The sequence below is a fragment of the Cyprinodon tularosa genome, unplaced genomic scaffold (assembly GCF_016077235.1).
Source record: "Cyprinodon tularosa strain WSP-4 unplaced genomic scaffold, ASM1607723v1 ctg904, whole genome shotgun sequence".
Lineage (NCBI taxonomy): Eukaryota > Metazoa > Chordata > Actinopteri > Cyprinodontiformes > Cyprinodontidae > Cyprinodon > Cyprinodon tularosa.
Window position 1 is genome coordinate 2,718 of NW_024039679.1, and position 144,179 is coordinate 146,896.

Consider the following 144,179-nt stretch of genomic DNA (forward strand, 5'->3'; position numbering starts at 1 on the left):
GATTAATGAAAAATGGGTAAATGAAAAATAGATAAAAGAAAATGGGTAAGTAAAAAAGGGATATATGAGAAATTAGCTACGTTTACATGGACACAACTAATCGGATTGAAGGCCTGATCAGATCAAAAATGTTTCAAACAAACATGTCAGACTGAAGATTCTAATCCGATTCGGTCCGATCGGATCTAAATTTAATTCCGAAAGAGAGAGGTGGTTTTTGCCGATCGCCATTCCGATTGGCGTCCATGTAAACACCCATTCGGATCTTAAGAGTAAAATAATCTTCACTGCGCATGTGTGCGACGTCAGCGTGACGTTTTTCCGCCTTGTCAACAACAGGAAACCACCGGTCGCTCTCGCTCTCGCTGTGAACAACATGGCGGGGGGAGTCTAGGAACGCCGACTTATACACTCAAGTTCATTTAAAGCTGCAGGAAGCAGGAATTTATCCTCCTCCTCTTCCTCTTTTCTCTCTCCACAGCCCACTCGCTCTCCCACGCTGGTTCAATCGCTCATTCTCTACATTTTGTCTCGTACATTTCGCTGCCAACCGCTTTTTTCCTCCTCTCTCCTTTTTTCTTTCCGCTCGCTCCGAGCGCATCGTTTGTCAGGCCTCCCAAAAACCAGACGCAGACAGAACTGCCAAGTTTGGCAGGAAGTTCTGCGCATGCTTAAAAGATTTAATCTGATCCAACGCTTGGTACATTTATACACACGTCATGATCGGATCATTTCATTTAGTGTCCATGTAAACGGAGATTTTGAATTTCCGATCAACCAAGGTTTGGATCAGATCGGGGAAATTTTGCGCATGTAAACGTAGCTAGTGATTAATGAAACTGGGAAATAGAAAATCGGGTTAATGGAAAAAGGAAATTGAAAAAGGATTAAATTAAAAATTAGATTAATGAAAAATGGGTAAAGGGATAAATGACAAATAGATAAATGAAAAAGAGAAATTGGGAAATTGATAATATGAAAAATAAATAAATAAAAAATTGGTTTAATGAAAAAGCTAAATTATTTATTTAACAAATTTTTTATTTATTTCACCCATTTATTTATTTATTTAATTTTGGCTGAAACGGCTCTCCATAGAGTAGAACATGATGGAATAACGGAAAATCAAGGGACCAATGTAAAAAAAAAACGGCGTTTTCCTTTAAGAATCCCTTTAAGCCTGGTTTCTCATTGGCTATAATCTAGTTTCCTGAATGCCACATCCTGAATGCCACACTTTAGAGGCAGGAAATTGGAGGGGATTCTGCTGAGAATTGGAGGGAAGTAAGCTGCCAGTGCTTCCAACCATGGCTAACTGCTAACGCTGCTAACACTACATCCATACAGTGTGTTGCTTAAAATCTCCTCACGTTGTTGCTCTGCCATGTGCATGTTTATAAAACTGCTCCAAGTGTTTTTGGGTGTTTGAGAGCAAAGGATGCTATCATGTAAAGTGCTACAGTATGCTAATATCTCTACATCCACACAAAAGTCTAATTATTTTGCCTCAGTATAAAAAAAAGAGTTAAGAATAACTCTGGTTCCATTTTTGCACTACATTGCAATCAGTACTTGTAATTAATTTGTACAACATTTCACTGTAAATTCTTTAACCCCCACTTTCCTCGATGGGCCCCTGGCTGGTCCTCTACAATTCCTATTTAAACATCAATCTTTGTACTATAATATTGTTTCTGTCATATTTATGGACATTAAGGTCTAAAGAGAAGCATCATCTCGTGGTCAGTCCCTGTAATTCGGTGAAAGGGTGAAGTCAGAGTTTAAAATATGCATGCCCAGGGCAAGGCCAGTGGCTGGAAGTTTGAGGGGATATTGCTGGGAGCTGCAGGGCAGAGGGCTGCCATTTGTCTGGCGTTTCACTGGGAAGGGCCATTTTGAAAGGCTGCTACTGTAGATTTAGGCTAAACTCTGTGACCCTTTCTAAATGTTCCGCTGAAAAAAGAGAAGCTTTCTGCTTAATTTTTAATCAAATCTACAAAACAAATCCGTTTAAAAAATATTTTCCCTTTTTCTTTGTGACGGTGTGATTTGTTCCTATTTTTGAGTCTGTTCTCTCCAGGTCCATGGCAACCCTTATAATTGCCCAGAAACCAACGAAGCACTGCACTGGTGCAGAGAAAGATTCTTCTTCCCATCGTTGTCCTAGAAAATGTCTCACAGCTTCTTCGTGATTCTGTTTGAAGCCGAGGCTTGACAGCTTCATTTGTGAAGCGTCTCAATTAAGTAGAATATTCCTGCTGACGTATCTCGACTCCCAGACTGTCTCACTAGAACATGAAAGCCCAGGCTTAAGGAAGATATCACACACCTCGGCAGAAAGAAGCCCACACACACATGCATGCACTCAGATGCAAACACTAAAAATAGAGGCAGATATCCCACTAACGTTGGTTAATGCTCCTCACCCCAGACAGTCTGATTTGCATATCTTTAATGTGCTTTTTTCTCCTTTCTGCTACCCCTCTCTGAGTTTCTCCTTTTTCTCAGTCTTGTGTGAAACTGTCTACTTTCTCATTGGAATTCTCAGGAGGGCTTGCAGAGCATACTGGGAGGGAGCTTTTTGTGTTTGAAAAGCAGGGGGAAAAAAGCAGACTAAAAAGATTTGAACAATTGTGGTAATTAGAGATTTTGGATGGGCGACAACCTCAGCACCACCCACTCCACCTTCCGCTCCCACTTTCTGTGCCTCTCAGGTCTTTCAGGGCACTGTAATGGTCTCCATCTGGCCAGCAAGGCGGGGGGAGAAAGGTATTGAGTCTCTGGGTGGCATAGCGTAGCCATCTGGGCTTAGCCACTCCTACATTTCTAGGGCTATCTCTCAACTTTCCCAACGGACACTGGGACTGGGTGCAACCTATGAGAATATCAGTAAGAACAAAAGGAGCCGGCCTGCTTGTTCCATTAAACATAAAAATACCAATCATTGTGTTCTGCAAGGCCCAGTCAGTTCTTTTTGCCAATTAGATGTTTTGATATGTATTTTTTTTATTGGGTTTTATAGCAATTTACCACCTAAAAGTAGAAAAGTGCTGCGAATGGTCTGTGGCAGCCCTGTCGGTCAATGCCAAGTAGTAGTGATGTTATGAGATGAGAAGGCGTGTGTCGAGTCGTGGAGGAGGCGTTTCTGCGAAGAACGTATCCAGGGTTGCTTCATTTGAGGGAGGGGCCAAAATCGATGACGTCGAAAGCCTCACTACCACCATGCCACGTGACCCAGGGTTGGGCAATGACAGAAGCAGACATAGAAAAAGAAGCATAGATACAAAAGGCAACTGTCAACCAGCTCCACAGGCGGCCCCGTCCAGGAAACACACAGCCAGGCAGACGAGCTCCGAGCCAGCTCCCATGTCAGAGGATGAAGAGAGCATATCCAGTTAGTCACAGTCAGAGAAACAGGACTACACTGGAATACTGGAACCTCACTTAATAACCCATATTTTCCATATGGGTTATTAAGTGACAAAATATGGAAAATTTGAAGGAACAGAAATACATTTGAAATGTTTTTTTCCCAGTCAGGTGTCTTACTCCTGCGTTGGGTTTGACTTTATCATGAGTTTTACCCATAGTGGATGGATGGTGTACTACATTATTTTCATTGCTGTGTCATCGATTCACATTACTGAATACAACAGGACATGGATGGGCGTTCTGATTTTAAGATTTATCTATTTGACGTCATTATTGGTCTTAAACCCTGAGCTGAGTTCAGGTATGGGATTCTACAGAACGCCTCTTCATCTAGTTTCTGTTTTTGCCGTCGGTCTCTCTCTCCCTGTCTGTCGCCTTTGACTTCTCTCCATCTCTCAGCAGTCATCCAAGTTATACAGCCAGTCAGTCAGTGGGGGGGACGTTAGGCGCGCAGCCAGGTACCCTGGGCGCCAGTTGGGCAGTCCATCAGCAGCATTAAAGGCATGTTATCCACCCGAGTGTATCCGTCAGGCTTAGAGCTCTGATTCCCCGCCCAGGCCGCCCATAATCATTCAGGAAGCGTTTGTAAAGAGCAGAGATTCTCTCTTCTCCTATCAGCAGCACACCAGGGCAGCCACCTTGCTATTTCTGTGCTCCATGAACAGACATTAATAAATGAGGATGATGATGGAAGAAAAACACACTGTTATCTGCAGCCAAGCTGCCTTGTTGGTGAGGCCACTGTCTCTGAAGAGACTAGTGGAAGAAAGCAGGCTGGTGTTCGTCTCCTCTCAGTTTTATCTGGAGGTTTACTAAGATCATGGCCTACTTCTCTGGTGTAAAATAGATAAAAGAGGCTTTTTTTCTTGGCTATACTTAGCCCTATACTGTACTCTGGGCTTTTTTCTTTGCAACTAAAAATAGTGCTGCAACTGCTACCTGATTAGATCCGGTCTAAAATTATAGCGTTGTCAGAATCATCCAACATCATCAAAAGCATCACTTTCAGGGCAAATCTGAGGCGAAAGCTACTGCATCACAATAAAAATCGACATTTTGCAGTTCCTCAGCAGCCAGATCATCAGTTTAAACGCTGCAGCTGAATATCTGAAGCTTTTTAAATGATTTTTTCCACCTTACCTTCATGTTTTACGCCACCTTCACACAGCAGCCTAAAGTGACCCCAATCCGATTTTTTTCCCCCCCGTATGCGACCTGGATCTGATCTTTTCATACGGTGGCCCTGAAGTGCAAACTGCAACTACAAATCTAAAAGCGCAACTACATTAAGGAAAACACAACTACATTAACCTACCGGAAAAGGTAGGTACCAGTGGGAAACATGAGACATTGCTGATTGGACGACGGCGCCGTTTGACCCTTGAACCTGATGTTGCGTCGTCTGAACAGTCCAGCTTCTTTTAAGTGTGTCTTCAGTGTTCGCAAACTAACTGAAATTTCGTGATTAGTCTCGAGCATATCCAGTATCACCTCGTACGTATGTCCTGATTCAAAATATTCCTGGATAACGGCAGCTATGTTTGGGGCGCTGACAATATCCATGTTTTCAAAAGCCGCAGCAGGCAGAATGACTTCCGGTTCAAGGGTCAAACGGCGCCGTCGTCCAATCAGCGATGTCTCATGTTTCCCACTGGTACCTACCTTTTCCGGTAGGTTAATGTAATTGTGTTTTCCTTAATGTAGTTGCGCTTTTAGATTTGTAGTTGCAGTTTGCAACAAATTTCATGATAGTCTGGACAACACATATCCGATTTTTTCCAGGCAGCTTGGCTCTGTGGTCCTGAATCTGATACGAATTTGATCTTTTCAAATGCGACCTGTTTCTGAACGGCCAGGTCGCATTCATCCGACCTGAACGCCATTAATACTCAACATAAGTCACTATTCTGCGTCTTGCTACGCAAAAGCAGGAAGAAAAACAACAACTATAGCAGATGATGATGCGGAGCGCACTCTTTTTTTAACAATCTTGAAAAGATTCAGTTTTTAAGGTTGGTAAAGATTGCTGGATGTGCTCCAGCGCTACCATCCATGTTTACTTCTGTAAACACAGAGCCTGCTGGCTTGTATACTTACATTATATGAATTAAGTTCACACAAGAGATCACGTACAGGTTGCATATATTTAGAATTGTGAACAGAAACGGAAAAAAAAAATCAGATTTTACAAAAAAAAAATTGGAATTGGAGCTTAAGGCCTGCAGTATGAATGTAGCTCAACTCAATCTGAAAAGATTGAGTTGTTAGGTTGATCTACAATCCATGGCCCCTCACTTTTGATGCCATTGCGTCCTCTATATATATTGCGTCCTAATATATATATATATATATATATATATATATATATATATATATATATATATATATATATATATATATATATATTAGGGTTTGGTCTTAAAGAGGTTACGCTGAGAAAATATAGCTAAGAAAATATGAGTAAATTCAAAACTAAAATCTCACTGCCTTTATAAAGGAACCATCACGGAGGACAGCAATCTGCACCAGTTATATTATAATACTAAGAGGTGGGTGGTAAAGAAAACAAAACAAACTATAACGGCCACAGTTTTTGCCACATGGGCTGAGGACCAGTGAAGATACTCAGTCATCAAAAAAAAAGTTACAAAACAATCCACTGGACTTTATTTCCAAGTTTGAAGATGTTTCGCTTCCCATCCAGGAAGCTTCTTCAATCAGGTGGATTGAGAGGGGCGAGAAGGAAGCCAACTATGTTAAGCGAGAAAAAAACAACCTTAAACAGAGGGGGTGGACTCCGCTATCATCGCAGCTCCAACCCCTTTACAGGAGAACAGAAGACCTCGCCTATTCAGCCAGACCAACAATTCCCTCTATTGACCCCCCTTTCAGAGACATAGACAGGTATGGGGCATTGCAGGCTAACAAAGAAGCCAAACGACCCCCATTCCAAAGGGGGGGACCCGTTCATCCGTTTCTATTTGCATGTTTTCTAAACTAAAACCAGGCTTTGTTGGGCTGCTGGATAAAACCTGGAACTAAACGCTAGCATTCGCCAACTAGTGTAAGGGCGAGAACACATTTCTTTTTACAGAAATACTTGAGGTAAGCGCAAAAAACGACTGTTGTTCTGGGCCCTAGCAAAGCTGTCAGCTGCCCTGCATGGCTGTTAACTTTTCACACATCCTTTCTGTTTGTGTATTCTTGTCGATACCTATATGCTTTAATTGACCTATTGGTTCCTGATCAAACACATCAGCTCCCCTTGGTGGAGCAAGGATCATTTATTTTCATTTCAGTTACTATTCAGTAATTTGAGGAAATACATCCTTTAGATTTATGGTTGGGATTCAGTCAACTGGATCCAAATATCCAAACACATTATTTTATAGTGTAATCATTCCAGTTTTAAACTAGATATCACCGTTTACAGTCTGTCTTATTGATTCCTGAGGTCATGTTTGTAGCAGTCGGTTCACCGTGTGTTTGCCGATTTAGTTTGGTGGTCCGACTCTCTGATTTAGTCTCTGTGGTGATAACAGGCATTAGAAAAGAGCAGGCCCTGTTTGCTCCTTGACTTACAGGAGGTTTTATGGTTCCATCAAGGCTGAGGCTTCTTTCCGGATTGTTAAATCTGTTGACGCAGTAAATTGACGATTCGAGCACCGCACAATCACTGAAGGTCAAGTTCAACAACCACCCAGGCTCACTGAAAAGGCACTTCTGGGAAAAGAAAGATTTTAAAATCATGATTACTTACAGCAGCACAATCTCACACTTAAGATTGTAGTTTCAGTTTTACTTAAAACACAAAGTGTTACTTTCCTACACCAGCGGTGTCCATGCCTGAACACCCAGCCTTCTCCTAAACACTGGCAGCTACAGATAGAGGAAGCTTTTTTTCTGTTCATGTATGCAGAGTCACTCTGGATGTTCAGAGTCCTGGTTACTTCTTTGGTCAGACTTAGCTTTATTGATTAATTGATCGATTGACTTTATTAATCTCACAGTAGAGAAATGTACTCGTTACATCAGTTAAAATAGTCAAAAAAGGTGAATGTGCCAAAGGAAGAAAAAGGTGCATGTGATATTTACGGTGTATACAGTACAACCACACAGTGGCAGCTGGTGGAGTTTACTCCAGGAGGGGCTATAAATTCAAAATAGATGTATACCAAAAACCAATTCAACGTATGCTAAGTTATCACACCAGTATATTTATACGAATGCCAACAACAAAAAATATTATAGAAATACTTTGTTAAAAAAAACAACATAATTTTATGTGCAGGGTTTGCTTGTTGTCCACAAATCTTGCTCTTCTGAGGCTTTGTGAAGGTAAATCTGTGTTCAATTTTATTATATATATATATATATATATATATATATATATATATATATATATATATATATATATATATATATATATATATATATATATATATATATTAACTATTTATTTTCTGAGAATGTGTTTATTTAAGAGCAACTATGCAAATGAACAAAGATCTAGAAAAAGTAGACTATATCTATATTCTATTATTTTCCATGTGAATCCTAAATTATTCATTCTTCTTTGCCTTTTCTAAAAAGTGCTTTAAATCAGTCCTAGCTGTCTTTATCCAGGCTGGGTCTGATCCTGATGTTTGAAAAAGGAGGCAGGGAAAGCAGGATAAAGCCTTAGCCTGGCTGCATGCAGTTAGCCTGGCTGCATGCAGTTAGCCTCACTGCATGCAGTTAGCCTCGCTGCAGGCAGTTAGCCTCGCTGCAGGCAGTTAGCCTCGCTGCATGCAGTTAGCCTCGCTGCAGGCAGTTAGCCTCGCTGCATGCAGTTAGCCTCGCTGCAGACAGTTAGCCTCACTGCATGCAGTTAGCCTCGCTGCATGCAGTTAGTCTCGCTGCATGCAGTTAGCCTCGCTGCAGACAGTTAGCCTCACTGCATGCAGTTAGCCTCGCTGCATGCAGTTAGCCTCGCTACATGCAGTTAGCCTTGCTGCATGCAGTTAGCCTCGCTGCAGACAGTTAGCCTCACTGCCTGCAGTTAGCCTCGCTGCAGACAGTTAGCCTCACTGCATGCAGTTAGCCTCGCTGCATGCAGTTAGCCTCGCTGCAGACAGTTAGCCTCACTGCACGCAGTTAGCCTCGCTACATGCAGTTAGCCTCGCTGCATGCAGTTAGCCTCGCTGCATGCAGTTAGCCTCGCTACATGCAGTTAGCCTAGCCTTCGAGCTAAACCAGGTAAAAGAATGTTTCTTGCACCATTTCTCTCTCTCCAATGCTGCACCCAGAGCTCTGCTATCCTCATGTATTGCAGAGGAGCTGCTGCTAATGGACAACTTTTAACCAGAGTCAATATGCAAAGATTTTTGTGCCCAAGGGCAAAAATACGTCCCCAATCTGACAAAAAATGGAATAACGCTTTACTAGTTATTAAAGATTAAGTATTTATCTTATATATATAAAAATATATATATGAATATATTTAGAAATATTTTAAATGCTGATTTAAAATTAAATTATAAAAAATATATATTTTTTAATGTCTTAATCAGGATCATTGGGTGTGTGGGGCGGCACCCTAGCGCCCTCTATTGGACAGCCGCCACTGCGTCCATATATGATAGCTTTTTTACATTTTTATAGTAGGTTATTGCACAGGGTGTTGACATGGGTATTTATATAGATGGATATTTCTATATAAAGTTATTGCACTAGGTGTCAAATAAAGAGAACCAGTTATTGCACAGGGTATCAAATATAAACTGCTCATTATACATTGCAGAAGTTATGAGATTACAAACTATTCTGTTGTCTTTTAGCCATAAGCTATGAATCATTATCTTGATAAGAAAAATAACAACAGCAGCCTTTTCTTTCTGTCAGAATTCACCGGGTTTTTCATACAATGGTGTATCAGGATAGGCTCTACAATGCTTAGCATGTAGCAAGAAGGCCTTGGTTCCTGGTCTTCCTGCATGCACTTTGCATCTCCTCTCCAGGTGTGTTAGGATTCTCTCTGAATGCTCAGACCAGTTTCATGTCAGCTAGTGGAACGTCACCCTTAGAAACAAGGGTTTGTGTGTTTTTGGTTGTGTCTGCATGTTACCCTATGATGGACCTGTGACATGGTAGATTCTGGACGGTTTCCCACTAATGACAGATATTTACCACCTTCCCAATAACTATGCAAGAGTCATACACACTGCAGAGAGATTGGAGGAATGTATATCAGGATAATATGGACTCTGAAGGCTTTTTTCACTCATGAAATAACACCACATTAATTTCACTATATTTTAGTTCAATTTATAATTTCTTTTGCACCAATATACAATATGTCCTCCTCAAGGCACTTTATAGAGACAATTCAACCAGATCATAAAGTCAGATTGATTTTCTATCTTAGGAAAACCAGCTGATTGTAAAGAGTCATTGACTTTGCACGTCACACTCTTCCTGGATGTGGTGACACAAGATATTTTGCTTCTATTGTGATGTTTACTCTATGGGATTCCCTCACACCAAGCATGTATGTAGCTACAGTGGAGAGGAAAAACTCCCTTTGAACGGGAAGGAACCTCGAGCACAACCAGGACCAGGCTCAGTTTGATTGGTCTTCTAGGGAGGCATACTGGGGTTCAAGGAGACATAAGGAAACATGCAAGAGAAACGCAGAAGCACTGATCTATAAACAGTTTCTTTGTTAGAAACGGTAACAATCAACTAGCCCCACAGGGGCTTCTGTCTAGCAAATTAAGTCTAGTCTAGAGTTAAAGTATAGGAGAGAAACAGGACTACACTGGAAAACAGACCAATCTCCAACATCGAGAAACAAAGGTGTTGATGGCAGCAGCACAGCTGATATTTCTCTCCAGGATGGAGTCACATAATATGCACTTAAAACAGGAAAATGCAATCATTTTTTCTTATTTTAAATGTAAACTGTTTTGTTCCATTGGCAAGATGTCTCTTTTACCTTACTCAATCCAAGAACAAATGCACTTATTTCTAGAAAAAATTACTTATCTAGATTTCGAATTCTTCCAGTTCAAAAAGGAAAGTTTTAAGCCTAGCCTTAAAAGTAGACAGGGTGTCTGCCTCACGGACTAAAACTGGTAGTTGGTTCCACAGGAGAGGAGCCTGATAACTAAAAGATCTGAAGCCAATGAAGAAAAGCTAGGATAGGAGGGATATGATCTCCCTTTTTTTTTATATATACATTTTATGTTGTTTCTAATAATGTTGATTGTGTAAAGTCTAAAACTCTAAAGCAGAAACTTTCTACAGTAAAAAGAAATCAAGCATAATTTGCATTTCATGCAGGTATTGTGAGTCGATGAAGATTTCGTTTATCTGAAAATAGTAAAACTATTCCGCCTGAGTAGTTTTTGCAACATAAAAATACAAATCTCATAATTGACATATAAAAAAATGGACAAATATTGATGTCATGATAACAAAACATTCCTCTTTATTTATGTTCACAGTAAATAGCCATGAGGAATTCGGCTCCTGATGAAGGACATGTAAGCAGCACAGTCCAGGTACGGTAACCTTTCTTCTTCATGGGTTGTGTTTGTGAAGCTTCAATAGAATAGATGGCCTTTGCTTTTATTTTTTATTTTGTCTAAAAACACCGTTTGTTTTGCGTAGTTTTACCGGAACTAAAAAGAAACCCATCAGTCAAGCACTATTGAATGTTTCACAGCCTTAATGTTAAAATACTCTTCAAAAGTAAAAAACTGAACAACCATGTTTGAAATCCAGGCCCACCTTTGGTGTTATTCTGTAAATCAGCAGCACTTTTAAAGCTAAAGATGTGTTCACAGGATCTTTTAGCTCAGCACGTTCAATTTTATGGCTTTTTATGTCTTCCATAAAAAAACAAGAAAACTGAAAAATCATGAAGCTCGGTTTGGTAAGAGGCATAAAAAAATGAAACGGTAGCAACTGAAGAACATTTTTAAAATGGACCGAACGAATCAGTCTCTGTGATGTACGCAGGGGCGGATTTAGGAAATTTGGGGCCCTAAGCAAAGACAGGTAGGGGTCCCTTTGAAATGAGAAGACAACACATCAAACAGCCCCATTATAGAGATAGAGAAATGTTAATAGAATAGACATCCATTATCTGTTCTAGGTTGTGTCCCTCTCTTCTTGTCCCTTTTCTTCTTGTTTTCCTCTCTATGTTTTGTACTCAGCTGACTTTTCATGCTGTCTCTAAAGGAATGAAAGATTTTTTCCAAGCACTAAGCTCACTTAGCTGATTGCTCCTTCCTGTGTTTCCAAAAAGGCCAAAGTAAATAACCCAGTCCTTCTTTTCACTGTAGACAAGCCATGATCTGCTTATCTGTTCTCCATTTTTCATTTGGATGAAATAATAGCTGCATGAATCATGACAGCAGACAAGATAGAGGAGAGCAGGAGGCGGGGTTACCAATCTACTCGCTCTGGAGAGCAGAGTTCGCTGCTTTTAGACGTTGTCTCCAAAGTCTCCAGTAGCAGAAAAAAGTCTCTAGATTTGGCGCTAGGAGCTTTTTAGAAATCAAAGTGCTAGAGGGGTCTGAAAAGTGGCTAAATATAGCGACTAAAGCGCTAAGTTGGCAACACTGCTCTTTGCATGGTTTGTTTTCAAATGGTTTGCTGCTGTCTGTTTGGACCTTTCTGAACATGTGCAGCAAATGGACTGATCCAATATGGTGGACACTGAAGGGGGGGGCTGAGACACACTTAATATTATCAGCGTTCTGATGGCATTTTAGAAAAAGGATTTTTATCAAAAACATAATTAATGTGCACAAATAAGGAATATTTGTATTAATCATACATGTAAAAAGAGTTTTATGGTTTCCCCCAGGAACTTGTGGCCCTAGGCAACTGCCCAGTATTGCCTAATAGTAAATCCCCCCGCTGTATTTAATTGATATTCCTGGTGTGTGATCTTACCCTAAAGTGACATTTAACACTAAATATGAGAAACTTGAGATGTTTGGTTTGGAAGTGCTGATGTTGAGGATATCATCATCTGAGGATGTGGTTCTGATGGCAGCTAAGTGAAGCTGCTGTCTACCTTAGTGCAGGTTTGTGCAGCAATAGCTTCAGTTAGTCATGCTTGAAGCAGCAATGAATCGACATCTCAGACTGTTTATAAAAACTCTGCTGATGATAATGTTTTCTAATGCTAAGAAATATGATCTCTCGGAGTGGCGTTTAAGCTTTTATTACCACGTTTACAATTTAAAACCAAACAACCTCTCCAGACGCATGGCCCAACACAGAAGAGCCACCTCCTAGGGACAAGACTCTGCTGTACCTCTACACCTTATGGACAGAGCACATTCTTTGGAGGACCAGAATGTTCTCATTTTGGACAAAGAAGACAGGTGGTTTGAGAGGGGCGTGAAGGAAGCCATCTATGTTTAGAGTGGGGGGGGCTCAGGTTTCAGCTTCAAAAACCTAAAATGCAGCGATAGAGTTGATTCCTTCCTGCTATCATGGCAGCCCCAACCCCTTTAGAGGAGAACAGAAGACCTCGTCTATTCAACCAGGCCAACTTTTCCCTTTAACGACCCCCCTTTCAGAGACATAGACAGGTATGGGGCATTGCAGGCTAACAAAGAAGCCAAACGACCCCCATTCCAAAGGGGTGGACCCGTTCATCCGTTTCTATTTGCATGTTTTCTAAACTAAAACCAGGCTTTGTTGGGCTGCTGGATAAAACCTGGAACTAAACGCTATTTCTGACATTTTGGATTGAAAAAGCTTCCTGGATGGAAGAGAAACGTCTTCAGACTTGGAAACAAAATCTAGTGGATTGTTTTCTACATTTTTTTTGGAATGCCAGTATTTACAGTGAGTCCATTAAAAATAAATGATATTCTCTGAACCGGCTAAAAGCATCATAAATTCAATAATTAGCCGTCCAAATGTTTATTTATTCGTTTCTCCTCTTTAGTTTATGTTATGTTTTTTCTATTTCTGTTGGCCTCCCAGCACATCCATTTACAGCTGCAGGGAGGCTCCCTCCCAGACGACAGCAAAACACACATGATCTGAACATAGAAATAAACAGATTTTAATGTCTTACTAAATATCTTCTTTTATATCCAGGGAAGAAGCTTTTTATCACCGATGAAAGATTTCTGGTTTGTTTAGTTTTTTTTTAACCAGAAAATTGCAACAAACCGAGATGAACATCTCATTTATTTAAATCAGCTTCATCACATTGTCACATTTCTGAAATGTTGATATGTCCAAGCTGGGGGTAAAAACTCTAAGATATCCTAAACCTGAGTTTATTACAGAAGAGCCTCTCTGACATAGATCCCTTCCTTTATGAAAAAGTCTGCCTGTTTTTCCATCTCCAATAATTCAGTTTTTAAGTTCATGACAAGTGAGACTCTGAATGTTCTCTTTGTGCCTGTATGGGTTCCTTCTGGGTACTCCAGCTTCCTCCCACAGTCCAGAAACATGACTTTTTAACCCCTTTCCCGCTGGCCAAAAACCAGTTTAAAACCGGGAACAATGGGCTTTTAGTGGCAGTCGGAACAGCTCACTGACGAGTGTCTACCCAGGTCAAACGACTCAGCAAACAACCCACATTAAAATCTCCTTGCTCTGACTGGCATGCTGTGGGAATACCTGAGTCAGGTTGTCCTACTAAATTACGTGATACCCTTGAACGCAACGTACAGACGTCAACTCACCACGCCAAACAACTCTGTTTACATTCGATAAACCATTCAGCTGAGAGGGATTCAGGCAGATAATAGAGAAACAATAAAGCACACTGATTACGCCTTGGCTTCCTAACATGTTGCTCTGCATTGTTTACGTCCCTGATTTCTGTCGTACTGTGACATCACCAACCCAGCGTTGTTTGAAAAACATGCGTTAATCTGCTATTTTCAGATGGAAAAAGGCTTTATTGTTTCAATTCACTGCAAACAGAGAAAGTATTGGATTTAATTCATTCCCGTCCAGTTTATTCCTATAGCGCCGATTCACAGCATGTCATCATTCAATCAGATCATCCAGTCAGAATGAAGTTTCATATTTTCCTTTCTAAAGGAAAACCAGCTGATTGCATCCAGTCATTGCAGGACGCGCTCCTCCTGGATGCTGCAGCACCGGTCTGTTTGTGTCATAAAGTATGACCTGATTTTTCCTCTTCTCTGATTGGAGGGAGAGAACTTTGCAAAAAGAATAAAAACTTTATCATCTAATTTAAAAAATTTAGTTTATTTATATAGCTCCAATTCACACCATATGCCATCTTAAGGCACTTTCCAGTTCAACCAGATCATCCAGTCACATTGATTCAAAGTTTTCTATCTAAGGAAAACCAGCTGATTGCATCGACTCATTGACTCTTCAGCAATCCCTCACCCTAAGCATGCTTGTAGCGACAGTGGAGAGGAAAAACTCCCTTTGAACAGGAAGAAACCTCCAGCAGAACCAGGCTCAGTGTGAGCGGCCATCTGCCGAGGCCCACTGGGGTTCAAGGAGACAGAAGCAGACATAGAAAAAGAAGCATAGATACAAAAGGCAACTGTCAACCAGCTCCACAGGCGGCCCCGTCCAGGAAACACACAGCCAGGCAGACGAGCTCCGAGCCAGCTCCCATGTCAGAGGATGAAGAGAGCACATCCAGTTAGTCACAGTCAGAGAAACAGGACTACACTGGAAAACAGGCCAAGCTCCAACATCTAGAAACAAAGGTGTTGATGGCAGCAGCACAGCTGATATTTCTCTCCAGGATGGAGTCACAGCCAAACAGGAACAGACCAGATGAAGCTACTATGAGGAAAAGCAGAGAGAGCAGAACGTTAGAGATTGAACTAACAGATTCTGCAGAGTGGGAGAATAGAGATAGAATGAAGCAGAATGATGAAAAAGGGGTCCCTATGTCCTCCAGCAGTCTAAGCCTATAGCAGCAGAACCATAGAGATAGCTCAGGATAACCTATAGCAGCACATTTTCAGAAAAAAGCTCAGATAATCTTATTATTTTTTAAATTGCTGGCGCTCCACTGTGCAGCATGGCTAAATATTTAGGTAAAAGCTTGAAATTATTCAGTATTCTGATAAATAGAACCAAAAAAAATTATTTCTGCATCCTTGAGTAGGAGAATTGAGATATGATGAACAATGGGTCCCTATGTCCTCCCAATTAAAGTCTTTATAAGGCATATTAAAACATTTTATCAGCAAACAAATCCTTTATTTATCCTTTATTTTCATTGAAATACATCAATAAATTAGGGGTGTCCCAATGCAATTATTAGATTTATAATATGATCTGATACCATATCAGCACAAAACATACAAAATATCACAGATTTTGTTAGTAAAAGCCTCAATCTGGTGATATTAGTAAAACTGATATGAACCGATGGGTGACATTAACTTTAAATAGATGGTGGCAGTGTTTGTTGATTGAGAAAATGTGTCATCATTAAAACAGCTCTCTATGCTATGAACGTAGTGCCGCATCCAGAAGCTGTAATACTGAGGAGATATAGTGTTGAATATTTTCAGTGCTTTATAGCAGCAGAGTTTTGAGGTTTATACTTGGCCTTTATCTTGCAGTCTTTTTCAGACTTGGAGCTCAGCATCGGGTGATTTGTAATATTCATGCATTGGGACCCGTCTCAGGGAAACAAAGTCCCTGTTCCAGGAGGTCTGAGTGACGCTCTGCACTGTGGATTGACCAATCAAAACGACTGTCAAAACAACTTTAGAAGAAGTAAAGGTTTCTTAATCCCGACTTTTTTAAAAATTGTATTTGCCCACAAAGTTTGGAGGTTTTTCTGAATGCTTTTCTTAAGCTGCTGACTGTACTCCCTGGCCTTGAAAGAAAGCCCGGCTCCCTCTGCCTGTAATGTCTTTGTGCTCTTCTCTGGGTCAATGCTTGCCTCTCTGCTGGCTCTGTGGAATTTGTGTTGGTATTGTATTTCATGATGAATGCCAGTGCCATTGAATGCGACTAGAGGGCTTTTTTTTCTCCAACTCTCCACTCGGTTTGTAGTGTGCTCAGCGTTTGGAGCGCAGACACGGAGGAGACGACATTCATTCCTGTAATTTCGGTGCAAAGCAGAAGAGATTTCCCCCTGTTTTCTTTATTTTACCCCTCCGCAGGAGCAGCACCCAGACCCTGGTCTAACAAATGCACGATGGGCACCGGTGTGGCTGCAGAGAATGCATGATGGGGGGGGGGGGGGGGATGGGGAGTGGCAGAAATATCGACTGGCAGAGTAACGGTTGGCAGGCGGCCAGCTCGGCCGCTCGGAGCTGCTGTCCTTCACTGATAAATGGAAATAGCAGGACGAGACAAAAACAGGAGGAGAGGAAGACGGGAAGGACAGAAGGAGGTCACACGTTTACGTCCAGAATTCCCAGATGCTGTAAAAAAAAAAAATCAAGATTCCCGAATCAGCAAATTAGCTAATGGATGAAAAGAGAATGACTAAAGTAATCCTTAAATACATCCTTCAGGGTTTAGAGATAAATGAGCCTTTATTATCTAACAAAAAATCTGAACGACAGTAAAGGTCAGAAAACGTTTAAATACCGAAAGATTAGTCTGTTTAATATCTACTGAGTTTATTGATAATATGTATTTAATTAAGCTACAAAACTAACTAAAAGATTAAACTGTAATGCTTTCAAAATTGTAAAAATATTATTCCCTGAATTTAAAACCTGAAATCTCCTTCCTACTCCAGGCTAATATCCTCTGAAAATAATTATTAAGAAATATAGATTTCCATTTAAGGAAAAGATTCTATGTAGTTTTTTTAACCGAGACTTTGTGAAATCTAATATAATACTATATATGGTTATTTATCAATTTGTATATTAATTTATCTCACTCTAAGACTTATGGTTTATGTAATTAATACAGGTTTATCTTTTATATATCCTATAGGAATTTTAATAATAAGCAATTTCCTGATTGAAATCCTTTGATCTGCAGATGAAATGATTAGAATAACCAGCCGAGTAACTAAAGGTAATTAAACTCGTTTAAACTTGTTTTTTTTTTTTTTACTATAGCACAGCCTCCATGTTTGGATCTGTTGTTGTTAAAAGCTTTTATCAGGTCGAACCCTTCACTGCAAGAACAGGAGAGACATTTTCTAAAGTGAAGCTAAAGATAAGCAATCAGGGGCGTGAGGTTAGGAACAAATGTTAATCTGCAGAACGGCTGAAAATAACAAAGCATTTAAGGTCAGGGGTAAAACATACGGGAGGGTGTAATATCATCTCATTGTTTTCCTTAAAAGCAGCCGTGCAGCGTCGTGCATGTCTGCAGTGGAGCGGTCTGCAGCTATTAGATTTAAAAGTTGGATGATGAAAGGTTTCTGCTCGGCTCATGGAGAGAGCTGCAGATCTCTAAGCAGTGGCTGGACTGGGCAGGGAGGCCGCCGGCGTCCAGCTCCCAGTCTCCCTCGTTCCTCCCGTCCGTCATCACAGAGCGCTCAACGAATTTAGGCCGAGCGGTTTAACCGTTCGGTCGTTCAGATCCGCTGGTTCTGTTCTGCTAACAGCAGGAAAGAGTTTTAATTTAATTAGATTCGGTTTCTAATTCAGCTAAAGAACAAAGGAGTCTCTGCTCTTTAAACATTGAAATGTTTAAATAAAAGGTTATTTCTCATTAGATTATAGCTAAATTATGGTTTTCAACTTTAACCACTTTACAGATTCAAACAATTTTAAACAGCTTTATAAGATTAGACTACTAATAACAAAGGAATTCATTATTATTGTTTGTTTTCGCTCCGTTTAAAGAGGATTTTCATCTTTATCTCAGCAGCCAGTGGCTCTGCCAGTAGCCTCCTTGCTAACCAGCTCGTTAGCATAGTTAGGAGAAAATCCAAGCAAAGCTGTTTTCATTCTTTACTGGTTTCACCAAAGCTTCAGTAAACTGTAAAATAAATCCTTAAACTTAAATAAAGGGTGTTTATATTTTGCTGTTGGAATTTACAAATAATAATGTTCAATAACTGAAACATAATATAATGTCTCATAATGTTAATCTTTAATAATTACAGTGGAAATTAAGCAGCTTCTATTCATTTCTAAGGCTGCAATTTTTCTGGGTGAATCACTAAATTCAAGTAAAAATAAAATTATTTAGGCTTTTTTAGGGAGAGGGCTTTGTGTCGATGCTAATGCTAACGTAGCTGGCTAACAAAGTTAGCTTATTGGCAAAGAAAAGCATTTATGTTCTGTGGCTAACAGGGTTAGCATGCTAGCTTGGTGGAATAGTTTAATTTTAACATTATTATTTGTTTTTGTTTTGTTTGTTTTTTAACATGGAGGACATTACAAGCTATTAAATAAAAGTCTATAAATGTGATTAGCTCACGCAGCAGCTTTTCATTTACATTAATAAGATAGAAACTAACCAGTGTTTCCTTTAAAGTTTGAAGCACAAAAACTGTAAAGTCTAACTAAATTATTTTAATGATTCAAATAAATAATCTGAATATATTTCTTATATTCAGATTAGAGTTTCTTATAATAGATGTACTTGCCTGAAATTCAGATAAGTACAGATATTTTGAAATGAGTTGATCAAGATGGGGTTTTCTTATAAGTGCCAAAATCTGGCAGATTATCATTTCTATTTCAAGAGAATTTGACTCACTTTTAGTTAAATTTTCTGCACTATATATTGAATAAAATGGTTTGAAAGATTTTTTTTGGTATAGTAATAACATTTAAAAATTGATGGGAGTTTGGGCTAACCTGTGTATTTTCGTTTAATCTACATAATCTCTAACTGGAAATATTAGATTAGAAATAATGAAAATATCAATTAATTTCCTGTTAAGTATTTTTTCTGGGGTTTTTTTTTTGAGTGTTTGCGTTATTTTCTAGCAGCCCTGCTGTGGAAATGCAGACCTCTGTGTACATGATGTTAAGTCTTTTATTGACAGCATTTCTTTGAATATTTGAAAATGCAAAAGCTGAAGCTTTATAAGTTAGGAAAGATGTAAAGCTTGAGAAGTGAAAAGCGTGACCCGTAAAAGGATTTTATCCACTCTGGAACAAGTCAGAGTTCAAATCTGCCTGCAGTTTGTTTTGATCATCTCTCCATTATTAATGTTTTTTTTTTATTCTGTAAAACGAGGGGAACTGGCTGGTTTACGCTTCCAAAGCTTTGAATTTGCGTTTCAGCCAGCGAACCAAACTGTGACCCCAGCCGCTCTTTCTTCTCAGCTCTGTGTGACTCAAATTGCAGTTTTTCACCTCCAGACCTCCTGAAAGCAGCAGAGGTGCTGTGGACAGCAGTCTATACAAAGCTGCTCTCAGATGCAAGCTTTTTTTTATATATTTATTTCTAAATTCAGGGTAAGTCATCAGCTAAAGCTCAGCTGATGGAGAAACTCCTTCATGCTGCAAACAAGGCATTTTTTTTTATTTATTTGTGTGTTTTCCTTCCTTGGAGCAGACAAGAAAAAGATCATCCTGTTTACCTGCTCAAATACTTTTTTATTTATTTCTAGATGAGTTTTGCAGTGCAGGACCTTTAATCAGCATGCATGTTTCCTGCTCGAGTTCAGACTTAATCATATTATCTCTTTAAGAAGATATATATATATATATTTTGTCCAAAATGGTAGAACGTAAATGAAATATTTTACCTTTTAATAAAACAGTTAGCACCATCCTCATTGTTCTGATGCTGCAGCGCTCTCTGTGTTTACGGAGCGTCTGTGGGGCTGCCAGCTCGGAAGCACAGCAGGCATAGATTTAGCTCCTATTTTGCTTTCACTGAGCTTATCGGCAAGTGGCACAAAGCGAGGCATTGCTGCACCGAAGTCCAATCGGCTTCAAACACGCATCCTCCACTTCCTGCTCTTTATCGACCTGTGACATCTGATTGGACCTTGTGGAGCCCCAGATGCCCCCTTTCTCTCTGCAGGCCCCTTCCTTAAAACGGCCGCTGGTGTGCATCCACATCATCTACGCTAATATTTGATCAGTTTCTTTCCGTTTCTGGTGACAAATGAGACAAAATCCTGTTAGTGAGGGGGGGGTGGTATAAAGTAGAAGCAGAGAGCGAGCGTTATGAAGATGTGTTGGTCTGACAGACAGCCTGCGGACAATCAGCGCCAGCTGTGCCCCATTCAAACAGGCACTGATGCTAGTAAGGCCGAGCAGGGTCACACGAGGACACGAGTGCTGCTGGGAGGGCGGGTTGGCAGGGAGAGCGAAGGGATGGAGAGAGGAGGAGGAAAGATGAGGAAAAGGGATGTGAAGGATGGAGGGGGGGGCAGTGCCACGATGTAGGAGACAAAAGAAAAGCAAACAAAAGCCTCAAAGCAGCCTGATGAATTTCCTTCATAGATGAGATTTTAAGTCTGTGATCAATGTTCCTGCAGCCAAAAAATTTGAAAATTTGAAGCTCCTACTTCTACAAGATATCATCCTTTTAAGTGAAAGAGATCTCTATTCTGTAAAATGATGCATTATATTTCAGTTACTAAAATGATCTTTAACATTTATCATCTGAGCTTGAAAGGAAGCGTCATCTTTGGACGTAAACATGCTGTTTTTGTCGTTCTGCTCTTTGCAGAAACGCTGGAAATGTCCCCGCCTGACATTGGCTGCTTCATTTGTCAGGCTGGGGTTTCATGCTGCTCTGGGCTCCACTCACTGCTCGCTGCATCACCCTGGACAGCGAGATGGCTGCGTCCCTTCAGCTTTCATGCCATTGCTCTTTTTTATGACAGCAAATATTTCCAAACAACCAGTTTGTTTCCTGTCAGTGAGGGAAATCACAGCAGCCTTATTTTACCCAGCAACAGGTCCCTCAGGCAGACAGAAGCGTAGAACCAGAGGCAGGGGTGGATTTAGGGAATTTGGGGCCCAAGGCAAAGACAGGAACATAAAAGAGACCCATTCTACAGATAGAGAAATGTTAATAGAATAGACATCCATTATCTGTTCTAGGTTGTGTCCCTCTCTTCTTGTCCTTTTTCTTCTTGTTTTCCTCTCTATGTTTTGTACTCAGCTGACTTTTCATGCTGTCTCTAAAGGAATGAAAGATTTTTTCCAAGCACTAAGCTCACTTAGCTGATTGCTCCTTCCTGTGTTTCCAAAAAGGCCAAAGTAAATAACCCAGTCCTTCTTTTCACTGTAGACAAGCCATGATCTGCTTCTCTGTTCTCCATTTTTCATTTGGATGAAATAATAGCTGCATGAATCATGACAGCAGACAAGATAGAGGAGAGCAGGAGGCGGGGTTACCAATCTACTCGCTCTGGAGAGCAGAGTTCGCTGCTTTTAGATGTTGTCTCCAAAGTCTCCAGTAGCAGAAAAAAGTCTCTAGATTTGGCGCTAGGAGCTTTTTAGAAATCAAAGTGCTAGAGGGGTCTGAAAAGTGGCTAAATATAGCGACTAAAGCGCTAAGTTGGCAACACTGCTCTTTGCATGGTTTGTTTTCAAATGGTTTGCTGCTGTCTGTTTGGACCTTTCTGAACATGTGCAGCAAATGGACTGATCCAATATGGTGGACACTGAAGGGGGGGGCTGAGACACACTTAATATTATCAGCGTTCTGATGGAATATTAGCAAAAGGATTTTTATCAAAAACATAATTACTGTGCAGAAATAAGGAATAGTTGTATTAACCATACATGTAAGCAAGGTTTTATGGGCCCCCAGGAACTTGGGGTCCTAGGCAAGTGCCTAGTAAAATACCTAAATTGCATAGACCTGCATAACTGTACTGGTAACTTAAAGTTATTTAAACCTTGGAGCACCTTAAAATCAGGAAGAGACACAATAAAAAGTCAATTTACCAGGTTAAAGTGTCTCTGTCTCACAGGGACCAGAACCAAATGGGGGCCACTGCAGCTGAAACTGTTGGCTGTGTTTGGACCTTCATGATCTGACTCTCTCGTTGTTTGAGATAAAATTACACAGGGGCTCCTTTTAAGGGCATTTTTGTAATAACATATGAAGCAAACGCACTGCAAAAACTTTATGAAAATGAGTAAAAATTGTCTTAAATTAAGTGTATTTTCACTTAATGGAGGGAGCGGCGGCCTTGAGATTAAACTGGAAAAACGATCTAGAAATAAGTAAAAAATTATGAAATTAGTTGTATTTACCTTTAACTTGAGTAGATAAATGAGATGATTTGCAAATGGAATAAGTATGTTTCTTAAAATAAGATAATTAAATATAATGCACTTGAAATAAGACCATGAAATTGTGTTTTCTTTAAAAGGAAATTGTCTTGTTCTATTGGGAATGTCTCTTTTACCTCCCCAATTCAAGAAAAAATGCTCTTATTTTAACTAAAAATGACATTTTATTTATTTATTTTTTCCAGTGCACTGCAAAAACTGTCCATCCATCCATCCATCCATCCATCCATCCATCCATCCATCCATCCATCCATCCATCCATCCATCCATCCATCCATCCATCCATCCATCCATCCATCCATCCATTTTCAAACATGCTTAATCCTGAGTGGGGTAGTGAGGGGTGCTGGTGTCTATCTCCAGCTGTCAGGGGCGAGAGGCGGGGTCCACCCTGGACAGGTCGCCAGTCCATCGCAGGGCAACAAAAATAAGATAATTAGATATAATGCACTTGAAATAAGAAAATGCAGCACAATGAAATAAAACGATCCATAAATAAATAAAAATATCTTAAATTAAGTGTATTTAACCTTAATTTGAGCAGGTAAATAAAATTATCTGGCAATGCAATTAGTGTTTTTACTTTTAAAATAAGATAATTAGATGAAATGCACTTGAAATGTGACTTATTTTTCTTATTTCAAGTATAACTGGTGTTATTCCATTGGCCAAGTGTCTCACTTACCACCTCAACTCAAGACAAAATGCACTTTTTTTCAAAAAAAAAAAAAATTGCGAAAATTGGATTTCTATTTTTTCCAGTGTAGCCAATTCAGTGAGATCATCCAGACAGATAAGGTCTGCTAAGCAAACCCAGCTGAGCAGGTAGAGACAGTCAACAATTGTCTGCATAGAGTCAAGCATTCATCCAGTGTCGGTGGAGAGGAAAACTTTCTTTTAACCAATCAGAAAAAAACCAAAGGTCCCATCGCTATGTTTACATGGACATAAGTCATGAGAGTATTCAGCTTATCGGACAAAAAATGTACCGTTTAAACATGTCAGCCGGAATGTTCTGATTTTGACAGAATAAAAATTGAAAAACATAAATTTGCAATCAGACTGAAAGGGTTGATTTATGCCAGCTGACATCTGATCGGCATGGAAACACCTGCTGGATGAGGGTCTGAATGAGGCGAGCAGATGTGAGCTGTGGAACCCAGCTTAGAGTGGCTCAAGGCAAACCTCTGTGTTTATTTGACTGATTTAAGTTTATTTAAAGGGTGCAAACCTTTTTTTTATTCATTTCAATCAAATTGGGTAATTTTTGCTAACCTGACAACAGCCAGATGCATGTCTCGCTCCGCCTAGCTCCACTCACATACATCTGGGAACCCGCCTTTACTGAAGGCTGGGCCTTATCAAAACTCCTTGCATATGATTGGATAAGCCACTTGTCTGTCATCTTTATTGACGTGCTATTTCAACCACTCACACCGAAGCTAACCCGTGACGCTGTGAGAGGAGGAGCCATTTGGTAGATCAAGCTCTTGCCAAATCCGGTCGGGAGAAGGGCGAAAACATCGTTTCCACCAACAAAAGCCTTCAAAGCCGTTCTCTGATGTTCTTTTAATGAAACAATATCAGATAGATTGGACAACACAGAAGAAATAGCAGCATCAATGCTAACGCTTGCTTCCTCAATGCGAGTCGCCATTGTTGTTGGAATCTCAGGGTCGCTTCTCCACTCCAGGACACACCCGCCCTGCGTCCTGATTGGACAGACCATAAATTTGGTTGGGGAAATCACTTTCAATGAGCGGGTTCCCAGATGTATGTGAGTGGAGGCATGTCTGAAGACATAAAAACCTGGATGACTCTTAACTTTCTGCTTCTGAATGCAGACAAAACAGAAGTTATAGTGTTTGGACCAGAGTCTCTGAAAAAGAAGCTGATTAGCCAGTCACTTCATTTGGATGGGATTAAACTGATTTCAGATAATAAAGTAAAAAATCTTGGTGTTATTTTTGATCAGGACCTGTCATTTAAATCCCAGATCAAAGAGGTTTCTAGAATTTCCTTCTTTCATCTGAGGAACATTGCAAAAATTAGAAATCTCCTGTCCAGGGGTGATGCTGAGAAACTAGTCCATGCATTTGTTACTTCAAGGCTGGACTATTGTAATTCTTTACTATCAGGAAGTCCACAAACTGTAGTTAAAAGCCTTCAGCTGATCCAAAATGCTGCAGCCAGAGTTCTGATGAAAATGAAAAAGAGAGATCATATCTCTCCTATCCTGGCTTCTCTTCATTGGCTTCCTGTTAAATCCAGAATCGAATTTAAAATCCTCCTTCTCACATATAAAGCCTTAAATGGCCAAGCTCCATCTTATATCAGAGATCTGATTGTTCCTTATGTTCCTAACAGAGCTCTTCGCTCTCAATCTGCAGGTTTACTAGTGGTTCCTAGAATTTCTAAAAGTAGAATGGGAGGCAGATCTTTTAGTTCTCAGGCTCCTCTCCTGTGGAACCAACTACCAGTTTTAGTCCGTGAGGCAGACACCCTGTCTACTTTTAAGGCTAGGCTTAAAACTTTCCTTTTTGATAAAGCTTCTAGTTAGAGTGGCTCAGGTTATCCTGAGCTATCTCTATAGTTCTGCTGCTATAGGCTTAGACTGCTGGAGGACATAGGGACCCCTTTTTCATCATTCTGCTTCATTCTATCTCTATTCTCCCACTCTGCAGAATCTGTTAGTTCAACCTCTAACCTTCTGCTCTCTCTGCTTTTCCTCAGAGTAGCTTTGCCTCGTCTGTTCCTGTTTGGCTGTGACTCCATCCTGGAAAGAAACATCAGCTGTGCTGCTGCCATCAACACCCTTGTTTATAGATGTTGGAGATCGGCCTGTTTTCCAGTGTAGTCCTGTTTCTCTGGCCGTGACTGAGTGGATGTGCTCTCTTCGTCCTCTGGCATGGGAGCTGGCTCGGAGCTCGTCTGCCTGGCTGTGTGTTTCCTGGACGAGGCCGCCTTTTACAGCTGCTTTTTCTATGTCTACTTCTGTCTCCTTGAACCCCAGTGGGCCTCAGCAGATGGCCGCTCACACTGAGCCTGGTTCTGCTGGAGGTTTCTTCCTGTTCAAAGGGAGTTTTTCCTCTCCACTGTCGCTACAAGCATGCTTAGTGTGAGGCATTGTATTTGAGTCAATGAGTCGATGCAATCAACTGGTTTTCCTTAGATAGAAGACTTTCTATCAATTTGACTGTATGATCTGGTTGAACTGTAAAGTGCCTTGAGATGACATGTGTTGTGAATTTGGCGCTATATAAATAAACTGAATTGAATTGAATTGGAGCTGGGCGGAGCGAGACATGCATCTGGCTGTTGTCAGGTTAAATTTTTGCTTGTTAACAGAGCTTATGAGCTACTCTCAGTGTCGGCTGACCTTCACTTAGTGTTCGGATTGACTGTCTGATGCTCTGGCAGCTGTCTGAAACACTATTTTCCGCTCAGATTATACAACCTCCTGCTGTTCTAATTATAGGGTAACAGTGGCGTTGGATGTAGGAGTTTGCCCTGAAATCAAAGGATTGACGGTTCAAGCCCCGACTCCGACTTTCAGTGTCGTTGTGTCCTTGGGCAAGACACTTCACTGCATTGCCTACTGATGGTGGTCAGAGGGCCCGGTGGCGCCAGTGTACGGCAGCCCCGCTTCTGTCAGTGAGCCCCAGGGCAGCTAAGTCTTTTAATTTGTTGTTACTATATCATTAAATCATAACAAATTTGTTTTTATAAAATTGATAAACAATTTTAAGATGATGTAGAAATATAGCTGAACAATAAAGTGACTTCAGTCAGGAGCTCCTGCAGAACTGCTGAAAGACAGACCACTACAGGTTCGTCGTCAGCCTCCAGAACTTCTTAAAGGAAAAGTTTGGACATATTTAGAATTGAAACTTTCGAAAGTTCTTTAAATCTGAAATGATTCCATCCTGTTCAATAAATGATCAGTGTTTTTAATTCAGAGTAATTTTCATGTGAATGTGCTTTACTGGAGGCATCCATGTTTGTCAAAGAACACTACTGCCACCTACTGGTTAGTGACATTGTCACGGTGCGGTATCGGCTGTTGATCAAGTCCCAGTGCTGTATCTGGTGTTTGTCACAACGCGCTATTATCCAAGTCATCTTGAAAACATTCTTCTTCCAAATGTTGGCTACATATTACGGGTTTTTTCTCTGGTCAGAAGTTCGATGGCAAATCCTCCCTCTTCAAGTTGGCGATCCAACGACCAACCCGTCCGTGGAGGATCAGGAATCAGAAAGGTGGAATAACTCTTTATTTCCCTTTTACCCGATGTATTCCAGCATCCAGCTGCCATGCACGTGGGCATTGTCAGTTTCACTATAGCTCTGGTGAATTTCAATGGTGAAGTACTCTGGAAATCTTCCATAATTGTTGTTGATTGCAGATGTGTCTAGTAGTTCCCATTGATTTAGCTTGTAAAGCGGGGAGAATGGCGCTAGGCTTACCGCACCGTGACGTCACTGCTGGAAGATGGCAGGAGGGGGGGGTTACTATATTTGGTCAAAAATGGCCGCTCCCAGACTCTGTGATGGAGATGAAAATGATTGCTTTTATTTTTTTACTGATTAACGCTAAATTCATCAAATCACCGCAAACGTATTAGTTTTAGGTATAAATAATGATCCATTGGTTATTCCAGGCTGAGCGGACTTTTCCTTTAAAGGAGCACTTATAATATAAAACAGTTCACAAATGAATTGATTTGGACTAAATTTACATAGATTTGCTTATTCTAACTAGATCAAATCCCTAACCCTAGATCTGATAATAAAGTCCGTAATACTCACTTATAAACAGGTGAATAACAGAATAAATAATACTGAAAAAAATGTAGAGACTTGCTGTTGGTTACTTACTGAAGACCTACTTAGTGGTTGGGAACTGGAATTTCCCTCATATTCAAAGTGTAACCAAAACCCAATCAGATTAGGATGTTCTCATCAGGCTGCGATCATCTGGGATGGATTTTTATCAACCGACCGATCGGTTCTGCTTTCTATCTGATCGTTCCATCATGTCTGCCTGCAGCTTTAGTTTCAATCCGCTTAGATTTGCCTTGATGGAGTTCAAGAGAAAGATTCCCAAAACCAGAGCTACATAATGAGATCACTGATGAACCTTAAATCCTTCACTGGAAAATATTGTGAGAGTAGAAAACCAGCCGAAGCAAACAGATGCTGATTAGCTGCATTTGCAGTCTTTTCTTCCCTTGGAATCCTGAGGTTAAAGGATATGTTGGTGAGCATGCAGTGTAAGAATGTTAAGCAGCTTGACATCCCGATGAAGATTAGGAGAACAATCGATAGGTTTATTCAGGAGGGAATCTCAACAGAAACTTTTAGGACCCCCCCTTCCCATATCCTCAACCTCCATATTGTCTTCTTCTCCAAGTTAGCGCTGCCTGAAAGGCCCCAGACTCTAAAGACAAGATTAAACAGGGACAAAGAGAGAAAGATTGGCTCTTCATATGATTTACTTTCCTTTCTTTTTTAATTGTGTTTAAATATGTTTTAAAGTAAAATGATTCCTAAGTGAATTGGATGGAACTGAATTCAGCTCTGCTTCCTCTGATATCAAGTTCAACCAACGGGACACGTGTGCGACTTGAACTCAGGACGAAATGCATTTGGTTGACCACTGATGATTTTTAGTTCAGCGGCTGCTTCTTCCGAAGGCCAGATTCGTCGGCCGTCGAAGTCAGAGTGCGGCATGAGGCCTGATCGGATTGGAAGACTCCTCGTTATGCGCCGAAAAATGCATCCTCATTTTTGCCCGTTTTGAAGGACGGGTCCGCTGTATCCTATGTAGACTTGGGTATCCCATGATTCATTGCGAGTCCAAGCAAGCCGGATGCTCAGTGCTCAGAGGAGAAAGGGAACAGTGGAAAATATTGGAATATTGGAAGTGCAATAGTGGAATATAATCCAAGTATGTGAATAGTTGAATAAAACAGTGAAAATAGTTTTTTTAAGAAGAAGAATCAACTTTTATTGTCATTCCACTGTCGCAAGTACAGAGCAACAGAATTAACTCTCAGCATTTAGCCCATCCCTTTGGGGAGCAGTGAGCTGCCATGGTGCGGTGTCCGGGGAGCAGTGTGGGGTTAAGGGTCTGTGGGAGTGAGGTTCGAACTCAGAACCTCAGGATTCCAAGCTCTGTGCCCTGACCACTAGGCTACCTCTCCCAAAAAGCAGGCATTAGCGTGAAGACCCTCCTATGCTAGGATATGAACCCAGGCTTCCTGTTTGCCACACGGTCGACTTACCACTTGAGCTAGCCATCCGCTTATTTGTGAGTTAGAAAAACCAATAATCAGCAAATATTCTACAACACGCTGACTCGTGTTTAGACATGATTTGTAAGCTAAGGACAGAAAATCCCTCCTTTTTCTTCCCTTTTAGGAGCTATTTTATCTACCGTATTTTAGCGACTATAAGGCGCATATAAACGTTTTTTTTTCCTCAAAATGTGCGGCGCGCCCTATAGTGCGGTGCGCCCTATGTGTGTTGTTACTGCGGACGTTGTTGAGACCGCCATGAGAACGTTAAAGGGGGAAGTGTGGGCATGGATTGTGTACAAAAGAACAGGAATGTGCTTTATGCAGAACTCCTCATCTCCTCATTGAGGAGATGATGAAAGAGTGGCTGAGGGAGGAGAATGTAAGGAGACCAGGTGTTTTTTTTTTCCACGCATCACCATCGCTGTTAATCTGTGACTCCATGCGTGCCCATCTCACAGCCGATGTGAAAAACATGGTGAAACAAATGAACGCTGTGCTTGCTGTTATTCTGGGAGGACAAAGGAACTTCAACCGCTCGACATCGGTGTGAACCGGCCGTTCAAAGTAATGCTACGTTCACACCAAACGCAGCAGGCGCAGCAGAAGCAGCGAATTTACATGCAAAGTCAATGGTTGACGCGTGTCGAGGCGCAGCAAAATGTCCCGCAGCGTGTTTTGAGCAGCAGGGGCAGCGCGTCGGGAGCGTTTAAGCATCTGGCGCCAACGCGCTGCTGCAGCTCGAGATGAAGAAATTGAACTTTTGTTGCTCGATGCGCTGCGTCAACCAATCAGAGACGCTGATCTGGGAGCTGGCCGTGAGACAGACACATCGCTGATGACACAGAGCGCTGTGATCGCTCCTCTGAAACAGTTTATTGACGCATAAATTAACTCAAAATGCTGAAACCTGCCAACAGAATGTGTTCGCTTTTATTATCCTGCTGCCTGCAGTTTGGATTATTTTGATGAAAAACACCTACCAGCCGCAGCGGTGAACCGCGGGGAGGCGACCCGACCAGAGGCAGCTGTTGAATTAAGTTTTCAGGTGGATTTTCCCACTTAAAAAATTATTAAAACTACTTTATTCCCACTGATCACAGCAAATATAGCTGCAAGGCAGAGAAAGGATAGAGTAGCTCCGCCCAACGCGCGTCAGACACACTTTTACACCGCGTAGCCAGAGCAGCAAAGCTGCTTCAGCCGCGCGTCAGAATTAACTGGTACAATCTAAACTGCAGGCACCAGGATAATAAAAGCGAACATATTCTGCCGGCAGATTTCTGCATTTTAAGTTAATTTATGCGTCAATAAACTGTTTCAGAGGAGCGATCACAGCGCCCTGTGTCATCAGCGATGTGTCTGTCTCACGGCCAGCTCCCAGGTTTGATTAATACTTTGTAATAAATACATGAATAAAGCACAAACATACTCAGTTTTGCTCCTGCTCTCTTTTTAAATACGCAGTAGAGGTATTTAAAGGTAGTAGAGGATACGTACCGGTATATAAAACCCGCGCCCTATAGTCCGGTGCGCCTTATGTGTGTGTTAAATACAGTAATGGCACACATAACTGAGACTGCACCTTTTAGTACGGTGCGCCTTATGGTCGGGAAAATATGGTAAATGCTATGTTTATTGACGCACAATGGCAGACCAAAAGGAAATGAAAGGAATTCCTCTTTAAAGGGCAGCTAGGTGTCGGTTAACGGTCGCAGGGACGAGGGAGATTTTTTAGAAAAGGCAGAGTGATTAAAAAGTGGACAATGAAGAGGAGGACGAGTGAAAGAAAAGAGACTTTGCAAGGAAAAGGGGGAAGTACGTCCAACGGGGAAGGCCTGAGAAGTGTCTGGGAAGTTCTTGGAACCGAGGTGCATTGTGGGAGAGCAGACAGTATGTCTGGGGGTCTGAGGTGTGGATTATTGTCAGCGATTGGAGGAGGGCTGCCGCAGTTGTGTGTGAGCAGAATATGAGATGCAGGAGAGCAGAGGAGAGAGAGAAACATGGAAAACATGGTCTCTCCATGTTCTAACACCAAACTTTGGCAAAAGTGTAAAACATCCTATATGTGGCCTCATCATCCAGGCGGTAGGATTTCACTCAAATGAAGCAGGTAACTCTAAAAACCATTGAACCTATTTAAAGCAGCTGAGGCCCGCCCTCAGAAAGCCTCCACGTCGTAATAAAGTCCCAAGGCAGCAGAAATGAGGGTTCATCAGGGCCATCTGAGCACAACTCATAACCCCAAAATGGTTCTGTTCAACTTTCATTCCTCCATGGAAAGCAATCTGAAGGGATTACAAGGACTGCTGCGAACGCATGTCTTCATCCTGACTCCGGCTCCACAGCAGAATTTCATTACAGGAAGATTACTCCGGCTCTGTTTGGAGTTCCTTTTCTCACTGGGAAACTTTTTGGGTGATATCTGTTTGCTAGACATTTTAGACCCTAATGTCAAAGACTAAGATTGATCTTCTAAGAAATATACATCTGAGCAAATCCTTGCTACCAACAGTGAAAGTCATGCGCAGCCTTTATTAGACATCACAGAGCAGCAATAATGTTCTCCAGATTCAATCAGTGTTTCAAAAGCTACTGAAGTCAGATTATTTCGCCCATATGCCACCTGGTTCTGATCTTTTCGTGAACAACACTGATCCAGTTTTTTCCAATGCGATCCAGGCCACTATGCTATGTGGTCCGGAATCCGATACGAATCCGAGCTTTTCAAATGGGACCTGTGTCTGAACGGCCAGGTCACATTCATCCGACCTGAACGTCATTAGTACTCAACAAAGGAAACTATTCTGCGTCTTGCCACGCAGAAACATCATGATTTTTCTAAGGCTCGGACCCCATATGCAGCAAAGCCAAACAGAGAGACACAGTATAAAAGTTCAACGGATTTTATTGAAGAGTATATGAGTTCTGTGCCGGAAACTGGAAGACGAGGGGAAGACAGATTAGATTCAGGCTCAGTGGGAAATTGGAGTTGTTAATCTTGAAGGAAAGTATTTGTTGCCACTCACGTTTCCAGAGAAGAAGAGACACGTAGACTCCAGTGTGTGTGTTGGTCTTCCAGAGTTTGTTTGATTCGGTGGAGGGCGGAACAGGGTTTACCCAGAACTCGGACGGAGTGGAATGATGCAGCCGCTGGTTGCAACTCAGTTTTCCTGTGGTTCTTGAACGGGTCGTAGTGAAGATGACTTCCTTACTCAGAGAGTGATCTCAGCGTGCTCAAAGGTGGCTGGATCCAAACCTCCTGTTTGGAATCCGTCGCTCAGTGTAAGACTCAGTTGATCCCACTTGGGAGAAGGCGGTCCGGAAAGGTCCAGTTTGCAGGAAGGCTTCCTGCCGAAAGGCAAAGAACAAACAAAGTTGAGACTCAGGGAGAAACAAGCGCTCAGTTAAACTCAGTGTGATCTCAGTTTGGCTAGAGGACAAAAAACTCAAAATGCAAAAACTCAAATTAGACTCAGCATAAACAAGGCTTGGCTAGAGTTCCCCAAACTGGCAAACACTCTGGCGTCGAAGTAGTGGCAACCAGCAGCTTAAGAACAGTCCGGTGATGAGGCAACAGCTTGCAGGTGTGTGAGGAGGCGCCTCCTGGTGGTGGAAGGGAGAAACACAAAAGACAAGACAAACAGACGAACACAAAGACTGGGATCCTGACAAACGTGAAGAAAAACAACAACCATCACAGACAATGATGCAGAGAGCAGTCTTTATTTTTAAACACTTTGCATTGTTGATGCACTGACCGAGGTTGGGAAAGAAATGATTGATCGCTTGATGCACTTCAGCGCTACCATCCATGTTTTCTTCCGTAAACACAGAGCATGCTCGCTTGTGACATCATTGGATCCTCTACTGCGCAAGCGGGACACGTGAATTGTATGAATGCCGTTCACAAAGGAGATCACATACAAGTCGCATATATTTGGAAATGTGAACAAGCAAGCCGTAGAATCGGATTTGAGTCTTAAAGCCTACAGTGTGAACGCAGCCTAAGGCTGAAATGTGTCACTGAGTAACGTTGTGAGAGCTGAGATAAATCTACTGGGGCATCCCAGACAAGGTCAATAGACAACTCAATAATCTTACATACTGGACAAATTACGTCATCTTGGGTTTGCACAGCCGTGCGGGCACACGGGGATCCGTGCGTCCTTATGGCGTATACCCACTTATTATCGGCTTTGTGTATACACACTTCTAAATCCCCAATGATCCGCACTATTAAGCAGAATCTCACAGGCAAATTTCCCATGTTTTCCTAGGTTAGTGAAGCCATCACCTGCGCTACTATGCTTCTGATCAGCTATTACTCACTGCCTTTACTGATTACATTGGTTAACTGTAGTCATGACGACCAGGGAGCCAATCAGATCCAGGTCATACTGAGGTTAATATTGCTCACATATTACATAACATTTACAAGTTTACTTTAAATGATTTGCCTTTAGGATTAGCAAAGAATGTATTATATGATCTTAGCCTAACATCGATGCCCCCCCCATCCCCTTCGTCCTTAGAGATGTCGGTGTATCTTTGGATGATCATCAACTACGCAAAGGGGGGGGGGGCATTTCCTTATTAATTATGTTAATAACATGTCAGGGCTGACATGTTATTGTCACTTTTGATGTCATGGAAATGCATTTTTATGTTAAATATCATACTGTTACATATTGTTTTATTAAATAATTTGAATGATAAATTCCAATCCTCACACCATATATATATATATATAGTCTTTATTTCAATTTATGAACTTTTCCAGAAACACTATATCTGATATCCATGCAGGCTGCCTGTATGACTAGTCATGCTATGTTCAGACCGCACACAGCAGAAGCAGCAGAAAAGGTTCTGCTGCTTCACTTCTATGCTTGTCCATATTAAGGTCAGACGTCCAGTAAAGTGTTTCTAGATGCTTCTGCTGCTCCTGTGTTCAACGCCAGAGAGCAGCTTTGCTATATTAGCTGTGGTCAGCGGATAAAAAGTAGTTAGAATCTATGTGGAAGTGAGAAAGTCCTCCTGAAAACATGGTCTGTGCAGTCAGTTCATCCAGATTACCATCCTGCCTTCAAAGATGATTTCTCTGTGGGAGCCGCTCAGACCCCCACATACCAGCGCTGCGCTGTCACTGGGAATCCCCAGCAGCAGCTGCCTCAGGCCCGGGAGCCTCTTGGGGGTTTTCCCCTCCTGTTGGTTGCGGCTGGAAGTAGATGTTAGCGTTTTTCAGGTCTGTGCTACAAACTGCAGGCAGCAGGATAATAATGCGAACATATTCTGCCGGCAGGTTTCAACATTTGAAGTTAATTTAGGCGTTAATAAACTGTTTCAGAGGAGTGATCATAGCGCTCTGCATCAGCAGTGCTGCGTCTGACTCCCTGCCAGCTCCCAGATCAGCTTCTCTGATTGGTTGATGTGGCGCGTCAAGCAGCTAAAGTTCAGTTTTTCCAACTCCAGCAGCTGCTGCTTCTGAAGCGCTTCATCTCCTCAGATGCCCTGAAGCTCATGATGCGCTGCGACGGCTGCTCTATACGCCTTCTGCTGTGCCTTGATGTCCATCAACCAATGACTTTGCATGTAAACCAGCTGCTTCTGCTGTTTCTGCAGTGTGCGGTCTGAACGTAGCATAATAACATCAAACTGCTCCTGATTAAGTTCTGTTCATTCTAATAGCGGCCAAGCTAACTATTGCCGATCTGTTAAAGAGACAGTTTACTAAAGGAACTACTGAGTTGCTAAGTTAGAGAAAAGGTGTCATCCATGTGGAGGGAGTCAGGAATAAGGAATAGTTCACTCAGCATCCATAATGATCTCTCTCTAGTCTGTGGTCCAGCATTTAGTTAATTCATCCTACCTACTTAATATCAAATAGCAGCAATTACACTCACCGGCCACTTTATTAGGTACCCCATGCTAGTAACGGGTAGGACCCCCTTTTGCCTTCAGAATATGGAAGTAAATATGTGCCATCAGAATTTGAATAAAAAATACCTCTGAAATTTGAATGTTGTATATTTGTGCTTACTTTTTCAGTATTAAAATAAATTCAGAATATATTTTTAACCTAAAAAAAATTCAATGTCATTATTTGTACATAAAAAAAAAATTCAGTGTAATTTTTTTTACATGGTTGCAATTTTCAGTTATTAAAAAAATTCACATTCCTGTTTCAAAGTGATCAAATTTTCAATATACATATTTTTCACAGTTTAAAATTTCAGTGTTAAAAAATTCAGCATATAAAAAATTCAACTTTTCAAAATTCAAATGCAATATTTTCGTTGTCCTCCAATTCAACTTGCTCAAATTCACTGTCTCAAATTCAGCGTCTAAAAATTCGCTGTAAAAATGGCCAAGGTTACTTCAGGTCACAGACATTAGCAATGGATGTCCGATTCCAACATCCACCTAATCACGTGACACAACCGTGATATTGAAGAAGTACCAGTATCACCCAGGCTGGCGACCATGGAGGCGAACTCAAACCCAACGGTGAGTTTAATGCTTTCATATTTCTGTAGTATATTTTATTTTGCACATGAAGTTTGATACATTATCTTAAAGCCTGATTTAAAACACTGGTTTGGGCCGTTGTTAATCTTACACCGTGTAGTGCCGGCATATTACTTCTCGCTACCTCCGAGCTACCCCCCCACCCCCCCGACCCAATTTCCCCCGTTTTATTTCAAAAAGAAATACCATTTCAGGAGATGCTACCGCTAATGTAGTAAGCTAATATGGCTGCCTTGTGTGCTTCAAAGAGGGGCTGTGAACAGTTCTGACCCCACTCTGATCAGCTACTGTATTGTTAGCTCGGAGGTAGCGAGAATTAATATGCCTTTGAAATAGGAATGTGAATTTTTTTAATAACTGAAAATTGCAACCATGTAAAAAAAATTACACTGATTTTTTTTTTTATGTACAAATAATGACATTGAATTTTTTTTAGGTTAAAAATATATTCTGAATTTATTTTAATACTGAAAAAGTAAGCACAAATATACAACATTCAAATTTCAGAGGTATTTTTTATTCAAATTCTGATGGCACATATTTACTTCCATAGATTTGTCGGCTACACATCCATGATGCGAATCTCCCGTTCCACCACATCCCAAAGATGCTCTATTGGATTGAGATCTGGTGACTGTGGAGGCCATTTGAGTACAGTGAACTCATTGTCATGTTCAAGAAACCAGTCTGAGATGATTCCAGCTTTATGACATGGCGCATTATCCTGCTGAAAGTAGCCATCAGAAGTTGGGTACATTGTGGTCATAAAGGGATGGACATGGTCAGCAACAATACTCAGGTAGGCTGTGGCGTTGCAACGATGCTCAATTGGTACCAAGGGGCCCAAAGAGTGCCAAGAAAATATTCCCCACACCATGACACCACCACCACCAGCCTGAACCGTTGATACAAGGCAGGATGGATCCATGCTTTCATGTTGTAGACGCCAAATTCTGACCCTACCATCCGAATGTCGCAGCAGAAATCCAGACTCATCAGACCAGGCGACGTTTTTCCAATCTTCTATTGTCCAAAATCGATGAGCTTGTGCAAATTGTAGCCTCAGTTTCCTGTTCTTAGCTGAAAGGAGTGGCACCCGGTGTGGTCTTCTGCTGCTGTAGCCCATCTGCCTCAAAGTTGGACGTACTGTGCGTTCAGAGATGCTCTTCTGCCCACCTTGGTTGTAACGGGTGGTTATTTGAGTCACTGTTGCCCTTCTATCAGCTCCAACCAGTCTGGCCATTCTCCTCTGACCTCTGGCATCAACAAGGCATTTCCACCCACAGAACTGCCGCTCACTGGATGTTTTTTCTTTTTCGGACCATTCTCTGTAAACCCTAGAGATGGTTGTGCGTGAAAATCCCAGTAGATCAGCAGTTTCTGAAATACTCAGACCAGCCCTTCTGGCACCAACAATCATGCCACGTTCAAAGTCACTCAAATCACCTTTCTTCCCCATACTGATGCTCGCTTTGAACTGCAGGAGATTGTCTTGACCATGTCTACATGCCTAAATGCACTGAGTTGCCGCCATGTGATTGGCTGCTTAGAAATTAAGTGTGAACGAGCAGTTGGACAGGTGTACCTAATAAAGTGGCCGGTGAGTGTATATGATATTAAGGAAATAATACAAAAGAATTGTTGGGTAAATAACATAGAGCAGTCTGACGCCATTGTTTCTGGGCTGCATTAGACAAAAGTCAGAGTATCCCCACTTCTCCAGGGCCCACTACACTACGGAGTATGAATGCTGCGGCTAAAGCCAACATTTTCAAAACTTATTTGCTCAGATGACACCAATTTTCTTTGTAAAATAAAGGCTTGCGTGTCAAATACTTTGGTTTTCAAGGATTACATTGATAAGAGTCAGCTGAGGAGGCTCGGACATCTTTTTCGGATGCCTTCCTCTGAGGTGTTCCAGGGACGTTCCACCAGAAGGAGCCTCTGGGGACGACCCAGGACACGTTGTAGGGACTATGTGTCTCTGGGAGGCTTCCCCCAGTAGAGCTGGAGGAGGAGGTCCCAGGCTAAACAGGAAGTCTGGGAGTCTCTGCTGCTCCTGTGACCCAGTCCTTAAATAAAACCAAAGATCATCACTGTTTAAGAAATAAAGAAAGAAATGAAAATACCTGTTTTGATGGCAGAAGTAGCAGAAGACGCAACTTTCCTCTAATTCTGTCCAGCCTTGTTTAGTCTGATGGCCATGCATATCAGATTTTCACCTCTATGTGAAGATTACTTCTCATTAGTGAGCTGTGGATCATTAGTGTACCAACAGTGAATAGATGGAGCTGAAAATCCCACTTTTTCTGCATAATTACTTCATATTTATCTTATCAGGGTTTAACAGCACTATAGCAAAGCAGCAGTTAAAATGTAAAACATTGACGCTAGACAACACTTTTATAAGTCTGCCCACGGTTCGTTTTCTCACACAGTTCAATGCAGCTGGTGAAAGTCGGACCATGAAATCTGGGTTTTAAAGGAAAAGTCCGCTAATATTGAGAATTCAAACGTCTGAAAGTAAATAAATGATCAGTGTTTTTAATTCAGAGTAATTTTCATGTGAATGTGCTTTACTGGAGGCATCCATGTTTGTCAAAGAACACTACTGCCACCTACTGGTTAGTGACGTCACGGTGCGGTATCGGCTGTTGATCAAGTCCCAGTGCTGTATCTGGTGTTTGTCACAACGCGCTATTATCCAAGTCATCTTGAAAACATTCTTCTTCCAAATGTTGGCTACATATTACGGGTTTTTTCTCTGGCCAGAAGTTCGATGGCGAATCCTCCCTCTTCAAGTTGGCGATCCAACGACCAACCCGTCCGTGGAGGATCAGGAATCAGAAAGGTGGAATAACTCTTTTTTTCACTTTTACCCGATGTATTCCAGCATCCAGCTGCCATGCACGTGGGCATTGTCAGTTTCACTATAGCTCTGGTGAATTTCAATGGTGAAGTCCTCTGGAAATCTTCAATAATTGTTGTTGATTGCAGATGTGTCTAGTAGTTCCCATTGATTTAGCTTGGAAAGCGGGGAGAATGGCGCTAGGCTTACCGCACCGTGACGTCACTGCTGGAAGATGGCAGGAGGGAGGGGCTACTGTATTTGGGCAAAAATGGCCGCTCCCAGACTCGGTGATCACAACGATTAATGCTAAATTAATTAAATAACCGCAAACATATTAGTTTTAGGTATAAATAATGATCCATTGGTTATTCCTGGCTGACTGGACTTCTTTAATACCCATAATTCCTGCCGTATGTCAGTATCGGGTGTTTCTCTCTTTAGCCAACCAGTCAACCAAGAGAAAAGGTCACGAATAAGTTATACACTGGAAAATAAGTCAAAAATGTCTTAAATTCAGTGTATTTATCCTTATTTTGAGTAGGTAAATGAGATAATTTGCCAATTGAATAAGTATTTTTACATATAATTAGATAATATGCACTTGAAATATGCACTTGATACCAACTGCAGCGCATTGTGCGCTCCGCTGAGAAGGTGATCGGCTGTAAGCTGCCATCACTCCAGGACCTGTATGTCTCCAGGACCAGGAGGCGTGCAGGTCGCATCACAGCCAACCCTTCTCACCCTGGACACAGTCTGTTTGTACCTCTCCCCTCAGGGAGGAGGCTACGGTCCATACGGACCAGAACCTCCCGCCATAAAAACAGCTTCTTCCCCTCTGCCATAAGACTCACATAACTATATGTCAGACTCCAGAACCTGCCCATGCCATTTACACTGCTCTATTGCACACTGCTCTATTTGCACTACCTTGTGCATTTTACTTTTTATACTTTTTATATATAAATTTTTTATTTATCCATATTTTTATCCTAAGTGTATATATTAGTATATTTTTTGCATGCCTTATACCCCAGTGTTTTTAGAGATTTTTATAATTTTATTTACCTATTTCATATTATATGTTTCATGTTGCACGATTGAACCATAAAAAATAGCTAGTTGTGAACTCCTTCACTAACAATGGCAATAAACCCGATGCTGATTCTGATTCTGATTGAAATAAGACAATGCAATTGTGTTCTTATTTTAATTGTAAATCATCTTGTTCCATTGGCAAAGTGTCTCTTTTACCTCCTAGATCCAAGAACAAACGACTTATCAAGATTTCGATTTTTTCCAGTGTAATGATGTATTTGATCCTTGCAGCCATTGTTAGCGGTCTCGTTTCACTGAGGCTCTACGTCCAACACCTTCCTCTGACAGAAGTTAATGTTGATAAACCCGTTGTCCCTCTGTGGTATATGTGAACCTGTGAAGACGTCTCTCCGTCCTCTGAATGCTGTATTGATCCACTTGGGATGCAGTCATGCTCTATAAAGGAGCGGACGTTATGTGTTGTCATATCTATTTGGAGAACCGGTCTCCCCGACTCGAACCCCCCAGACCTGGGCTGGGCGACGGCCGTGTTGCTCCAGCTTCAAACAGTCAGAACTAGGGATGCACGATATTGGGATTTTGGGCGATATCTGATATGCCGATATTTTAAAACTCATGTAGCCGATAACCGATACCGATGTTAAAGCTGGACAAAAATAAGTAGTCATTGAAAATAGCAGTTTTGTTATCCATTTCTGACACTTTGAAAAATAATATACTCAAATATATTTTCATATGCTGATATCAAATTGATTTTTAAAAACGCGGTATCGATCTATTTTACTTTCAAAATCTCGTGAAATTTCATCGTTCTGTTACAAACTCTCGTGATATTTTGCAAATTCTTGTGAGATTTTGTTAGTAAAATAGATCGATACCGCGTCAATATATCAACATATAAAAATATGGCAACATTTGGGGGATTTCGTAGCATAACGATGACATATAGCAATATTTCATTAGTAAGAGAGATTGATATGGTGTTTTTAAATGGCAATATATCAGCATATGAAGATATTGGGATATTTTAATGGATCAATATTTTTTCCCTCGTCTTTAGAAGTTTTTAAGTCTGTAAAAAAGAAGTTTTTGAGGAAGAAGAAGAAGTAGTATTTTTAATTTTTTTTTTAGACTTTAGAAACTCAGAAGCTGATCAAATATCGGGTTAAATATCGGTGGGGTGGCCGATGTCCGATATTCAGTTTTAAGGCCGATACCGATAGGGGGCCGATTATATCGTGCATCCCTAGTCAGAACGGGAAAAACCAACACATCGCAGGTAGAGGAGATGTTTTTCCATGTTCCTGTCAGATCTGGAGACTCTCCCAGCCGTGAATGGCAGGCATACGGAGAACTGGTCTGCATTGGTGCCTTTGCAAACCGGAGCCAAGTCCCAGAATGACTCCTATTCTATTCGCAGCTGAGGCTAACTAAAGATTGCTATTTGTTTTGGTGCAGGGAAGCTTTCCAAGAAATGTGTGCAAGTGAGTCTGTGCACACACTTTTGTTTGGGCTTCAGCGAGTGTGTAAGTGCAAATCGGTCAGTGCGCTTCTGGCTGTGTGAGATGGGGGGGGGGGGGGGGGGGGTGAGGTGCATTTTGGGAGGAGAAGCACTCAGAGTTGTAGCTATACCTGGACTCTACTGTCCCTCTTGTGTTGGAGTGGGGAGGAGGAGGAGGCTTGAAGAGGAGGGGAAGGAAAAGGGGAGAGGTTCAGGGGTGACAGGAGGACGGCTTCATGGCTGCGTTTCCCTCTCGCCGAATCTCCACACTCCCTTTTCTTGTCTGTGTTTTGCCTTGTTCTGCTGAGCGAGGGAGAGACTAAGAGACATGGAGAGTTTTACAGTTCAATACTGAAAAGAGAGAAAATCCAAGCCAGTTTTTCACTTTTTTCCTCCTTTGGGCTGGGATCTTGGCTGTGTTACAAACAGATGTTGCTTGTCACTGCCTCGCAGTGCAGCGAAGCAGCTCGTACAATTAACGGGCAGAAAGATTACTGCACTTCTTTTTTTCTTTTTTGGCTAGTAGTTATAATTTTTGGCACGCGGTCAAATTGTGAGAAAAAAATAGTGAATTTAGGTGTTTTTTTTTTTCCTCCCCTCCTTCTCTGCCCCGGTAGATTCTGTCCTTCCTCTCTTTGCTCTCATTCTTTCCTCACCCTCTGCTGTTTTCGGGGTGATTTTGCAGATTTTTGTCTTTTTTTAAAGGAGAAAAACAATGTTTTTGATGAGCCGCGTCGGACGTGACAGCCTCTACCTTCTGCTCCAGCAGCGTAGGCCTCCCAGAGTAAAGTTATTGGAAGCTAAACGTAAAGGCGCTTTGGTAAGTTCAGATCCTACTGTCGTGCTTCGAAGCTTCGCTTTTCGTGGCGTTTTGTTGCTCCTGAATGCGGCGTGGTGCTTCGTTCCCGTCATGTTTGCTGTACATTAGCCGAGGGGCCTGCAGAGTAAATACTACCTGTTGGCCGGCCGGCTCTCTGTTTACACTGTGTGATATTATGGAGTGGTAATGACATGCCACTTCCTCACCTCCACTGCCCCCCCTTCTTACACATGCTGGCTCTGTTGCTGGGTAGAGCGCGAGCGGCGCTGCTGCGTTTGGCCGGGGACGCCGCTCAGAGCTGAACAATGCAGGTGGCGGCCTTTGGTGGGTCTTGATTCTGTCGGTGGAGTCTCCCCCTCACGCACGTACAGACTCGCTAACATACGCAGCGGTGGCGGGGAGGGCCGCTGGGGCGCTGCAGACCCCATCCAACTCTTTGTTCACCCCATCTCAAGGTGTCTTTTAGTTCTCTGGCAAAGACCCACTGACATACTTTAGGGAACCTGGCAACAGCTTCAAAGTCAGACGTCTCATTTAAATTCAGGCAGATGGAAAACGGAGAGAGAAAAGTGCAGAAGGCGTCTGTGAGTTGAAATCGGACCACATACTTTCTTTTTTCATCAGAGTTTTAAGGGCTTTACCCTCCTGGGTGCACAGCACTGATACAACTCTGTTTGGCTGAAGCAGAGAAGGCTGGAGGAGATGACATCTTTATATTCCATAAAGAAAAAGGAGAATTAATGCAAAGAAAAGGCTTTTATTTAAAATAAATATATATATCTTCATGTTTGCAAGTTAAGATTCTGGTTGTAAAATAAAAAAAAAAGTATTTTAGATTAATTTTTGAAAAGGTTAGTATTTAAATCCACTTCATAATTTTCTTCATATTTTTTCCTCTAAGATCTGGAAAAAACAACACGTCTGGAAAGGAGTTGTCATCATTTTTGGACATTTAGCAGCAGTGAATTTTCCCAGCAAGCCTTGAACACATCCACAGGTTTTAGGTGCTGCATTGTTTTATAAAAGTGTTTTAATTTTCAAATATCTTTGGGGCGTTTTCTTTTCCTTCGTCTCCGCAGGCCTCTCGGTTTGCTACTGGAATTTTTCCCATCATCCGCTCACTTCTAAACCGCTGGTTTTTGGTGCAGGGAAGGAAAGTGCAGTGACAGCTTCAGCAACATTGGTCCTCTGTTGCTCTCTAAAGCTGGGACTTCGAAAAAAGTTGCTATTTATACAATTTTAATTTCGGTTCAACGTGGAGAAAAGAGCTTCTAAGATTTACTTTGATTCAGAATCTGTCTGCTGGAATTATTGCTCATTTTTATCAGTGGTTGTTGTTGAAGTTTAAGCAGCTTTAAGCAGGAACACATCTTTTGCTTTACTCACACACACAGAGGAGCACAGGTCATCCGTCCTGCTGCTGGACTCAGGACGTCCTCTGCTCGCAGCCCCGAACCCGTAGATCCGAACTTGTGTTAACTGACACCACAAGCTTGTATCTACAGGTCCGAGTCTGTGCAGCTCCAACGTCTCGGAGCGACATCAGCCGAGCGCAGCTGGCTCAGTCACGAGCTGCTAACTTTGTTAACCGTTTCTTCCCAGAACCTCTAAAGCAGCCGACAGTTAGAGTCCTGGTTGCAGACAATGAGCCCAGTTGTTGTTTTATAACAAAGCCGTTCCCGGCCGTTATTGTCTCTCTGCATTATTTGCATTTTCCTCTAAACAAGGGATGGAGCAGCAACCTTAAAGCTACATGTCTCAGACGGAAATTAAGCCAGAATATATAGGCAGCGTATGCATGCATCTTGACTGTGTAGATGAATCTAAAGCTTTTTATATTAAAATAAACGATTAACTGAATCATTTTTAAAATGTACCCACAGTACTGGAGTTGAGGGGGGATGGCATCCCCTTCTTAAATGACCACCCCCTGTGACATTTTAATAATAATAATAATACCTTTAATTTATGCTGCACTTTCCATCAAAAGATCTCAATGTACAGGTAAAAATTGAAAAGCATGAAAAAGCCATTTTTAGAGAGAAAAAACCTAAAGGGGACCAAAAGCTTTGCTAAAAAGAAATGTTTTAAGGCCTTTTTTAAAACGCTCAGTGGATTGAGGAGCCCTCAAGGTGTCAGGAGGGCATTCCACAGATGTGGGGCAGCATCAAAAAATGCCCTCTCTCCCATTGTCCTGAGTCTGGTTCTGGGAAGGTGGAGGAGGTTCCAATGAGTGGAGCAAAGGGAGCGGGTTGTGTTCTGTTTTATTACTGAATGTGTGAAATGTCGACTATATATTAAAAGTAATGGCAATAATATTGCCCTTTCATCATTTTGTGGGCTGTGGGCTTACGAGCAGCCTGAGCAAAATAAATCAAATGAAAGAAGTTTCCTACCATGACTATGAAGCAGTGATAGCCATGCTAGTACGGGGACTGACTGCAGTTCTACTGGAAGGTGCTTTGGTCAAGGTCAATGACCGACGTACCTGACACGGAACAACCAGTGATTCCTGGTGGAGTTTTCTCCAGGGAGAAACCAATTCAACGTAGACTAAGTTATCACACCAGTATATTAATATGAATGCCAACAACAAAAAACATTATGAAAATACTTTACTTAAAAAAAAAAAAAACAATTTCAGGATCAGAATCAGAAATACTTTACTAATCCCAGAGGGAAATTACTTTTGTTACACGCTCAAGTTACAGTTTTATATAATATATACACACATCCAACTATACAATATAATAAAGATAAAAAATAAGAATAAAAAGAGATAAAATGTACAAGTTTACTTTTTGTCCATAAATCTTGCCCTTCTGAGGCTGTGAAGGTAAATCTGTGTTTTTCATGGTTCAATATTTTGTCACAAACCTAAAAAAAATGATTAACCAGTTTAATAATGGAGAAGCTGTTAGTCAGCTTTATATGTTTTAGATATATAAAAACCAATTATTTTCTGAGAATGTGTTTATTTAGGAGGAACTATGCAAATTAACACACATCTATAAAAAGTAGATTATATTCTATTATTTTCCATGTGAATCCCAGGTTTTTCTAAAAAGTGCTTTAAATCAGTCCTAGCTGTCTTTATCCATCCTGGAGCTGATCCTGACCTTTGAAAAAGGAGGCAGTGAAAGCAGGATAAAGCCTTAGCCTCGCTGCATGCAGTTAGCCTCGCTGCAGGCAGTTAGCCTGGCTACATGTAGTTAGCCTCGCTGCATGCAGTTAGCCTCGCTGCATGCAGTTAGCCTCGCTGCATGCAGTTAGCCTCGCTACATGCAGTTAGCCTCGCTGCATGCAGTTAGCCTCGCTGCATGCAGTTAGCCTCGCTGCAGGCAGTTAGCCTCGCTGCATGCAGTTAGCCTCGCTGCAGGCAGTTAGCCTCGCTACATGCAGTTAGCCTCGCTGCATGCAGTTAGCCTCGCTGCATGCAGTTAGCCTAGCCTTGGAGCTAAACCAGGTCCTGGAAAAGGGACGCACCACACCTGAGCTCTCCTCTACCTTTGTATTGCAGAGGAGCTGCTGCGCATGGACAACTTTTAACCAGAGTCTATGGGCGCCCTAAGGCGGAAATATGTCACCAATCTGACGTAAAATCTGACATAAAATGAAATGACGCTTTACTAGTGATTAAATATCTATCTTGCACATCTAAAAATATATATACATATATTTTGATATATGTATACGCGCAAATGAGCTGATGGTACGGATCGTGCTTCCGGTACGGATCGGGTAATGACAAGGTGAAACATTTAGCCTAAAAATGACCGCTCCTCATGTCCGACCGTTGACAGGATGAGTGAGAAATAATGTTGATTATTGAAGAAAGGGATCGTCACGTTTTGGCATCGATGTGTGGCTCTGAAGCAGCTCTGCATCGGATGGCTCCTGATCCTGAAGATAAGTTAAAATGGTGGAGGATGGATGCGGCGGTGCGTTAGATGTCAGGGGGCAGCCAGCCGTCCATCCGCCCTCTAACCAAATACGTTTCTGATGGAAGGGAGAACCTTTAGACCTTTTCAGCAAAGCTCCAACAAACATTTAGATGATTCTAAAAACTGGAATGGAGATTGGATTTAGCTGTACGGACTAAAAGATGCAGGACGCTGGTCCTTCATGAAGCATTGAGTCAGTTAGCGTAACCTGCTGCTGCTTCATTCGCATTTTTTTTATTCTTAAGAAATCTAAATTAGTTTGTTTGGAAATATTTTCTGTCAGGAAAAAAAAAAAACAGAGACGATGGCAGGAAAACAAAGATGATGTCACAGTAGATCCCATCATGTTACGTTATTCTGTGTGTCGCTTTTAATGCGGTCCCACTCTAAAGGATAGTGATGGAGGAGAGCAGAACTGTTCTGGGATGTTGCTCCTTCAGTTTGATGGAGTTATTTATTTTTTCCCATTTACAGATATTTTTTACCAGACTTTAGGTCTTGCTATCAGCATAACTTTCTCTGCCAGCCTTTTTTTTTAGAGATCAGCTTTTTTTTTATCTTCTTTTAGTCCTTGCAGTATTTAGGAGCTGTCAAAAGACAATATGTTTGTTTCAATTATCATCTGATCAAATTCTGTTTGTCAAATGCTAATTATTGAGTCTTTAGGAGAAAGTTGTTTTTCTTTGCTATAAAACTTTCCTCCAACTGAGTGCAGGCGGGCTGCCACAGCAGATAATCCAGATTATCATTAAAAACAAATCTGTTTGTTATACTAACTCTATAATAAAGCCAAATGTTAACAGCGTCTCATGTTTTGTTGTTTATTAAATGCTGTGTTTGTTTATTCTACAATTACTTAACAAATCTGACGACCAAGTTTAAAAAGGAATCGTATAAAAAACATTACTAAAATTGATGAAACTCAACAACATTGAAATAAAAATGTTGCTTTTCTGTATAAAGGAGCTATAATGCTGAGAAACCAAGATGCTTTTAACTGAAGTTATCAGAGCAGGACGTCCTCACAGGTTTACGATCAAACAGAAATATTAATCTGGTTTATGTTTCAGAACCAGAAGTGTCAACTAACAAAGTACAAATACTTTGTTCCCTTACTTAAATGGAAATGTTGGCTATCTAAACTTTACTGGAATAATTATTTTTTAAACAAGTTTTCCTTCTACTCCTTAACTTTTCAAAATAGACTCGTTAGTAATGTTTAATGTAAGCTCATTTTCATTCTGGCCTTTTGGTATAAAAAAAAAAAACTAAAACAATTAGTTTCATCATGACTATTAATCTCTTTGTGGTTCACTGAAAAAAATAATGCAAATGCTTTTGGCATTTACTTAATCATATTTAGTTATTTTAACACAATTGTTTTTAATGTTAGCAGTGTTGGACATAAACCAATTGTGTTAAAGTAACAAAATATGATTCCTCTGATGCGATCTACCTGCTCACACTGTAAAAACCCCGTCGGACTCAGCTCCACATTGGGATGGCGCTACTCAGACTCGTCTATCCGGAAGCCAAACCAGTAGAAGAGGAATCTGAAGCTCACTAGAGTGAAACACGCTGCCTTGGTAATGGCAGAAATAAATAAATGCTCGATAAATAAATAAGCATAATTCAATTCAATTCAGTTTATTTATATAGCGCCAAATTCACAACACATGTCATCTCAAGGCACTTTACAGTTCAACCAGATCATACAGTCAAATTGATACAAAGTTTTCTATCTAAGGAAAACCAGTTGATTGCATTGACTCATTGACTCAAATACAATCCCCCACACTAAGCATGCTTGTAGCGACAGTGGAGAGGAAAAACTCCCTTTTAACAGGAAGAAACCTCCAGCAGAACCAGGCTCAGTGTGAGCGGCCATCTGCCGAGGCCGACTGGGGTTCAAGGAGACAGAAGCAGAGATACAAAAAGCAGCTGTAAAAGGCGGCCCTGTCCAGGAAAAACGCAGCCAGGCAGACGAGCTCCAAGGCAGCTCCCATGCCAGAGGACGAAGAGAGCACATCCACTCAGTCACAGTCAGAGAAACAGGACCACACTGGAAAACAGGCCGATCTCCAACATCTATTAACAAGGGTGTTGATAGAAGCAGCACAGCTGATGTTTTTTTCCAGGATGACGTCACAGCCAAACAGGAACAGACGAGGCAAAGCTACTCTGAGGAAAAGCAGAGAGAGCAGAAGGTTAGAGATTGAACTAACAGATTCTGCAGAATAGGAGAACAGAGAGAGAATGAAGCAGAATGATGAAATGGGGGTCCCTATGTCCTCCAAAAGTCTAAGCCTATAGCAGCATAACTATAGAGATAGCTCAGGATAAGCTGAGCCACCCTAACTATAAGCTTTATCAAAAAGGAAAGTTTTAAGCCTAGCCTTAAAAGTAGACAGGGTGTCTGCCTCACGGACTAAAACTGGTAGTTGGTTCCACAGGAGAGGAGCCTGATAACTAAAAGATCTGCCTCCCATTCTACTTTTAGAAATTCTAGGAACCACTAGTAAACCTGCAGATTGAGAGCGAAGTGCTCTGTTAGGAACATAAGGAACAATCAGATCTCTGATATAAGATGGAGCTTGGCCATTTAAGGCTTTATATGTGAGAAGGAGGATTTTAAATTCTATTCTTGATTTAACAGGAAGCCAATGAAGAGAAGCCAGGATAGGAGAGATATGATCTCTCTTTTTCATTTTCATTAGAACTCTGGCTGCAGCATTTTGGATCAGCTGAAGGCTTTTAACTACAGTTTGTGGACTTCCTGATAGTAAAGAATTACAATAGTCCAGCCTTGAAGTAACAAATGCATGGACTAGTTTCTCAGCATCACCCCTGGACAGGATATTTCTAATTTTTGCAATGTTCCTCAGATGAAAGAAGGAAATTCTAGAAACCTCTTTGATATGGGATTTAAATGACAGGTCCTGATCAAAAATAACACCAAGATTTTTTACTTTATTATCTGAAATCAGTTTAATCCCATCCAAATGAAGTGACTGGCTAATCAGTTTCTTTTTCAGAGACTCTGGTCCAAAGACTATAACTTCTGTTTTGTCTGCATTCAGGAGCAGAAAGTTAAGAGTCATCCAGGTTTTTATGTCTTCAAGACATGCCTGTAATCTATGTAATGGGTTAGCTTCATCTGGATTTATAGACAGATATAGCTGGGTATCATCAGCATAACAGTGGAAATTTATCCCATGCTGTCTAATAATTCTACCAATTGGGAGCATGTATAAAGTAAAGAGAATTGGTCCTAGCACTGATCCCTGTGGTACTCCACAGGTAACCTTTGAGCGTGTTGAAGATCTATCATTAACATGAACAAACTGAATTCGATCAGATAGATAAGATTTAAACCAGTCTAGTGCTGTTCCTTTAATTCCAACAAAATATTCAAGTCTTTCTAAAAGAATATTATGGTCAACTGTATCAAATGCAGCACTAAGATCCAACAGGACGAGCACAGATACAAGTCCATTATCTGAGGCCATGAGAATATCATTAGTGACTTTCACCAGAGCTGTTTCAGTGCTATGATGAGCTTTAAAGCCAGACTGAAACTCTTCAAAAAGTTCATTATGGTGGAAGTGATCGCAAACTTGTTTGGCAACTACTTTCTCAAGAATTTTGGATAAGAAAGGAAGATTGGATATAGGTCTATAATTGACCAAGTCATCTGGGTCAAGAGACGGTTTCTTAAGCAGAGGTTTAATTACAGCAATCTTAAAAGCTTTAGGTACATATCCCTGTAACAGAGATAGATTAATCACATCTAAAATGGAGGAGGAGATCAAAGGGAATACCTCCTTAAATAACCTGATTGGAACTGGATCTAACATACAAGTTGAAGGCTTAGATGAAGACAATAATTTTGCTAATTCAGAGAGTTCAACTGGATCAAAGCAGTCTAAACCCGGTTCAGATTCCATGACTACCTCAGGTACAATCGCGGATAGAGGAGTGCTTATGATCTTATTTTTAATAAGATCAATCTTATTTATAAAGAATCCCATAAAATCATTGCTGCTAAGAGCAGGTGGAATGGACGGTTCAACAGAGCTATGGCTCTGGGTGAGTTTGGCAACTGTATTAAAAAGAAATCTAGGATTATTCTTATTCTCCTCTATTAATGAGGAGAAGTATGCTGCTCTTGCTTTACAAAGGGTCCTCTTATACAGCAGTAAACCATTTTTCCAGACTAGGAAGGACTTTCGCAGGCCTGTGGAGCGATATTTTCTCTCCAGTTTCCTAGCATTTTGCTTCAAAGTACGCAGCTCTGCATTAAACCAAGGAGCAAGCTTTCTATTTTTAACGGTTTTCATTTTCAAAGGAGCTGCGTTGTCTAAGGCAATACGCAGAGAACTAGCAACCCCATCAACAAAATCATCAACCTGTGAAGGGGAATAAGCTAAGCTTTTGCACTCTGCAGCACTGCTCAGTGACACAGAGCAGAGAGAAAGTGAAGCAGATTCTTTAAAATTTATAACTGCACTATCTGATAAAGATCTACTAAAATTGAACCTTCTTTTGGGGGAGGAGAACTCTGTTAAAGTAATCCTGAAGGTTATTAGAAAGTGGTCAGAGAGGACAGGGTTGTGAGGAAATACTGTTATTTCTTCACATTCTATGCCGTATGTCAGCACAAGATCCAAAGTATGAAGATGAGAATGCGTGGGACTATTCACATTTTGAACAAAGCCAATAGTGTCTAAGATAGCATTAAAGGCTGCTCTTAAGCTATCGCCTTCAATGTCAGCATGGATGTTAAAATCTCCCACTATGATGACCCTGTCAGTATTTAATACCAAATCAGAAAGGAACTCTGAAAACTCATCTAAAAATTCAGAGTAAGGACCTGGTGGACGATACAAAGTTACAAAAAGAAGAGGTTTTCTTGCCTTGAAATTTGGATCAGGGAAATTAAGGGTTAAATGTTCAAAAGAGTTGTAGGTATTAATTGTTTTGGGAGTAATCAGTAAGTCAGACTCGAAGATTGTTGCTACTCCTCCTCCTCGCCCAGAACTTCTGGGGATGTGAAAATTTAAATAGCTTGAAGGAGTTGCCTCATTTATGCTCACATAATCCTCTTGCTGCAGCCAGGTTTCTGTAAGGCAAAACAAGTCAATGTGATTATCACAAATCAAGTCATTAACTAGTAGACTTTTAGAGGAAAGCGATCTTATGTTAAACAGACCGCATTTAATTGTTTTAACTTTTTCCCCAATTGGAGTTATTTTGATTTTAATTAGATTATCATGATTTACTCCTTTGGGAATCTTTGCTAATTTATTAGATTTTGGTCGTGGGCAAGACACTGTCTGGATGGAGTAAAGAGTGGGTAACAGTAGAGAAGCTGCAGAGATGTGTGTTAAACTACAACTCTGCTTCCTGGTCTGCACCCTGGGTGGTCAGGGTTTTGGAGGACTAATAAATGTGGCCAGATTCCTAGAAAGAAGAGCTGCACCATCCAAAGTGGGATGGATGCCGTCTCTCCGAATCAGACCAGGCTTTCCCCAAAAGGATTGCCAATTATTAATGTAGCCCACGTTGTTTTCAGGGCACCACCTAGACAACCAGCGGTTGAATGACGACATGCGGCTAAACATGTCATCACTGGTCAGATCAGGGAGGGGACCAGAGAAAATTACGGAGTCCGACATTTTTTTGGCAAACTTACACACCGAAGCAACACTAATTTTAGTGACCTCCGATCGGCGTAACCGGGTGTCATTACCACCAGCGTGAATAACAATCTTACTGTATTTAACCTTATCCTTAGCCAGTAGTTTCAGGTAGGATTTGATGTCGCCCGTTCTGGCCCCCGGCAAACATTTGACTATGGTCCCTGGTGTCTCTAATGCCACGTTTCTGACTATGGAGCTGCCAATCACCAGAGTGGGCTTCTCAGTGGGTGTGTCACTGAGTGGGGAAAACCGGTTAGAAACGTGAACGGGTTGGTGGTGACCAGCTTTCTGCGTACAGTTACCCAATCGCCTGGCTGCTCAGGCACTTTTGGAGGACAGCTACGTGGGGGGCCTACTTCAACAGCCTGAAGCCTGGATTCTAACTCTGACACCCTCGCCTCCAAAGCTACAAAAATACTACACTTATTACACATCCCATTATCACTAAAGGAGGCAGAGGAATAACTGAACATCTGACACAGAGAGCAGGAGAGAGGAGAGGAAGAAGGAAGAGTTGGAAAAGAGTCAAGGGAGGGAGAGAGAGAAGCCATAGCAATGCTAAGCTAGCGCTAGCCTAGGCTAGCTACTTCTTGCTATCAGAAATAAAACCGTGTGAAACTGACAAGTGCTCAGTAGAAAAGTGCAGCAGAAGGTGCTATGTTTTAAAGTAGTCAGTTAGAGTTACTTAGATACAGAGATATCACAGAGAAAATAACTTAACTTCAGATGGAGATCCTCTGAACAGCTGCACACTCAGTTGCACACTCAGTTAATCCAAACAGGAAGTGAACAGGTCCCCATAACATAACATACATAATTTCCACCAAAATACAATAAACAAATAAATGTAAGTAGAAATTAAATTATACAGTGAGACATAAATGTATATAACTCTTTTAATTAGCTTCTTTATTTATTTGCTTTTGTAATCTTTACCTTATTTATTTTTTTGTCCTTTATTATCTTCAACTTTATTTTTTAATAACTAACATTTTTAAGTATTTATTTTTGTGCATGTTATAATATTTTTGTCTGTTTTATTCCTCCTTTGTATTTTTTTATCCTAGTTATTTCTTCGCCGCTATTTATTTATTGAGCGTTTATTTACTTCTGTATTTATTTTTATATATGGCAGAGTCAGTCCTCCATAAACAACAGGAGGAAAGTCGACCCGATCAGAAAATGTTTGCACGACTGGAGAATGGGCCCGAAAAGGGCAAAAAATCGTACAGTGTACGCCCGGCTGAATGCTGCATTCACACACAAGGTGTTTGGGGCGTCAAAAACACAGAAATCTGGACGCTGGATCAAACTGTGGTTAAATTGTTTTTCAGCTTTGGCGTTCTGGTTGTTTATCTGCTCTGTTCTGTAGCATCTAGCTAGAGAGCAGTTTGGCTTTATTTACTTTATGAGCTAAAAAATAGTTTTAAAAGGTTTTTAAGCGACAAACTCAACCTCCAAACATCCTCTGTTCATCAATTCATCAGGATTATAATCCTGTGGGGGATTTCCTGCTAACGTTCATAGCGGCTGGAAGTGAATAGAAAGAGTTTTTAAGGTTTGTAATAAACTACAAGTACAAGAATATACAATCCAATATTTTTCACTGGCAGGTTTTCACATTTCTAGTTAAAGGTTTAGGGGAGGATTTTCCTGACTTTTTGCTTTCAATAAAAAAAATGCACATGCAAAACCCTGTACCTGTTCCCATGAGGGAACATGTATTAAACGCCTATTAAACGTGTGCGAGAGCATCCATAAGCCCATATCTCCTCGATTTACTAGCAGTTTTGTAAAATGGCTTTCTCCAAATAGCCAAACTTTAACTGAATAGAAACTTTGCCAATGAGACATGAGTGGGGAGCCCGACCTGTGCTTTCTGGGTACGCCATCGAGTGAAAGAATCTCCCAAAAACTCTCTGGTCTTGTTTCTCTCTTCTAAGGCCTTTCTTTTCTTCTAAAGACACTTTTTCTCTTGCGACCCATTTTCAAATGGCCATTTTTAAAGAACCGCGGTGAGAAAGGTGAGCTTCAATGACTGTCTGAAACCGTATCTCACCACAGGGATACGCGGAATACGGGACGAGCACGTCGGACGGCCTTACGTAAACATATCACCAGAATGATTGACAGTTAGGAGGACCACTTATTGAGATGATCCACCTAGAAAAAGAACATCCTCCAATTTACCTTTAATGTGGGTAATTATAAACTGTTTCTCCATAGTTCATAAAAAAATGTTTTAGTGCAGCAATAATGTTTAGAGGTGCTCTCTGTTCCTTCTACAAAATTCATTCTTCCAGCTTTTTTAACCCTTGGAGTTTAACTCCTTAATATTTATTTATTTTTCATATGCAGAATGTCTGCAGTAGCGATGAGAGTGTCTGTCTCCTGGATCAGCTTCTCTGATTGGTTGATGCTCCAGCGTCCAGCAGCAAAAGTTCAATTTTCTGAGTCGAACGCACTGATGCTCTGCAGCCAGAACACTCGGATGCGCCGCTGGACCTTTCAACACCGTCCCCAATAGACTTTGAATGTAAAGTTTAGATTCTTTAGCTACGTTCACACAGCAGCCCGAAGTGACCTAAATCCTATTTTTTGCCCTCATGCGACCTGTATCTAATATTTTCATGGCAGTCTGAACAACACAGATCTGATTTTTTTCCAAAGCGACCCAGGCCACTTGGCTCTGTGGTCCTGAATCCAATACGAATACAATCTATTGAAATGTGACCTGTCTCTGAACAGCCAGGTCGCATGAATCCAATGTGAACGCCATTAATACTCAACAAAGGTCACTATTCTGTGTCTTGCTACGCAGAAGCAGCAAGAAAAACAACAATCATGCCACACAATGATGCGGAGAGGTTTGCTGGTCCTTGGCTGGTCCCCTAAAATTCCTTTTTAAACATCAATCTTTGTACTAAGATATTGTTTCTGTCATGATTTGTGGACATTTGTGGATCTAAATAGAAGTGTAATCTCCCTGTAATTCAGTGAAAGGGTGGATTCAGAGTATATAAATATGCCCAGGAGAAGGAGGGTGGATGGGGGTCATTCCAGTGGCTGGAAGTTGGAGGGGATTCTGCTGGGAGTTGCAGGGAAGCAGGTTGCCAATGGCTGCTACTGTAACAAAATTATTAAAGAAAGCAATAAATAATGAGTCACAGATATTCATATTGATTTATGAAACACTGAGTTAGAACTCATACGACTCCTGTGTTTTTTCAATATTAAAATAAATAATTTTCTCTTCTTTTTAAAAAAAACTTACATTTCCAACTGATTTTATATTTAGAATAAAATAAAGGGGCTCACTGATAACTGCAAAGAAGCAGATTTACTGTATGTTGCTAAAAGTAAACACTTTGTTGGTGAAATTAAAATGATTGCAATCATTGTTTAAATGCGCATTGTTCAGTTTCTCAGTGTTTTGGTATTAAAGCTCGGCGGCTCAGTGGTGAGTCTGCTTTCCACAAATGAGGTCAGACTGAAAGGCGAAGATGATGAAGAAGTTATGCTAGTCCAAAATCACATTTTGACTTAATTCATGTCTTTTCTGACTAAAACAGCGTTAATAAAATGGTCAACATACAGACTGGAAATTCTGTGTTGTTTCTTAGATGCCTTTCGTCGCTAATTAGCGACATACCTACATGTTTACTAATTATAGCTGCAATGTTGTAATTAATGGCCTCTATTGAATCTTAAACCTGATGTGAATTTGGTTATTATGGGACTTAGAGGAGGAGATTGGTATTGATTGTCACTCTCATCCTACTGGACAATCATTTTTTGGACTGGAAAGCTTAAAACCAGTAACTTTATTTCGTTTTCTAATCTTTACAATGCGCTGTGCTGGCTCAGACATGACGAGCGTGACAATTAACGTGAAGGCCAATGATCTGAAACTGGAATAGAACATGGTCACTGATGATGATTGAGGCTGGAGGACGAGCAGGATCAACCCAATCATTCAGAGGAGGGATGCCCTCACTAAGGCTACGTTCATACAGCAGCCTGAAGTGACCCAAATCCCATATTTCTGCCTGTATGCGACCTGGATCTGATCATTTCATGGCTGTCTGAACAACAGATCCGATTTTTTCCAATGCGATCCAGGCCACCCAGCTCGCATTCATCCGACCTATGTCGGGTATTACATACCCGACACTATTCTACGTCTTGCTAAGCAGTAGCTGCAAGAGAAACAGTAACCATGATGGATGATGACGCAGAGAGCAGTATTTATGTTTAACCATGTTGAAATGATTGCGTTTTTACAGTAGGTAAAGATCGCTAAATGCGCTCCGACACTACCATCCATCCTATACACAGAGCACGCTCGCTATATGTGATGTCATTGCGTCCTCTACTGCGCATGCGGGAAACTTGGGTTGTGTGAATGCAGTTCACACAGGAGGTCTGCGTTGCATATATTTGGAAATGTGAACGACAAGACGCTGCATGGAAATCCCTTAAGGTGTGTTTCCACCAAACCAAAATGGTCATTTGTACGTTCTCTCTCTGTAAAGGTCTGATAAGGAGTGGATCACCGCTCAGCGATGTGAAAGAATTATGCACATTTTTGGGTTAATGACTGGTCCCCAAAAATTCCTTTTTAAGAATTCAATCTTTGTACTAAGTTATTCTTTCTGTCATGATTTGTGGACATTAAGATCTAAAGAGAAGCGCCATCTCCTGGTCTGATCCTGTAATTCAGTGAAAGGGTGGAGTTGGAGTGAAAAAATATGCAAGAGGGGTCAGAAGGGCCAGTGGCTGGAAGTGGGAGGGGATTTTGCTGGGAGTTGCAGGGAAGTGAGCTGCTATTCGGCTGCCGTTTGACTGGGAAGGGCCATTTTGAACGGCTGCTACTGTAGAAGCATCTGTAAAACCAATTTATATTGGGTTGAGCAGACAACAGGAACCGATGGACCGTTTGCACCGACTGTCTGCAAAATAGAAACCAAAAATCCAGTGGTGGCAGGCAGTAACATAGAAAGATCTAAGGGTGTGCAAAATAATCGCCATGACGATGCATCGCGATTCTAATTTTTGTGATCTACTGCATCGATTCTTGAAGGCAAGAATCGATTATAAAAAATACAAAAAAATGAACAAATAAAATCCATTAATGGTTGGCGCACATCAGCCAAATCAAGTGGAATACAACTTCCAGTCCAGCAGATGTCGCCACAGATGTGTTGACGCCTGCTGCTGTGACACATTGAACAATCGAATCTGATAAATATGTTTTTCTGATCTGTGTTCTACGGGCTAAATCTTGCTGAGAGATGATGCCGTGATTGATCATCCCTTCTTAGGACTGAAGGGGGAGCTATTAGCCACGATGTCTCATTCCTGCTGTGTCTGCCTGAATGGAAGCATTGTGTCTGAGCTTCTTTCATTCTTTCAAACTGTTTTCAGTGTGCAGGCCGCAACACTGCTTTGTTTCACAAGCATTTCCGGCAGCGGGAAACTGCGACGAGTCGTATGAAATAAAAAATGGAGGACACTGAGAATATTCGCCCTGCAGCTCCATCACATTTCAAGTCAGATGCTTGGATGCATTTTGGATTTAAAAACAAAGAAGGTAAAAATGAAATTGATATGATGCACGTCATTTGCAAAAGGACCACTGAGGCCATGTAAACGGCACTGATTATCCTTATTTTGTTATTTTAAGTTTGATGAATCCTAAGATCTTTTTGTCAGTGTGTCCACGCCAGTAATAGTAATATTTGTGTCCAGTATTTGTTTCCATGGCAACACCTCCAAAAGTCGTTTCAATAAACACAGCTATGCATGAATTCAGTTGCTTTCAGTTATGTATCAATTGAAGACACGATCCAGATCATTTATTGCCAGTCAGCCACTGGTAAAGGCTGTATCTTTTTCTTACAGTGTTCAGTGAAAATATCGTAACGCATCGCAATATTTCAAGTATCATGATGCATCGTGATAGAATCGCATCGTGACTCCTTTGCCAATACCCACCCCTAGCAAGATCCGTGCTGTTCGCGGTCGGCGTGAACACAGATCTAGAATGATTAGGAATCGATAACAATCGGTTCTGCACCAAAATCTTAAACAGACCAGAATGTTTGCAACCATTTCCATACAAACCCACTGCTGTGAGGGCTGACAAAGAATAAGAAATAAATCAACCATTAATTCAGAAACCTGTGACATTGTACCCTAGAATAGATGCATTTAGCAGATCTTGGTGGTATTTATTATCTATTGTCTGTGTGAAACATTGATCTGAAGAACAGGACTTAGATCTCACTGAACCTCTAAGCTTCAGATGAGCTCTAAGAAACCTCCCCCCCGTCAACTGCTGAATTAAAAAATGAAAAATAAAACTTTACTACCAGCTCTGGACCAGAGCTGTAGCTCATCCCGCTACATTGTTTCTGTAGGCGAGCATTCAGTCAGCTCCAGGCGGACCAGTGGTTGGGAAGAATAACTGGGTTTGGGGGAACTTTCCAGTACGAAGCTGTTTACCGTCTCTGCTTTGTGCAGAGAAACTGTAGCTGAGGCGGAGCTGCACCGTAAGGACAGATTAGATTTGGATTCGGATGATGTCATGAGGAAAGACTTTCCCTGTTAGCGCTGAGGTGCTTCCTTTCCTGGTTCTGATGCCGGTGGTTCCAGAGCCACGAGGGGCCGCCTGGCCCCCAGGTCTGCTTGCTCCCAGGTTGAGGTAGTAGGTTGTATAGTTGAGAGTTAAAACCCTGGGAGATAACTGTACAACCTCCTAGCTTTCCCTGAGGTACGCACAGAACAGCTCCATCGATTCGGACGGCTGTTATTATTTAGCCACCTGCCACAGCAAGATAACGGCCCCTCACCGGGTTCAATGGGAGTCCAGGCTGCTGGAAGCTTCGCCTGCAATGCTTTTATTCATTTCTTTAGGATGTTTGTTTGAACTATTTTCTCAGCATAAAATAAAGTCTTATTTCTAAACCTATTCCTATTTTTTTTTAGTTCTCAAACACAACAAAGCAGCCAGGAAGCCATCAAAAGCGTTTTTTATTTTAATTAGATCATTGCTTTTTAACAAATGCTTCCCCTTACCTCTCATTTCTTATTTATAGTCACATTACTGTATCATTAAAACATAACACCTATGTTGTGCAAAGTGACAGCTGCTGATCAAATGGATGCCTTTCTGTATTAAATGGGTAATGATGTTTTTTTCTGTTGTGACGAACATTGTTGTTCTGCAGCTGATAGGCTGGACGCCTGACAGCTTCTAACCATGATGAAATGTCAACGCAGCGTTTTATTTACATGCTGATAACCTCGTTAACGCTGATGAGTGCAAAGAAGAAGAAGAAAAAGACAGGGGGTCTGTGATTTTGTTTTTTTTGGGCTGGCGGATCAGTCAGAGATATCAGGGGGAGAGAGGAGCAGGAGCATCTTCGGCCGTTCAGCAGCCGTCACTCACAACAATTGTTGTCATAATATTTCCCATTGGCAGACGTGCAGTTGTTAGAAAACTGTCATAATATCTGACATCTGAAATATTGTGACTCAGAATCTGAGGAGAATCCTGTTTCTGAGCTCCTCCTGCTCTTTCAAAGGGGCCTTCTTTCTTCTAACCAGATAGAAATCAGAAAGGTGTGTCTGAGCAGAGACACGTGTCTCTTCCCTCCACTTTTCTCCCACCTCCTTCTTCCTGCAGCCTCCATGTCACCCCCAGCCTCACCCTCTGTCACCAGCAGCAGAATGTGCAGTGATGGTGCTCTCTTCAAGCTGCTGAGGCAGGAAGCAGGGGAGCAAAAGACTGCCCCCTGTTGGCGTTTCTGTGAAACATCCTTCTTTGACGAGAACCAGAAATTCAGTGAAAATGAAATATAATAAGTCACATGTGGTCTGCCTGAGCTCCAGCTCTTGTTCCTCCCATTCCTCGTGTCCTGATTGCTCCTTTGTCTGCTGTTTATGTGTTTAATGGATCAGTTGGTCAGCTCTGTTTAAAAACAGGAACACATACTGCAAAAACAATCTATAAATAGGTAAAAATGTCTTAAATTAAGGTTATTTACCCTTAATTTGAGCAAATAAATAAGACGATCTCCCAATGGAATGAGTGTATTTCCACTTAGAATAATATTACATATGATTAGAATAAGGGCTGGTCAGTGGAGCAGTGGGTAGCACTGCTGCCTTGCAGCCAGAAGGTTCTGGTTTTGGTTCCCGGCATGGAGTTAGCATGTTCTCCCTGTTCATGCGTGGGTTCTCTCCGGGTACTCCGGCTTCCTCGTTCAGTCCAAAAACATGACTGTTAGGTTAATTGGCTTCTCTAAATTCTCCTTAGGTGTGTGTGAATGGTTGTTTTTCCCTGTGTTGTCTTGCGATGGACTGGAGACCTGTCCAGGGTGGACCCCGCCTCTCGCCCGTAGACAGCTGGAGATAGACACCAGCACCCATCATGACCCCGCTTGGGATTAAGCGTGTCAGAAGATGGATGGATGATTAGAATAAGATCGATATTATGCACTTGAAATAAGACTGCAGTCGTTTTTTCTTATTTCAATTCAGTTTATTTCTATAGCTCCAATTCACATGATGTCATCTCAGGTCACTTTCCAGTTCACCAGATCATCCAGTCAGATTGATTCAAAGTTTTCTATCTAAGGAAAACCAGCTGATTGCATCGACTCATTGACTCTTCAGCAATCCCTCACACTAAGCATGCTTGTAGCGACAGTGGAGAGGAAAAACTCCCTTTTAACAGGAAGAAACCTCCAGCAGAACCAGGCTCAGTGTGAGCGGCCATCTGCTGAGGCCCACTGGGGTTCAAGGTGTTTTTTAAATGGCCTTGTTCCATTAACAAAGATTCTCACCACCTCTATTCAAGAACAAAATGCATGTCATATTTATACCCTCAGATGTTAAAATAAACATTTACACCTGACTTTTAAAAACTGTATGATTACAAGTTCATGTTTGAGGTGAAGGATGAATGAACCGATCCAGAGGTGTTTTAGCAGCAGCTATAAAAAAACCAAACCAATGAACTATGGGGCTTCTTCTGGTTGCAATCTAGAATGACGATCTGCTAAAGAAAAAGATGATTTGAATCTTAGTCACATGATGAATGTGAGGAAAACCGGGAGAATGCTCTGGACTTTTCTTTATGTCAGAAAAATGGGTATTGGAGCGACGGCAAACAGGGAGCTGAGAGGTTTTAATAGAAGAAAAGTGAAAGCTTCCATTCAAACATTAGTGACATGTCAAACATGGCAAGAACATGCTTCCAATGGCAAACCTGCCAGCAGTGAATGAAACCGACAGTTTAAAACCGATTAACCGGAGCTGCAGGAAGGAATGAGGCTAAGAAAACAAACGGGAACCAAACTGAGCTACAAGGACGCAGTCTAAGGGAGAAAATGAATCAAAGAGCCCAGGTCAAAATTAACACTTTTTTTATTGTCTTTACACTATCACAAATACAGAGCAACGGAATTCCCTCTATGCATTTAAGCCAACCCTTTGAGGAGCAGTGGGCTGCCATTGTGCGGCGCCCGGGGAGCAGTGTTGGGTTAAGGGTCTTGCTCAGGGACCCAGAGTGGCAGTCTGTGGGAGTGGGCCTCAAACTCAGAGCCTCTGGATTCCAAGCGCAATGCCCTAACCACTAGGTTACCACTCCCCTACATCATTAGTGAAAATGCTATGAGTCTCAAAAGAGCAACTAGAAGAGAAACAATGTAGCAAAATACAAATGGCAACAATAACATCAGAGAACGGCAAGACCTCAACTATGAAATGCATTAATCCAAAACTACTGTAGTAGTCGCTCAAAATTTTCCCACTTTCCTTGATGGGTACTTGGCTGGTTCTTGGCTGCTTCTTGGCTGAGTCTTTGCTGGCCCTTGGCTGGTCCTTGGCTGGTCCACGGCTGGTCCTTGGCTGGTCCACGGCTGGTTCTTGGCTGGCCCTTGACTGGTATTTGGCTGGTCCATGGCTGGTTCTTGGCTGGTTCTTGGCTGGCCCTTGGCTGGTCCACAGCTGGTTCTTGGCTGGCACTCTGCTGGTTCTTGGCTGGTCCACAGATGGTTCTTGGCTGACCCTTGGCTGGTTCTTGGCTGGTCCTTGGCTGGTCCCCGGCTGGTTCTTGACTGGTCCTTGGCTGGTTCTTGATTGATCCTTAGCCGGTTCTTGGCTGGTCCACGACTGGTCCTTGGCTGGTCCACGACTGGTCCTTGGCTGGTCCACGACTGGTCCTTGGCTGGTCCACGACTGGTCCTTGGCTGGTCCACGACTGGTCCTTGGCTGGTCCACGACTGGTCCTTGGCTGGTCCACGGCCGGTTCTTGGCTGGCTCATGATTGGTCCTTGGCTGGTTATTGGTTGGTCCTTTGCCAGTCCTTGGCTGGTCCACAGCTGGTTCTTGATCGGTTCTTGGCTGGTTCCCTAAATCCCTTTTTAAACATTGAGATCTAAAGAGAAGCATCATCTTCTGGTCAGACTCAGTAATTCAGTGACAGCGTGGAGTTAGAGTAAAAAAATGACAGCATGAAAAGTCAGCTGAGTACAAAACATAGAGAGGAAAACGACAAGAAAAGGGACAAGAAGAGAGGGACACAACCTAGAACAGATAATGGATGTCTATTCTATGAACATTTCTCTATCTGTATAATGGATCTGTTTTATTTGTTTTCTTCTCAGTTCAGAGGGCCCCCTGCTGTCTTTGCCTAGGGGCCCATATTTCCTAAATCCGCCCCTGCTTCCATTCTGTTTCTGCAGAGACATTCAGATGTGACAGCGGTCACATCTGACCGCAGTCAATCTTTGCACTGTGCTCTTCATGCCTCTGTTGCCGCCTCTCAGCCTCTGCAGGCTCGGTGAAGCGCTGCAGCCCTTCCTGGGGATGCGTGGGCCGCGCCGTGACAGAACTGGGTCTTTTTTGACGAGCCGCTTGGCCGGCCTGCTGATTCCAGCCTGTTACCAGCAGATTACAAAGACAGAGCAAAGGGTTTTGTAAATAACAACAGTGGGGACCTTCACGTACCTAGAAAGGTGGTCATACATCATGAGGAGGGAATTAATTTTATTTCCTCTAAAGGGCAATGAGTCCAAGTATTCACATGCGCTTTAAAAGCCTACTCCTCTGTATCTTCATGCATGTGAGCCTTTGTCTTTTGCCCTCAGAGCGCGCTAATATTAACCCCACGCTAAGGGCAGATCTGTCTGGAAGCCAAATGATAAATGGGCGTAGATGCACTGCGATGTCTGTGTGTTTAACAGAGGTGTCTGCAAAGGGATGCACGTTGTTGCAGGTCCAGATGTGCAGAGAAAAATAAAAAAAAATGCCACAATGTGCGGCCTGGCAGACAGCAGGCCAAAGAGGATTGGAGATTAGCTGCAGACTCAGTGGGTCGATCAGTCCGTCAGACGGAGAGAGGGAGGAGAAGAAAAGCAAGAGGGCAGTGTGGTCCCGGGGATTTTCACTCTTTTTTTTTTCCTCTTCATGCTGCCTTTCAGACCCGTCGCTTATTGAGCTCCCAGCCGGCTGTACGTCTCGCTCTCCTTTGCTTCCCTCCATCTGGCCCTCCCCCATCATCTCTTCTCTTTTCCTCCCTCCTCCCACCCCCTCTCTCTCTCACTCTCTCTTTCTGTTTCTCTCCATACCAAAGCCGGGGGGGGGGGGGGGGGGGGGGGGGGGGGGAGCCAGCAGAGATTAAATGTAGCCTCTATAAGCCAAAGCACATCATGTAGAAATGTTTCTGTGGCCCCTTCTCTCGCCCGCTCTGTCTGCAGAGGATGCTGGGACTGATAGGAGGACATAATCAAAGATCAGGCTGCAAAAGGGGGATTTTTCTAAATCTTTTTCATATGTTCTATGCATTGATTTTCTATGTTTTTGCATGCAAGCAGAAGGATAGAGAAGAAGTGTTTTCTTGGACATCAGCAACCTGAGGAGGACTTCCCTTTCTCCTGACCTCACCTCTCTCCTCTCTGGTCTGATGCAGAGGAAAAGAGGGCCTCTGGCTGTAAGTGATCACAGCTGTGAGGCAAATTAAATGATGATCTTTCTCTCTCCTCCTCCTTGCAACCCCCCCCTACCAACTCGGATGAAGGGGTGGAGGGGATGTGGAGGGGAGAAAGGTAAAAAAGCTTGAGAGAAAAGGTAGAATGCCAGTGAGGCAGGGGGAGGAGATGAAGAGGGTGGAGAGTGTGTATTTTTTTTTTCCTCCAGTCTTCCTTCCTTTCCACCTCTGCATGTGACTGAGGGAGGAAACAATGCGAGGGAAAAGGGTGAGGAGGAGAGAAAGCTCAGCAAGACAAGAGATCAGCAGGGACAGTTTTTTTCTTTAACTTGGACTTGTGTGTGTCTGTGGTTGTGTCTGTCGGTGTGTGTCGGTGTGCAGCTTCTTTTTGTCCTCTATCTTGCCCACCTGCCTCGGCCCTGAAGCTCTGGATAAAAAGTGAGTGGAGGCTTTGCTGCAAGGCAAGGCAAACGACTGAAAGGCTGTTTTATGTCTGCAGTGCATTCACGTGTGTGAGTGTTTGTGTGCCCCCCCCCCCCCCCCCCCCCCCCCCCCCCCCTCGAGGTGAGACAGCTTTACTGGTATGCTTCGCTGGCACAGTGGCCCCGGCTGAAAGTACGACTGCATCTCTTTTTCCTCTCCGTCTTCCAGTGGTTCGATGCGTCTCTCTGTAACCCACCGATTCCTCCTCATCCTCTGGAATATCGGCTCTTTCTAACCTGTTACTTCTTACCTTCAGCTTTTCATTTTCTGGTAAGTTACAGCAAAAAAAAAGAAATTCTTCCTATCTGCTCTCCTCCCCAGACTCCTTACTTTTGCCCTATTTTTGCATGTGTTAGAAAAGAGAGAGGGAGGGAAAGAGGAGATGGAGGGAGAGAGCTTGCACATGGTTCACTCCTGCTCAGTCTTACCAACCATCCTCATCTTCCTCTCCTCTGCCCGTCGCTCTCCTTCCATTTATTCACACTGACTTTGTTGCCCAGGAGGACTGGCCTCCTTCTTTGTGCTGCAGTTTACTTTCTGCAATGCATCACCCCCCCCCAAAAAAAAGGTAATTTCTTCCTAATATTGCGTAAATCCTGCTGGCATGCTGTTGCCTTTCTCTTTCTATGTTTGTGCTTTTTTTGTCTTTTCAATTCCCAAGCAGGTAGAGAGCAGGAGGAGCGATCAGTGCATCCTGGAGCCAAAGGGGAGGGTGAGTCGATAGCGGCAGTCGCTCTTCCTCTCTCCGCTTCCCTCTCAGCTCTCCCATCTAAGCGTTCAGACCACCATGAAAGCTCAGAGGAGCTTTGTTATCTTTCTCTGCAAAGCCTCTCCGGGACTCCGAACCTGCTGTCAAACGGAGACGTGCTTCTTAAGCCATCGAGCAGCTTTGCTGCAGGGACGAGCATGAGAGTCGTTGTGTCAGATGGATTGTGTGGCTCTGTTCGGTCCGAGCTTTGGATTTTTTTGATGCCGTAATCGATGCGTCCACGCTTGGCTTTTGTCTCGTGCACCGTGAACAATTAGGCGATTCAGACTTTCAGGCACAGCGGTGCGTCTGTCGTACAGCAGCAGGCACCCTACCTGATGGCAGGAGGCATTTTCCAGCTGCTGTATTGTTCTCTATAGGTGGGGAGCGGGGGGGGTGGGGGGGGTAGCAGTAGGATAGCTTCAGCGTTGGGTCTGGCTGAGGTTTGCACTCTGCGGTATGGACCTGTGTGTACCGAGGGGGTTGCAGGATGAAGATCACATGTTCCACAGCTGACCTTAAAGATTTGACTGAATCCAGCCGGACGGCGGCCGCCCGTTCCGAAGCGTCTCTCTCTGTCCCTGAGACCCTAACTTGTGACGTTGTGCTTTCATGTCCACGGGTTAGGCTCTCGGGAGCTGAGAGGGATGCCAGGCCGACGCAACGTCCCGCACATTCCTGCCTCCAACAATAGCAATCGGGTGGGGGGGGGGGCTGCCATGGCGCAGTGAAGCCCGGGCGCTCTCCGTCCATCCTCTCAGTCGTATGATCAGCTAAAGGCACACAGCCGTCTGTGATGTCACCTCATTTTAGCTCCATGCGTCCGCTAGCATGTGGATGCTGCTGGGTTTGGAGGATGGGAATGCATGAACGGACTTAACTTCTGGGATGATTCGGGAGATGTTTTAGTTTCAGCGCAGGTCGTTAGCATCCTAGCACATCATTGGTTTTTAAAGATCCCCTTTGTTTGAGCGTGCGGTATGCAGCGGTGCTCCTGTCCTGTCGCGCTCTTCCTACGAGTTAAAGTGAAAATTAAAATGTCATGGAGACCCCTACCTGTTGCTGCACACTGCTGGTCAGCTGCTTGATATTAGATATCTGCTCTTTGCTTCCGTTATTGGGCGTTTATTGATGCAACTGGTGCAGCGCCACCTATCGCTCTTATTAGGGTAATGCCTTTCAGAGGGAAAGTTCACTTCTAGGGCGTCTCTGAGCAGAGAAGCCTGCAGAGAGTAACAAAGAAGCTACTGCTCAGTTCAGCAGCGTTTTATTTTCTATAATTCTGCACAATTTTACGTAAAAAAAAGAAAAACAACAATTTACCTTTAATAATTAACATTTTACATCAGCAGTAGTTAATTGATTCATCTTGGATTTAAATACGTGAATAAATAAAACTTAAACTTAGTGGTTGTGAGTTCGATCCCCCATTCGCACAGACTGCTGCTCTGGGTCCCTGAGCAAGACCCTTAACCCCACACTGCTCCCCGGGCGCCGCACAATGGCAGCCCACTGCTCCCTAGGAGATGGGTTAAATGCAGAGAATTAATTTTATTGCGCTGTTCTTGTGACAGTGGAATAACAATAAAGTTGAATTCTATTCTACTTCAAATGAATATTTTTTAGTGCTGCATAGTTAAACATAAGATTATCATAATAGATCCTGAGATTTAAAAGACAGGTTTAAAGTTTAGTTTTAAAGGTGAGGTTGAAACCGGCAGAGTCGTCACCGCGGATGGCTCTGCTCATCATCGCTTTTATCCGTCCTCAACCCTTCCTCCTTTACCTCAACCTACAAAAAACACGATGCTGCATTCGTCTGAATAACACCAGAAGCTAATGAACGCCAACTTTGTGCTGCTAGCATCAGTGTCTGCTGAAAGATGGGATAAAGAAGCGTTGGTGGGAGCTCTTGTTTCTCTCTGTGTGCGCTGGAGCTTCAGGACTTGAGAGCAGCACAGAGTAATGTTGAGAGCGTGACCATAACAGCTCTGTACATTATGTGCTTGACCTCAGCGAACCGTCTGCGATCTTAAAACTCACTCACTCATGCAAACAAAAGGTGGAGGTGAGCCTAGCAGGGCAGGACGCGGTGGCAGCAGCTCCCTTTCCTGCTGCTAATGGCTGATTACCGGCCTCTGCATATGCAGCAGGGGTTTCATTTATTCTTCCACCTCCAGGTAATTCATTCTGTCATTAATATAAAAGGAAAATGTGGTCCTTTTAACGGCAAACGCTTTGGCTGAACTCTTTTTTTATAAATCACTGATGCTAGAAGATGCCAGATGTTTAGACAGCTGTGGTCCTGATTTACAAACTATGACAAAGTTAATTATTAAATATTAATATTAATTAAAATGTGTTTTTATGGCCATCCTGCCATGAATGGAGTATTGATCAGGCAATACTTATTTGATTATTAGTAGAGGTGACGTCACACTGTTTGTATTAAAGACAGAATTCACTTTAATTCTAATCCGCAAATGAAGAGATCGACTTTTTAACCTTAAATTAGCAGGACTGGGATTACCGACTTAAAATAGACAGATTAAAATCTGAATGGATTAAAACTCCTCTGCCTCGCTTCACTCAGCCTTACTGTTAGCTGCTCAAACGGTTGCTCTCCCTCCGACTCTCAGATGAAAAGGTTTTGACAAGTTATGAAAATATACTCTCCTTTTACACTGAAAATTTAAATCTAAGTATGTTTATTTTTCTTAAAATTAGAGCATTTTGTTCTTGAATTGAGCAGTTAAGTGAGACACTTTGCCAATGAAATAAGACAGTTTACATTTAAAATAGGGAAAAAAAATGTATATCTAATTTATATCTAATTGTCTTAATACTTATTTTAAAAGTAAAAATGCTCATTCCATTGGCAGGTTATCTTATTTGCCTGCTCACATTAAGGTTAAACACACTTAATTTAAGACATTTTTAGTCATTTTAAGATCGTTTTTGCAGTGTATTGATCGTCTTTCTGCTCTGGTTTTTTTGGACTTCACCAATGTTGAGTTTTATGCACAGACTTCCATAACAGCCTGTTAACAACCTGCTGCTGGACCGACGCTCTCCACGTTTTGCTCTGTTTTTTTGTTTGTTTTTGTCTTGAATCTGAGAAATAAAACGCAGAGAAGATCTGGCAACGCCTCAGCTCCGCCTCACATGACTTCAACCCACGATTTCTATTGGTGGAGAGTCATATTGTGTCGGCGTTGGCATGGTAACCAGAAAGAAACATCCCTTGAAATGTATAAAATAATGATTTGCATACTTTTTTCCCAGTAGAATACTTTTATTCTGCACCGCTCTAAAAGTTCTGCTATTTTCATTTTGACTGAAAAGTTTCAGCGTTTAACTTTATTGTGCTCCAAAAAAAAAAAAGCTTAAAGAACGACTTGATTTTGTATTTTCCAGCTGACCGTTCATCATTCAGGGCCAGAACTTTCTGGATCAGATCCATCAGAGCTGCGGTTCACTGATTAATAAGAATGCATCATCACTCAGATCTCTATGTTAGATTGAGCTTTTAGACGTCATGTGACTTGGAATTTAACTAAACTCTGTTATCCTAAAAGTGAAGGCAAAATTCCTACACTGGAAAAAATCAAAATCTAGATAAGTCTTTTTTCTTCAAATAAGTGCATTTGTTCTGGGATTGAGGAGGTAAAAGAGAGATTTTGCCAATGGAACAGGAAAATTTACATTTAAAATAAGAAAACATAATTACATTTTCTTATTTCATGTGCATGTTATCTAATAATCTTATTTTAAGAGTAAAACTACTCATTCCATTGGCAAACTATCTCATTTATCTACTCAAATTAAGGGTAAATACATTAAATTTAAAGAATTTTTACTTATTTCTAGATCGTTTTTCCAGTGTATGTATCTTATATAGAGTGCAAAAACAATCTACGAATAAGTAAAAATAGTATTTTTACTTTTGAATAAAGGTAATTAGATAACATGCATTTGAAATTAAACAATTTAACAGTTTGTTCTTATTTTGAATATAAATTGTATCGTTCTATTGGTAAAGTGTCTTACTTACCTCTTCAATTCAAGACATAAATTCCCTTATTTTAAGAAACAGCAACTTATTTAGATTAAAAATGTTTTGCAGTGTACGGGTGGATGTGCCTTTCCGCTTTTGATTGTCTGTATTTAAAGTTAATTGTGTAAAATCCATAAATATCAGACATATTAATGAGAATTAATTTGATGTGTAAATCAAATATTATCTCCATCTAGCAGCAACAGCTGGCCGTCGAATGCTGATGCGTTCAGACGGCAGCCTTTGATCAGGAGATGCCGCCATGTTGTTAATCAGGCGCTATAGATTTTGATTCCGATCCCATCTGCGGCGCTAATCCGCCGCTCTTGCCGTTCCTCGGTTCCCGTGTTCTTTCTTTCATCTCCAAATGGTTCCTTATTGGCTGAGCCCAGCAGACGGAGGCGAACCTACAGGCAGCGAGCGTCTATCTGGTGTTCTCCCTGCTCCAAACGCTGTTGGTACACCGTGTCCCCATGGCTCAGTCAGACATGGAGGACAGCCACACAGACTGACTGCTGGGCATGCAGCCGCTGCCATGAGCTGCTTCATTACCTCTGCATTGCTTCAATGTTTTGTGTGCAGAAGGTAAATGGGAAGATCAGTTGGGTCACGTTTAGATCTGGTCAGAAGAGAAAGAAAATGTTTTCCCATGTGTGTTTTTTTTAGAGGTGTTGGTCAGTGATGAAGCCTGCTGCGCAGAGCGGACCCAGACCCAAGCATGGCCACATTCCTGCTCTAAATGCATGGATTTGCTGTCAGGTGCTGCAAACCCAGACTCAGCTGCTTCTTCAGGGGCGGTGAAAGAAGTGAAGGGATCATTTCTGGGATGTGAGCGACTGCTGCAGACGACGCTCTTCCTGCGGGGGAAGCTTTCTGTGGGGCTGAGTTCATGCTCACCATGCAGTTTTTGTTCTGCCACTCCCTTCAGCAGGCGGTCTGCTCTGTGCTGCAGGCGGGACAGGATCAATCATCGATACCCACAACCCGCCGCTGACCGCTCAGATCCGGCTGTGTGATCTTTCAGCACCTCCGTACCGGTATTTTTTTATGGGTGTGCGTGAAGGGGAGGTTTTTTTGTGTGTCAAGCAGTTCTTTTCTGCACAACAGTTTGCGACCCCTTTCTTCCAGTGAGAAACAAGATGGCGGCGCGCCTCCACGTGGGTCTCCCTCTCCAAATAATGCCCACTACCTACGCCTGCAGCTTTCTTCTCTTTTTCTCTCGTAGTCACGGCTTTTTTTTTTTTTATCTGCAGAACTGAATAGAGTTTAGTCTGCTAGCATGGATCCTTCTGTTTCCGGCATCGTGCGGCGCGCGAGCAGCCGCTTTAAAAGAGTTTAGGGATTTTATCCAGCCCCGTCACACCAGCAGATTAACCACACTTCATATTAACCTCATTAATCCCTGCTGCTAATGTTATCGTGGCTAACGAGCATACATGAAGAGCAGGAGGCTAAGGAACAGTTTGTCATATGTTTTAGAAGGAAAGGAGCTGCAGTGAGTCTCAGGAAGCTTTCTGTGTTGGTAGAGACTGGGGGGGATTTACCATTAGGCAATACTGGGCAGTTGCCTACAGTAGGACCCCAAGTTCCTGGGGGTGGCCATAAAACTCTGTTTACACTTGAAAAATTATCTAGAAATCAGAAAACAAATCTGAAATTAAGTGTATTTACCCTTAATTTGAAATAGTTTGCCAATGGAATGAATATTTTTACTCTTAAAGTAAGATAATTCGATAATATTCACTTGAAATAAGACAATGCAATTGTGTTTTCTTATTTTAAGTGTAAATTGTCTTGTTCAACTCGCAAAATGTCTTTTTTAACTCCTCAATCCAAGAAAAAAAAATTACTTATCTAGATTTAGATTGATTTTCAAGTGTATATGTATGGTTAATACAATTCTTCCTTATTTATGCACATTAATTATGGTTTTTTTTTGTAAATCTTTCTTTAAAATGCCATCAGAACGCTGATAATATTAAGTGTGTCTCAGCCCCCCCTTCAGTGTCCACCATATTGGATCAGTCCATTTGCTGCACATGTTCAGAAAGGTCCAAACAGACAGCAGCAAACCATTTGAAAACAAACCATGCAAAGAGCAGTGTTGCCAACTTAGCGCTTTAGTCGCTATATTTAGCCACTTTTCAGACCCCTCTAGCACTTTGATTTCTAAAAAGCTCCTAGCGCCAAATCTAGAGACTTTTTTCTGCTACTGGAGACTTTGGAGACAACATCTAAAAGCAGCGAACTCTGCTCTCCAGAACGAGTAGATTGGTAACCCCGCCTCCTGCTCTCCTCTATCTTGTCTGCTGTCATGATTCATGCAGCTATTATTTCATCCAAATGAAAAATGGAGAACAGATAAGCAGATCATGGCTTGTCTACAGTGAAAAGAAGGACTGGGTTATTTACTTTGGCCTTTTTGGAAACACAGGAAGGAGCAATCAGCTAAGTGAGCTTAGTGCTTGGAGAAAATCTTTAATTCCTTTAGAGACAGCATGAAAAGTCAGCTGAGTACAAAACATAGAGAGGAAAACAAGAAGAAAAGGGACAAGAAGAGAGGGACACAACCTAGAACAGATAATGGATGTCTATTCTATTAACATTTCTCTATCTGGAGAATGGGGCTGTTTGATGTGTTGTCTTCTCCATTCAGAGGGGCCCCTGCCTGTCTTTGTCTAGGGCCCCAAATTTCCTAAATCCTTCCCTGGTGAGGCTGACTGGATTTGTCTTCATGTGTTTTTCTAACTGAGTCGACATCTTTTAATCTTTGTGTTGAAAATAGTTTTATTTCATCTTTCGTTTTTCTCGCTGCTTTATTCCTGCAGGTAAAAATCCAAATTTTCTTGATGTAAAAACAAGGTGTTCAATGTTAACCCTGGAAGATCAGGCAGTTTTTATGGACTTTCATGCAGAAACATGTTTGCTGACTAAATTTCTTCTCAGATCCCAAAACATAAGAAAGGTTTTGATTTTTCCGATTTGTCCTGAAGGCATCATCAGACAGAATTCAACATAAAGTTTAGAAGAAGTTGAATAAGGTTTATATTTGAACGGAAACCAAAGAGGATCATTTCAAACATCATCTCCAAATTTGCATTTCTTTTAAATGCATCAAGTAAATTTCTATAAATATCTTAATCACCTACAATAAAATTATTAAAGCTGAACTTTCTCCAGATACGACAGACTTGCTAAAAGCTAAAGTCAGAGATATTCTAGTCCAGGTCCAGACAGAAGCTAAGATAAACCACAAAATGTTTTATTTTATGGTTTATTTATTATTTTTATACTAAAGCTAAACCAATGCTAATATTCGTCAACGTTGGAACTATCCTATCCAATTAGATGCTATGCAGATTTATTTTGTATGAAATCATTGTAATACTTTTGGCCTGATGCTGCAAAATACTCTAAAACATTTCAATGAATTGAATAAAATAAATTCAACTTCATTTATTTTAACTTTTTTTCTGTTTTTCTATGTCTGCTTCTGTCTCCTTGAACCCCAGTGGGCCTCAGCAGATGGCCGCTCACACTGAGCCTGGTTCTGCTGGAGGTTTCTTCCTGTTCAAAGGGAGTTTTTCCTCTCCACTGTCGCTACAAGCATGCTTAGTGTGAGGGATTGCTGAAGAGTCAATGAGTCGATGAAATCAGCTGGTTTTCCTTACATAGAAAACTTTGAATCAGTCTGACTGGATGATCTGGTGAACTGTAAAGTGCCCTGAGATGACATGATGTGAATTGGAGCTATAGAAATAAACTGAATAGAATTGAAATTAGTTCGAAGTTTGGTTTTACTTAAATTTATCTTTTTTTAATTTAGTTCAGCTTTATCTCTTTAGCTGAAATCGTAGATGAAATCAGTTTATTTTGTCTCTAATTAATGAGAGGATGATTTAAGTTGATTTAATTTGGGGAAGTTTAGTTTGGTTCTGGTTAAACTTTAAGTTACTGAGTTTAAATTGGTTCAGTTCAGGTCACTAAATGTTTGTTTGGTCCAATTCATTTCAGTTCATTTCACATCTGTTCCCATTATAGAATAAATGCCATGAAGGAGCATCCAGTTTGAATACAGTATTGCTATCCTCTTTAATTTGGCACATTTTCAAACACAGTTCAGTCCAATAAGGATTTAGATTCATTGCTCCTGTCAGAGGAAGGTCCGATCTCGAGACCAACCAGGAAACAGCTTGCCTAAAAACTTGTAGTTATGCTGTAAATAGGAACTTTCCAGGCCTGGATGTGTCCCACATTGTTAGCCAGTAAAGCTGAGGTGGAGCTGAAACCAGTTTGTCTTTCTGGGATCAATGGAAAATCCCTGTTACACTGCAAAAACATTCTGAAAATGAGTAAAAATTTCTTAAATTAAGCGTGTTTACCCTTAATTTGACCAGTTAAATTAGATATTTGCTCTTAAAATAAGATGATTAGATAATATGCACTGAAATCAAAGACTCCAGCTGCTTTAAATGTAAATCATCTTATTCCATTGGCAATGTGTCTCATTTAACCGCTCCATTCCAGAAAATGTTAAGAAAAAATGACTTACTTAGATTCTTAGAGTTTTTGCAGTGCACTACTTTTGCACTGCAAACAAATAAAAGTTAAATAAGTCGTCTGTATCTTAAAATAAGAGAATTGTTTGTTTAATTGAGGAGGTCAGTGAGACACCAATGGAGGAGGACAATTTACATTTAAAATAAAGAAAAGCAATTTCATTGTCTTATTTCAAGTGCCTTTGCTCTAATTATCATATTTTATGAGTAGATATATTCATTCTATTGACAAATCCTGGTCAAATTAAGGCTAAATGCACTTAATGTAAGAAACGTTTACTTATTGACCATAACTGGATCAGTCTGCTTAAAACTAAAATATTAGAAGCTGCTTTTTGGATGGTTACCCAGCAGAGTGATGGTACAAGTGTTTTTAAAATGGTTTATTTTAGTCCAGATGATTTTTCACATTCTTTCACAACTGGAACCAACAGATAAATACTATTGAAGCAATTTAGATTTTTTTAAAAGTAAATCTAGAAATTGTAGTTTGAATGTTGGACATGAGATGCTGGAGTACGTGATGCCGCCACGCTCCAATCAGACGCCTCGGGTTGGGATGTTTCTGCCGGATCTAAATAAAACGACATCCGTTAACAATTCCTTCACGTGTCAAACTTATTATTAGATTCTCTGATATTTGGAGCTTTTGAAAAAGGAAATATGTTTGATCTGGGGAGGTATTTTTATACCTTTTAAAGGAAGGATAAGAAGAGATGGATTATTTGCAGCGTGTGTGTGTGTGTGTGTGTGTGTGTCTGATCTATCAAAGCATCTCATCTTTGACAACAAAGGACCCGATGCCCCGTATGAAGACGTCACCGCAGGCTTTGGACGTGAAGATGACAGTTTCTGCTTTGCTGCATTTTTACAAAACAAAACATGATTTTAAGGTTTTATTATTAAAGTAGATTTAAAGATAAACGTTCTCCAGATACTAAAGACTTGCTAAAAGCTAAAGTCAGAGATATTCTGTCTCCAAACAGGTCCAGACATAAAATAAATGACAATGTTTTATTGATATCTGTTTTCTTTTGTGGTTTATTTATTATTCTTATTCTAAAGCTAAACCGATGCTAATATTAGTCCATGTTGGAAATATCCTGTCCAATTAGGTGCAATGCACATTTATTTATTATGAAACCATTCTAAAAAACATTGGAATGAATTCAATAAAATAAATTCTACTTCATTTATTTCAACTTTTTTCTGTTTTTATTAGCTTTATTTATTTAGTTTTATTTCTTTTTCACAGTGTTAATTAATAAACAAAATAAAACACAGGAAGTCTGAATACATTTTTTTTCTTGATGAATGAAATCATATTTGTTAAGTTTGCAGATAAAAAGTTGCCTTTAGAGAAAAGGTTTAGTTTGCGTCAGCGAGCAGATCTGCTGATGAACCGACGGCAGAAAGAAGAATCGTTTGGTTGAAGTTTGTGTTTCTGTGTGTTTCAGATGATCAGACGGGATGAGAACATGTTGAAACGGTCCAGGAACCCGAGACGGATTAAAAAATGACAGCAAGTCTTAGCTGCCCTATGGACACACACACACACACTGATCGCACTTTAAATAAACACGCTGGTTTCCAGGAATGTCTGTGAAATTCTCTCATGTCAATAAATACTTCCAAACTTCTGGTGTCTTATTTCTTTAATAAATCCATCAACATTCAACCCAAAATCCATAAAGTTTTTACAGTTTTGCTCTTTATCATTATTTGATTCAACTGTTATTATTATATTATCAGTTTGTTTGTTTCTATGTGAAGAAATTAAAATGTTAGCTGTTAAGATGTGCAGAGATTCTGCACTGGAAAAAATCTAAATCTAAATTAGTCATTTTTTCTTAAAAAAGTGCATTTGTGCTTGAATTGAGGAGATAAAAGAGACATTTTGCCGATGGAACAAAACAATTTACTTTTAAAGCAAGAAAAAACATTGCATTGTCTTATTTCAAGTGCATTTTATCTAAATATCTTATTTTAAGAGTAAAAATATTCCATTGACAAACTATCACACTTACCTACTTAAATTAAGGGTAAATACACTTAATTTAAGATTTTTTTTTACTTATTTCTAGATGGTTTTTCCAGTGTTAGTTTGCTTAAAATTGCTAAGTGTGTCTCAGATCCCATCCAGCACAGGAGAAAATCTAAATCTAAATTAGTCATTTTTTCTTAAATTTAAATTTTGTTCTTGAATTTAGGAGGTAAGTGAGAAACTTTGCCGATGGAAAAAGATGATTTACACTTAAAACAATTTAGTTTTAGTTCTAGATTGTTTTTGCAGTGTGTGTCTCAGATCCCATCCAGCTGATGCAGGCGGCTTCAGCTAGCTCCCTTTAGCATCTTCACCACAAACAAAGGAGAACTTTTCATTAAAATCTAAACTACATTATTTAGCAGCTTGATGGGAATTTCTGCTCCGCAAACACTGAAATATAAGTAAGACATGTTTTCCTGAAATAACTTTATTTTCTCCTAATTCGAGCAAGAAAGAACAAATGAAATAAAGATTTAAAATGACTCAATCATCTTATTGTAAGTTTCTATTATCTAATGATCTCGTTTCATTGGAAGATTGTCTCGTTTAGCCGTTTATGTTCAGAGCAAACCGACTTATTCTAGGAATGCATTTATTTTTAGCTCAGCTTTTTCTGTCTGCTTTTAAAATTAGACGCTGGAATGATGCAATGATGACGACCTTTGAACTTCAACCAAAGGCTCCAAAAAACTTCAACCTCACACTGCAAAACGGTTCTAGAAATAGATCAAAAATTCTTAATTTAAGTGTATTTTCCCGTTAGTTTAAGCAGGTAAATAAGATGATTTGCCAATGGAATGGGATTTTTTACTTTTGAAATAAGATAAGTAGATAATATGCACTTGAAATGAGAATGCAATTGTTTTTCTTATATTAAATGTAAATTGTATTTTTGCACTGGCAAAGTGTCACATTTACCGCCTCAATTCAAGAAAAAAAAAATGCACTTATTTTAAGAAAGAAATTACTTATTTAGATTTTAATTTTTTGCAGTAAACATCTCCAGAGGTTCATCAACTTCTTCAGACAGATTTTGGACAAAAACAAAAAAACAGAAGAACAAGTAAAAAGTTAACACTGAAGAAGATTAAAAATAGAAAAGGCGAAATTTATTATTTTCTCCTATTTTCTTTTCTTTTGCTTGTTTTTTATGAATCCCACAGATTTGCTCATCCAATATGTGGCAGTTTGATTGATTACAAAATCTTTCACTTATCTTCTTCTAATGTGTGAATGTTGGACCAGTAAACATTTTTGATTTCTATGAGTAAAATTGCCTCTTAATAAACTTTCTTAACATATTTTCCTTTTAAAATGACATTTTTACTGAATTCATTAATTTCTCATTTCATTCGAATCCTTCAGACTTTGGAATATTGAGTTTATTGAGATAAAACTACAAACTATTGTTTGAGGTTTGAATTAATGAGGTCATACGGTTCTGCTTTAATACTAAAAATCTGTTAGTTTTCTGAATATAAAAAGTTCAGATGTAACTTAAGTCAGAAGATAAATAAAGATTCATTTTAATCAGAGGCGTCCAAGGAATTCATATTTATTCCTCCAGTATAAATCCTACTGTTTAAAAACACTTTAGTAGAAGTTAGAGGATCAACTTCAGCTTTTTACTCCAGTAAATCAGTAAAAGTAGCATTTTTAAAACTACTTAAAGTATAAAAGTAATGAAGGTAAAACTGTTAAAGCCAGAAGCTTTACTGCTCTAATCTATTAAAGGAACATTTTTCTGTCATTCTGGATGATAACTTCCTTAGACTTAATTTTCTTAGTTTTATATCTAACAGTAACAGAGTCACATTTAACTTTGCATCATCTTGAAAAACCATTTATTTTGGTATGTGGTGAGCAACAAGTTGGGGCAGCACCGAGTCCAACCACAAAGAAATTAAATGTCTGGATGAAACTAATTATTTTGATGCTTTTTATTTTTTTAAATACCAACAGGCCATAAAAAAATTAGCTTAAATGAAACAAACTAGTGAGTCTATTTCTCAAATTTAAGGAGTAGAAGGAAAAAGTTGTCTAAAAAATAATTACTGCAGTAAAGTATAGATACACAAGAGTTCTACTTAAGTATTAAAGTATTTGTACTTTGTTAGTTGACGCGTCTGATTTTAAATACTAATTAGAGAGCTATGAATCCTTCTTTATTCTTCTGATTTAGAAATGATTGTCAATCTTTGTTACTTAGAAACTGGAAAAAAGATCCAGAAATGAGTAATTTGAGATAGTTTGTCAGTTAAAATATGATAATTAGATAAAATGCACTTGAAATAAGACAATGCAGTTGTGTTTTCTTATTTTAAATGTAAATTATCTTGTTCTATTGGCAACATGTCTCTTTTACCTCCTCAATCCCAGAACAAATGCACTTATTTTAAGAAAAAATTACTTACCTAGGTTTCAATTTTAGAGAATTTTTATGATGCTAATTTAATAAACAAATAAACCTATTTTTAGAAATGGTGGATTTTTTTTTCTCTATTTCAATTTACAAAATTTGTTCTGCATTATTGCTTTCTCTCGTTCCTCCTTATAAGTTGTCTTAGTTATATTAAATAATTAGTTTTATTTGTAATGAAATGATGCTCTGACGATGATGAACTTCAGGTTGGAGAGGAGAACGTTTGCAGCTCTGGACCTTTCTGCACATTTTTTTTCAGCTTTAACAGAAGAAATGAGGGAAGGAAGCACTCAGAGGAATCATGTCTGCGTGTCGTGCTTTTTGTCCCAGCTCACACGCTCGGCCTTAAAATCCAGCCTGACATTCTGGCTCACACGCTGCAGCCCAAAGTAGGCCAAAAGCCATCTGAGGACACAAGTCGGAGAGGTAGGGATGGGTGGGGAAGGAACAAAGCTCCGGTGATACAGAAATATTCACCATTCCTGCTTTTTTTTTTGCAGGAAAGCATCTTTGACCATCAAGGATCTCTATGCAGGTGTCTTTCTTTTTTCAGTCCAGATAAAAGTTCAGCTAACAGGAGATTACAAATATCGACCAACAAATAGTTTGTAAAACTCTTTGATTTAAAGAAAAGAAATAGCTTCAGGTTGACAAAAAGCATTAAATATGATTTTTTCTTTGCATTTTATGACAGTGGTGTGTGTGTGACTCTAGCTTCTGAAGAGTTTAAAGAATTTCTGAAACATAAAAGTATCCAATCAATCCATGAATTCCTCCAGAAATAAAAGGAAGTTATTGACTTGTTGTTTTCTTATCATCTATGCTCAGAAACATTTCTGCACAGCTGCACAGATCCTCATGCAACTTTACCTCTCAAACTCGTTTTTCTTCCTGCTGTGGGAATGTTGCTGCAAAGCTTTACAAGTCTCTATAATCTTATTAATATATATATATATATATATATTTTTTTTTTTTGCAAAGAAGACAAATGATGAAGAACATTTCAGAAGAAGAGAAATTCATGCGATGCAGTTTGCATGTATCTGTGACGGTTCTGCAACAGAAATGTCGTTTCCTCTGAAAATACTTTAAAAAGTTTTCAGGATGCAACAGAATTCGGAAAAAAAAAAAAAAAATTTCCCTTCATGCTCTTTATTCACTGAAATGCAGTGGTGTCAAAAGTTCACACATTAGTTACTTCAGTAGAAGTATAGATACTGCAGCTTAAAAACACTCTGGTAAAAGTTGAAGCATCAACTTGACCTCTTTACTCCAGTAAAAGTGAAAAAGTATGTGCTCCAAAAACTACTTAAAGTATAAAAGTATAAAGTAACCTTTAAAAAAAAACAGCCAGATGCCACTATATGAATTTAAAGCTAATTTTTTTGACTATTTCTAAAATTCCTCTGAGATAGGACCAAGTTTGAGGGAGGTCTTGTTGGTCTCCGTCTCCCGATACGCTCTCGCCTGTGTCCGACCTTTCAGACATTTCTACATCTTTTTCTGAATCCCACATTGTAGCATGGCATAGACAATTCACGTTAGCAGTTTGAAGAACACCTGCTTGCTTCTGATGATTTCCTTTAACTAACCAATGAGTGTTTGCGTTCTATGACTCATCCAATCACACTAGTTTTCACTAGATGTGGGTGGAGCCAATGATCTGCATTGGATGGAGCACATGACGGGAAATAAATATTTAGAAACATTAAACCGAAGCCAAGAGTAACGAGTAACGTTTGATTTAAAAATGTAAGGAATAGAAAGTACAGATACTGGTGTCAAAATGTAATGAGTAGAAGTCAGAAGTAGGAAGAAAAATAAGTAATGAAGTAAAAGTTTAGATACCTAAAAAATTTACTTAAGTACAGTAACAAAATATTTGTACTTTGTTACTGGACACTTCTGCTGAAATGTCTTCTAATAAAATGAGTTGAATTTTGGGATTGAGTCAAAGTTTTTTCTTTTCTTTCTTCTTTGTTAATCCAAACCTGGAAAAACTGTTTTTAAAACAGTTTCAAACTTAGTTCAATGTGTTAAAAATAAAAGGATTTTTCTAAAACTTCCTAAAAATGTCTGCATTTATAAATTGCATTTATGCTAATTTCAAACTTTTAACTTTTTGGAAAAATATCCGAATGAGGAGGTTAAAAGAGTGAAAATGGGCCCAGCACGGTTTCACTAATAGGAAATATAAAATATAACAGCTTACTTACTTTTAAATAAGTTATTATTATCTATTATATATAACATTTAATATATAACATTTATTAATTGTTATTTTATATATTTTACAAAAATCTAGATTGAAAAACCACTTAATATGTTAGTTGTGCTTATTGTAGAAATTGTAAGTATTATTATAAAACGTGTTGGACTTTTTATTTTCACACCTGGATTGAATAATTATTTTCAAAAGTTTTACCCGAAAACAAAACGAAGAGCTGATGGGCTGCATTCAGCAACAGGTGGGGGAGGAAGCAGAAAATGTATCCATGCTGACAGAGAAAACGTTCCGGTTGTAAGATGCATTAAAACGTTAAAATAAATGCTCATTTAAAAAACCCAAACACGTCTAATCAGGCAAAGTTTAGAGGATATTTGCTAAATGTGGGAATAAAAGAGAGACTTCGTTTAGCAGCAGATGTGAACTGAAGCTTCATTCCCGTCGTTGAAAAGGTTGATTTGAAATAAAAAATAACTTATTATCCAGATGTTGGTGATCAGCGTGACTTCAATCAAGCTGGTAGCTTTATTTATTCAAGCTAAAGATGGAAGTCCATGCATAAAGTCCTCAGAGCTGCACGCTGTCGCAGTTTTATGAATCATGCATCAAACTAAAGTTTATTTTTTATCAAGTATTTAAAAAAAGTTTTTATATAGATTAAGATGAATTCCTTTAAATAGAAAGTTCTCATAAAGTCATTTCAAACTGCTGAATGTTAAATATAAACATCAATTATTGCTTTAGAATAACAGGTCCTTCTTTTTATTCATAATTGTATTGTTATGATATAAAAAAAAATGTCGTCACATTTTCCCAGCAAATGTTCCTGTCGTTGGTTCACAGGCGTAACTTTCTGAAGGAGCGGTGTGGACACGTCCCCAACAATGATTTCAATACATAGACTTGAGGAATATGTGGGACAAATTTCTAAATTTGATTTTGCTGCTTTTGATGGAGGATAATCAGTAATGTAGCTAAAAGGGAAAACATCCATCAATCAATCGATGGATGAATGAAATTGTGGCATAATGTGTTGCTGTCGGCATTGGCTGTTTTTCATCCTTTTTTATATACTTTAATGTCTATTTATAAATATAAATATCAGAGTATTTTGGTTCTCTTGTGTTCTCAACAATAGGAAAGCCTTCAATGATTTTGTGTTTGAGCTCATTTTTGGAAAATGCAAACCCTATTGAACGCGTTTTCATTGAATAACTCAGGCAGAGATGGGAAGTAACTAAGTACAAATACTTCGTTACTGTACTCAAGTAGATTTTTTTGATATTTTTACTTTACTTTACTACTTATTTTTATGGCGACTTTTTACTTCTACTCCTTACATTTTACACAAATATCTGTACTTTCTACTCCTTACATTTTAAAAAATTGGCTCGTTACTTTAGTTTTGAATCATTTCAATGGAGTTACCGTTATTATTTTTCACGTCATCAATACCAAATTCAATCTAATTGGATGGGAATCTACGTTGCATTTGACGCACCACTACAAGATGAATCTACAGATTCGGCGGTATTCATTGGCGGCAAATCATTGCAGCTTGGTGGCGGTGGCGTTAGCATAGTAGCATGGACGACGAGATGATTGAAAATGAACACAACGGAGATCTAGTCCTATTGGCAGACATCCATTTAAAATGTAGGCAACGGCATGAAAAAAGTGGTTTCTACTTTTACTTTTATACTTTAAGTAAATTTACAAGCCTGTACTTTGTTACTTTTACTGGAGTAAAGAAAGTTAATCAGTACTTCCACTTTTACCAGAGTATTTTTTAACACAGGTATCTGTACTTTTACTCAAGTACGGAAAGTGAGTACTTTTGCCATCTCTGGTCTCAGGTAAACATGCTATGCAGACAATAACAGCTTTTCTCTAAGTGATGAAATAAAGTCTGTTTAAATATTAGTTTCCCAAACTTTCCACCATGTTTCTCGCTTCCTTTCAGTCGCTCTATAATGAGTGGTGGATACGGCATCACACGGTGTGATCTGTGCTTCATGCTAAGGGTTTAGATTTCACCCCTGAGTATTGCTAACGGTCACTGTTAGAGGGTCTAGATCAAACTTAACAGGAAAGGTTTGTTTTTGTTTTTTTTTTTCAGTTCTATTCAGTTTATTTCTATAGCTCCAATTCACATCATGTTATCTCAAGGCACTTTACAGTTCAACCAGATCATCCAGTCAGATTGATTCATAGTTTTCTATGGAAAACCGGTTGATTGTATGGACTTATTGACTCTTCAGCAATCCCTCCTACCTATTCTCATTATGAGTTTGTATGAAATCGTACGAAAAGTTATGCACCGTAATTTCGTACGTTTTGGACGTTTTTTTCATCGTATGCGCATGCGCATCTGACGCACCATTCACGAATATAGAATTCAATTCAATTCAGTTTATTTATATAGCGCCAAATTCACAACACATGTCATCTCAAGGCACTTTACAGTTCAACCAGATCATACAGTCAAATTGATACAAAGTTTTCTATCTAAGGAAAACCAGTTGATTGCATTGACTCATTGACTCAAATACAATCCCCCACACTAAGCATAGAATATAAATTACAATTAGCCCTAACCCTGACCCTAACCCTAAGATATAAAACAGCAAGCAACGTAGTTAGAGACTAGAGAATAAGTGATGATTGCACTGTTTTTTTCACAGTTTTACATCCGTCCGCGGATCTGTTTTTTTTCTCTCTGCCAGCGCATGCACACTGATGTGGTTTTTTTGAGGAAAAACATCCAAAACGTACGAAATAGTGTGCATAACTTTTCGTACGATTTCATACGCACTGATAATGAGAATATGTTGATCCCTCACACTAAGCATGCTTGTAGCGACAGTGGAGAGGAAAAACTCCCTTTGAACAGGAAGAAACCTCCAGCAGAACCAGGCTCAGTGTGAGCAGCCATCTGCTGAGGCCCACTGGGGTTCAAGGAGACAGAAGCAGACATAGAAAAAGAAGCATAGATACAAAAGGCAACTGTCAACCAGCTCCGCAGGCGGCCCCGTCCAGGAAACACACAGCCAGGCAGACGAGCTCCGAGCCAGCTCCCATGTCAGAGGATGAAGAGAGCACATCCAGTTAGTCACAGTCAGAGAAACAGGACTACACTGGAAAACAGGCCGATCTTGAACATCTAGAAACAAAGGTGTTGATGGCAGCAGCACAGCTGATATTTCTCTCCAGGATGGAGTCACAGCCAAACTGGAACAGACCAGATGAAACTACTATGAGAAAAAGCAGAGAGAGCAGAACGTTAGAGATTGAACTAACAGATTCTGCAGAGTGGGAGAATAGAGATAGAAGGAAGCAGAATGATGAAAAAGGGGTCCCTATGTCCTCCAGCAGTCTAAGCCTATAGCAGCAGACCTACAGCTAACTATAAATATAGAATGTGTTTTTATCCTATTTATTGACACAGTGAAGCCAGCAAGACCAAACTTCACCTTGTTGTTTAAGCAACCTGTTTATGAGACAGAAGAAATAAATTTCAAATCCAGGTGAAAAAGTTTTCTGCTTGCATTCGTAGTGTGAGAACCTTAATGACAGTGAAACACAGACCTGTCATGGCCAATGGAAGGGAGCAGGTTAGCATGATTTATTTTAAATAAAAACGTCATTTGGCCATCAGTTTGATGAAGGAATAGGATAAAGGTAGAGATGGTAAAAAGCTAAAAACGGCTGATTTTGTACGATACAAGCTATTTTTTCCTTTCTATATAAAGACTAAAAAATGTTCATCTGTATTTACTATCACGATTCATGAACCCCCTGCTTTCAACAGCGCTCCTCCACGCTAAATACAACCCTCAGTGCTGCTCCCGCTCGCTGTAATGGAACTGTAATAATGCCCATTCAGCGCTGCCAGAACAAACCCATTGACCTTCCCAGAACCACCTGAGGCCTGTGAAGGAGGCGTCTGCATGGAGGAGGGGAGTGGGACAGATCCACGGTCAGGAGAGGGAAAGAAGAGAGGCATTTCCATCAACACACAACCTTATATCATCCTTCTGCTCCACTCATCTTGTTATTTCCTGCTGAACTGTATTATTTTTTAAACTAAACTGTGAACTCGACTGAAAATGCCACAGAAGGATGCAGCGTGAATTCAGCTGGATATACTTTCACTTTTGGTCATGCTGGACGCGAGTCTTTGGTGTCATTTAAGCATGTTACTTTCCAAGGAGAGGGGCAGAGTATCCATTTCAAACTGGAATAACTGCTTCCTGTTCTATAATGGTTTCCATCTTTGTACCAGCAACTGTTTTTTTTTTTCTTTAGCTGTATTCAGATACCCTTAGAGAGTAAGACAGTGTCTTACTCTCTAAGGGTATCAAACTGTTCGGTCTGTCTTTAAGACAGACCGAACAGTTTGATCATTTCTGTCTCACCTATACTGTGTCTGTTTAAGGTGAGAAAAACCAATGTAGCTGATGAAGCACATTTTTTTCTTCTGACTTGCCTCATAAATCCATTCCACTCTCTAACTATCCTGTCATTTTAACATTAACCTTCAATATCTTCTATTAATCTTTCTAATTCTATTACCTTATTTTTTATTTACATATAGATATATAACAAAAATTCAAACATTGCAAAAATAAGCTGGTGAAGATTCCCTTGCTGTGTTCACACCAAACGCAGCAGGAGCAGCAAAAACGCTGCGGCTTCATTTTTGCTGCTTGTACCAGGTAGTTCTGAAGCATCTCTGCTGCTCTGGCTGCGCGATCAAAAAGTGTGTCTGACGCTCGTTGGGCGGAGCTACTCTATCCTTTCTCTGCCTTGCAGCTATATTTGCTGTGATAAGTGGGAATAAAGTTGTTTTATTATGTTTTTAAGTGAGAAAATACACCTGAAAACTTAATTATTGCAGTCAGTTCATCCAGATTACCATCCTGCCTTCCAAGATTATTTCTGTCGGAGCCGCTCAGACCCCCACATACCAGCGGTGCGCTGTCAGTAGGAATCCCATTCAACAGCAGCCTCTGCCCCGGTCGCCTCCTCGTGGTTTGCCTCGGCGGCTGGAAAGTGGTTTTCATTTAAATAATCTAAACTGCAGGCAGCAGGATAATAAAAGCCAACATATTCTGCCGGCAGGTTTCTACATTTGAAGTTAATTTAGGCGCCAATAAACTGTTTCAGAGGAGTGATCATAGCGCTCTGCATCAGCAGTGCTGCGTCTGACTCCCTGCCAGCTCCCAGATCAGCTTCTCTCATTGGTTGATGCGACACGTCAAGCAACAAAAGTTCAACATTTCCATCTCGAGCAGCAGCTATGTTTGCGGCGCGTCGCGCGCGTCGGATGCTTAAACGCTCCTGACACGCTGCTTCAGCTGCTCAAAAGGCGCTGCAGGACATTTTGCTGTGCCGTAACGTGCGTCAACCATTGACTTTGCATATAAACTAGCTGCTCCTGCTGCGTTTGGTGTGAACGCAGCTTTAGTCATCCAGGTCATAGTCTTTCCAAAAAAGTAAAAAAAAAAAAAAACAATTCACTTGAAATTGTTTCCAAATTTGAAGACGTTTCGCTTCCCATCTAGGAAGCTTTTTCAATTCAAAATGGCAGGATTAGCGTTGAGTTGCTTCCCTGTTTATAGCAGAACAGAAGACCTCACCTACTCAGCCAGACCAACAATTCCCTCTAACGACCCCCCTTTCAGAGACATAGACAGGTATGGGGCATTGCAGGCTAACAAAGAAGCCAAACGACCCCCATTCCAAAGGGGGGGACCCGTTCATCCGTTTCTATTTGCATGTTTTCTAAACTAAAACCAGGCTTTGTTGGGCTGCTGGATAAAACCTGGAACTAAACGCTATTTCTGACATTTGGATTGAAAAAGCTTCCTGGATGGAAGAGAAACGTCTTCAAACCTGGAAACAAAGTCCAGAGGATTGATTTTAACTTTCTTGAATTGCACAAATATGTGCATTCATATAGATTAAATTAAGACACTTCTAATACTCATCTTATTTAGACGTTTTAGCTTTTCATTCCAGACTAAAACATTAGCATCCCGTTTCTGTTCCTGCGCCTTATCCAGACCTTCATGGCTCATTTTATCTTATCTGAAGTTGTTTTTATTTAGAAAACAGTCAGACTTCTTTTACACATTCGCCATCGTTGAGAGCGTCAACAATGAAAGTTTCTTCTCTAGAAAACTAACTAAGCCAGTAACCCGGTTATTGCAACTTCAAGGTAACTAGTTACTAGGTAAAGTAATTATGAAGTAACTTTCAATAATCTAAATTAAAAGAAAATTATAACTTTCCTGTTATTGGAATTTTATACAATGGGGTGTTTAATTATGAAATACAAGATGTTTGTTATTGATTAATATATGTAATATTTAATTAAAACGACTACATATCTGAAAACACTGATTGCTAATCTGCACCATGTTGGTGTGTGAGGCTGGATAAGTGCTATATAATATAATCATTTAGATGTGATAATTTACGGTTTATATAAAACAAGAAGAAAGGAAATAAGATGTTGTTGAGCTTTATATTTTTGCACATTGACAGCCTTCAACTGGCAGTAATATAAGTATGAAACCTAATTTATTTGGGTGTATAAGGAGTGTGCAGATCAGCTGGCTGGTGTCCTTGTCATAAAACGGGACAGATGGACCCAGTATTCAAATGAGACAGCCAGTAAGAAAGTTCAAAGCATTTATTAAAAGAAAACAAACAAAACTGAAGTGGAGCTGCTAGGATCTGCGGCTCACGGATGCTGCAGGAGGGGGGCGGGGCACCGCCCAATCTCTGACACTGTATGGGAGAAACACAGGTTAGTGACCACGATCATCTGACAGAAGATGATGATCTCAGTGAGTCACTTACCTGGTTTAATGGTACGATGCAGCCGATGGGCTGACAGCTGACACGGCGCGTATCACCCAGTGTCCCCGGTGCTGCAGCTCCGGAGGATTTGCAGGAAGCCGATCCTGCACAGGGATCCAGAAACAGGCAGGAACAGGCAGGATCCAGACTTCCAGGCATCCTAGAGCTCCCAGGCAGGTTCAGAGTCCAGAAGCGTGAGCAGGCGCACAGCAGCAGACAGGATCAGACGGGCAGGCTCAATGGAAGAGGGTAGCCGAGACAGGACATGGAACCAGAACTTGAGCAGGACCTTTAAACTGGTCTCCACCTTGGAGCCAGGCTTACTGGAATAAAAACTGATCCTCCACGTGAAGAGCCAAAAACCCTGAGGACTCAGCAGGGGAGGAACAATGGACGAGCAGGAGACAGACACAAAACCCTCTTTTCACTGGTCACCAGGATTCAGGACATGAACCTTAGAATAAACAGAACTGAACAGACTGAACAGAAAAGAACATCTGATAATATGGCCATGATAGCTGGAACTGAGCTCAATATAAGGGAAACTGGCAGGTGGATAAGATGAATGATAATTAGGAGATGGAAAGAGTGAAGCAGGTGAAAGGCATGAGTAATTATGGCCAGCTATCACATGACAGTCCTAACAGACATCTTTAACACCTGGCTGGACCAATCCATAGTGCCAGCATGCTTCCAGTCTGCCTCCATTATTCCAGTCCCAAAGAAGCCTCAGGTCGCCTCCCTCAATGATTAGCGGCCTGTCGCTCTGACTCCCATCATGATGAAGTGCTTCCAAAGGCTGGTTAAAGAACACATCGTCTCCAGTCTGCCGCCAACATTCCACCCGTTCCAGTTCGCCTACCGACGGAACCGCTCCACTGAGGACGCCATCTCTGCTGCTCTCCACCTGAGCCTGGCACACCTGGAGGAGAAGAACACCCACGATGGATGCTGTTCCTGGACTTCAGTTCAGCTTTCAGCACCATCATCCCACAGCATCTGATGGGCAAACTGGAACAGCTGGGCTTCAATACACCCCTCTGCTATTGGCTGCTAGACTTCCTCACCAACAGACCTCAGTCAGTCCGGGTCGGACCTCTGATGTCATCAGTCTAAGCCCCTCCCCTCAGGGCTGCGTCCTGAGCCCCCTGCCGTTCACCCTGATGACACACGACTGCGTCCCCAGGTTCACCACCGATCACATGGTGAAGTTTGCAGACGACACCGCGGTGGTGGGCCTCATCAGAGACGACAACGACCTGGACTACAGGGAGGAGGTGGAGCAGCTGGTGGAGCAGAGATAACAGCCTGATCCTGAAGGTGGAGAAGACCAAGGAGATCATGGTGGACTTCAGGAAGAAGCGGCCTAACCACGCTCCACTGCTCATCAACAGCTCAGCTGTAGAGGTGGTCAGCAGCACCACATTCATCACAGACACCCTCACCTGGACTGGAAACACCACCTCACTGGTCCAAAGGGCCCAGAAGCGCTTGGACTTCCTGCGGAGGATGCTCCTCCGTGCAGTAAAAGTATCTCCTCAAAGATTATAAAGAGTTGCTTTGATTGATCAAGTTACCCACTATGTTACATTCTATTCTATTCAGTTTATTTCTATAGCGCCAATTCACAACACATGTCATCTCAAGGCACTTTCCAGTTCACCAGATCATCCAGTCAGATTGATTCAAAGTTTTCTATCTAAGGATAACCAGCTGATTGCATCGACTCATTGACTCTTCAGCAATCCCTCACACTAAGCATGCTTGTAGCGACAGTGGAGAGGAAAAACTCCCTTTGAACAGGAAGAAACCTCCAGCAGAACCAGGCTCAGTGTGAGCGGCCATCTGCTGAGGCCCACTGGGGTTCAAGGAGACAGAAGCAGAGACACAAAATCACAAGACAAAGCAGTTTGCTCAGCCGCCATCTTGGTTTGTCCTGAAATGTTTACTGCACAGCACTATGTGAGATATTTGGACATATATAACAGTCTTTCTGTGTTAGGGAGTCCCTACCTGTTTCTGTCCATCCATGTAAAGAGTTTGTGATCCAAACTTTTCTTTGAGTACTAATTTCCTCTTGTGACTCATCACCTAGGAACCAGATCTGTGGTAGCATCTTTGTATAAATCCTCAATAAGGCTCCATAATCTGGCATAAGAATGAGAATATTAAAGGTCTCCTGCAAAGCATAGATGAATCAGGGCTGTGTTTTCACAAAGATTCCCTCTTAGAACATGTTTAATCCATGTTGATGCTAATGTCAACCTCAGGTCTTTGTGGTGACAGGAAGAGCTGCATCACCTTAGCTTACCTTAGCCGTTAGCGCATAAATTAGATTTTTTTTTTTTTGTTCGACATAGGTCATATGTGATTAAAACAGAAACAAATCTTTTAATCAAAAATGAAAAACTTGCAAACTAGTGACGAAGGGACATTTCTCTTTGCTCTTTTACTGTTTTACCAGAAATTAGCTGCGATGAGCTGCCTAAGTCTGAAAACAGCATCCTGCATTTAACATTTTAAGCTTTCATCATTCCGAGTAGCTCAGACATCATCTGCGTTAGCCAGAGGTAACAGCATTAAAGCCCAGGAAGAGCCGTCTCAGCTGTCTACACACACCAGCAAACAGAAAAAGCCTGCAATACGGACAGGCTGCTGCAGGAAGTCATTCGGAAGAAACATTGCACCCTCAGTATAAATAGCCTGTACAGGGCATGTGTACTGACAGATTAAACCATCTTTGAAGTCTGCCATACATCAGCTGAAACCTCTTTCCCTGCTCTTAAAGCTAATAAGCTTAAATCTTCCAACAGCCGAAGCTGCTCCTCTGCAGAGGAAAAAAAAAAAAAATGACGGAACAAGAGAGAAAAGTTTTAATCCCAGCCTTGATGATACTTGGGGAGAACATTCAAAGTTCTCTCCAGAAACTTAAAAGTGGCATGATCCCTATCAGGATGGCGGCATCTGTAGGAATGACCACGAGGTTCAGCATCTGTAGCTGGAGGGTATGGGGGGGGGGTTGGTCTGCGGGGATGTGTGTCATTTTTTGCATTTATTCCAACCGAGCCCCACACCTTTAATCTGGCAGCGGGTGGCAACGTGCAAACACAAGCATAAACTTGATGTGACCTCGCTTTCTGCATGTGTAGCACGGCTTATCCAGCAAAGATTAAGCTTTATGGAGGAACAGCGAGGCGCTGGGGTTGGGAGGGGAAGGTGGTACAATGATCGCAGTAAAAGTAGAGATGAAGACAGAGAGAGCAGGAAACAGGAAAAAGAAACTTCACAGCAAGAGGATGAAGACGGCTTAGAGGGGGGGGGGGCAGGACGGAAGGCAGGTTGGACATGTTGGTGGTGAGGGGCAGAGTTCACATTCACTGTCATTTTTCATCAGAGTCAAATAAACGAAAGGAAGGAGAAAACAGGGAAACAAAGGACTTTTTCTGGTTTCTATGGCAACTGTGGGCTGTTATCCACAAGCATTGTTTATTATGAAGGTATCTGACTTCAGAGAAGGCAGAGAAAGAGAGTTAAAAGACAGACGGAGGACAGGCTTTCTTTTACCTTCAGGACCTGAAGCAAGAAGATGCCTTTTGGAACATTGGAGGTTCTACGTTCCAAACCTCCGGAACCTCCAGCAACATCTTCAAATCAGATCAGGAAAGACCGGAGATTGATTCACACTGTGATAGTCATGCGCGTTTACCATAGTGACAGGACCACACTGTCACACCTATCTCCCTCTCTCTACATGCATGTCCTTGTGCTCCATGCAGGCTAATCTAGTTTTGTGACCTTGCTATTAATTCATCAAAATCATGCCCAAAGTGATATTCAGCTTGATTCATGCATGTCTGTCATGAACCGAGGACAGATGGACCCAGTATTCAAGGAGAGACGGTCAGTAGGAAAGTTGGAAACGGGGCACCGCCCAATCTCAGACACTCTGTAGTGGGAGAAACACAGGTAAGTGACCACGATCATCTGACAGAAGATTATCTGAGTTGGTCACTTACTTGGTTTAACAGTCCAGACCAAGAATGTCCCCAAGTGCTGCAGTCCCAGAGGTGAGGCTGGAAGCCGGTCCTGGTGAGGGATCCAGAACAGACAGGAACAGAGACAGGTGGCAGGATCCAGACTTCCCAAGGAGGGTTCAGAGTCTGACTAGGACCAGAAGCATGACCAGGTGGTCACGCACAGGAGCAGACAGGATTAGGTGCAGACAGGCAGGCTCAGTGGCAGAGGGTAGCCGAGACAGGACGTAGGAACCGGAACTTGAAGCAGGACTTTAAACTGGTCTCCTCCCTGGAGCCAGGCTTACTGGATAAAAACTGAACCTCCCCACATATTGAGCCAAAAACCCAGAGGACTCCGCGGGGGAGGAACAGTGGACGATCTGGAGACGAGACAAACACAAAAACCCTCTTTCCACTGGCTGCCAGGATCCAGGACAGGAACCAAGGAAATAAAACTAACAGACAGGCTAACAGAAAGACAAGACTGAATAGAATAGAAATAATAATCAGTGATTTGTTTTACCCTTGATTTGATGACTTTTTAGCCTATTAATTACTGTTGTAGTTATTTAATATTTTCATAATCATTTGGTAAAATTGCACGGTGGTTGGGCCCTTGTTAATTGTGTAAAACTTTTTTATTATTGTGCTGTTTTATATATTTATTCTGCATTTTATTCTTATATTCTGATTTTTATCATTTTTAACCATGTTCAGCACTTTGTTTTCAGCTTTTATCTGTTTTACAACACTCTACAAATAAAGTTGTTGTTGATGATGATGATGATGATGATGATGATGATGATTAAATTGGTCACAGATAAAAATGTAAAAAAAATATTGTTATTTTTGATTAGGTCATATTATTTAAATCCCATATGAAACAGGCTAAACAAACTTATATATATATATATATATATATATATATATATATATATATATATATATATATATATATATATATATATATATATATATATATATATATATATATATATATATATATATATATATATATATATATATATATATATATATATACTGTATATTAAACAAAAATAAACAAAAATGAGAAATCTCCTGTCCAGGGGTGATGCTGAGAAACTAGTCCATGCATTTGTTACTTCAAGGCTGGACTATTGTAAGTCTTTACTATCAGGAAGTCCACAAACTGTAGTTAAAAGCCTTCAGCTGATCCAAAATGCTGCAGCCAGAGTTCTGATGAAAATGAAAAAGAGAGATCATATCTCTCCTATCCTGGCTTCTCTTCATTGGCTTCCTGTTAAATCCAGAATAGAATTTAAAATCCTCCTTCTCACATATAAATACCTAAAAAAAACAGTTATATAACGAATAAATAGTTTGTGTTATTCTCACATAAAATTGTTATAAAATACGTTCATGTTTATAGCTTTAATGCAACAATGTGTGAAAAATGTTTAATGAACATTAACTCTCTCTCATTACGCTGTGTGAAAAATATAAACTAAATACTTTGCAAACTAAAAGCTTGTAAGGGAGGACCATGAAGAAAGAAAAGGCCTGAGGGGACACCCTGCAGTGGAAATCTTAATTGTTCTTCTGTGATGGAATGCAGCGCAGACACTGGATACGGGATCCAGATCGCAGGAAAATGATATATTATCCTGCCATAATATTTTCCTAAGCATGCTTGTTCCAAAAGAAAAATAAAAAATCTGCCAGCAGTAGAAGCCTGTTAGTTTGACTTCTACTGAAATAGGACTGTACATTTAGACATTTATAAGCCACAGAACATGAGTTTTTATGGTTTACTTGAACACCTTTTGGATAAAAAAGCTCCTAGTGGTGAAAAATATATCTGTATTTATCTTCTCTGTAAATTAGTATGTAAAAAAAAACACTGTTCTTAGTTTTGTAACTCAAAAAGTGAAACAGATAATTAAGATGATTTCCTCTGAAAGTTTGACTATCACACCATCATAATACTACTACTACTAATAATAATAATAATAATAATAATAATCTAATCTATTAAGATATGTAGTGTTCTTCCTTCAGAAAACCCTGAGGAGACAGTCGGACACCCTCCACTATAGAAGGTTAAGTCACAAACCTTTCTACTATAGAAACTGCCTATTCACTGAGTGTTGTATTCAAACATAAAGATTTATAATTAACTGCAAGTAAAAAGTGTAATAGGAAGACATGCACAAGCACAGCAATACTGAAGAGATTCAATGTGCAAGCATTGTGGCTGGAGTCAGATCTGTTTTAAATAAAGGAGCCATGCACAAAAGTATAATCTCAACAGACTTTTAATTTAAAAAGTCCATTCCAGCCAGCCACGGGGTTAAATAGAGTCAGTCAACTAAATTCCGCTTTAAGCTTAATTAGTGTACAATGTAGTCAGAGTCAGACTGCCACTCTGGGTCCCTCATCAAGACCCTTAACCCCACACTGCTCCCTGGACGCCGCACAATGGCAGCCCACTGCTCCCCGAGGGGATGGGTTAAATGCAGAGCATTCATTTCGCTGCTCTGTAAAGCTCCTCTTCAATGCAAAGATCCTGGGGAGCAGCTCTGCTGCACCAAGAGCTGAAAGCAGCTATATTTATTCACCACCTCCCTCCACAGCGCTGACGTCACAGTCGTCTGTAAGAAAGTGATTGACGTCGGGGCGTCGGGGCTCACCGGTGCACTGGTGGAGCTGGGGGTGGATGCCCGGGGGACTGCTGGCTCATTCCTGGCGGCCTCTCCGCTGGCCCCGGCCGGCCGGGGCTTTGCTGGGGCTCCTGTCTGGGGATCGGGTGCCCTTGGGGCCTCGGATCCCTGGGGCCTGGGACTGGATCCGCTTCGGGGTGGGGCTGGGTGTTGTTCGGGGATTTTCGGGGTCGGTGCCGGTGCCTTCGCTACGATGCCGGTTCCTGGGCGGTGTTTCTTTCCTATGCCGGTTCTGTGGTATCGGTTCGGGGGGGGAGCTGCACGGCATGGTGGGGTGCGGCTCTTGGGTCCTGTTTTGGGCTCCGGTTTTTCCGCTCGCACTTCTCCTCTTGCCTATTTATTTTAATTGTAATTATTAATTAATTAATTAATTTACCTATTTATTTATGTTTTTTTTTCTCTTCCTCGGTGGGGGGGAGCGGTTGCGGGCGGGTCGGTGTCTGGTGTCCGCTGTCGCATTGTGGGGGCATTGTTTTTTTTTTGTTTTTTTTTCTTCTTCCTTTGGGGGGTTTGGCATGTCTGTTTTCTCGGGGGGCGGGCGGGCCTGCTGGGTGGGGGTCCTGCTGGCGGCGCGCCGCTGGTGTGTGGGGGTCCGGGCGGCTCCGGCGGGGGTAGTGTTGGGGGGCCGGTCTGGGCGGGCTGGCTGCGCTGGCTAGGTATTCGGGTGGGTTTTCCCTCCTTGAGGCATGGCGGGGCTGCTCTGTTCCCGCTGATCGCGGCTGGTGGGGCGGCGGGGCGGGTGGGGGCCTGGAGTGGCTATGGCCGGCGCGTGGTGGGGGGCCGGGGCGCCGGAGCTGCTCTGGCCGCGTGTCAGGGCCTGGTGCGGGCGGCGGGGGGGGGCGGCGGACGTGGCTGGGCTGCTTTGGCTTGGTCCGGTGGGGGGGCGGCGCGGTTCGCTCCGCTCTGGCTTTGTGCTGCCCCTCGGGCTGCTGGGGGGGGTGGTTGCGCCGGCTGCGGTCTGCTCTTCTTGCGGTTTTGCGCCGGGCGGCTTTTCTGCTCTCGGGCTGATTCTGTGCGCGGTGTGTTTCGTTGCGCGCTGTTGGCATCGGTCTTGGTGGGGTGGGGCTGCGCTTTTGGCCGGGGGGGCGTTTTGGGGGGGTCCCGCGGCGCTCGCAGCCGGTTCGCGGCGGATGCGCATGGGCCCCGGCCGGGGGCGGGGCCGCCTGAGTGTTTTCCTGGGTGTTGCGGCCGGTCGCCGGGGCTTGGTGCTGGGGGGCGGGGCGTGTTTCGGTGCTCTGTGGGGCTGGGGCGTTTCGGTCGGCGCCGTGGGGGGGCTGGTGTTCGGTGCCCGGCCCTACTTCGGGGTGGCCGGCTGCCGGCGGGGCCCGCGGACTCGTCCCCGCGGCTCCCCGGGGCGCCGGCATGGCGGTGGCTGGGGGGCTTCTTCGTGGCTGTCTCTCCTCCTGCCTTGGTGGGGTCTGGTTTCCGGGGCTGGCCCCGCCTTGGTGCCTTCGCTTCTGGGGTCCCCTTGGGCGCCTGGGGCTTTGGGTCTCCCGGCGCTGGACTCAGTGCTCTGGGGGGTGTGCCTCTCCGGCTCTCCACAACCACTATTGAGCATTTTTTCTATGGTTAAAACTTTACATGCACAAGTTCACCCTCACAAACAACTACAGGTGCTAGGCTTCAGGTACTTAGAGATTCACTTCCAAACAGAAACCCCACATTCATATCTTCAGGTAACACAGAGTACATGTCAGACTTCATAATATTACGTTAGCGATAGTTTCAAGGTGTTTGCTTTATTGTATATCTCGTACCATGTTTTTTGGTTGTGCTGTTCTTTTTTTTTTTTTTTCCATCTCATTACAGGTGTTGAAGCAGACTGAAAATGTTTTGTCATTGTCTCCTTCCTATCTCCTCTTTCTTTCATCTTTTGTCCTGTTTTTTTCTTTTTCTTTTTCTTTTTCCTTCTTCTTCTTATGTTTTTCTGCTCTACTTACATTGCAGTGTCCATATAAACTGTAAAACTCCCTGCATAATTATAATAAAGCAATTTATATACATGAAACAAGTGGAGCAGTATGGCAATTGCCATACTGCTCCACTTGTGAAAGTAAAATCTGTTGGGCTCCTTTTGGCATCAAGACAATTATTCTTATTGCCACCTTACCAGACAGGACACTGTAAAAAAAAAAAAAAAAAAAAAAAAAAAAAAAAGTGATTGACAGGTTTATAGGATTATTTAGCTCCAAGGCTAGGCTAACTCCATACAGTAGGGCTAAGGCTTTATCCCGCTTTCCCTGCCTTCTTTTTCAAAAGTCTGGATCTGACCCAGCATGGATAAAGACAGCTAGGACTGATTTTAAGCACTTTGCAGAACATTTTAGAATGTTGTTTTTGTTGTTGGCATTCATATAAATATACTGGTGTGATACCTTAGTATAAATTTGGCAGAGATGGCAAAAGTACTCACTTTCCGTACTTGAGCGAAAGTACAGATACTTGTGTTAAAAAATACTCTGGTAAAAGTGGAAGTACTGATTAAACTTCTTTACTCAAGTAAAAGTAACAAAGTACAGGCTTGTAAATTTACATAAAGTATAAAAGTAAAAGTAGAAACCACTTTTTTCATGCCGTTGCCTACATTTTAAATGGATGTCTGCCAATAGGACTAGATCTCTGTTGTGTTCATTTTCAATCATCTCGTCGTCCATGCTACTATGCTAACGCCACCGCCACCAAGCTGCAATGATTTGCCGCCAATGAATCCGAATCTGTGGATTCATCTTGTAGTGGTGCGTCAAATGCAACGTAGATTCCCATCCAATTAGATTGAATTTGGTATTGATGACGTGAAAAATAATAACGGTAACTCCATTGAAATGATTCAAAACTAAAGTAACGAGACAATTTTTTAAAATGCAAGGAGTAGAAAGTACAGATATTTGTGTAAAAATGTAAGGAGTAGAAGTAAAAAGTCACCATAAAAAGAAGTAGTAAAGTAAAGTAAAAATATCAGAAAAATCTACTTGAGTACAGTAACGAAGTATTTACTTCCCATATCTGAAATTTGGCTATGTTCCCACAGCAGCCTAAAGTGACCCAAATCTGAATTTATTGTCATAAGCGACCTGCATTTGTCACTTTCTGTTACTCCTTCACTCCGTGTAAATTGGTGCATCTGCAGAGCGCTTATTGTTTCCACCCTGTTCCCTCTGCTATTTATGCTGGCTGTGTGCCTACCATCAGCGCCAGATTGTTCGAGCTGACTGTGTGAGTAACTCTAGCCATTCAAGTGAGTTTTTCCAGTGATTCTGATTCTGACCTGTTTTCCTTTATTTTGGATTACCAAGTTTAGTCTAGCCCTTGTCTGTTCAGTCGTTTTTTTGTTTTAACTGACTTCCTGGATTCTGCCTGTGTCACTCACCTCAGCTTGGTTTCTTCTTCTCGGACACTTCTCTGGCACTGGGCACCAGCTCATCCCTTCACCTGGAGCATTGGAAGCGGCCACTACCTCAAGGGTTGGATATTCCTCCATTCCTGATTCCTCTCCTAACTCCGGGATCGGACTGGAAGTTTAACCATGTGTGTGACTTTATGCTTAGTCGACATCAGCCCGATATTCCTGTCACTAACCTGTGTTGTCCCGTCTCTGCAGAGGATCCGATTATCCGCTCTGCTGGCGACCAGCTGCTCGCCACGCTCATATAAACAAAGCTTGTTACAACTTCCCCAATCTGTCTGTCTGAATACTGGGTCCAAAGTTCTGAGGTTCTGACAGTATTTGATCTTTTCATGGCAGTCTGAACAACACAGATCAGACTTTTTCCAATGCGACCCAGGCCACCTGGCTCTGTGGTCCTGAATCCGATACAAATCTGATCTTTTTAAATGATACCTGTGTCTGAACGGCCAGGTCGCATTCATCTGACCTGAGCGACAATAATTGTCATGGTCCTGCCACTGGTGTCTGGCTTGATTGCTCATTCCACCCACCTGTTTAACTCTAGCGTTTGATTATAGTTCTGATTATTCTATTAGTGACCTGTTTCTGTCTTGTGAATCCAGAGTTTTGCTTTGCCCCTGTCTGCTCTATTAGTCTGATCAGTTCTGGACTGTTTCTTGGATGCAACTGGCTTACCGAACCTGGACTGTTTTCCTGACCACGGCTTTGATTCTCTCATCGGTACCTCATCGGCTCTCTGATCATCTGGATAACAAACTTGGACCCGCTACGACTTCGGCTTGGATCTCCCTTTCTGGACACAGCTGCTCCCCGGTGTTGCTTAGCATCAGCGCCGCTCACCTCACAGAGCTCCGGGGGCCACGCCTGCGACAATCCCCGTCGTGGATTCCTCTCATCCCTCTGGGATTGAACTGTGAACCAGGTCAGTGACTATAGCTCTCAGCTGTTACTAGTCATTTATGCTTAGTCACTGACCCGGGTTTCTGTTTCCACAGAGGATCTGGCTTATCCACTCCAGCTGACGCACGCTGTTTTTAAATAACGTCTTTTGGAAATCATCCAAATCTGTCTGTTGAATATTGGGTGCAAAGTTTCGAGTTGCCTGACATTAATACTCAACAAAGGTCAATATTCTGCGTCTTGCAACGCAGAAGCAGGAAGAAAAACAACAACCATGGCAGAAGGTAATGCGGAGCGCAGTATTTATTTTAACCATCTTGAAAAGATTGAGTTTTTAAGGTTGGGAAAGATCGCTAGATGAAATGAGACTTCTGGTTCAATCTGCATGTTTTCTAAGCCAAAACAAGTTTTTTGGGCTAGCCTTGAACTCAACGCTATTTCTGACATTTTGAATTGAAAAAACTTCCTGGATGGGAAGAGAAATGTCTTCAAACTGGGAAACCAAAATCCAGTGGATTGTTTTTTTACTTTTTTGGAATCGCTTGACGAGCTCCAGCTCTGCCATCCATGTTTACTTTTCGTAAAAACAGAGAGCACGCTTCTGGTGATGTCATTTTGTCCTCTATTGTGCATGTGGGACACTTAAGCTGTATGAATGAAGTTCACACAGGAGATCACATACGAGTTGCATATATTTGGAAATGTGAGCAGCAACGCCAAAAAAAAAGAATGATTTTGAGCATTTAGGACTGCAGTGTGAACGTAGCCTTAGACTGGTCTTTGGTATTTGTCTATTTTGATGTTATAACCCCCCCCAGGAGAAAACTCCACCACCCGCCAACACTGACTTCATTGTTCAATCTTCCTGGTTTAAAAACATGCTTTAGGAATCTGTGGATTTAGAGTAAATGTGATAGGTAACAAATGAAAGACATATTTTTTTATCAAAAAAAAGAGTTGATAAGCGGGTTTAAAATTGCCATAAATATGTGTTTACCAATCCAGTTTAAAAGCAGATGTATATACAGTCTAATCATATTTAATAATTGACAATTATATCATCTGATGAGGATTGCCTTGGGAAAATAAAAACATCTACGTGTACATAACATCATTTTCTGTATGAGAAATATTTTCTTTTAATGGTCTGATGTTTTCATTAGCCGGCAGCAGAAAATCATCTGAAATAAAGGCTTGAAAGCGTCAGTCTGTGTGTAATTAAACAGCTTAATGTGTTTTACAGAGTGAACTGAATCACTGAAATTAATCACTTCTTCAATAACATTCAATATTATTTAAAAAAGACAGGATCCAGACAGGATTGTGTGGACCTGGCGCTTACTGAATCGCTGTTGCCTCAAGCATGAATTTTTGTTTACTGAACACAAAGTGTGACGTTGTGATGTCATCCGTCTGACAGTCTGTGCATGTGGCACATGTCTGCAAAAATCTGTTAGCTGCTCTGGAAATAGAATCCATGATCATTTGCCCATCTTTCCCCCTCTCTCACATGTGGACGACAGCACACAGGAGCAGACGATTTGTTTCCAAACACTAAACTGCATAAAATCTTTTGTTATATGATTAAATGTATGTGTCTGGGTGCAACTACCTCTTTTTGCACTTGCAAAATGTTTCTCAGGTTTGTTGTTTCCCTTTGACTCCACCACATTTTTTTGTTAAAGTAGAGGCTGCTACTAGCGTCCACCATTAGCAGTTATACAGTAGGTAGTGGGACTCCTGAAGCAGCAAGCAGGTATCATTAGGCCAAGTGTGCCCCTCTAGGTACCTGATCTGCTCAGGTGGTCAGATCTGTTCAGGGCCCCGCCCTCTCATATAACGTCATTATATGGCAACACCGCTCTGACAAACTGTATTGCACCCATTTCTTATGATCGCCTACTATTGTAATTCTTTACTATCAGGAAGTCCACAAACTGTAGTTAAAAGCCTTCAGCTGATCCAAAATGCTGCAGCCAGAGTTCTGATGAAAATTAAAAAGAGAGATCATATCTCTCCTATCCTGGCTTCTCTTCATTGGCTTCCTGTTAAATCCAGAATAGAATTTAAAATCCTCCTTCTCACATATAAAGCCTTAAATGGCCAAGCTCCATCTGATATCAGAGATCTGATTGTTCCTTATGTTCCTAACAGAGCACTTCGCTCTCAATCTGCAGGTTTACTAGTGGTTCCTAGAATTTCTAAAAGTAGAATGGGAGGCAGATCTTTTAGTTCTCAGGCTCCTCTCCTGTGGAACCAACTACCAGTTTTAGTCCGTGAGGCAGACACCCTGTATACTTTTAAGGCTAGGCTTAAAACTTTCCTTTTTGATAAAGCTTCTAGTTAGAGTGGCTCAGGTTATCCTGAGCCATCTCTATAGTTATGCTGCTATAGGCTTAGACTGCTGGAGGACATAGGGACCCCTTTTTCATCATTCTGCTTCATTCTATCTCTATTCTCCCACTCTGCAGAATCTGAAAATTTCATATTTTGGTGTATATGTGTGAGGAGATAAGAAAAATAACAAAACGTATCTTCTGCATTTAACCATTTAACCCATCAGGAGCCATGTGCAGTGTCTGGGAACCTTTGTGGATTCGAGGGTCTTTTTAAGGTACCTGGACGAACAATCTAAGTTTTCTGCTTTTTTTCCGCCTTTACAGGACAGAAATGTCTAGGTTTTTAAGCATAAGGGCATGACTCTATAAAGAAACCAACTTCTCTCCCTGGGTGATATTCCCATATCAGACTGCAGGGTTGGGTGTTTCTTCCGAATGTTTTTTTTTTTTTTCGTTTGGATTTTTCCATGATTTTTTCCAGACGAAAGAAACTGTTTCTTCCAGTTCTTCCGGAAGAAACTTGGAAGGTCAAATTAACTGGAGCGTTTTTATTCTCTTTTTTTTTTGCCTTAACCTGGGCCCAGATCCAGTGGGGTTCAATATCTGAAGTAGCAGCCATTCAAAATGGCCGTTCCCAGTCAAACACCAGCCAAATGGCAGCCCTCTTCCCCGCACTACCCAGTAAAATCCCATTCATCTTCCCGTCACTGGTCTTCTTCTGGGCGTGCATATTTATTTACTCTGACTCCACCCTTTCACTGGATTACAGGGTCTGTCAGATGATGCTCCTCTTTAGATCTTAATGTCCACAAATCATGACACTAAGAATATTTTAGTGCAAAGACTGATGTTTGAAAATGAACTGTAGGGGACCTGCCAAGGAATGTTGGGATTTTTTTTTTTTTAATGGCTACTACTGTATAGAGATGGTCAGTGGAGCAGTGGGTTGCACTGTCTTACAGCAAGAAGGTTCCAGGTTCAATTCCCAGCCCAGGGTCTCTCTGCATGGAGTTAGCATGTTCTCCCTGAGCATGAGTGGAATCTCTCTGGGTACTCCAGCTTCCTCCCACAGTCCAAAAAAATATGACTTTGCCTCTTTCCTGTAGGCAGCTGGAGACAGACACCAGCACCCCTCGTCACCCCGCTTGGGAAAAGCGTGACAGAAAATGGATGGATGGATACTACTGGATAATCCAGGGGGGGTTGGGGGCAGGAATAAAAGAGGAAATGAAAGGAAAATAAAGCCAGCTGGTGGAAACTGAGTATAGAGGAAAGCTTTTTCCTTCCATTTAAAGGCTATTAGTAAACAATAACTTCTGTATTTGTAAATGCATTGTTTCAACACAGTTGGTATTTTGCTACTTTTGTCATCAATAGTTATTTGTTCATCTAGATTTGTGTAATTGGTGAAAGTATTATTCAGTGAGATTATTAAGATCACAAACTATATTATAGTCTTAATAATCTCACCTACAATTCCCCCATTGTGGGACAGCAAAGGAATTTTCTATAAATTATATAAATTCTTGAGTGTCGCTGTATTTATTCTCATAAAGATTTCTCCTTCTGCAGCCGGGAGAATAGAGTTAGTTGACTTTTCAATGTAACTATCCCAGTTCTAGGAAATATGATACATTATCAGGTGTTTCTTCCACTTGTTGAGAAGAAACAGGTTTTCTTCCAGAAGAAACCTGATCAAGTGAAGCCAAAGCTTTTTATCTGTTAGCTGAGCTGTTTGCACTCCAGCTCAGGGTTGATTTCATGTGTGAGCCAAGAAACTGTCAACTCATCTCACCTATGTCCTATTTCTGTCGAGAGGCAAGTTCCCCGAAGTCTGTTGATAGCTTTCATCTTTTGTCTGTGTTGATAAAGGAGTCCTTTTTCCCACTGTAAACATTCAGGTTCTTGGTACCAGTTCCCAGTAGCTGCACATTTCTAGATGATCATGTCTTCAGCATCACCATGGTTGGAGCCAGTGGTAATTTCTTCAGCTTTTTTTTTATTTAGTCTTAGTCACAATGACAAAAATCTATTTTAGGCTTAGTCATATTTAGTCATTGCCTTCCAAATTTAGTTTCAGTCTTAGTATAAATGACGAAAATCAATTTTAAAATCAAAATCAAATTTTAGTCATTTTTGTCATTTTAGTCAACACTGTAGTCAACACATTCATCCGTGCCCGTGCACACCCATAAACATTCACATGCATGCGCCCGTGTGTGCACACTCACACCCGTTCTCACTACTACAGGCCCACCCGTTCCTTACCTTCTTCCATATGAGAATCTTTGGTGGCGTCCTTCCTCTGGTGTTTTCCTTCTAGTGGTAAACGAAATGGCTCCATACATCTAGGCGTTGTTTAACAAACCGCACACCGGTATCTGCAATGACTGCGAAGTTGAGGTTGTGATAAACCTTACCGACAATAAATTGGCTTTTTAATTTAAAAGCTTTTAAAATAAGAAGCTGAAAAACAAAAACAATCAGGAAAATAAAAAAAGGAAACAATAAAGGGCGTTTCAAGAATCACCAATGAAAAGTCACTTAATTTCTGCTGGAGGCAGAATTAGCATCTGCCCTAACTAGCAAACTTTTTTTTTCTTTCTCTGACGAGCAACTCTGAGGCGGGAGTTTTCTGTTCACATCACGTCACGTCTGAAAACGGATAGCTTTTAAATCAAAAGCCATTTTATTGTCGGTAAGGTTTATCACAGGCACACTCAGTAGAGTTAGACAAACGCACCCTTTCTGAGGCTGTCCTTCTATTCAAGCAGAGCCTACGGGTTTGCGAGCGTATCTGAGACTCGAGCAGAGCACGGTTTGTGCGCAAAGAGAAGGAGGCAAGCGAGAGGAGAAAATATCTGTGCAAGAAGCATTAAATCTGAGGGAAGAAACAAAGATTTGAGAGAGAAGAGAAAAGATTTGAGAGAGAGCGCATGTTTTGAGTGTGAGCATTATAAGTTTTGAGTGCAAGAGGATGAAATTCTTTTCTCAAATTGAAATTATGTGCTCTTGCATTATGGCAGGATAATTCTCCCATACAAACAGGGCAACAACACGTAATCTTCTATGAAGCTCAAGAAACACTTATGTTAGAAATTACAAATTAATCATAAACAATTACATTTCTTAATATCCATTCGTCAATGGATCGTAAATTTCATCTGTCTTAGTCTTGTTGACGAAAATCATTTTTTATTTTCGTCATATATTTATTTTCTGGAAACAATTTTAGTTCCTTATCGTCTCGACATTGTCACACTCAGTAGAGTTGAAAGGGGCCAATGTTACCAATATAGCAACATTGTCGCTATAATTAGCGACTTTTCAGACCCCTCCAGCGACTCTTTTTCAAAAAAGCGACTAGCGACAAATCTGGCGACTTTTTACGGTGTCTGCCTTGGGGCGCCTCCTCCTTCCAAACCCTGTTCTCCCGCTTCCACAGGAGTCCCTCCCTCTCAGCGCTGGATTCAGAGCCACAGCATGTTTTTCCTCAGCGTCCTGACTGCAAATAAACCACGCGTATGCGCCGGGTTGACAGTGCAGGTTGATCACGCTTGAGTCAGCTCCCTCAGTTCCTGAACCTGCCATATATTTCTGTGAGCAGTGAAGCACAGCCTGTATGTGTGGAGGGAAATCTAGTTAGTTTAAAAAAATAATAGTAATTACAATTATTTGCTCACATTGTCATTAATTCATTGCAGTCTTTTTTTGTTCCATTTAGTTTTTTTGTTGTTAATGTAATGTAAAAATAATGTATGGTTGAAAATGTTCATGTTTTACTAAGCTTTTTAAGCTCCTTTGTGGACCACAAGGGAAAAAATATATGCAAATTAGGCAATGACGTCATTCAGCGACTTCTAGCGACTTGTAGCACAGCCAATAGCTACTTTCCTTACTGAGGAGTTGGCAACACTGAAAGGGCCATTTACGAAATATTTTGGTCATGGTTGACGAAATTAACACTGGTTGGAGCATAGGTGTAGAAAGTGAAAAGCTTGGTGCCAAGCCAGCAGAACTGTGGTGCCTCCTTGCTGGTTGTTAGTTTGGAGGAAAGCTTCCTTCCTAACTCCCTAACTGCTTTCAAACATAAGTTGGTCATTTATACTAAAATATTTTCCAGTAAAATATGTTAAACTCTTTTTTTTCTTCCTTAACACTTCACCAGCAGCCCAGCATTTACATAAAATGATAAGACTACTGAACAACCATGTCCTTATTTATGTTTGCGATGGGGCCAAAGGCTGACAATCAGTTTAAAAGCTTCAACTAAAAACACATTACAGGCACTCAGAGCTCAAACGACCTTTAAACCAATAGTTTGATGACTTACAGTCATTTATCACATCGACTGAAGAGTATAGCAACCATTAGTCAGAGCTCCACTTACAGTGAGAATACAAATAGATCTACTTTGAACACATCTAGGCTGTTTTCCAGCATCTGTCACAAGTCCAGAGTTGTTCTCTGATATAATATTACACAAAATCTCAGGTTAGTCATATCTTCCTCGGAGCCCAAAGAAATGGGATGACAGGTTATTTTTTTATTTGGACGACACAGAAATGCTCTGTATGGATTGAGGTGGAAAAAAGAGCAATGCTCTAAAACAGAGCTGTCAAAAGTAATAGTTTATTACTCCAGTAGAAGTAGAAATCCTACTGTAAAAAAAAAACACCTTTGTAGAAGTTAAAGGGTCAATTTCAGCTTTTTACTTCAGCAAAAGTGTAAAAGTACAATTTTTAGAACTACTTTAAGTTTAAAAGTAAAAGTAATGCAGGGAAAAATGTTAAGGCCAGAAGCTCTACTGCTCTACCCTATTAAAGGAACATTTTTCTACAATTCTGGATGATAACTTCCTTAGATTTCATTTTCTTAGTTTTATAACTAATGGTAACAGAGTCAAAATTAACTTTGCATCATCTTGAAACAATATTTCAATCTGAAAAACGGAGAGAAAAGACAAATAGAAGAAATCTATTGACACAATTACTCTTTGGTGCTCAGACCTCGGCAGGAAACATACAGCTTAATCGATATGGATGAACAGGAGTAAAGAAAAGGGCTTTTTGGACTGATGGTGGAGTGGAGATAAATGAAGTTGGTCAGTCTGTAAACTGCTGGCTGGCTAGCAAGGCTGTATGCTGAGCTTTATGGGGAGATCCAGTGGACTGCGTGGGCTAATGCTAGAGCTTCACTCAGGGACCTGGAAGACGGAAGTCCAGCTTGAATAACACAGGTTCAGAGAACCTGTCCATCATGAGCAAGCATGAGCGAAAGTGGAGAGGAAAAACTCCCCGTTGGGAAGAAACCTCTGGCAGAATCAGGCTCAATGTGGCGGTCTTCTGCCGGACCGGTTAAGAAGAGACGTGGAAAGCAGTACGAGCCCGGGAACGATGAAACCAGATGAAGCTTTAGCCGCAATGGTGGAGGAGGGGCTGGAGGTAGGTTGAAACGGGTCATCCGAATGAAGTCAGACAGCGCATCTGTCACCTGCGCACTTAGAAGCAGACCAGCAGATCGGAGGCCTTTGAAGATGGACTTGAATGCTGATTGGCTTTGGTGGAGGTGTGGTTAAAGCTGATTGATTGAGTTGCAGGTGATATAGGAGAGCAATTAGTTTCTTCAGTTGAACTTATGCCTAGACTCTATGTATTTTTTCAATAAGCGGACCACGGTCCAGATCCGGACCCACCTGTTGGCTACTCAGGACCCAACCTGATTTCATTTATTAATTACCACATGTTGTCTGTTGACAGTTTCTAAAAGTCACTTCTCCTGTTACCCCGAAATCCCACATCCTCCGCTCCACTCCGAAACTCAGAAAATCGCTCCTGCGCAAAGCAAAGCCTCCAGCTCCGCTGTTCCTCCCAAATATAATGCGATTAAAAATTCAATGTATAACATGAATGCATAAACGCCTCATTTTATTTCAGTGTTAAATTCTATGTAAAATAACAAATCATTAAAAATGTCTCCGGATCTTTACTGGTTGATGATTTTTCTTTATTTGGACCTGACGCTGATTTTTAATTGGTTTCCCCTGGTTTAATGTTTCTAAATATTTATTTCCCGTCATGTGCTCCATCCAATGTAGATCATTGGCTCCACCCACATCTAGTGAAAACTAGTGTGATTGGATGAGTCATAGAATGCAAACACTCATTGGTTAGTTAAAGGAAACCATCAGAAGCAAGCAGGTGTTCTTCAAACTGCTAACGGGAATTGTCTATGCCATGCTACAATGTTGGATTCAGAAAAAGATGCTGAAATGTCTGAAAGGTCGGACACAGGCGAGAGCGTATCGGGAGACGGAGACCAACAAGACCTCCCTCATCCTTGGTCCTATCTCAGAGAAATTATAGAAATAGTCCAAAAAAATTGAGCTTTCAATTCATATAGCGGCATCTGGCTGATTTTTTTAAAGGTTACTTTATACTTTTATACTTTAAGTAGTTTTTGGAGCGCATACTTTTTCACTTTAACTGGAGTAAAGAGGTCAAGTTGATACTTCAACTTTTACCAGAGTGTTTTTAAACCGCAGTATCTATACTTCTACTGAAGTAACTAATGTGTGAACTTTTGACACCACTGGAAACAAAAAAAAGTCTATTTTAAAAAAATGTAAGTAGAGATAGAAAGTAGAGATAATGGAAGAAAAAAAAAGGTAGAATAGAATAGAAAATCCCTTTATTGTCCCACAATGGGGAAATTCTGGTGTTTAAAGCAGAGCAAAGATTATATAAAAAATGTTCACACAAATGTGGACCTTAGAAAAATGTGAAAGAATAACATAATAGCAAAGGGTTAAAAGATAAACCATAAAATACTGTAAAGTGTTTTAACAATATAAATACTCTTCACCTGGAGAATAAATAACCAATATACAGCTATTGACATTTCAAAGCAGCAAGATCAGAGATGTGCAGAATAACAGCAGTGTGTTATTTAACTGACTAAGACAGAAATTGTGCAAAATCAGCATGAATGGAACAACTTATTGAGGTTGTTGGGAACAGTGGTGGTTCTAGAGTCTTCCAGCTGCTGGGAGGAAGGATCTGTGATAACGCTCCCTGGTGCATTTAAGGTACAGCAGGCTGTCACTGAAGGAGCTGTCCAGTTCAGCACCACTTTCATGCATGGGGGGAGACATTATCCAACTAGATCTTAATCTAGTTGGAATCCTTTTGTTTCCAACCTCCCGCACTGAGAACAGAGGGCGTCCAATCACAGAGCTGGCCTTCCTGATCAGCTGATCCAGCCGCTTCCTCTCAGCTACAGATAAGTAAGGACTAGAAGTAAAAAGTTGTCTGAAATATAATTACTACAGTAAAGTATAGATAGTGTCATGATCCTGTCGCTGGTGGTTGGCTTAATTGCTCATTCCTTTTAGCTGTCTAACTTTTCCCGGTTGCACATTGCCGCTCATCTGATCCACCTGTTCTAGCTCCTACTTATGCTGCCTGTTTTCCAGCCATCAGTGCCAGATTATCCAAGCCGAGTGTGAGAAGTATGTAACGCCCCCTGTTGTGTTTTTTGACGGCCTGATCCTGACCTGTTTCTACCTTTGGATTCCTGAGTTTTTATTTGGCCGTGTTCCAGTCTGTTTCTGGGTTCGGACTGCTGTTAAAACTCTGTCTGTTAGCGTCCTTGGATCTGTCCCCTGACCTTGGCCTGGATTACCCCTTTGGTACCTCTGCGACTCTCTGATATTCTGGTATAGACCTGTTGGCTTCTGCTCTTCTAGTTGTTCTGCCTCACTCCTGAGTGGCAGGAGCGTCCTCTAGACACAGTCGTCCTCTAGACACAGACTGAACTGAGGACCAAGTAGTGATTCATATGCTCTTTATTGTTCCCTGTCAGAGTCTAGTGATCACTAACCCTTGCTGTCTATCTCTACAGAGAATCAAGCATCCCAGAATCCTAGCCAACAAGCTGCGTTGTCCAGAGCTAACAATAGTGTTTTTTCTTTAAGCAAACCTGTTCTGTCTGCCTGAATTCTGGGTCCATTAGTCTGCGCCTGGACAGATAGCACACATTATAAATATATATATATATATATATATATATATATATATATATATATATATATATATATATATATATATATATACAGACAGCCTATATATACATGTTCAGTGTTATTTCCCTTCCTGCTTGCCATCCTGTTCTGGATAAAGGTGGTTGGTGGATATTTGCCGATCTATGAATATAATTCAACTGAACATCATGCAGGGTTGGAACACCTCGTTTTGGCACTGTTTTTAAATAAAAAATGTATATCTAAAATATGTATTTTGACAAAATTCATGGAAATACATCTAAACTTAATTAATTATTTTCAAAGATGAATATCACATATCGGGGGGAAAAAAAATGGTTACAATAAGTGTTCAGTGGGTGAAATCTAGCCCGTTAAACAAGTTTACTGAGAGATGATCTGTATCCTATTTTGCAAAATTTGTTATGTCCAAGTCTTCGTTCATCCAAGTACAAAGTGGAACCAATCAATCGGTTTCACAGACTGCATAAAAAAATCTGAACTCTCTGTTTTGTTTTAGTTTTTGCAGCTGAGCACCTTATGACCCAACATGTTCCCATTTAATCTCCAATATGCCGTATTGAGACACATATGGCGTAAAATGCCGCGGTGTCCTTAAAGTGTGTTATCTTATTTGCACCAAGATCTTAGCAGCTGCCTGTAAATTGTGAGAAGCAGCCTCATGAATTGGACTTATTTGTTTTTCATTTCCTACAGTAGCTTGACTTGATGATAATATTTGGAATAAAGATATCATTAAACACATCTGACTTGCTTCTCAAACATCATCTCAGTCATGAGGGCCATTTTGTTCAGTGACAGGATGCTTTAATCCTGGTTCCCCAAATAAATTTAGACAAATTGTTTCCTTTCAGCCTAATTTATCCTGCATAGTAACAGATGACATGATGAAGGTATAAACAGAGTAAGATGCTTGATCAGTCTATTTAATAAAAAAAAAAAATGACATGTGATTAAGGGGGGAAGTTTTCTTCACTTGTCTCCCTTCTTACCTAATCATAAAGGTGTCTGAGTTTTTAGAAGTAGAGTATGTAGAGTTTATAAGATAAGAGCAACACAAACTTACACAAGTTTCTTAATTTTTTGCATTGCTGGAAGTAGAAAACTCATTTTAAAGATTTTACACTCTGCTATTTTTCCAACTTCCCCCACTTAGAAGTTGTGGAGGGGTCTTAAATTGTCATTGTTGCTGCATGTCCACTGTGGGAGACATAATCACAAAAAAAAATCCAAAAATAACAATAAATAATTTTTTGAACAGCTACAATTCTGACCCTTACGCTGCGTTCACACCGGGGGCAGCTGGGGCGACAGAAGCAGCGAGTTTACATGCAAAGTCAATGGTTGACGCGCGTCAAGGCGCAGCAAAAGGTCCCGCGGCGCGTTTTGAGCAGCAGGCGCAGCGCGTCTGAGCAGCTGAAGCAGCGCGTCGGGCGCGTTTTGGCATCTGACGCGCGTGACGCGCCGCAAACGCGTTGCTGCTCGAGATGGAAAAATTGAATTTTTGCTGCTCGACGCGCCGCGTCAACCAATCAGAGAAGCTGATCTGTGAGCTGGCTGGGAGAGAGACACAGCGCTGATGACACAGACCGCTCTGATTACTCCTCTTAAACAGTTTATTAACTTAAAATATATACATATGCCGGCAGAATATGTTCGCTTTTATTATCCTGCTGCCTGCAGATCGGATTATTTAGATGAAAAACACCTACCAGCCGCCGCAGTAAACTGCGAGGAGGCGACCCGTCCAGAGGCTACTGTTGAAGGGATTCCTTCTGTCGGCGCACCGTCGGTATGTGGGGGTCTGAGCGGCTCCGACAGAAATAACATTGGGAGACAGGATTGTAATCTGGATGAACTGACTGCACTGATTAAGTTTTCAGGTGTATTTTCTCACTTAAAAACATCTTAAAACTACTTTATTCCCACTGATCACAGCAAATATAGCTGCAAGGCAGAGAAAGGATAGTGAAGCTCCGCCCAACGCGCGTCAGACACACTTTTGCACCGCGCAGCCAGAGCAGCAAAGCTGCTTCAGCCGCGCGTCAGAACTAACTGGTACAAGCAGCAAAAATTAAGCAGCAGACGCGATTTTACTGCTTTTGCAGCGTCCGGTCTGAACGTAGCATTAGAGACCTGTTAGTCTGCCTTAAAAATGTCTGCCTCCACTCCATCTATTATCCTAAATTAGATGCACCTGTTTGAAATCGTTGTCTGCATAAAGAACGTCCACCCCATACAATCAGTAAGAATGCCGCTACTAACATGACCATGAGCGAAGAGTTTTCCAAAGAAACTAGAGACTGAAATTGTTTCATGGTCCTGGCACTGGTGGCTTGATTGCTTATTCCACCCACCTGTTTAGCTCTGCCTGTTCTCTCATCATTTCTTATCCCTTCCACCTGGTTCCAGCCCGTCTATATACTGTTTGGTTTCAAGCTTCTAGTGCCAGATTATTCTAGCTGTTTTGGTGAGAGTAACTCTAGCGTTTAAACTACTTTTCTGATTATTCTGATTGTGACCTGTTTCTGTCTTGTGGATCCCGAGTTTTGCTTCGCCCCTGTCTGCTCAATTAGTCTGATCGGCTCTGGACTTTGTATTGGATGTAACTGGCTTACAGAACCTGGACTGTTTTCCTGACCACGGCTTGGACTCCCTCTTCGGTACCTCATCGGCTCTCAGATCTCCTGGTAAACGAACTTGGTTCTGTTTCGATTTCGGCTTGGATCTCCCTTTCTGGCAACACCTGCTCCTCGGCGCCGTTTGGCTTCAGCGCCGCTCTCCTCACTGTGCTTCGGGAGCCGCGCCTGCCTGCGGCGGACGACCGTCTCCTTCGCGGATTCCTCCCCTCCTTCTGGGATCAGACTGAACTTTGAACCAGGTCAGTGACTTTAGCTCTTAAATGCTTCCAGCCATCCATTCTTAGTCACTGACCTGAGTTTCTGTTTCCACAGAGGATCTGTGTAATCCGCCCCTGCTGACGCGCCGTTTCACGCTGCTTGTTTAATAAAGTCTGTTAAACTCTTCCAGCTCTGTCTGTTGAATATTGGGTCCAAGGTTTAGAGCCTCTTGACAAATTGTCCACCTTCACAAGGCTGGAAAGGGCTACGGGGAAATTGCCAAGCAGCTTGGTGAAAAAAGGTCCACTATTGGAGCAATCATGGAAGAAGCTAAACATGGCTGTCAATCTCCCTCAGACTGGGGCTCCATGCAAGATCTGAGCTGGTGGGGTCTCCATGGTCCAAAGAAAGGTGAGAAATGAGTCCAGAAATACACGGGAGGAGCTGGTCAATGACCTGAAAAGAGCTGGGATCACCGTTTCCGGGTTACTGTTGGTAATACACTAAGACGTCATGGTTTGAAATCACGCATGGCCCGGAAGGTTCCCCTGCTTAAACCAGCACATGTAAAGGCCCGTCTGCAGTTTGCCAATAACCATTAGGAAGATCCACAGGAGTCATGGGAGAAAGTCATGTGGTCAGATGAGACCAAAATAGAACTTTTTGTTCATAATTCCACTCACTGTGTTTGGAAGAAGAAGAATGATGAGACCCATCCCTTCCCTACTGTGAAGCATGCGGGTGGTAGCATCATGCTATGGGGTATTTTTCTGCACATGGGACAGGATGACTGCGCTGTATTAAGGAGAGGATGACCAGGGCCATGTATTGGGAGATTATGAGGAACAAGCTCCTTCGCTCAGTCAGAGCATTGAAGACGGGTGGAGGCTGGGTCTTCCAGCATCACAATGAGCTGAAGCATAAAGCCAGGATAACCAAGAAGTGGCTCTGGAAGAAGCAGATCAAGGTTCTGGCATGGCCTAGCCAGTCTCCACATCTAAACCCAATAGAGGATCTTTGGAGGGAGCTCAAACTTCCTGTTTCTCAGCGATAGCCCAGAAAACTGACTGATCAATAGAAGATCTGTGTGGAGGAGTGGGCCAAAATCACTCCTGCAGTGTGCAATGCAAACCTGGTAAAAAAAAAAACTACTGGAAACATTTTACCTCTTTAATATGCAAACAAAGGCTACTTTACCAAATATTAACATTGATTTTCTCAGGTGTTCAAATACTTATTTGGAACTGTATCATGGAAATAATTGGATAAAAAATCATACAATGTGATTCATGGATTTTTTTTTTAGATTATCTCTCTCACAGTGGACATGCACCTAAGATGACAATTTCAGACCCCTCCATGATTTCTATGCAGGGTGTTTACATACTCATTTTCCTCACTTTACATGTAAATAAATATTTTTTTCTGGGCAGAAACATAAGATAAAATGTGTTTCTGTCTTATGGTCATTTAAACAGCAACACAAGAAGACTCACCCAAAGAGTTACATTGGTTACCGAGGGAGTTAAATTTTAAATGTTAACTTCCTTAGTAACCATGTAGTATTGGTTTGATCACCAAAGTACAAAAATAAAGGAGATATTTGCATTCAATTAATGTAGAGAGAAAGAGTTAAAACAATCAATTGTTTAATACAAAGAATCTTTATTTCCGGTGTTTTTCTCTAAACAGTTCGCATCTCAATTCCCTGAAATTGCAAGGAATCTTAACAAGCAGATGTGTCATACAGTGACTGAGCTATGTATTGAGGTACCATATGGTGTTTCACAGGGTGTGAGGACAGATTTAGCTCCTCTCCACATTTAAAAACAGCTCTAGTGGGGGTTGAAGCTCTCTCTCAAACGGTGTTTGACAGAAAGTGGAGCGCTCTGATTCTTAAATTATAGGGAGATGCTGAAGGTTTGGCCTTGGCAGCAATCCTTTCTACTTCTAGTATGTCATGTACAATAACCAACCGATTTATTAGGTTTGTTGTTCACGTGTTTGTTAACACGAATGCCAGTTACTCCATGCCTATTTTCTTCTGGATGTGATAGAATAATAGCTGGACTTCAAACCAAGTGCCAGAATGCAGAAGATAGGGGGTTTCAGTAACTTTGAACATCATCTGTTATGTCAGAGGTTATAAAAGAATAAAGTTTAATAATAATAGAAGGGAGCTGAAGCTCATAAATTCAAAAAAATTATATAGGCTGTTTCTCAATATGTGTACTTGAGCGTTCCCATGTGCTCATGTACTCGAAAAACTTAATCTGCCTCGGCCCTCGTACTGTTCCAATTCACAAGAACGTTGTTGTTCTCACCCCTCCCTCTTTACCCAGCATGCATCAGAGCATATATAGCACCAATTCACAACACATATCATCTCAAGGCACTTTACAGATCACCACATCATCCAGTCAAATTGATACAAAGTTTTCTATCTAAGGAAAACCAGCTGATTGCATCGACTCATTGACTCTTCAGCAATCCCTCACACTAAGCATGCTTGTAGCGACAGTGGAGAGGAAAAACTCCCTTCTACAGGAAGAAACCTCCAGCAGAACCAGGCTCAGTGTGAGCGGCCATCTGCTGAGGCCCACTGGGGTTCAAGGAGACAGAAGCAGACATAGAAAAAGAAGCATAGATACAAAAAGCAACTATAAAAGCTGGCCCCGTCCAGGAAACACACAGCCAGGCAGACGAGCTCCGAGCCAGCTCCCATGTCAGAGGATGAAGAGAGCACATCCAGTTAGTCACAGTCAGAGAAACAGGACCACACTGGAAAACAGGCTGATCTCCAACATCTAGAAACAAAGGTGTTGATGGCAGCAGCACAGCTGATATTTCTCTCCAGGATGGAGTCACAGCCAAACAGGAACAGACCAGATGAAGCTACTATGAGAAAAAGCAGAGAGAGCAGAACGTTAGAGATTGAACTAACAGATTCTGCAGAGTGGGAGAATAGAGATAGAATGAAGCAGAATGATGAAAAAGGGGTCCCTATGTCCTCCAGCAGTCTAAGCCTATAGCAGCAGAACTATAGAGATAGCTCAGGATAAACAGAGCCACTCTTTCCGTTCTCCAGACTGACAGCTGTCCCAGCATGCACCGTGGCAGCAGCAGCTTCCAGGTTAGCGCTCACAGAGCTCAGAGTATTAAGATAAAAGTTCTATTTTCTGTTGCTGTTGTTCTATAAAAGTACGTTTTAAGTAGCCTGATAAACCAGACTTAATGTGAGATTAAATGTGTAATCTAGTCTGGCCCCGATGAATGAGACATCTGAAGATTGTTGATGAGAACAACCTGTTGTCTTTCAATGTTGGCTCAACAGGAAGCTGGTTAGGGAGTGTAAACAAACAGCCTGTCGGTAAAACAGTGAAAACGTCCTTCTTAAAAATGAATTAGCGTAGAGCCTATTCCTTCTCAAGTTTCAACGAAAACCACAAGTCTAATCCTTCCAAAACTGATTCCAAAGCTGAATCAAGCGAGAACTGTTCAATAGTTGTTGCCGTCTTCCTTGTTGTTCTTTCTCCAGAGAGGATCGTGGCAACCAGTGGACCTCCAAGGGTAACTGCAACAAACCCATCTGCAGACGGGCTAACGTTAGCCCATCTGCAGTGGAAGTACAAATCAAATGTTAATTTTATTTTATTTCTGTTAATCTGACTGTGTTCATTATTATTCTCCCTCTAAATGAAAAAAAGTAAGAATTTATTATTATTTAGACTATTAATAACAGGAGGTGAATTGCAGCTCCAGACTAGCTTTGAATGTGGTGATGTCATCAATACGCTTCTGTTCCAATTGACCACGATTTATGCTGCATGCTCCCATTCTCCAGATATCCAGACTTTCCTGGGTTCTTCTCGAGAACATAATTGGTGAGGACACGAGTCCGTACTCGCATTCTAGTGAATTGAACAAAACGGCTTTCATGAAATAACTTTCTTTGCCATTTATTCAGGTAAATCAGTGATTGCCAACCAGGGATACTTGTACCCCTAGTGGTCCACGTGTGCATTGCAAGGGGTACATGAAACATTTTATTTCTTAGGTATTAAAATAAAATAGTTTTTCTTTCTGATGACCCAATCGAAAAATTTATCAAGCTTTTATCAACCAAAAAGAAAGTTTTTCTTTGAGTTCACCTTCAGCTGTGACTCACATCCAAACCAAGCAGAGGAACAGCCTGGATGTAGAGAATAGCCTGGAATCAGCTAGTTTTCACACTGAGCTATCACCAAATCATCAAAGCAGCTCAGGTGTCTGGATGAAAGAAAGTAAAAGTAATTAAGTCAGCCTGTCTTCAATCTTTCTTCTGTATTTTGTTCCCAATTAAAGTTTTAATTGGTTTTAATCAAGTTTAAGGCCCCGTCCACACGAAGTCAAAACGAACACGAAACGCTGATATTTTCCAAAACGTTTGCCGTAAAGACGGAGACGTAAAATAAATGTGAGCGTCCACACGAATGCATGAAAACGCTGCAAAATGTATGCCAGGCCTGTAAGTGGCGCTGTGGTGCCAAAGCAAAAATAAGCGAAATGTTGGGCATGCGCACTAATATTTATACATGGTTGCCCTGCAGGTCTATTTTCGTGGTTAAGTCAAATTCAGGTGCTGAACTATGTGGTCGATATTGCTCTGTTCTTCCTGGAGATATTCCAGAAGAAGATTCTGTTGTAAGCCCGACCAGCCCGACAGCAGGGTGAGTAGCATTAGCAGCAACGGCGCCATTGTTGTTGTGATGTGTCGCGCTTGCGTGTTTAGAGGCGACGCTATGACGCATGCGTGTAAAAAAAAATGCGGTTAGGGTGTAAAGATGGAAACGCGAATACGGCGTTTCAGAATCTTCCCACTCTGAAGGGTGAATAAAAAAATGATCGTTTACAGACCCCCGAAACGCCGGCTTCGTGTGGATGAGAGGCTGGTTTGGTGAAAAATTTGTGCGTTTAGGCCAGGGTTCGTCTTCGTGTGGACGGGGCCTTAATCTGATTATAAGGGATGTTACTTAGAGGAGCTCCAGTTTTATAAATACAGGTTTTTCAGGGGTGGATTTAGGATTTTTCAAAGCGTGGTGCACCGCTAAGGGACAATGTAAAGCTAAATGACCAAAAAATGTCTTGTTTACACTTAATGGGGACGCCCGTGCGTGCTGAGGTGTTTTATTTCACAAAGAGCTGTTTTTCTAAAGTAATCTGATAGTTAGGGTGGAAATTATGATTGATGTTGGTAGTAGACCGATTCGTAGGTAAGTCCACGCTACATAAATGATCTAAAATTGCGGACCAGCATCATCACAAAGACGAACTATGTGTTTTCACCCTTCGATTTTTACTTTTCATGGCTAAAAATTGACCTTTGGTGGATTATTATGACACGTGAGTTTATTTTATCGGGAAAAAACTGGATATTACTTTTCTCTTACTCGGAACCTCTGGATTCCATAGGCAATGCCCTAACCACTCCCCCAAAGAAGGCATTAGTGTGAAGGGTCTTGCCTAAGGACCCACATTGACAGCTAATTCCCCTCCAGTAGAGCACATCACCCCAGTTCTAAAGTCCTTCCACTGGCTGCCTGTATCTCAGAGAATAGACTTTAAAATCCTTCTGTTAGTCTATAAATCTCTGAATGGCTTAGCACCTAAATACATCACAGACTTGCTATCAGTGTATCAACCCTCCAGACCACTCAGGTCTTTTGGCTCCAGCCTGCTCTGCAGACCTAGAACCAGAACTAAACATGGAGAAGCAGCATTTAGTTCCTATGCTCCACTTATCTGGAACAAACTTCCAGAAAACTGGAAAAGTGCGGAAAGCCTGAGTTCCTTTAAATCAAAACTAAAAACACATTTGTATAGGATTGCCTTCCACTGTTCTAGTTAAACAGTTCAACTAAAACATATTTTCTTTAAATTAATCATTTCAAAAGCATTACCATTAGTATAATAATAAAGAATATACATACAAAATAAAAGATAACTTTTCTTTTTGGGGAGCAGAAAGGCAGTTCAGGTTTTGTTCCACCTGTGAACCAAAAGACCTGGCATAGGAACGTGAGGCTCTCTCTAAGACTGAGAGGAAGGTTGTAGGGGCCACCAGAAGGTACTTAATTTTACTGAGACGTCGGTAATCTAGAGTGGGATCCCCCCCAGTTATCCAGGTCTGCACCATAGGATTGGTGTGTATCGGGCAGAGTTAAATTACCTGTAGATAATGGGAAAGATTTTGCAGTTATATCTTAGTAGAACAAAAGGCAAGGTTTCTGGGGAATTGTCAACTGCCCAAGGAGAAACTTTTGATCAAATGCTAACCCAACCGTTTTTAATATTCTTTTTTGTTTCATTATATTTATTTTTTTATTTTCCTACTTCCTTTGATTCTGTTTTATCTTCCTGTATTTTAATCATATAAAGCACTTTGCATTGTCTTTGTACTATACAAATAAATTTGCCTTGCCTTGCCTCCAGCAGGGATACGAACCCAGGCTTTCTGTTTGCGGGACAGGTCATGCACCTCTTGAGCTAGCCAGCCGGTATCCCAGCTGCTTTAAGACCCTGATGTCAAATTAATGTATGTGTATGATTTAAAATATGTGTGTTCTTATTTATTTTACCTATTTAGGATAGTTTTTGGTGTATTTACTGGTCGTAATGTAGCAGACACCCTTTTTTAATCTTAGAGAGTCAGTTTAGAGGTAGAGTAGCAGCCATTCAAAATGGCCTTTCCCAGTCAAACGCCAGCCAAATGGCAGCCCACTTCCTTCAAACTCCCAATGTAATCCCCTCCAACTTCCAGCCACTGCAGTGACCCCCTCTTGCATTTTTTTTACAACCTTTCACTGAATTACAGGGTCTGACCAGGAGATGATGCTTCTCTTTAGACCCTAATGTCTACAAATCATGACAGAAGGAATATTTAAGTACAAAGACTGATGTTTAAAATGTAGGGGACCAGCCAAGGACCCATAAAGGAAGCGGCAAATTTTTAAATGGCTACTACTGTATGTTGTGAATTAACATTAGGGTTAGGAATAGATCCAGTAAATTACAATGTTAGGCATAAATGTGATAAATAAAATGAATGTAAGTCAACGTATGTAAAGAGTGTGTGTGTGTGATTGTGGGACATTGTGTAACATGTGGGCTCTAGTCGTTGATAGTATTTAAAAGAAGCATTTCCTGTTTGAAATTCTAATATTTTTTGGAGCAGTGAGAGAAATCACACAGTATTTCAACGGAGCATTTTGGTGGCAAACGGAAAAAATTTGAATGCAGCAAATGAATTCTGTGTTTGAGTGTCGGGGTATTGCTGTATGCAGCACTTGGCCTCCTTTGATCTCTCTCTATCCCCTTGTCCCTTTTCAAAAGACTCCTCTAAGAGGAAAAGTGTGTGGTGGTTAGGAAGAGAAAAAAGAAGGGGGAAAGAAGAAGAAGAAGGCAATGCAAGGGTGGGGGAGCTGCATGGAAGGGGAGAAGACTACTGAAGTGTGAAGAGTGTGCAACCTTCTCCCACATTGGGCTCCCACTCTAAGAATGCTATTATGTCTGTGGAAAGTGGAAGAACAGGCAGGAGATTTGCTCTCTCCGTTTCTTAATATAGGAAGTCGGTTCCCACAGACTGAACAATACGCTAGCCAAGCGGAGAAGCATTGTCTGGGGGGGGAGGATCTGGTGGGACTGAAACTATACCGCCATACACATAACTGCTTATGGCTGCAGGCGACATTGGAGCTTTATAGTACATAGGGAGGCACGTCTGATGTGGCTTTCACAAAGCCAATGCTAACTCATGCATGGTAAAGCCATAGAAAGTAATGAGTTCAAACAGAACGGTGCTCCTTTGAATTGTATCCTTCTAAAAGGTGTGCTGGAAAAGAAAGAGAGGATATTTGCAACAGGTGTTCATTTTCTCAGAACAATATAATTAACCAGCTGGCAGTCTGGTCCTATAAGAGTTTCAAAATAACTGAAGAAAATATTTATTTTAAAAGAAAAGTCTGGTCAGCAAGGAGTAATCAATGGATCGTTATTTATATGTAAAACTAATACATCCGCAGTGATTTAATTAATTTAGCATTTATCAGTAAAAAAAATTTAAATAATGACTTGCATCACAATCACTGAGTCTGGTAGCAGCCATTTTAGCCCACATATAGTAGCCCCTCCCTCCTGCCATCTTCCAGCAGTGACGTCACGGTGCGGTAAGCCTAGCGCCATTCTCCCCGCTTTCCAAGCTAAATCAATGGGAACTACTAGACACATCTGCAATCAACAACAATTATTGAAGATTTCCAGAGGACTTCACCATTGAAATTCACCAGAGCTATAGTGAAACTGACAATGCCCACGTGCATGGCAGCTGGATGCTGGAATACATCGGGTAAAAGTGGAAAAAAGAGTTATTCCACCTTTCTGATTCCTGATCCTCCATAGACGGGTTGGTCGTTGGATCGCCAACTTGAAGAGGGAGGATTTGCCATCGAACTTCTGGCCAGAGAAAAAACCCGTAATATGTAGCCAACATTTGGAAGAAGAATGTTTTCAAGATGACTTGGATAATAGCGCGTTGTGACAAACACCAGATACAGCACTGGGACTTGATCAACAGCCGATACCGCACCGTGACGTCACAAACCAGTAGGTGGCAGTAGTGTTCTAAATAGATGGTTTGGTAAAGCCTGAAGCCCAACAAGAAACTTATTGGTTGAGTTCAACTGCAGTTACAGAAACAATTTAGATTTCTTTTATTCTGTTATTCATGTAGAGGTCTCCAACAATTGCCTGAGAAATGTTATGATTTGATCATGGACATTTTTGAGGGATGTCTTGCATCCACAGCCCATTTCCTATGGTATAACATTTTGGCTCATTGCAAAGATGCAGGGTCAAGTTCTGCTTCTTTATTTAATTGTTTTTACTAATGTTCTTTAAGCTCCATCTGATACAGGATAGAAGTCATGATGAATTTAAGTGCAGTGGAAGGTAATTGCATATTACAGTTAAAGTACGTTATTGCAAATGTATATGTAAACAATTGGTACTGTGAATAAATAGTCGGCAGTACAAATTCAGTCAAAGTGAGTAGTGCAAGATGCATATAAAGAGTTGTTACAATAGTAACAGTCAGGAGTGCAGGTGAACATTACAAAAGCAGAATAGCAGAATAGCAATAACCAGATGATCAGAGAGCCGATGAGGTACCGATGAGGGAATCCAAGCCGTGGTCAGGAAAACAGTCCAGGTTTTCCTGACCACGGCTGAGCAATCAAGCAGACCACCAGTGCCAGGACAAAAAAAGTAGTTTTGACATGTTTTTAACTGAGAAGTCCACCTCAAAACATCATCTGTGCAGTCAGTTTATCAAAATTACCATCCTGCCTTCCAATATTTTTTAAGCTGTCGGACCAGCACAAAACCCCGTACACTGGCGGTGCGCGGTCATTGGCAATCCCCTTCAACAGCAGCCTCTGACCTGGTAGCCTCTTGGGGGTTTTACGCTACTGTTCGTGGCGGAGATGTTAGCGTTTTTCGTGTACGTAATCCAAACTGCAGGCACCAGGATAATAAAAGCAAGCATATTTTGCCGGCAGGTTTCTATATTTTAAGTTAATTTAGGCCTTAATAAAGAGTTTCAGAGGAGTGATCATAGCTCTCTGCATCAGCAGTGCTGTGTCTGACTCCCTGCCAGCTCTCAGATCAGCTTCTATGATTGGTTGATGAGGCGCGCGAGCAGCTAAAGTGAAATTTTCCAAAAGCTGCTGCTTGTGAAGCGCGTCACGTGCTTTAGATGCTCAGAAGGTGCAACTCCTGCTGCTTGAAACACACTGCAGGACCTTTTTCTGCGACTTCATTCGCATCAACCACTGACTGCATGTAAACCAGCTGCTTCTACTGCTTCAGCACCATGCCATGTAAATGTAGCATAACTTATTTTGGAAGCAAAATGCAAATGAGGGCAGTGAAATCTGTACCCACATACATGCTCCTATGTTTTTTTTTCTTGCATCAGTCTTTTTTTAGGCACAAATGCGAGTAAAATGCTTGCAGTGTACAGCCCTGAATGGTGATGCAAAATATATAGGAATAGGGGTTCAAATTGGCCAAAGAACAAGGATACCAACGCAGCACCACACATAATAACTTAAATGGACTAATTACCTTTTCTTATCTAATAACCTAGCAACACAGGAGCTAAAGCTTTGATGAAATCTTTAGGTACACCACCGACAATAGATTAAGACAGATGATATAACCTTTAGGGTAGGAACCAAAAAATGTCTGTACTGTGTCGTGTGTTATATAGGGACCATGTGTTAAATGAGAGATTTAATTTGTTCTTTAGCTATAAGGCCTCTGAGCCACAGAGAGATAGACAGTTAAAGAGCCTGACTGTGGGCTCAGAAAGCTCTAGTTTGGAGAAGTGGAATAAAGGATGTCTAGTGGCTCCAGGCAGAAGGCGTAATGAGGACATGATGGTGTATTTCAGTCTCCCTCAAAGACTTATGTGAAGAAATGCAATCTCAGCCCTCTACCGATTTATTTCCCTTTTCACAACAGCCAGATCCAAGGTGAGTTAGTGCCAATCACTAATGCGGTGGCAACCAGCGCGTATGGAGGCAGCGCGAAGAAGGAAATTAGAGATCCTATCAGCCAAGTTCAAGAACAGGCTGGTTCTTACCCTCCTCTTTTGTCTCTCTACTCAGCTTGCACTCTACCCACCCACCTCCGTCTATCTTTCTTTCTATTTTTTTTTCTGTGAGTTTGAGCAAACACAGCAGCAAGGAAGGTAAGCAGATCGATATTCATAGCAGACAGAAGGGGGCCGGAGTTTTGTCAGATGAGCATACCCTGTCAGACCAGCATACCCATAGCCAATATGTGTTTATTCTTTTAGTTTTGAATGAAATATACACTTTAAACTACTTCAACGGGCATGTATCCCTTTAGTCATGTAGAAAAAAAACAAAAAAACAAAACAAAAAAAATTTAAGTACTTACTTTTTGGTGTTTTTTGAAGCATATGGCGACCTGACCTTAAATTGTTTTGGGTACAGGCAAATCGGACATCTTGTGCATGCGTATTGACTATGGGTATGCTGGTCTAACTGGGGATGCTGAACTGACAGAAAACCAGCTTTCAAATTTATGTGAATAAATGCCTCATCGCCATGCTGCAGTTTAAACTTGATGTATCTGCTTCCTGTAGCTGCACCTAGGGGTGGGTATTGGCAAAGAATTCACGATGCGATTCTATGACGATGCATCATGATACTTGAAATATTGCGATGCATTGCGATGTTTTCACTAAACACTGTAAGAAAAAGATCCAGCCCTTACCAGTGGCTGACTGGCTGGGTGTGATCTGGATCGTGTCTTCAATTGATACATAACTGAAAGTAACTGCATTAATACATAGCTGTATTTATTGAAACAACTTTTGGAGGTGTTGCCATGGAAACAAATACTGGACAGAAATATTACTATTACTGGCGTGGACACACTGACAAAAAGATCTTAGGATTTATTAAACTTAAAATAAAAGAATAAGGATAATCAGTACGTTTACATGGCCTCAGTGGTCCTTTAAACCAATGAAATGAAAACATTCAAATGTATATTTCCCCTTTTGCAAATTCCGTGCATCATATCAATGTCATTTAAACCTTCTTTGTTTTTAAAGCCAAAATGCATCCAAGCATCTGACTTGAAATGTGATGGAGCCGCGGGGCGAATTTTCATAGTGTCCTCCATGTTTTATTTCATATGACTCGTCTCAGTATCCCGCGGCCGGAAATGCTTGTGACACAAAGCAGCGGGCGTCAACACATCCACAGCGACATCTGCTGGACTGGAAGTTGTATTCCACTTGATTTGGCTGATGTGCGCCAACCATTCATGTATTTTATTTGTTCTTTTTTTTTTTTTTTTTATTGTTTCTTGCCTTCAAGAATCAATGCAGTAGATCACAAAAATTAAAATCGCGATGCATCATCATGACGATTATTTTGCACACCCTTAACTGCACCTATGTCCTATTAGACTCTTGCATAATAGCATGTTTTTGTTTAATTTTGTCAAGTTGAAATGTACTTAGACCAATAAAGTAAATAAGTAGATGGTTTGGTAAAGTCTCAAGCCCAACAAGAAACGTATTGGTTGAGTTCAACTGCAGGTACAGAAATTATTTTATTCTGTTAATCATGTAGAGGTCTCCAACAATTGCCTGAGAAATGTTATGATTTAATCATGGACATTTTTGAGGGATGTCTTGCATGCACAGCCCATTTCCTATGGTATAACATTTTGGCTCTATGCAAAGATGCAGGGTCCAGTTCTGCTTCTTTATTTAATTATTTTTACTAATGTTCTTAAGCTCCATCTGATACAGGACATAAGTCATGATGGATTCCATGAAGCTAGCTAGTCAGGTCTAACAAATGCAAAACGTTCCAAAACCATGATACTTCAGGACACCTTCACGGTTAAGATGTCAAACTCGAAACCTTGATCCCAGTATTCAAACAGACAGATCAGAATGAGTTCTAACAGTCTTTATTAATAAACTGCGTGCAGCTGCTCGTCAGCTGGAGCAGATAAACCGGATCCTCTGTAGTAACAGAAACTCAGGTCAGTGACTAAGAATAAAGGACTGGAAACGACTAAGAGCAATAGTCACTGACCTGGTTCAGAGTTCAGTCCGATCCCAGAGGAATGTGAGGAATCAGGGAAGGAGATTGTACTCCGCTTGCGGCGAGCGCCGCCCCTGGAGCTCTGGGAGATGAGAGGAGCTGATGCTAAACGACGCCGAGTAGCAGCTGTGTCCTGAAGGGAATATCCGAGCTGAAGTCGTAACAGAACCAAGTTCATTAACCGGATGAACAGAGAGCCGATGAGGTACCGATGAGGGAATCCAAGCCGTGGTCAGGAAAACAGTCCAGGTTCTGTAAACCAGTTGAATCCAGAAAACAGTCCAGAACTGATCAGACTAATAGAGCAGACAGGGGCAAAGCAAAACTCGGGATCCACAAGACAGAAACAGGTCACAATCAGAATAATCAGAGCTATATTCAAACGCTAGAGTTAAACAGGTGGGTGGAATGAGCAATCAAGCAAGCCACCAGTGCCAGGACCATGACATAAGAGTTGGTTTAAGTCCCTCTCCTCGTAGAGCCAAAGATTAGCGTTACATTTCTTCTGGTCTCAAGGCAACAAACCTCAGAAGTTTTTAAGGTTTGGACTTGAACTTAACTATTTAAGCTTTGCTTTTAGATTTGACATATTTAGACATTTTAGATTTTTTAAACTAGTTCAGAGAATTCCAATTGTTCTGTAACCCTCTATTAAGCCTCCAAAGCACCAGGCCGAGGTTTAGTTGACAAAGGACATTTATTTAATCCTCACACAAGAGCACGAACACAGCTCCTCCAACAGCAATCTCCTAACTTCCAAAAGTTTTCTCTCAAAAACAGCTGTCTCCAACAACTGAATGGAGGTGCAGCTGTTGGTGTACAGAGAGAATAGCAGATGAGAAAGATCACAGCCCTGGGGGGAACCAGTGCTGATGAGCTGGGAGTCGGAGACATGTTTTCCCAGCTTTACATGCTGCTTCCTGTCAGACAGGAAGTCTGTAATCCACCCAATCAAGAGTCAGAAAAACTCAGCTGGGAGAGCTTCTCCTGAAGCAGAGCTGGAATGATTGTATTGAAGGCAGAGCTGAAATCCACAGACAGGATCCTGGCGTAGGTACCTGCGGAATCCAGGCGGAGGATGTAGTGAGGGGCCAAGTTGACAGCATCGTCTGCAGAGCTGGTGGCTCTGTAGGCAAACTGTAGGGGGTCCACAAGGGGGTCAGTGATCTCTTTTAGGTGTGAAAGCACAAGGCGCTCAAAGGAATTCATAACCACAGAGGGCAGGGCTCCTTTAGAAGAGGGATAACAGTAGAAGACTAGAAGCAGGTTGGCACGTGACATGTTGCCAGTGAGGTTTTAAAAATGTCTGTGAACACTGGAGACACCTGATCAGCACAGTGCTTCAAGGTGGATGGAGAGACAGAATCTGGTCAGTATCTTTCTTTTAGGGTTTGGTTGTAGTTTTGGACCCAAATACAGAGGCTGAGAGGCAGGGGTAAAAATCCAAAAAATCCAACTTAAAAATGTAAAACAAATCAGAACCATGGAGACGTCTTGTGAAATCAATAATGAGGAGCCAGGGTGGGACCAGGAAAGAAGAAGTAAGACGAGGAACCAGCACTGAGGAACTGCACAAGAAGTGTATTTATGGTAGACTGAACAAAGAGAGGACTAACGAGCAAATTGGGAGCAGGTGTGAACAGAGCAGTCTGGGAAGGAGCTAGGGAAAAGAAGACCAACACAAGAGGGCAAAAAACAAAAACCTAAGAACTAAAATACAACCAGAAAACACAACAAAATAGGAATCAAAACAATAAAACTAGAAAACATGGAGCAAAGCAAAACACAACAGAACCATAACAGTACCCCTCACTAAAGGGCGGATTGCAGACCCCTAAAATGTCCAAAAACAAAAAACAACCCACCAAAGGTGGGCGAAGGAAACCAAAAGTCTCTGGAGGGCAGCCGTGGGACCCGAGGCGAGGCAGAGTCTCTGGACGACGGCCCTGAGGCCGGCAATGAGGAGGGCCTCTGGAGGACGCAATCTCTGCTGCAGGAGCCTTGGAGACTTGGAGCGCCGGCTAAGGGGCCTTGGAGATGAACTCTCACCAAGCTCTAAATCTGAGACCATTTCATCAGCGGGCTCAGGGGTCTCTGGGCGGCACAGAGCTCACTCAGGGGTCTCTGGACAGCACAGGTGCTCATGTTTTCTAATGGGCCCTGGATCTGGCCCACTAAAGGGCTCTGTCACTAGGGAATCTGGCCCGCTAAAGGGCTCTGGCAATAGGGGATCTGGCCCGCTAATGGGCTCTGGCTCGGGATCTGGCTGGCTAGGAGCTGATGGAGGTAGCAAGATCTTTCCTCTCCCATAAAAGAAGCCCCATAAATGAGACTTCTCAAAATGGGGAGCTCTGACTGCAGGGGGTATAATAATGGCAACTGGTCTTAACCTACCAACCCAAGAAGCTAGCTGCTGGTCTTGGAGGTGACGACTGAAACCATAGGGGAAACTGACCTGGTTATGAGGGGAACTGAAGCAGGCGTCAGGCTGACCTGCTGGAGAGGGAGTGGAGGCCTTAGGCTTACCTGCCGGAGAGGGAAAAATCAGAACAAATGGAGACATCAGGGGAAACCAATCATGAGGATCCAGGGTAAGAACAGGAAAGACGAAGTAAGACGAAGTAAGACGAGGAACCAGCACTGAGGAACTGCACAAGAAGTGTATTTATGGTAGACTGAACAAAGAGAGGACTAACGGCCAGACTGGGAGCAGGTGTGAACAGAGCAGTCTGGGAAGGAGCTAGGGAAAAGAAGACCAACACAAGAGGGCAACAAACAAAAACCTAAGAACTAAAATACAACCAGAAAACACAACAAAATAGGAATAAAAAAAAAAAAATAGAAAACATGGAGCAAAGCAAAACACAACAGAACCATGACACTTTCAGGACATTGACCATAAATGGCCTTCAGATGATCAATCAGTGCGTGCAGGAATTTGGGTTGAACCTTCATAAATTGTGAAATGTTGCAGAGGCATAAACATCTATAACTAAGTAAAAAAAAAAACTTTTTCCCAGTTCAAAGGCTCTAAATAATGTTACGATATTATCACAATAAACCGTTTTGCCATAATTTTGTAAAAATTATATTTTAAGTATCGATCAAAAAAGCTCAGTTTTCCTTGTACATACAAAGCATGCATTTTGGTTAGAGTGGCTTAACGTAAACCTACAGTAACTAAGACAATTAAATGAAGAACATTGTGGACAATCATGAAGATCCTCTTTAGAAGGCCTGTTCAGTCAGAGCCCAGACCCACTAGTGTAAGACAGACCTCTACAGAAGATCCTTCCTGCCTTTTCTATCTAAGGAAAACCAGTTCATTGCATCGACTCAGTGACTGTTCAGCAATCCCTCACACTAAGAATGCTTGAACAGGAAGAAATCTCCAGCAGAACCAGGCTCAGTGCGATTGGCCATCTGCCGAGGCCGACTGGGGTTCAATGAGTTTTCCGTACATGGAGCCAAAAATGCATTGATATGGAATGCTATGAACTTCCATATCAATGTGTTTTCTGTGCCATGTATTTTTTCTCCCACACTGGACTTTATGAAATGGAAACTTTCATTTACTGTCTGAAAGCTGTACTATACAAAATGACACTAAAAGCTGTCTAAGTCTAGGAGACAGAAGCAGACGTAAGCACAATTTACACTAACTTTTTGTAACTGTGCAGAGATCAGCCCAGACACGGAAACTGTGATAACTGTTGAGTTTAAATGGCATGTAAAACTGAACTGGACCGTGCCAGACACAACCGAGCCGCGCTTACATGGTACTAGTTCATCTGTAGGGCTTAGATTAAGAGTGCATGAGCAGCCCGCATCATCTCCTTACAGTCAGCCTCAGTAATCAGGAAATTTCAGACATTCATAAAAATCCTAGCTTCCCTACCATGCCACACGATTTCCAGTGATGATTCTGCTTAGCAGTGATGAACCTCAACGTCTGTCATTCTTTCCTCCATCTTTAAACTCTGACTAGACAATCGTTTGTTGTATCTGCTTCCCAAAAGCCAATTCCGTCAATTAAATTCACCAAAGGCTGCCTTCTTTGCCTGACTCTCCGCAGACTTCCTGAATGTTACGAGCGGTTTAGGAGGCGAGGCACTGTGCTAGCGTGGTGTGTAAACGATCTTAAGGAACCGAGCTAGGCACAGTAAACTGTTCCAAGTTCAGCACGGATCGGTTTTCAGAGGGTAGTAGAAATGTATGGAGAGATATTGGTGCCTTTGGTTTGAGCGCATAGGAACAAGTCCGAGTGCGAGTGAGACAACACAGGCACGCTCAAAACTGGTCTGGGGCGCTCTCAACTCTGAAAAACTCTTCTCAACACACTGTGGTCGCGCTCAGTTCCATCTCTGTGCATGCTCGGATCCGTCTCTGCTCGCGCTCGAGCTGCTCTCTCCGCGCTCAACACCAGCTGTGCGCTCGGCTGCTCTCTCCGCTCTCTCGACTCTGTCTCTGCGCTGTCTCATGCTGAAAACAATCACACATAAAACACAGTATAAGGCTTTTACCCAGTGGTTAAATATATGTATATTTACTCAATTGCTAACGTCACAGGACACATACAAATATGACAATTGCTTAAACTACAGAACAGTAAATTATTTAATCTATAATTAACTTGACCCTCAGCATCCACAGCTGAACACAATAACACACATTAAAGTTATGTTAATATGAAACTGCAATGCAAGGTGAGAAGTTGGTAATAACTTCCTTACATAACCTAAATTATTAAGGAAATTTAATATGAAAAAAAACAACAACACCTAAATAGATTATTTAGGTGTTGACGTCCCCTTCCACTGCTTAATGCTCAGTATTAGATCATCTCCACACGACGGACCCGCCTCGACAGGTGCCAACGTGCTGCTGAAAGCAGCTTCTAATTGCATTTTAGCAAAAGGAGTTTTATCAAAAACATCATTAATGTGCACAAATAAGTAATACCTGTTTTAACCATACATATAAAAGGTGTTTTATGCCCCCCCCCCCCAGGAACTTGGGGCCCTAGACAACTGCCTTTGTTTGCCTAATGGTACGACCGCCCCTGGTCACAGCCAAACAGGAACAGACCAGATGAAGCTACTATGAGAAAAAGCCAAGACAGCAGAAAGTTAGAGATTAAACTAACAAACAATGCAGAATGGGAGAACAGATAGGATGAAGCAGATTGAGGAAAAGGGGTCCCTATGTCCTCCAGCAGTCTAAGCCTATCACAGCACAAATGCAGAAATGATCTCAGGATAACTTAAGTATTTTGGAGGACGTATAAGATAGGTAGAGCCACAGTGTGGCCCAGATAGAGACAGCTATCAAATATACAACAAGCCTTTGTTCATTTTAAGTGATACGATAATGTAGTAAACCTTTTATATACTACAACATTTCATAGCTGTTAGCATTCCAGTTTGTGGGGCTTGTTTGTGCTCTTTTGCAGCTTCACTGTGCACCCACTAGATGGTTCCATTGTCCTCTGTTGGTCTGGAGGTTGTTCCTATTCTTCTCACCTCACACCTGCAACCTATCATCAGTCCCTGAGGAGTATTTAAGGAGCAGACTTTCTTCACTTCCTCGCCAGAGTATTTGCCAGTATTGGGTACGCTAGCCCCTCTGATTTAGCTGAGTCCCTTTGAGTCTAAGTGTCTTCAGAGCATTTCAGTCCTAACCTTATTTCATCTTTGATTGTCCGGCAAGATTTTCCAGATCCTCCGGATAAGCTGGCCCTACAAGTCTGGAAGAGAAACACTAATCACACTGAGAAAAGGAGACTGATCTCCTCACCTGAACGCTGACCAAGAGTCAGTCTGCTAAGTTGCTCCTCAGGATTCCCACAGTCTGCCTGTCCGCCCTCAACAGACCAAGCCTCCACCAACGGGATCTCAGAAACCCTCCCCAACTACTACAGGGAGTCCCAGATTCCTTGTATTCAGACCTTCGGCCAGTTTTCCCACATTCCTGGAACTCACCACTCTAATCTCCTCCTAGAGCTTCCACTTCCGGTTCAACAGACCGCTGGAACCTTCCCAAGCTGAATGAGCAGTTTAACCATTCTGTGTACAGCTCCTTACAATAAACTGTTAAATCTTTTTCGGTCTCTTGAAGTGCTTCTGCATGTGGGTCAAACACATTAAACCCATCACGACAATAGCCTTTTGGGATAAGTAAAATATTTTTAAACTGAATGAAACATCACCTAAAATGCTAATACCAACTTCCAACTTGCCGTGCCTTTGGAGGCTCGGCCAGACCTTTTCCCTCAGGATACTCAAGATCTAGCAGCTCTACCTTTACTGGGTGAGGGGAGCATCTTTGAACAGAGCTGATATTATCTAACTAACTCCTCATGGCTGCTGATGGTGGCTGTTTGACAAACCAAACTGCAGGACATGAAAGCCAACAAGAGTTCATAAAGTTAAAAAATACTGCAAAAGTAAGAAATAATATAGGGAAAGGCCCAGAAAGAACAAGAATGTGAGGGATTTTATGGCCAATCAGGCTCCAGGGGGGCTGATTTCAAAGAAATTGTAACGATCTTGGTTCTGTTGTTTTTTCACTAAGTTTTCAGTTTCAAGTTTAGCCAGGTTTTTCCTTGTTTTCTAGCTTTATTGGTGTCTGGATTCATTTAAGTTGCTTAGGTTTTTCTGTCTGTCCTCTGTTGCCCCCTTGTGTTCTTTTCCCTTGGCTTCCTCATCCGCTCTAGTCACACCTGCTCCTTATCAGCTCATTAGCTCTACCTTTGTTCAGTCAGCCATAAATACACTCCCTCTTTGCTGGTTCCTCATCTTATTTCATCCTACCCTGGCTCCTCATGACTTTTTCCCCTGATGTTTCCATTGTCCTGGTTAGTGTTCAGTTCTTATGTTGGTTTTTTTGGATTCCTGTTTTTGCTGTCTGATTTTTTTTCATTAAACCTTCCAAGATCTCACCCCTGCCTCTCAGCTTCTGATTTTGGGTTCTAACAAAAAACTTAAAACCAAATCCTGACAGAAATGTTTTTAAGTCTATCAAGCATTAAGGCTTGAAAATACATTAAATGAAAGTAAATCCTTTATATAAATGCAGTCGGCTTAGTTATTTAGTTATTTTGTAAACTGTTTCTACTTTGCATCTTATCACCTTTCCATTTGTTTCCTAAGGTAGCTGTTCAGCAAGGAATAAATGGGAAGAATGTTTTCAAGATGACTTGGATAATAGCGCGTTGTGACAAACACCAGATACAGCACTGGGACTTGATCAACAGCCGATACCGCACCGTGACGTCACAAACCAGTAGGTGGCAGCAGTGTTCTTTGACAAACATGGATGCCTCCAGTAAAGCACATTCACAAACAAATTACTCTGAATTAAAAACTTTAAATCATTTATTAAACAGGATGGAATAATTTCATATTTAAAGTACTTTCAGAAGTTTGTATTCTGGATATTCCCAGACTTTTCCTTTAAACACTCAAATTAGCAACATTTGTCTAAATCAATCACTGTGTGTGTGTGTGTGGCAGGGTGGTGGTGTTTTACCTACAATTTGGAGGAAGTATTTTGTAAAATACCCAACATGTGAGGACTTACAGGTACGTAAAGTTCAGTTCTTTGTGTTGGGGTTAGGGTTAGGTGTATGTTGGTAATAGTTAGGGTTAGGGTAAGGGTCTGGGTTAAGCCTTATAAAATGAATGCAAGTCAATGAAATGTCCCCATATGTCATGAAAACAATGTTTTGTGAGTGTGTGTGTGAAGCAGGGTAATTCCACCACAGCCAAATCACAAAAGGCCTCAGATTAAACACTACTTATGTCCAATTGGGTGAAACTATGTAAACAGTCGTTGCTGGAGGTGTGTTGTTGTTAGTCCCTTTGCCCCTGACGGTGTGATCTTCTCAGCGTGCTGAATTTGCCTTTTTTACCAACACACATGAATATGAATATAATACAAACTCAGACAGAACCCAGACTTCCTCCAGGCAACCATCTTACCCTGCATCCTTCAAGAACTGAAACCATTTACAGTTTGTTTTTTTTTTACAAAATACAACCCAGACGTCATTAGTTGAGAGTTTGGGATCAGATTTAGTGAAATGATACAGTTGAGCATAAATAAGGCAGATATAATGATTTGATACGCAGATATGGGAAGTAACGAAGTACAAATACTTCGTTACTGTACTCAAGTAGATTTTTCTGATATTTTTACTTTACTTTACTACTTATTTTTATGGCGACTTTTTACTTCTACTCCTTACATTTTTACACAAATATCTGTACTTTCTACTCCTTACATATTAAAAAATTGGCTCGTTACTTTAGCTTTGAATCATTTCAATGGAGTTACCGTTATTATTTTTCACGTCATCAATACCAAATTCAATCTAATTGGATGGGAATCTACGTTGCATTTGACGCACCACTACAAGATGAATCGACAGATTCGGCGGTATTCATTGGAGGCAAATCATTGCAGCTTGGTGGCGGCGGCGTTAGCATAGTAGCATGGACGACGAGATGATTGAAAATTAACACAACGGAGATCTAGTCCTATTGGCAGACATCCATTTAAAATGTAGGCAACGGCATGAAAAAAGTGGTTTCTACTTTTACTTTTATACTTTAAGTAAATTTACAAGCCTGTACTTTGTTACTTTTACTTGAGTAAAGAAGTTTAACCAGTACTTCCACTTTTACCAGAGTATCTGTACTTTTACTCAAGTACGGAAAGTGAGTACTTTTGCCATCTCTGTTGATACGGCATCAATTAGTCATCTGCCAATGTTGAGTATTATTAATATGATTGAAGAAGTAACATCAATAAACTTCCTGTTTGGATTAACTGAGTGTGCAGCTGTTCAGAGGATCTCCATCTGAAGTTAAGTTATTTTCTCTGTGATATCTCTGTATCTAAGTAGCCTAACTCTAACTGACTACTTTAAAACATAGCACCTTCTGCTGCACTTTTCTACTGAGCACTTGTCAGTTTCACACTGTTTTATTTCTGATAGCAAGGAGTAGCTAGCCTAGGCTAGCGCTAGCTTAGCATTGCTATGGCTTCTCTCTCTCCCTCCCTTGACTCTTTTCCAACTCTTCCTTCTTCCTCTCCTCTCTCCTGCTCTCTGTGTCAGATGTTCAGTTATTCCTCTGCCTCCTTTAGTGATAATGGGATGTGTAATAAGTGTAGTATTTTTGTAGCTTTGGAGGCGAGGGTGTCAGAGTTAGAATCCAGGCTTCAGGCTGTTGAAGTAGGCCCCCCACGTAGCTGTCCTCCAAAAGTGCCTGAGCAGCCAGGCGATTGGGTAACTGTACGCAGAAAGCGTAGTCGTGGATCTCTGCCCACTGGTCACCACCAACCCGTTCACGTTTCTAACCGGTTTTCCCCACTCAGTGACACACCCACTGAGAAGCCCACTCTGGTGATTGGCAGCTCCATAGTCAGAAACGTGGCATTAGAGACACCAGGGACCATAGTCAAATGTTTGCCGGGGGCCAGAACGGGCGACATCAAATCCTACCTGAAACTACTGGCTAAGGATAAGGTTAAATACAGTAAGATTGTTATTCACGCTGGTGGTAATGACACCCGGTTACGCCGATCGGAGGTCACTAAAATTAGTGTGGCTTCGGTGTGTAAGTTTGCCAAAAAAATGTCGGACTCCGTAATTTTCTCTGGTCCCCTCCCTGATCTGACCAGTGATGACATGTTTAGCCGCATGTCGTCATTCAACCGCTGGTTGTCTAGGTGGTGTCCTGAAAACAACGTGGGCTACATTAGTAATTGGCAATCCTTTTGGGGAAAGCCTGGTCTGATTCGGAGAGACGGCATCCATCCCACTTTGGATGGTGCAGCTCTTCTTTCTAGGAATCTGGCCACATTTATTAGTCCTCCAAAACCCTGACCACCCAGGGTGCAGACCAGGAAGCAGAGTTGTAGTTTAACACACATCTCTGCAGCTTCTCTACTGTTACCCACTCTTTACTCCATTCAGACAGTGTCTTGCCCACGACCAAAATCTAATAAATTAGCAAAGATTCCCAAAGGAGTAAATCATGATAATCTAATTAAAATCAAAATAACTCCAATTGGGGAAAAAGTTAAAACAATTAAATGCGGTCTGTTTAACATAAGATCGCTTTCCTCTAAAAGTCTACTAGTTAATGACTTGATTTGTGATAATCACATTGACTTGTTTTGCCTTACAGAAACCTGGCTGCAGCAAGAGGATTATGAGAGCATAAATGAGGCAACTCCTTCAAGCTATTTAAATTTTCACATCCCCAGAAGTTCTGGGCGAGGAGGAGGAGTAGCAACAATCTTCCAGTCTGACTTACTGATTACTCCCAAAACAATTAATACCTACAACTCTTTTGAACATTTAACCCTTAATTTCCCTGATCCAAATTTCAAGGCAAGAAAACCTCTTCTTTTTGTAACTTTGTATCGTCCACCAGGTCCTTACTCTGAATTTTTAGATGAGTTTTCAGAGTTCCTTTCTGATTTGGTATTAAATACTGACAGGGTCATCATAGTGGGAGATTTTAACATCCATGCTGACATTGAAGGCGATAGCTTAAGAGCAGCCTTTAATGCTATCTTAGACACTATTGGCTTTGTTCAAAATGTGAATAGTCCCACGCATTCTCATCTTCATACTTTGGATCTTGTGCTGACATACGGCATAGAATGTGAAGAAATAACAGTATTTCCTCACAACCCTGTCCTCTCTGACCACTTTCCAATAACCTTCAGGATTACTTTAACAGAGTTCTCCTCCCCCAAAAGAAGGTTCAATTTTAGTAGATCTTTATCAGATAGTGCAGTTATAAATTTTAAAGAATCTGCTTCACTTTCTCTCTCATCTGTGTCACTGAGCAGTGCTGCAGAGTGCAAAAGCTTAGCTTATTCCCCTTCACAGGTTGATGATTTTGTTGATGGGGTTGCTAGTTCTCTGCGTATTGCCTTAGACAACGCAGCTCCTTTGAAAATGAAAACCGTTAAAAATAGAAAGCTTGCTCCTTGGTTTAATGCAGAGCTGCGTACTTTGAAGCAAAATACTAGGAAACTGGAGAGAAAATATCGCTCCACAGGCCTGCGAGAGTCCTTCCTAGTCTGGAAAAATGGTTTACTGCTGTATAAGAGGACTCTTTGTAAAGCAAGAGCAGCATACTTCTCCTCATTAATAGAGGAGAATAAGAATAATCCTAGATTTCTTTTTAATACAGTTGCCAAACTCACCCAGAGCCATAGCTCTGTTGAACCGTCCATTCCACCTGCTCTTAGCAGCAATGATTTTATGGGATTCTTTATAAATAAGATTGATCTTATTAAAAATAAGATCATAAGCACTCCTCTATCCGCGATTGTACCTGAGGTAGTCATGGAATCTGAACCGGGTTTAGACTGCTTTGATCCAGTTGAACTCTCTGAATTAGCAAAATTATTGTCTTCATCTAAGCCTTCAACTTGTATGTTAGATCCAGTTCCAACCAGGTTATTTAAGGAGGTATTCCCTTTGATCTCCTCCTCCATTTTAGATGTGATTAATCTATCTCTGTTACAGGGATATGTACCTAAAGCTTTTAAGGTTGCTGTAATTAAACCTCTGCTTAAGAAACCGTCTCTTGACCCAGATGACTTGGTTAATTATAGACCTATATCCAATCTTCCTTTCTTATCCAAAATTCTTGAGAAAGTAGTTGCCAAACAAGTTTGCGATCACTTCCACCATAATGAACTTTTTGAAGAGTTTCAGTCTGGCTTTAGAGCTCATCATAGCACTGAAACAGCTCTGGTGAAAGTCACTAATGATATTCTCATGGCCTCAGATAATGGACTTGTATCTGTGCTCGTCCTGTTGGATCTTAGTGCTGCATTTGATACAGTTGACCATAATATTCTTTTAGAAAGACTTGAATATTTTGTTGGAATTAAAGGAACAGCACTAGACTGGTTTAAATCTTATCTATCTGATCGAATTCAGTTTGTTCATGTTAATGATAGATCTTCAACACGCTCAAAGGTTACCTGTGGAGTACCACAGGGATCAGTGCTAGGACCAATTCTCTTTACTTTATACATGCTCCCAATTGGTAGAGTTATTAGACAGCATGGGATTAATTTCCACTGTTACGCTGATGATACCCAGCTATATCTGTCTATAAATCCAGATGAAGCTAACCCATTACATAGATTACAGGCATGTCTGAAGACATAAAAACCTGGATGACTCTTAACTTTCTGCTCCTGAATGCAGACAAAACAGAAGTTATAGTCTTTGGACCAGAGTCTCTGAAAAAGAAACTGATTAGCCAGTCACTTCATTTGGATGGGATTAAACTGATTTCAGATAATAAAGTAAAAAATCTTGGTGTTATTTTTGATCAGGACCTGTCATTTAAATCCCACATCAAAGAGGTTTCTAGAATTTCCTTCTTTCATCTGAGGAACATTACAAAAATTAGAAATATCCTGTCCAGGGGTGATGCTGAGAAACTAGTCCATGCATTTGTTACTTCAAGGCTGGACTATTGTAATTCTTTACTATCAGGAAGTCCACAAACTGTAGTTAAAAGCCTTCAGCTGATCCAAAATGCTGCAGCCAGAGTTCTAATGAAAATTAAAAAGAGAGATCATATCTCGCCTATCCTGGCTTCTCTTCATTGGCTTCCTGTTAAATCAAGAATAGAATTTAAAATCCTCCTTCTCACATATAAAGCCTTAAATGGCCAAGCTCCATCTTATATCAGAGATCTGATTGTTCCTTATGTTCCTAACAGAGCACTTCGCTCTCAATCTGCAGGTTTACTAGTGGTTCCTAGAATTTCTAAAAGTAGAATGGGAGGCAGATCTTTTAGTTATCAGGCTCCTCTCCTGTGGAACCAAGTACCAGTTTTAGTCCGTGAGGCAGACACCCTGTCTACTTTTAAGGCTAGGCTTAAAACTTTCCTTTTTGATAAAGCTTATAGTTAGAGTGGCTCAGGTTATCCTGAGCTATCTCTATAGTTATGCTGCTATAGGCTTAGACTTTTGGAGGACATAGGGACCCCCATTTCATCATTCTGCTTCATTCTCTCTCTGTTCTCCTATTCTGCAGAATCTGTTAGTTCAATCTCTAACCTTCTGCTCTCTCTGCTTTTCCTCAGAGTAGCTTTGCCTCGTCTGTTCCTGTTTGGCTGTGACGTCATCCTGGAAAGAAACATCAGCTGTGCTGCTTCCATCAACACCCTTGTTTATAGATGTTGGAGATCGGCCGGTTTTCCAGTGTGGTCCTGTTTCTCTGACCGTGACTGAGTGGATGTGCTCTCTTCGTCCTCTGGCATGGGAGCTGCCTTGGAGCTCGTCTGCCTGGCTGTGTGTTTCCTGGACGGGGCCGCCTTTTACAGCTGCTTCTTGTATCTCTGCTTCTGTCTCCTTGAACCCCAGTCGGCCTCGGCAGATGGCCGCTCACACTGAGCCTGGTTCTGCTGGAGGTTTCTTCCTGTTAAAAGGGAGTTTTTCCTCTCCACTGTCGCTACAAGCATGCTTAGTGTGGGGGATTGTATTTGAGTCAATGAGTCAATGCAATCAACTGGTTTTCATTAGATAGAAAACTTTGTATCAATTTGACTGTATGATCTGGTTGAACTGTAAAGTGCCTTGAGATGACATGTGTTGTGAATTTGGCGCTATATAAATAAACTGAATTGAATTGAAATTGAATTGAATTGAATTATTAACTGCTTCAATTTGCCAAGTTACATTTATTTAAGTAACTTTGAAATTATTCACTTCTAGGAGATGCTTTAAAGCTTTTTACTTTTTTTACAATTGAATGATATTAAGTTTTGCTACTCTTACTGCACTTCTCTCCTCTCATGGTTCTAATTTCTTCATTTGTAGAGACCATAGGAGCTCTATTAACATACATTTAACAGTAGATATTGTATTTAATAGCATACCTTTCCTCAGTGGCAGCTCGCCAATGGAGGGGGGCTGAGGCACCACCCTACCCTACCCAATGACATTGATTGAGACTTAAAAAACAACTAAAAGTGTAAATCTAAAATGAAAATATTTCTAAATATATTAATATATTTTTTAGATATGAAAGACACATTTTTAACCTTTAATGACGTGTTAAGCTGTTTCGTTCATCATCTGATTGGTGACTTATTTCCATCCTGGGGCACACAATTCTTCCCCCATAGACTCTGGTTAAAAGTCGTCCAGTGCAGCAGCTCCTCTTCAGTGCTGAGATAGGAGCATCCTGGGAAGCAGCTCTCCTTCACCCAGAGTTGAAAGCAACATTATTTGGACACCACTTCCCTCCACAGTGCTAATGTCACAGTCGCCTGTTAGAAAGTGTGTTTGATTGACAGGTTTATATAATTATTTAGCAACAAGGCTAGGCTAACTGCATGCAGCGAGGCTAAGGCTTTATTCTGCTTTCCCTGCGTCCTTCGCTGGATTAAGACAGTTATGGCTGATTTAAAGCACTTTTCAGAACATTTTTTGTTGTTGGCATTCATGCGACTATACTGATGTGATACCTTAGTATACATTTGATTGGTTTTTGGTATACATCTATGTGGAAGTTATAAAACCAGCCCCTGGAGAAAAGTCCACCAGCCACCACTGCCTTTTCTTTCCAAACTATACCTACTATACCATTTGTTTGATTGGTTTTATGTAGCAAATTTTAAAAAATCATTTCGAAAAGTGTTACTGTATGGATTCCATCTTCCATCCATCCATTTATTCCCGCTTAGTCCTTTTCAGGGTCATGGTGGGGCGGTGCCTATCTCAGCAAGACTATGGGCCAGAAGCGGGGTTCACCCTGGACAGGTCAACAGTCTGTCACAGGGCAACGCAGAGACGTATAACCAAGAAACCAATTGAACTATTAAATGGGTTTCTCATAAAATCCATTAGTGATGTAATTATAAATCAGGTTAGATGGAGGAGAAATACCATTTAAACATGTCAGATACTGATTTCTAAGGAGCACAGGATTAGAACCACTGGATTAGGCATTTCTCACCAAGATTTTCATGATTGCAGCCCCGCTAGCTGGTCTGATTAATCACTTTATTCACCTGCTGTTCCCTCCCCGCTCTCTAATTATCATTCATCTTATCCACCTGCTCCCTCTGCTATAGTTACGATTCAGCCCAGCTATCGAGGCCAGATCATTATTCTTAATTTTTCTTGTTTTTTATTTTAGTTTTTTTAGTTTAGTAAAGACCCTGGTTCATATCCTGATCCTTGGACGCCAGGGGATTGAGAGGGATTGGTGTTTGTCTCCTTTCTACTGATCATGTCCTGGCTCTTCTCCGCGGAGCCCTCAGGGTTTTGGCTCGGATCGTGGGGGAGTTTTAATTCCCATAATCCTGTATCCTGGATGGAGTACAGTTTAAAGTTTCTGCATTTATCCTGGTACCACATCTTGTCTCTGTCCCTCCCAACCACTGAGCCAGTCCTCATACAAGATAGACTGAACTGTTAAACCATGTAAGAGACTCACTTGGATAATCATCTTCCGTCAGTCTATCTCGGTCACTTACCTGTTTTTCTCCAACATCCAGAGTGGAAGTGATTCTCTGCCTGCTTCCAGTTCTGTTCTGTTTTGTTTTCATTTCTGTCATTAAACGTTTTGAAACTTCCCACTGTCTGAATCGCCTGAATTCTGGTTCCATCTGTCGGGTTTTATGACAGAAATGTGATTTTTTTGTTTGTTTGTGTGTTTTTGAGCCGTTAGTGGCCTTTATTTTGTATTAATACTGAAAGTAACCTTACAGGAAATGGGACATAGAGAAAGTGGGAAAAATATGCAGCAAGGTCAATGGGTCGGGACCAAAGACCTGTGACGTTATGTCTTGATCTGAACTCCTCCATTTATTTTCTGGCTATTTGGTTGGGTTTGCTGCCTGGCTGGAAAATGAACAACCTGCATCCGCTGTGGCTTGAAAAGTTCAGTTTAGGCGACTGGACGTGAAGTTTTCTAGAAGACGTTTCTCCTCTCATCCACGAGGCTTCTTCAGTTCTAACTAGTGGTGGGGAGCACTGAGATTAGTATTCTGTAGGTGGAACAAAGAAAGAGGGGCAACAAATGGTGGCTCTGATCCATCCTACTGGATTTTCCAACACGTTTTCTTCCAGGATCATTTTCCCACTATGATGGAATTGTATACTGTTTTAATTTTCACATATTGCAGATCGTCTGCACGCAGGATGCCATGTTTTCAGTCTGGTGTCAACTATGCCGATTACTCTCCTGCACGTGTATGGTGCCCCCTGTGTGGCTTATGGGAAGGGGCTGTGGCAGTTTTTTTTTTTTTTTCAGGATTTTATAAAAGGTACTCTATGGGGCAACAAAGGCTTTTATACAAAGTACTAAAAACATTTCAGTAAGTGTGTTTAATATTTTTTCCTGTGCCTTTTTACTTTATTACACACAACTTAATTTCTGGACATCTATGGTTTGATTTATTTGTATGAGTTATATGGATTGTTACCGATTTTTATCTGGTGAAAATGTTATTTCAATAACGCCTCTAGAAATATATTTATTGAGAAAAATGGTGGTGTGTTCAAATCTATTCAGTTTATTTATATAGCGCCAATTCACAACACATGTCATCTCAAGGCACTTTACAGTTCAACCAGATCATCCAATCAGATTGATTCAAAGTTTTCTGTCTAAGGAAAACGTGACATAAGAGGCAGCTGTAAAAGGCGGCCCCGTCCAGGAAACACACAGCCAGGCAGACGAGCTCCGAGCCAGCTCCCATGTCAGAGGATGAAGAGAGCACATCCAGTTAGTCACAGTCAGAGAAACAGGACTACACTGGAAAACAGGCCAGGCTCCAACATCTTCAAACAAAGGTGTTGATGGCAGCAGCACAGCTGATATTTCTCTCCAGGATGGAGTCACAGCCAAACAGGAACAGACCAGATGAAGCTACTATGAGAATGAAGCAGAGAGAGCAGAACGTTAGAGATTGAACTAATAGATTCTGCAGAGTGGGAGAATAGAGATAGAATGAAGCAGAATGATGAAAAAGGGGTCCCTATGTCCTCCAGCAATCTAAGGCTATAGCAGCAGAACTATAGAGATAGCTCAGTTATGCTGCAATACCTATTTTACGATCTGTAGATTACAATAAATCCAGGGCAAAAGTCGGTTAAATCCAAAGGTTTAAAAACAGTTCGCTATCAATTTTAAACAGAAGTTGGTTTAATGTGGACTTTTGCTGGTGTCTATTTTTGTACAGCCTATTTGTTTGTTTTTTTTGTTTGTTTTTTTGAAAAGCTGAGAGTAGAAAATCAAATGTCTGTTGATTGAAGATCGAAATCAGTTTTCTATTGCGGGTAAAATATTAGAATCTGGCATCATGATCTACCTTCAGTTAAGATACTTCACGGTTTGGAATGAGTTTCCATCAGGCAATGAAAAAAACAACTAAAATATCCCAATGCAAGCTTTATTAGCAGATGAAAAACGAGTGGATCAAATCAAACAGGTGAAGAATCCCTGGGTAAATTCTGTTTTGAGCACCTGGAAGGATGTGCTTAAAACACACAAACTTAAGAGACACATAAACATTTTAAATTGGTTTGCTTACGATACAAATTTCATGCCTAATAACAAAGATGCAAGATTTAAATTATGGATTCAGAAAGACCTGAAAATGTTCTACCAAATTGTAAAACAAAATCACATGGAAAGTTTTGAAATGATAAAAGAAACCTATGGCTTGGAGAATCAAGATTTCTATAGGTACTTACAGATAAGAAATTACTACAATGTAGAAATCAAGCAGAATGACGACAACCCATTGATAGATCTCTTCATTAAAGCATATAAATCAAATCTTCCTAGAGGGTTAATATCAAAACTAAACATTTGTATTAATAACCCAGACAACCATTCTACTACCTATATTAAAAATAAGTGGGAAAATGAAGGTAGTTTTACTTTAACTGAAGATGAATGGGAAAGTGTATGTTTATCTCAATGGAAGACAACAAAGTCACATATCTGGAAAGAATTTAGCTGGAAAACTATCGCATGTTTCTTTATAATACCATGTCAAAGCGCTCATTATTCACAAGGGAACACTGGATGCTGGAGAGGATGTGGGTGCCTAAAGGCGCATCATTATCATTTGTTTTGGGAATGCCCAGTTATCCAGAAATATTGGAAAGACATGAACAATGTAATGCAAACTGTTTATAATGTCGCTGTCCCTTTCAACTTCATGACCATGAACCTTGGACTGAAAACACCGGCAATGGACACAGTGAACAAATACCTTTGGAATATAATGCTTGCTGCTGGAAAAAAAGCCATAACTAAGAAATGGATGACACAGTCAAACCCCACGATTTCAAACTGGATTGAAATCATCACTGAAATAAGAAACATGGAACAAATTACTGTTAAAATTCACTTGAAACTTGACATTTTTCACAAACTTTGGTCAAAATGGGACTCTTACAGGTTAAAATGTGCTGTGCTTCAAGATGGTCCATAATCCATCGCCACTTTCAACAAGCTGTATTTTTGCCAACTGCTCTCTATGTCGAACTGTTCTGTGTTATTAATGTTGTACTGAAAACTTTGGGGGGAAAAAAGAAAAAAAGAAAAAAACAACTTAAAACTTTCTTATAAATCGTATACCTGGTATATTTAAATCCTATTTAATTTTTCAACCTCTTAACACCCACCTCATTTGAAGTAATCCTCGCCTATTTTGGCACACCCAACGGAAAAGCAAATGACTGAGGAACTGTAAGCCCACATTACATGTGCAATACATCATTTGAAAGCTAGTTTCCTCTAGTTTTAGAAAATATAAATGAAAATAGCTACAAGTCCAGAGCTGTGGGGCTTTGAACATTTGGTGTTACCAGTGTCTTCAACCCTCTCCAAATGTGCCAAATTTTGCCGAATACTTTTAGTCTACTATTTGACCCATAGAATAACACTGAAGCATTTTGATTGGGCAGAAAACATTTATGAAGCAAATATTTTTCCTCTTTTAAAAACTTAAATAAACATAAAAATCTCAACAAAAAAAAAATAGTGCTGCTTTTCAAGATAAAATAAGCTCCAGTGCCTTTTCTGAGCAATTTGTTTTTTTGTTTTTTTTGGCTTAGGCATTGTAATAAAACAAAATCAGCATCCAAATGCAAATGATTTAGCACTTTTCTTTAAGAATGTTTTTTATTTTACATGAAAAGAGCCAATTCATGTGGTACACATGCTGAAAGTCTCAGGATTAAATGCACGGAGAAACCGCGTCCTCTCAGGAAAGGCAAACAAACTGGTTTTCTCTCCACTCACTGATAATGAATCAAATCCCACATTAAACCATGTGATCCAGACAGAACCCAGGGAGATGGTACCAGGCCAGCCTCCACATAGCGAATATCCAATCAGACACACAACAGGCAGACAACGCTTCACAAATAAACAGCATTTAATAAACATGAGCCACTAAGCAGCTCATCTAAATGTCATTTTCAGGAAAACAACCTTCTTTATATGTTTTGAAGCTAATGAGTGTCATCCTAAAGGATTAGGTTTAATTTCAAAGAAGACAATAAAGATCAAACTATCTCAGAAGCATCAGATTTATTCATTTCCAAAAATCCTGTAACCACAGCGATCTGTGCTGCTTTGTTCAGTCAGATGGAAGAAGATTCACTCTGCTGTTGGTCAGACGTCTGCCTCAATCACAGACGCAGCCCTGTGCTCAAATGACAGCTCAGCCGTCTCCTTGGCAACAAGCTTTCACACCACAGCCTACCTGTGGCTGCGACCCGTTCTGGCACCAGTTTGCCAACAGGGAAATTAACTCCTGGGTAAGAGTGGAGAGACTGGGAGGCCTGCGTGTGTCAAGAATTAATTATGTCAAATAGGGTGAGAAGTCAACCGTCTCTGGAGGATTACAGAGAAACCCTATTTGGTTTATCATTTTTTATTATTTTTAGTCCAATAAATGTGCTTAAGATGCTTTACAAAAAGGTTTGCGTCTTTTATGTTGTCTAGAAATGATTCAAACCACAATCCATCAAATTCAAAAAGGAGGGAGTCTGATATGGATTCAAACGTGTTCTCCCGACTATTCAAACCTTTTTCTTTTAAAAGCACATTAAGATTTCTCAAGGATGGTCTTAATGCATTGAAAGTAAAATGGTCGTAGTCAGTTATATTGTATTAACTTGATAATAATTCTAAATTAAAGTTATACTCTGGAGGTGAAAATAGGAGATACCTGCATGGGAAGCATGAAATTTGCACCTCTGTATGCGGTCTGTCCTACTGAGCATCAGAACTTCAAAAATGTCAGGGCAAGTTTCCATCTCAGGATAAAATTTTAGAAATCAAGGACGCTTTTTTATATATAGAGTGTATATATACATATGCAGTATATATATATATATATATGTTTTGGTTTTTTTTGTCTTAAACTCAACTTTAGATCCTGCAGAATCACTAAGAGTTTCATTCGTTTCCTCGCTT

General features: G+C 41.2%; 1 long non-coding RNA gene across 1 annotated transcript; it reads left to right on the top strand.

Annotated features, from left to right (window-relative positions):
- Positions 1 to 10,913: 10,913 nt before the first annotated feature.
- On the top strand, positions 10,914 to 74,793 carry LOC119776075. Its single transcript, XR_005279730.1, has 2 exons — positions 10,914 to 10,976; positions 74,611 to 74,793. It is a non-coding gene; the product is annotated as an uncharacterized LOC119776075 (long non-coding RNA).
- Positions 74,794 to 144,179: the final 69,386 nt, after the last annotated feature.